General features: G+C 41.1%; 3 protein-coding genes across 9 annotated transcripts; 2 read left to right on the top strand and 1 right to left on the bottom strand.

The window, feature by feature from the left end:
* The first annotated feature begins 19,769 nt into the window (after positions 1-19,769).
* On the top strand, positions 19,770-22,901 carry RAG1 (recombination activating 1). The gene has a single exon (XM_069553901.1). The coding sequence runs from the start codon at positions 19,770-19,772 to the stop codon at positions 22,899-22,901; it is 3,132 nt and encodes a 1,043-aa protein (XP_069410002.1).
* Positions 22,902-33,110: 10,209 nt separating this feature from the next.
* On the bottom strand, positions 33,111-35,515 carry RAG2 (recombination activating 2). Its single transcript, XM_069553918.1, has one exon. It carries the CDS (start codon positions 35,513-35,515, stop codon positions 33,932-33,934), a length of 1,584 nt encoding a protein of 527 aa, XP_069410019.1. The 3' UTR covers positions 33,111-33,931.
* A 323-nt stretch (positions 35,516-35,838) lies between these two features.
* IFTAP (intraflagellar transport associated protein) lies at positions 35,839-115,046 on the top strand. 7 transcript variants are annotated; one of them, XM_069555156.1, is made up of 8 exons: positions 35,854-35,982; positions 42,314-42,371; positions 55,117-55,272; positions 89,054-89,208; positions 90,407-90,478; positions 91,847-91,913; positions 102,898-103,040; positions 114,800-115,046. In XM_069555156.1, exons 3-8 carry the CDS (start codon positions 55,140-55,142, stop codon positions 114,956-114,958), a joined length of 729 nt encoding a protein of 242 aa, XP_069411257.1. In that variant the 5' UTR covers positions 35,854-35,982; positions 42,314-42,371; positions 55,117-55,139; the 3' UTR covers positions 114,959-115,046. The 7 variants fall into 7 exon arrangements, with proteins under 7 accessions (XP_069411255.1, XP_069411257.1, XP_069411256.1 ...); XM_069555157.1 differs by lacking the exon at positions 35,854-35,982 and adding an exon at positions 41,641-41,718; XM_069555154.1 differs by lacking the exon at positions 42,314-42,371 and having other exon boundaries at positions 35,839-35,982.
* Positions 115,047-144,179: the final 29,133 nt, after the last annotated feature.

Raw genomic sequence — 144,179 nt, forward strand, 5'->3', positions numbered from 1 at the left:
TGTTGGCAATTTGATCTTAGAAGCTGGAATCAAGATTGCCGGGAGAAATATCAATAACCTCAGATATGCAGATGACACCACACTTATGTCAGAAAGTCTCTTGATGAAAGTGAAAGAGGAGAGTGAAAAAGTTGACTTAAAGCTCAACATTCAGAAAACTAAGATCATGGCCTCTGGTCCCATCACTTCATGGCAAATAGAAGGGGAAACAATGGAAACAGTGAGAGACTATATTTTTGGGCTCCAAAATCACTGCAGATGGTGACTGCAGCCATGAAATTAAAAGGTGCTTGCTCCTTGGAAGTAAAGCTGTGACCAACGTCGATTGGTGAAAATGACTCTTTGATCCACAGACTTCAGATGGATGGTGTGATGGCAGTCACAAAAACATTAAAGTTATGGTGCATCTCCATTGGAGATTTTGGGCGACCAGGTGCACTGTTAACGAGCAGTAATATTGTGAAAAGCAACTGTGTTGTCTACCTTGAGAATCTGTTGTTTAGCGTAGCCACTTTAACTATTCCCTTAGCATTAGATCTCAATAGTGGGCTTGAAATAGTAAACCGTGTTGTCAACAGACATGCTGTGATCAGTTTTTGTTCTTCCGTTTATAGAACAGAGGCAGAGTAGGTTTAGCGGAATTCTTAAAGGCTCTAGGATTTTTGGAATGGTAAATAAGCACTTGCTTCAAATTCAAGTCACCAGCGACATTAACCTCTAACAAAAGGGAGCTCTGGTGCTTGAAGCCAAGTACTGAAGCTTTGGAGTCAAGCACTGATTTTTCCTCTCTAGCTATGAAAGTTTTAGGTATCATCATCTTCCTCTATAAGGCTGTTGGTCTATCTTGAAAAGCTGTTGTTTAGTGTAGCCATCTTAATTGCTTACTTTAGCTGCGTCTTCTGGATAACTTGCTGCAGCTTCTGCATCAGCACTTACTGCTTCGTTTTGCACTTTTATGTTATGAAGATGACTTCATTCCTTAAACCTCGCCAATCAACCTGTGCTATTTCAAATTTTCCTTCCGCAGCTTTCTCACCTCTCAGCTTTCAGAGAATTGAGGAGAGTTAGGGTCTTGCTCTGGATTAGCTTTTGGCTTAAAAGGAAGTTGTGACTGCTTTGATCTTCCATCCAGACCAGCAACACTTTCTCCAAATCAGCAGTAAGGCTGTTTTGTTTTGTGTGTTCACTGGAGTATCACCTTTCATTTTGGCCAACTGTCTCATGTCAAAGGCCTAGTTTTTAGACCTGTCTCAGCTCTTGACTAAACTTAATCATTTCTAGTTTTTTAAACTGAGAGATGTGTGACCCTTCCTTTCACTTGAACACTTAGAAGCCATTGCAGGGTTATTAATTGGCCTAATTTTGATACTGTTGTATCTCAGGGAATAAGGAGACCCAAGAATAGGGAGAGGAGTAGGAGAAGAGATGGTCAGAGGAACACTCAGAACACACATTGCATTTTTCAGTTAAGTCCACTACCTCATTTGGGGATGGCTCATGGCAGCCCAAAAGCAATTACAGTAGTAACATCAAAGATCACTGATTGGGAGTGGCCTGGCAGTCCAGTGGTTAGGACTCTGTGCTTCTGATGCAGGAGAGGCGAGTTCAATACCCGTCAGGAAACAGATTACCACATGATACTCGGCCAAAAAAAAAAAAAAAAATCATCAATCATAACAAATACGAAAAATCATGAGAACTACCAGATCGTGTCAGGGACACAAAGTGAGTAAATGTTGCTGGCAAAATGGCACTGATTTGCTCAATGGAAGGTTACTACAAACCTTTGATCTATAAACAAACATAACATCTGTACAGTGCAATAAAGTGAAGCACAATAAAAATGAGGTTTCCTTACAATAAAAAACAATGCTTTCTCTTTGAACATAAAGCTCTTCAATGCAAATGCAAAGAGAAATTACTTGATTCAGCAAGTTCTTTCTTATTTGATAGGATACGAAGGCAAATAGGGATAGGACTATACTCTGCAGACTCCTTTTAGTCTCTTAGCACGAATTTAATGTGGTAAAACAAATACACTGTCATTGAACTGAGAATAAATTTTCTATGCCTCTGAAGCATTGGTCAGGCAAAAGAGGTTTTAGGGAGAGGCTTCTTGGGGCATTCTTTAACCTGTCGTTTCTGCCTGACTTCTGGCTAGTGCATTGCTGCTTGCCTGAAATGGATTTTCATTCATGTCTTTGGAATTTGCTTCTAGATACTTGGAACAGCTGCTTCTCTGTGCAGATTCTCTAGTTTCCTCTAAGCTCCAAAGCCTCTGTGCTTTGGGTGAGCCTGTTCAGCAGGGCAGCCTCCCTTCCCAGCTCCAAGTTGGAAGGTATACCTGAGGCCGTCAAGAAAGGGGTTTCAAGTCACTTCTCACTGAGCTTTCCCTCTTCTCACTTTTCCCCTTCTCTACTTCTTCCCTCTTCCGTTCTTGCCTGTTTTCCTTCCAGGCTATTTTCTCTGCAAAAATTGAGAAGTGGATTGCAGCCCTGTTATGGACCGAATTATATCCACACCCCCACCCAGATTTTTACGTTGAAGCCCTAACTGCCTGTGTGACTATATTTGGAGATAAGGCCTTTAAAGGGGTGATTAACGTTAAATTGTGGTCATCTCACATGCCAGCAAAGTCATGCTCAAAATCCTTCAAACTAGGCTTCAGCAGTATTTGAACCAACAGCTTTCAGGTCTACAAGCTGGATTTTGAAGAGACAGAAGAACCAGAGATCAAACTGCCAATATTCACTGATCATGGAGAAAGCAAGGGAGTTCCAGAAAAACATCTCCTTTTGCTTCATGGACTACACTAAAGCCTTCAGCTATGTGGATCACTACAAACTGTGGAACATTCTTTGGAGATGGGAGTACCAGACCACCTTACCTGTCTCTTGAGAAACCTGTATGCAGGTCAAGAAGCAACAGTTAGAACCAGACATGAAATTGACTGGTTCAATATTGGGAAAGAAGTACGTCAAGGCTTCTTCTACGTCAAGGCAAAATATTGTCAACTGCTTATTTAACTTATATGCAGAGTACATCATGTGAAATGCTGGGCTGGATGAAGCACAAGCTGGAATCAAGATTGCCTAGAGAGATATCAACAACCTCAGATATGTAGATGACACCACTCTAATGGTAGAAAGCTAAAGAACCTCTTGATGAGGGTGAAAGAAGAGTGGAAATTCAACATTGAATTCAATGTTGAATTTCAGCATTCAACATTGAAAATTTGAATTACCTCACTAATGAGGAAATTAAAAGCTTGAAATTCAACATTCAGAAAACTAAGATCATGGCCTCTGGTCCCATCACTTCATGGCAAATAGATGGGGAAAAAGTGGAAACAGTGACAGATTTTTTTTGGGGGGGGGCTCCAAATCATTGCAGACAGTGACTGCAGTCATGAAATTAAAAGATGCTCCTTGGAAGAAAAGCAATAAAGAACCTAGACAGCACATGAAAAAGCAGAGACATCACTTTGCCAACAAAGGTCCATATAGTCTAAGCTATGGTTTTTCCCCTCTAGCTCAGATGGTAAAGAATCTGCCTGCAATTCAGAAGACCTGGGTTTGATCCCTGGGTCGGAGAGATCCCCTGGAGAAGGAAATGGCTACCCACTCCAGTATTCTTGCTTGGAGAATCCCATGGTCAGAGGAGCCTGGTGGGCTACAGTTAATGGGATCACAAAGAGTTGGACATGACTGAGTAACTAACACCTCCCCACCCCACCCCCCACCCCACACACGTACAGATGTGAGAATTGGACCATAAAGAAGACTGTGCACCAAAGAATTGATGTTTTCAAACTGTGGTGCTAGAGAAAATTCTTGAGAGTCCCTTGGACTGCAAGGAGACCAAACAAGTCAATCCTAAATGAAATCAACCCTGAATATTCATTGGAAGGACTGATGCTGAAGCTGAAGGTCCAATGCTTTGGCCACCTTATGGAAAGAGTTGACTCATTGGAAAAGACCCTGATGCTGGGAAAGATTGACGTCAAAGGGAGAAGGGGGTGGCAGAGAATGAGATGGTTAGATAGCACCACTGCCTCAATGCACATGAATTGGAGAAAACTCTGGGAGATGGTGAAGGACAGAGGACCCTGGCGTGCTACAGTCCATGGGGTCACAAAGAGTCTGATATGACTTGGTGATTGAACAACTACACAGAGATCATGGGGTCATGTGGATGGGCCCTAATCCAATAGGATGGGAGTCCTTTTCAGAAATAGAAGAGACAGCAGGAATCTGTAAGCATAGGGGAAAGACCATGTGAGGATCTAGCAAGAAGGCAGCCTGTAAGCCATGCAGAGGGGCTCCAGGAGAAACTGATTCTGATGACACCTTGCTCTTGGGACTTCCAGCCTCCAGAACTTCCAGAAATCAATTTCTACTGGTTAAGTCCCTCAGTTTGTATTTTGTTATGTCAGCCCTAGCAAACGAATGCAACCCTCTTTACCTGTCATTCTCCTAATCTAAAGAGACTTCTCCTGGGGATCATGGCATAAGGCTAATTTTTATCACTTATATCTGGTCCTGTTGAAATTGTTCTCTCATCTTGGGTGTTTTTATGGGCATTTTCAAGGGGGCATTGGAGAAGGGTCTCCTTGGCCTTCCCTTAATCTCCTCTGACACTTCACATCTCTTATGTTCTCTAGCATGCAATTTACAAGTTATGCCCTGTCTGTTCCATTCATTAATAGCAACAGCTTTCATATCATCCGCCCAATTAATCTAGCTTGCAAGCAGCAGGTTATTAAATTCTGTAATCTCTGTCTAACACAATGCTTATGCTTAAAAGCGCTGGAGATTTGGTCGATTGGTTTAAAACCTGGAATTGGATCCAGGGCACAGGGATCCTGTTTCCTCAGTTTAGATGGTGAAGGCAGATTCCATGGGGACTGAGGGACCTAGGGCTTCTTCCAACAAATGTGAGTATTTTGGAGTCCCCAGTCTGGTTTCCACATGAAGTGATGTGCTGGTCTGTTGTTTTCCTCAGGGACCTCCAGGCAGATGTAGACAAACAGCAGGTGAGGAGGAAGAGCCGCGGCAGAGCAGGTTGAGAGCTGTAAACAAGCGACGCTATATTAAGAAAGCTCTCCATCTGCGGCACTGTCTCAACCCTGCCCCCTACTGGGCGGATTCCTGAACTGACTTTCCACAGTCAGCTGCTCCATGACAGGTGTGTCACGATGTGTAAGACACAAGTCGCAGCTTCTTAGAATTGGGAAGATTCTTAAATATCACATCCTTTGGTGTCCTGAAAAGTCTCATTGCGGAGCATGAAATGAGTTTAGGTAGCACATGAGATGACTTCAGGTGGAGACATTAGCTTTATGTGCAAGTTAACAGCAGAATTGCTTTTCCTGTTTTCTTTCAATCCGTCTAAATTTGGGAAGGAAAAAGTTATCTATTTGGTAGATCTTTATAGTCACTAACCTTCCTTTCTAACACAGAGATAATTTTTTTTCTACATTGTATTTCTGCTACAAACATTTGATAGCTTATAAAAATCCTTCTCTAAGTAAATTAATAAGTAAAGAAGGTGGCTTCCTTTAAAGACAAATATTAAATTATAGTGCAGGTGGTATTTGGATAAGGCAAAAGTCGTGAATGTGGTCAGAGTGAAATTATGGAGATACGGCTCTCCCATTCCCTCCCGTTTGCTTCTACAAATGAAGAGACCGAGGCCTCTTTTGTAATGTTTCACTGAGAGGCTGAGTTGGGAGAGATGAGGCAATTGAGTGGTGGCGTCTGTTATGACTGGGCCTTCCCAGGTGGCGCTAGTGGTAAAGAACCCACCTGCCAATGCAAGAGACTTAAGAGACACAGGTTCGATCCCCGGGTCAGGAAGATCCCCTGGATGCGGGCATGATAACCCAGTCCAGTATTCTTGTCTGGACAGAGGGGCCTAGGGGTCTACAGTCCACAGAGTCACAAAGAGTCGGACATGACTAAAGCAACTTAGCACACATGTGTGGATCTATTATGACTAGGATGCCCCAAAGGAAGAAGAGGCTGCCGCAGAAGTAACCTGAGTTTGGCCGTGGCATCTGCTTGGACCTTCATAACGGTAATGCCTGACACACAGGGAGGGTGAAAGGAATATCCAAGATGAGAGACTGATCCCTATTTTCTTAGTCTGCTGGGGCTGCCAGAACAATATACCACAGACTGGGTGGCTTAAGCAGCAGAAGCTAATTTTCTCAAGGGGCTGGAGGCTGGATGGTCGATACTAAGGAGCCCTCAGGTTGGTTTCTCCTGAGGCCCGTCTCTTTGTCTTGTAGACGCTGCCTTCTCCTGGCGCCCTTACGTGGTCTTTCCTTTGTGCTTGCATGTGCCTTGCTGCTGCTGCTGCTAAGTCGCTTCAGTCGTGTCCGACTCTGTGCGACCCCATAGATGGCAGCCCACCAGGCTCCCCCGTCCCTGGGATTCTCCAGGCAAGAACACTGGAGTGGGTTGCCATTTCCTTCTTCAATACATGAAAGTGGAAAGTGACAGTGAAGTTGCTCAGTCGCGACCCCATGGACTGCAGCCCACCAGGCTCCTCCGTCCATGGGATTTTCCAGGCAAGAGTACTGGAAAATCCCACGGACGGAGGAGCCTTGGTGTGTCCCAATTTCTTCTCATAAGGACATCAGTCAGATTAGATTAGGGATCACTCTACAAAAGATTTTAACATATAGTTTTGTGTATTTATTTTTGGCTTGCTGCGTCCTCGTCCATTGCGAGGGCTGTCTCCAGATGTGGCGAGCAGGGGCTGTTCTTCGCTGTGATGTGTGGGCGTCTCGGTCCAGTGGCCTCTCTTATGAAGCATGGGCTCTGGCTTCAGTAGTTGCAGTTCCCGGGCTCTAGAGCTCAGTAGCTGGGGCTCACGGGCTTAAGTTGCTCCTCCTCACGTGGGATCTTCCCGCACCAGGGATTGAACCTATGTCTCCTGCATTGGCAGGAGGATTCCTTACCACCGAGTCACCAGGGAAGCCCAGGGATAAGTCATCACTTAATAACTTAATCACTTCTTTCAAAACCCTGTCTTGAAGTCTAGTCACATTTTGAGGTACGAGGGGTGAACATTTCAGCATATTCACATTCACATTTCAATCTAAAGCCCACGTTTAGATTGACAGACACAAACCACAGGTTACTTCAGCATTATACTATATTGTTATTGATTGCCACCTGGAGGAATAGCTTTGTTAGAAAAAGGGATTTGTGAGTCCAGGTGGCCAAAAGGCCCAGGAACCCGGAGGAGGAGATGCCTGGAAACTTACAGCAATTTCTACGTAATGGTCTGTGGTCCATGAGAAACAGAGAAGCCACAAAGTCACGGAGGAAGTCTGAGCACTACTCTGATGTCATGCTACTGAGAACCTCTCTTTTTTTCTAGTATAACATCTGCAATATGTACATATTAGATGTATTCATGGGTTTTGTTGTGGCTGGTGATTTTGGGGAATTGTAGGGGGGGCATTCGAGAGACTGGAAAAGTTGAGGGGAACCTGAGGAGAATGAAGGTAAATTCTTCTTTGATGGAAGTAAAAGGCATGGCCAATCTCAATTCAATCTGAATTCAGCTGGTCTCCCCTTATGTATCACAAAGCAAAGTTATGTTTTAGTTTTATTATTTTAAAATGTATATTATTATTATTATTACTGGCTTCACTGTACACAGGTTGTGGGATCTTAGTTCCCTGACCAGGAATTAAACCATCCAAGGCAGTGGAAGCATGGAATCCTGCCCACTGGACCTCCAGGGAATTCCCCAGAGTTATTTTTTAAAATTGACATGTGGACAGGAAAGAAAAGAATCCAGACTTTCTAATAGAAACTTATATAATGAAATAAATAAATGAATAATAATAGTAGTATCTTCAGATATAGAAATACAGATACAAATTTTTTTTCTGTAATGATAGTGGTAAAGTGTGATTTTATATGCATTTGAAAACAGTACCCTTTTTTGAGTGGGAGAAATGTCCCAGAAAAAAATTTATAATAAGATGTACATTTAAATCACATACATTTTCAACTTTTTTGATAAACATATTATAGACAAGTCAACGACAGTTTTTTGTACAAATATAATTAGAAGCTGATTCTACCTATGTCTTTCCAAAACACTATTCATAAGTTGAAAAACAATATAATTCTAATTAAAATTTATTAAAAACTTAGCAACTGTTCTCATTAAATAAAAACTTAAGCTACATAGTAACTCTAGATAAACACACAGTTAAATTACAGTTAAATTCCCTTCATTTAAGAGTATTCCTTTCTCACTCTCCAAAAACAATTATAAAATTTTTGGAGCCCCCAAATCTAGAGCTTAAGACAAATGCCCAGTTTAGCTTTTTGTAAACATATCTGTGGCTGTCCTGCAATTATTCGTTTCAAGCCATTATGTTTATTCTAGGCTTAAGAAAGCTCATTCCTCAGACTTGAATTCTAACTCCTGGACACTTGGATCAAATTCATCCTACATTGATATTTGAACTCATTCTTAGACCCTGTACAGCTGAATGAGATGAGGCAGAAAGAAATGCCTTTCTATGTTTGGGGTTGGAAGGTGGAACAGGTGTCTCCAGTTTAGAAAGGATATCTAATAAAGTCTGAAACATTGGATGACACTTCTCAGTCCTCAAACTCCCTCATGAAGACACGATCCTTAGGTCTTCACTTTCTTGAGGAAGGGGGAGAAGGCACTCATTAAATATTTTCTGGGACCAGTTAGCAGTAGCAAAGTGGAGTTCCATGTCAGAGCTTTGACTTCGGCGGAAGACTAGAGCTAACTAGGTCTGAGGTCTCGGAGCAAGTTACTTTGACCATCTCAACTTCTGATGATGTTTCTTAGTCTATAGGAATTACAGGAGATTCCTACAGAGGCAGGGGATAGTGAAGGGGATGGGTAGGGAAGACAGAAGTCGGGACACGTGAAGAGAGAAGACAACCAAACTTTTTAACTGCTTCTGAACCAGTTCATGAACTTCTTGAGGCTTTTTCTGATGGCTTTTTCTGATTGCTCAATGATACAACCTTTTTTTTTGCCCACATGATGGCACTAGTTGTTTAGAAAACAGCTTAGCTAATGCCAGAAAGCCCGCCAAGGCACTTCTGAATTTGTGGGGAATGAGCTGCAGTTGACGTTTACAGCAATTAATAATGTATTAGAAAATTTACTAACAGGGATAATCCACATTGAGTTAATTAGAAAGCAATTTCAAGACTGGGGAAGTGGGGGAGAAATGAGCGGGTGGGGTGCCGCCTCTCCACCACCGGCGTTGTGACATTCTGCATTATCACTGAAGGCTCTAGTCTAGCAGTGGCCTGTTTCGGTTTCGCTTCATTGCCAACCGGAGCTCCTTTCCAGGCTAAGAAAAGCAAGAAGGCATCGGGGTGGGCGGGGGAGGGATGCTCCCTTTTCAATGTACTGGAAAGAATCTTGTCCTAGGGCTCCAGAGACCCGTTTGTAATGCTATTTTTGCTACTAATTCTCATTCCCTCTATGATATTGAATAGGACACTTTGCCCTTCGGGGACTGTTTCTCACTTTTAAGAGACATCCATTGGGTCAGATAACCTCTAAGTTCCCTTCCAGCTCTGGCATTCGATTCAGTGATGTTGGAAGACAAGTTTTGTGAGCTGGAGATACGCAGATACATGCTTATATACGTAATCCCAGTGTCGGTAAACAGCATCTGCTGGGTTATGATAAGAGCAGAGAAGGCAGTGTTCACACACTCAGACCACAGCTGCAGGAGTAGATTTTGATTGATATCAGCAACTGGAGCTCCTGGCAGTCTGGGAGGAAATTGAATTTGAAAAGGTCTTTTAAAAGGGCCTGCAGGGAGTCCAGGGGAATGAGTGGAGGCAATCTGCTAAGGAGGATTTGGGGCTTGGGTGGAGAGGCAGGTGAAGTGAGAGATAGTAGGGTGTCTGTGCACCATACGGAGCAGGGCCAGTGCTGGCCCCTTCGACATCTCTAGGATTAACCACAGCTAGTCTCTCAGCCAGAAGGGCTCTACTCAGTGCTGGGACCTGCCTGGCCTTGAACTGTCCAAACTCTAGTTTCATTCTAGTTGCCCTTTTCATTCTTTTCCTCCTGATAAACTTGGTCAAGATCTGTCTGGCATTTTTTTTTTCTTAATTTTTATTTTTACTTTATTTTACTTTACAATACTGTATTGGTTTTGCCATACATTGACATGAATCCACCACGGGTGTATATGCATTCCCAAACATGATCCCCTGTCCCACCTCCCTCCCCATAACATCTCTCTGGGTCATCCCCGTGCACCAGCCCCAAACATGCTGTATCCTGCATCGGACATAGACTAGCGATTTGATTCTTAGATGATAGTATACATGTTTCAATGCCATTCTCCCAAATCATCCCACACTCTCCCTCTCCCTCTCCCTCTGAGTCCAAAAGTCCGTTATACACATCTGTGTCTTTTTTGCTGTCTTGCATACAGGGTCGTCATTGGCATGTTTTATTTTTAATCTGCTTGGAACAACGTGGAAGTCTTGGCAGCTCTGACTTTGCTGTTTCATGATGGAAATCAAGGTTTGCTCCAGGTGGGGGTCTGTCTCATGGCAAAGACTTGAAACGGGAATAGTGGGTGGAATTTTAGTGGCCAGGGAAGGGGCATGCATTCATGGCTCAGCGTGTTTTCCTGGTGATCCAATGGAGGTGTCATCTCTCAGCAGAGAACAGGGGACAGCTACAAGATTTCAACATGGATATGAAAAAGAGGTCCCCAGGTGTTATGGGGAGGGACAGGAAAATATTGGAAATCCTGTCCCTGAAGAATCTGATGTATAAAAATCTAGATTTTCAAATATAAAAGATTAGAAGTGTTTCTTTATATGTACCCAATATTTCCCTTGTAGCTCAGTCGGTAAAGAATCTGCCTGCAGTGCAGGAGACCCGGGTTTGATCCCTGGGTTGGGAAGATCCCCTGGAGAAGGAAATGGCAACCCACTCCAGTATCCTTGCCTGGAAAATCTCTTGGACAGAGGAACCCGGTGGATTGCAGTCCATGGGGTCGCAAAGAGTCAGGCACGACTGAGCGACTAACACACATACACACACCCAATATCTTATTTTGCCTTATTTTAAATTTTTAATATTTTATTTGTATATCTTGATTTTTTCTATTTTAAAAGAGACATATGACTGATAAAAACTTAAACAACACAGAAATCCTTGGCAAATATGATAAAAGATAAAGCTCTTACATAATTTGGTTTGTCCCTGGTCCCTATGGCCTGATGCATATTCTTTAATGAGTCTCTTTGAACATCTAATTTTCCTAAGAACAATTGAAAAGGATTGTATTTATGAATATTTGAGGTTAGAGAAATTTTCCAGCTCTGGTTTGGGGTTGAAGAATGAATGACCCACCGACTCTGCTTACTTTGGACTTTCAGGGCCAAACCCAGGAAAAGTTCCAGGAGAGTGGAACAGATGGACCCTCTAGTGTTACATATATTCTAAGTGGGTCTGTGAAATTGAAGCCAACCCTTGGAAGCCGGGACTTGCTGCTCTGTTCCAGTTCTGTGAGACATGGCTGTTTCCTTGGTTCCTTCAAGGTGAGGTAAGGTGAGGTGGCCCTCCCTTCCTCTTTCTGTGAGTCCAGTCGAGATGCAGGCTTTTATAGCGTGGGAGCGTGGAGGGGAAGGGAAACTCCCTCCGCATCAGCGATGCTCTGACCCCTCTCTACATGACCCCATCGTACAAAGAGGACATCGAGACCATAAGTCACATCCTGGGGGACCTGCTTCCTGCTGATTTGAACATGGGCTTTGCTCTCTAGGAACTTCTCAGCTTCCACCTGCTTAGCCTCATGATGGCATTTGAAACTTGGGTATAAACACAGAAGCTCCTGGAAGACACAGGTCATCTCTCCCAATATTAATTGCAATGGCTCTTGCTCAGTCTTTATGAGCGGAAACTGTCCCCCAGGACTGTTGTGTGGTTGGACAGGCCTGGGTGAAAAACAATGGGGATATACAGGGAGGAGGGCTTCCCAGGTGGCTCAGTGGGATGAGCCAGTAAAGAACCTGCCTGACAAGCAGGAGACATGGGTTCGACCTCTGGGTCGGGAAGATCCCCCAGAGAAGGAAATGGCAACCCACTCCAGTATTCTTGCCTGGGAAATCTCATGGAAATCTCGTTGAGCCTGGCGGGCTACAATCCATGGGGTTGCAAAAGGGTCAGATAAACAACAACAACATACTAGGAATGTCTTTGAAGACATGTCCTTCCTTGGAAGGAAAGTTTTGCAGTTTTGACCAACCTAGACAGCATATTAAAAAGCAGGGACATTACTTTGCCAACAAAGGTCTGTCTAGTCAAGGCTATGGTTTTTCCGGTGGTCATGTATGATGTGAGAATTGGACTGTGAAGAAAGCTGAACGCCAAAGAATTGATGCTTTTGAACTGTGGTGTTGGAGAAGACTCTTGAGAGTCCCTTGGACTGCAAGGAGATCCAACCAGTCCACCCTAAAGGAGATTAGTCCTGGGTGTTCATTGGAAGAACTGATGCTGAAGGTGAAACTCCAGTACTTTGGCCACCTGATGCGAAGAGCTGACTCATTTGAAAAGACCCTGATGCTGGGAAAGATTGAAGGCAGGAGGAGAAGGGGACGACAGAGGATGAGATGGCTGGATGGCATCACTGGCTCAATGGACATGGGTTTGGGTGCACTCTGGGAGTTGGTGATGGACAGGGAGGCCTAGCGTGCTGTGGCTTATGGGGTCGCAAAGAGTTGGACAAGACTGAGCGACTGAACTGAACTGAACTGAGGAATGTCTAGAGAGGGCAGCAGAGCACAGAGAAATCCTCGCACCTGATGCTAACAGTTTTTGCTGAAGATGAGAACAAGGCCGCCCCTCACATATTAGCTGAGCACAGGGGTACTTGGTCTAAGAAATATAAAGGGGATTTGAAACAGAGACCTTGCAGGCAAACTGAAGTTCGTTTCTGAGTCATCCTCATACTCTTGCTGCCGATGGCGCTCAGTATTCTCCTTTTACAGAATAGTGAAGTGGTTGAGAACATGCACTTTGAATCCCACTTCACTATTTAGTGGTGTGTGTCCACGGGTAAGCTTCTCCATTGCTTTAAACGTCTGTGGCTTCTCTTTAGAAAAACTAATGCCAAATGCACAGCGTTGTGGTGACAAATAAGTGATAGTAAGTAAAGCAAAGCACTTGGAAGCCTGGCCTATTGCTCTGGATAATATGGGGTTAATATAATCAATATTGGGATGTAGATGAGGAGATAGCATCTCATAAATCTGTTACTTGGATTTAAGTAATATATCCAAGACCCAAAGCAATTGAAGGCACAGATCCTGGTCTGTTCCTTCAAAACTCCAGTGATGTAAATGTAGTGCTGTTTCGAGGAGCACAGACTTCCCTTACTGAGGTCATTTCAAAATTATAATAAAAGTGATCACAGAGTTAGCATTTCATAAGTACCTATTAAGGGCAGTTCTCTGGGCTTCCCAGGTGCCTGCAGTGCAGGAGACGTGAGTTCGATCTCTGGGTTGGGAGGATCCCCTGGAGAAGGAAATGGCAAGCCACTCCAGTATTCTTGCCTGGGAAATCCAATGGACAGAGGAGCCTGGTGGGCTACAGTCCATGGGGTTGCAAAGAGTTGGACACAACTTAGAGACTAAACAACAAGGGCAGATGCTGTTGCAAGTATTTTCCTATGATAACTCTCACTGTATAAGCTCACTGACTATTTGAGGTATATGTATTTTCATCTTACAGATGAAGAAACTGAGGCACAGGTATAGAACCTTGGCAGAAGTCCAAAATTATGTTGACAAGATCACTTCCAGCCAGTCTTGGGGAGTGACCTGGCAGCGCTGGCAGTGCTCCAGCACACACCAGCATGTGGTTCTACACTCAGGTCCCCCAGCTAAGCTTCCTGAAGAACCAGGTGCCAGCTGGAGCTAGGGGGCTCAAGGGCTGTGATTGGCTGCCGTCACTTGTGGTTAGCCCTGTGTGGTGGGGGGAGGCTGGGAAAGGCAGTGGAGACTGATAAATAATGCAGCGGCCTGCCTGAAAGACAGGAGAGCACCCTCTGCCTTCTCTTTGGTATCAAGTGATAACAACTGAATTGCAGTCTTCCCAACACTTTGCCCAGGCAGCCTGCTGAGCAAGGTAACACTCATGCCTTTCATGCCTTGAGTCACAGTATTTATTATATTTTTATGTTGCTAACTAGAAATACCTGGGCTTTTTCCCTTGTGGGGAACGAGAGGAGGGATCGAGGGAAGCTGACGTATGTTTGGTTTTTCTCTCTAATGTGCTTAAAATAGGAAAGGAACAAGGACCAAGTTGAGGAAGACACTGTAGGTTCATAGAGAAGATGCAAAATATCCGAATTACTGTAAATGAGGGCTGTAGGCAGAGGAAGGGCTTAGGGAGTGTGTTATTTATTTATCTGGCTGCAGTGTGTGGCTTATGGGGATCTTGGTTCCCTGACCCAGGGATCAAACATGTGCCCCAGGCAGTGGAAGCTCAGAGTCCTATCCAGTGGACTGCCAGGAATTTCCCAAGTAGTGCCTATTGACAGGATTTGCAAAATGAATCAGCAGAAGGAAAGGAGTGAGTCTCTTGGAAAAAGTACTGCGCTGATCCAGGCAAGAAAAATAATCAGGAGCAAACAAATTTCAGGGTTGGAGGAAATATGTACTTGCCCAGGTATTTGCCAAGAACTGCCAGGAATTTCCTGAGCCGCATCAGATTAAGTAGGGGACCAGTATTTCCCAAAGCATGACCTGCGGGTCCCTGGTAGCAGTGCCACTGAAATGCTTGTTAAAAAAATACTATCTCCATCTGTCCCAGATGGAGAATCAGACTCTCTGGGACTTGATGATCTGCATCATTGTTTTAAAGCACACGAGCTCCCTAGTGATGCTGGCACGTAGCAATTTTGAGAACTGCCACTGTAGAGACCCTACACAGAGGCTACATTCGTGAGCAGGATTCCTGAACAGGGGCTGTGATGGTGCACTTCTCTTTCTGAAGTAGTTCAAGCAAGAATTTGCCTGGAGGAAGAGCAAGAACCTTCAGGTCATTTTGTAGATGCCTTGAGACATAAGAAGGCTTTTGATGCTGTCAGTTTTTTTGATGTTGGTGTTTGGCAAAAAGTAGACAATAGTTATTTGTGGAGTGAATGAATAAATGAACGAATGAGTGCAACGGGTGTGACGACAAGGGGTCACGCTTGGGCACACAGTAGTCACTCAAGCATTGTGTGGGGACCAAAGACGTTAAGAGGAGGGATTGTGGACCAAGTACTAGCATGTATGTGTGTGCAGAGTAGGGGGCTGGGCTGGGAGTGGGGGCAGTGCTGCAGCTCTGCCTTCCAAAATAACTGATGATGCACTCATATGAATGATAGTTTCTGCCCCAGCCAAGTCACCTTAGACTGGCTGCCAAAGTGAATCCACGCCCTGTAGGGAGAAGGACCTCTCCAGCTGTGATGAAAGGTGATAGCAATGCTGAGAGGGCAGAGCACGATGGGAACAGGGCTGAGCCAGCAACAACCACCCTGCCTCATAGAGTCTGACGCTGGTCCACCACTGAGACCCTTTGTTAGAAGAGAGGAGATCAAGAGTTTGCAAGATTCCTGGGTGTCCAAAAAAAAAAAAAAAATGGCCATGAGATAACTCTTTCATGGTTCTAACTTCATGCTGTCTGCAAGTCCATATTTCAGTCCCCATGCAACTTGTTTGGGATTCCCAGGTGGCTCAGTGCTAAAGAATCCGCCTGTCAACTCAGGAGATATGGGTTTGATCCTTGGGTCAGGAAGATCCCCTGGAGAAGGACATGGCAACCCACTCCAGTATTCTTGCCTGAGAAATCCCATGGACAGAGGAGCCTGGCAGGCCACAGTCCACGGGGTCGCAAAGAGTCAGACACGACTGAGCGGCTGAGAACGCAAGCACATGTTTGCCAGAAAAGAAAAGCTAAGAATGGTGGTCAGACTCGACACTTGGCCAAACTTTTCTGGGAGGAAGTTTAGGAAGAAGTAGGGGAAAATGAGGAAGGAGAAGAGGGTGTCAGAGGCCGAGGTGGCTGGATGGCATCACCAATGCAATGAACATGAACTTGGGCAAACTCCAGGAGATGGTGAGGAACAGGGAGGCCTGGCGTGCTGCAGTCCATGGGGTCACAAAGAGTCAGACACGACTGGGCAACTGAACAGCAACAACAATGGAAAAATGACTATGGGTACATAGAAATCTAGCCTCAAAAATGTTTTTTTTTTCCCTAAAGTGAATATATCACAAAAATTTTAAAAATAATACATATTTGTTGTGAAAAATTCTAATGATATAAAAATGAATTAAATAGAAAATTAGAGATCTTACCAGTATCAATTCTATTTTCTCAAGAGTTGACATTGTGAAGGTTTCAGTGCATACCCTTCCAGACTGTCTATATTTTCAGATATATACAAACATGAACAAATATGCAAGCATGAGGTCTTACTATACTTGCTATTGTTGTTCTTGTATCTGCTTTGTCATGTGGGCATCATTTTATATCTTGATGTATATAGAAATTGCATATATGTATCAATGCATATAGAAAATTTTATATGTTTTCCATTGTGTACCTGGTCCATAGTTTAATAATGCTTGGTGATTATTTATGCTGTTTTCTATTTTGCAAAGTAAGTAAATAATTTTTAAAACACATTAAAAATTTTTTTCTTTCTCTCTCTCCATATAAAATATCACTATGGGAATAACCTGCGGGAATGTTTTTATAGAAGTTTCTAAAATCAGATTTATTTCACCAAAGATAATATATATTTAAACTTTCAAAAGACATTGCTGCATTTTCCACTAGAAATATTATACCAATTTACATTCCTCCCAAGAATATATGAAGATACCCTCAATCCCCATACCTTCACTAATGCTGATGAGCATCAATCTCGTGTTTTTAATCTTTGCTAATCAAATAGATAAATGATATCTGATTAGAACTAGTTATTAAAAGTTCTATCTTCTAAAAATAATAGATGCTTATTTCAGAGGCAGTTAAAATCCTCCCTAAGGATAAAGAATATAAAACATCTATAGCTTTCACCTGTGTGCATGCTAAGTTGCTTTAGCTGTGTCCAACTCTTTGTGACCGTATGGACTGTAGCCCTCCAGGCTCCTCTGTCCATGGGACTCTCCAGGCAAGAATACTGGAGTGGGTTACCAAACCCACCTCTAGGGGATCTTCCCAACCTAAGGATCAAAACTGTATCTCGTCTGTCTCCAGCATTGGTAGGCGGGCGGGTTCTTTACCACTAGCGCCACCTGGGGAAGCCTCACAGGTGTCACACATCACCACTATTAGCTTCTTGGTGTATGTTTACCTAAAAAACAGAAGAATAACACATTTTCCCTACTCCATTCTTGCTCCTAGTTTGGATAAACTTGTAGCAGCTAAATAGGAAAATAATCTAATAAGTAAATTTGATTTGGATGTCAGTGGCTAACAATAGCTTGGTGATGGTACTCTTTCTGGGAGTACTTTCACAAATGTATTTCAGCTGATTTTGATAGACTATTTTAGGGTAGTGGGAGTCAAGAGGAGGTGTGGGTAGAGAGGGGAGACAGTTCTAGGGCTCCTTCTAATATGCCTTGACTTACTGATTGTGAAAGTTCAATATTTAACTTGAATAACTCTAGAGATGGTCATGCATTTTTAAAAAGAAGAATTCAAAGTATTATCTTGGAATTCCAGAGAACTAGTGTGCTAGAAAAGACAGGGAAGGGGAAGGCTAAAGAAATGAAAAAGACACTTGGGAATGAGTTCAAACCAAGGCAACAGAGGGGGCATGGGAAGGCCCCTGACCCTAACCCAGGACAGAATTTAGGAACATAATTGAACCGTATGCAACTTTGAGGTGTTGGTTGGGCTGCAGCTGAAATACTTCTGAGGTTAAGGAGACCTTTGAAATGGTTTGGAACTGTTTGGTTCTCACATAGTCCTGCATACAGAACAAGGTAACAGGATTTCCTTTTCAACCAAGACTTGGGAGTTGGCTATTAGTTTTTACAAAAAACATGAACCTCTGAAGCAAAATGCATGCAAGACGGAGCAGACTTCAGCGGTTTAAAGGACAGCCTGCCAGGAAACTGTTGGCAGCCGTCAGGACGGCCCTCGTGGCTTCCCCCTGCCCACCCACCCCCCACCTCCAATCCCACCTCTGGGCAAAATGTGCTCCTCTGAGGGTTAGTCTCCATGACCACATGACTAGAAAAACATCATCAATTTGGTTAGTTAGTTGGTTAATTGAGGGGAAAATGTTATTTAATATAATCGCCAAGTCAAGAGCATTAAACCAGGGACTTCCCTGGCAGTCCAAGTAATTAAGACTTCGCCTCCCAGTTGTGGGCTGGATCCCTGATCAGGGAGCTAGGTTCCTGCATGCCTCACAGCAGCCCCCACCAAAAAAAAAAAGGCCAAAATATAAAACAGAAGCAATATTGTAGCAAACTAAACCAAGACTTTAAGAAAAAGAGCATTAATCCAGTCAAATGTGGGATATATAGATGACAGTTTGAACACACAGTCGCTGTTTTTTCCAGTTATGTGTACTAACGAATTTTGAGAATATTGGGCTAACAGGGTCTAGAGATACTCAAATGGCCTTTTAAGACTTTTTCTCTACAGCGCCATGATGTCTACACCACAACCCAGATTGCTAGGGTTTCCTGAAATGTACAATTGCTAATGTTTTTCAAAGAAGAAAAATATTACTCCCACCTCTTCTTATTACAAACTATAGAGCTAACTAATGATCAGTGCCTGGTAATGACTTTCAGGATGGCCTGTGGAATTTTATCTGAAAATACTCAAATTTTTCATCTTAAAAGTTCTTCAGAATCTTCGTATATGCACACTGGTTTGTTTCAGGTTTGGAGAGTTCTGTGGGGTTTGTTTCTAATGGAGACACAGCCTTTTAATTGACAGCAGTGTCCACTAATTAAAATTATAAGCATAATTACTATCCATGATACTTATTATTAGCATGCATTCTTAAAGCTCAAAATTCACTTCATCCTTTCAAGTACTGAGTAATTAGTTTCTTTGGATTTGTAGCTTTATCACCCTTTTATGTCCCATTTGGAAGAAATAAACAATCAACCTCCTGGGAGACAGCTTTAAAAAGCTGGAAATATATTGTCCAGCTAGTGCAAAGAGGCTGATACAATACAGAGAATATGACTTGTCTTTGGTTTTAGTAGCCAGTTTTTTCTTGCATTTATTCGGCAAACCACTATTGAGCATGTAATGTGTACTAGGAACCTTGGGGATACAGAGGTAAATCGTTTGGAGATTTTTGTCCTCAAAGACCTTAAGGTTTTAATGAAAGGGAAATAATATTGTACATATGGTATGTACATCAACTGTACCTCAATAAAAATAATAAACTAAAACATAAGGTTGTACACATATATGTAAAATAAACTATGGTGGTGCATGTACTTACATACCTGGTTTAAATGACCATCTACACTGTAAGAACAGGGAATGACCCTATTCTCTGATATATGATCAGCACCTAACATAGTATATTAAAATAGGAGATTTAATAATTAACTTTCTGGATGATTTAATAAGTGAATAATTGAATGTACTAATCTGTATTCTTTCCAAGATGCATCAGTGGGATGTTGACATTTTTTCCTCATCTGACTTGTTTTTATTGTTTCCAGGTATCAGCCAGCATGGCTGTCTCTCTGCCACCCACCCTGGGACTCAGTTCTGCCCCAGATGAAATCCAGCATCCACATATTAAATTTTCAGAATGGAAATTTAAGCTGTTCAGGGTGAGATCCTTTGAAAAGGCCCCTGAAAATGCTCAAGCAGAAAAGCAAGATTCCTCTGAGGGGAAGCCCCCTCTAGAGCAATCTCCAGCAGCCCTGGACAAGGCTGGTGGTCCGAAGCCAGCCCTGACTCAACCGCCATTAAAGCCTCACCCAAAATTTCTGAAAAAATCCCATGATGATGGAAAAGCAAGAGACAAAGCAATCCACCAAGCCAACCTGCGACATCTCTGCCGCATCTGTGGGAATTCTCTCAAAGCTGATCGGCACCACAGGAGATATCCAGTCCACGGGCCCGTGGATGGCAAAACCCAAGTCCTCTTACGAAAGAAGGAAAAGAGGGCCACGTCCTGGCCAGACCTCATTGCCAAGGTCTTCCGGATCGACGTGAAGGCAGATGTGGACTCGATCCACCCCACTGAGTTCTGCCATGACTGCTGGACCTTCATGCACAGGAAGTTCAGCAGTGCCCCGTGTGAGGTTTACTCCTCGAGAAACACAGCGATGGAATGGCACCCCCACACACCATCCTGCGACATCTGTGATGCTGCCCGTCAAGGACTCAAGAGGAAGAGTCAGCCGCCAAACTCGCAGCTCAGCAAAAGACTCAGAACTGTGATCGACCGAGCGAGACAAGCCCGACGATGCAAGAGAAGAACTCAGGACAGGATCAGCAGCAAGGAACTGATGAAGAAGATTGCCAACTGCAGTAAGATACACCTCAGTACCAAGCTCCTGGCAGTGGACTTCCCAGCGCACTTTGTGAAATCTATCTCCTGCCAGATTTGCGAACACATTCTGGCGGACCCTGTGGAGACCAACTGTAAGCACGTCTTTTGCAGGATCTGCATTCTCAGATGCCTCAAAATCATGGGTAGCTATTGTCCTTCTTGCCGGTATCCCTGTTTCCCCACCGACCTGGAGAGTCCGGTGAAGTCTTTTCTGAGCATCTTGAATTCCCTGATGGTGAAATGTCCAGCAGAGGAGTGCGATGAGGAGGTCACCTTGGAAAAATACAATCACCATGTCTCAAGCCACAAGGAATCGAAAGAGACTTTTGTGCACATCAATAAAGGGGGCCGGCCCCGCCAGCATCTCCTGTCCCTGACCCGCCGGGCGCAGAAGCACCGTCTGAGGGAGCTCAAGATGCAGGTCAAGGCTTTCGCCGACAAGGAGGAAGGTGGAGATGTGAAGTCCGTGTGCCTGACCTTGTTCCTGCTGGCGCTGAGAGCAAGAAATGAGCACAGACAAGCAGATGAGCTGGAGGCCATCATGAAGGGACGTGGCTCTGGCCTGCAGCCGGCTGTCTGCTTAGCCATCCGTGTCAACACCTTCCTCAGCTGCAGCCAGTACCACAAGATGTACAGGACTGTGAAGGCCATCACTGGGAGGCAGATTTTCCAGCCTCTGCACTCCCTTCGGAGTGCTGAGAAAGTCCTTCTGCCAGGCTACCACCCCTTCGAGTGGCAGCCACCTCTGAAGAACGTGTCTTCCAGCACTGACGTGGGCATTATTGATGGACTGTCCGGATTGGCCTCCTCTGTGGACGATTACCCGGTGGACACCATCGCCAAGCGCTTCCGCTATGATGCAGCTTTGGTGTCCGCTCTGATGGACATGGAAGAAGACATCCTGGAGGGCATGAGAGCCCAAGAGCTTGACGACTACCTGAATGGCCCCTTCACCGTGGTGGTGAAGGAGTCTTGTGATGGGATGGGAGACGTGAGCGAGAAGCACGGCAGTGGACCGGCAGTTCCGGAAAAGGCAGTTCGGTTTTCCTTTACGGTCATGAAAATCAGCATTGCTCACGGGTCACAGAACGTGAAAGTGTTCGAGGAAGCCAAGCCTAACTCCGAGCTGTGCTGCAAGCCGCTGTGCCTCATGCTAGCCGATGAGTCTGACCACGAGACCCTGACGGCCATCCTGAGCCCTCTGATTGCCGAGAGGGAAGCCATGAAGAGCAGCGAATTAATGCTGGAGATGGGAGGCATCCTCCGGACTTTCAAGTTCATCTTTAGGGGCACCGGCTACGACGAGAAACTGGTCCGGGAAGTGGAAGGTCTCGAGGCTTCCGGCTCAGTGTACATTTGCACCCTTTGTGATGCCACCCGCCTGGAGGCCTCTCAAAATCTGGTCTTCCACTCCATAACCAGAAGCCATGCTGAGAATCTGGAGCGCTATGAGGTCTGGCGTTCTAACCCCTACCATGAGACGGTGGAGGAACTGCGGGACCGCGTGAAGGGGGTCTCGGCCAAACCCTTCATTGAGACGGTCCCTTCCATAGATGCGCTCCACTGCGACATCGGCAATGCAGCTGAGTTCTACAAGATCTTCCAGCTGGAGATTGGAGAGGTGTATAAGAACCCCAACGCCTCCAAAGAGGAAAGGAAAAGATGGCAGGCTACCCTGGACAAGCACCTCCGGAAGAAGATGAACCTAAAGCCCATCATGAGGATGAACGGCAACTTTGCCCGGAAGCTCATGACCAAAGAGACGGTGGAGGCAGTTTGTGAATTAATTCCCTCCCAGGAGAGGCACGAAGCCCTGAAGGAACTGATGGACCTTTATTTGAAGATGAAACCCGTCTGGCGATCCTCATGCCCTGCTAAAGAGTGCCCGGAATCCCTCTGCCAGTATAGCTTCAATTCACAGCGCTTTGCTGAGCTCCTCTCCACCAAGTTCAAGTATAGATATGAGGGCAAAATCACCAATTATTTTCACAAAACCTTGGCTCACGTCCCTGAAATTATTGAGAGGGATGGCTCCATTGGGGCATGGGCAAGCGAGGGAAATGAATCTGGCAACAAACTGTTCAGGCGTTTCCGGAAAATGAATGCCAGGCAGTCCAAGTACTATGAAATGGAAGACGTTTTGAAACATCACTGGTTGTATACCTCCAAATACCTGCAGAAGTTCATGAATGCTCACAATGCCCTGAAAGACTCCGGGTTTACCCTAAACTCGCAGGGAGGCTTAGGGGACTCGTTAGACCTAGAGGAATCCCCAGAATCCCAAGATTCAATGGAATTTTAAGCAGGGCAGCCGCTTATGAGTTGGTTTTGCATTTGCAAGCATTTTCCTCTCGATGGCATGAGGCCTTTTCCTGGTACCCTGCACTCCAGTGTGTGGGGCTTCACCACCCAGGCAGTGGTAGGTTGGAGAGGCCGCAGATGCTGAACCCATGTCAGGAATGGGTAACTGGTGAGCTGATTGCTTGAGCTGTTTAGGGAGTTCAGAGATGCAACAGGGGACATCAGTTTTTTGAAAGCTCCACAGCTGAGAGGAGGAGTAACTGCAGAGGAGCGGAGATGAACAAAGATAGGTATGTGTGTGACTGAGTGACGTGAAAATCAAAGTCAGGGTTGCCAAAGAACCCAGGAGAGAAATTTGACTTGTGGTCTCCATCCCTTCACCAAGTTACTCTAGTTTATATTGAGCTGTGTTTTTTATTTCATTTTTGTAGAATTCTTTGTTTTATAAATTTCACATATTTTGGCTTATTCTACAAGATTCAGAGCATCTTTTCAGATATCTGTAGCAATAACATCTTCCTTGTGTATGGTACAGTGACCTTGACAAAGTGCTCTTGGTGCATCCTGTCATTTGGTACACTTATGCAGAAATACCCTACATCCAGAATATTTTTGGAAAATCAGTCCTTTTCTGAATTTAAATGATGTTTCTTTTGTAATGGTTGGAGTTTAGGAGATCATCTGTACCATGGATTTTTCAATAACAAAGTTAGAAGAATAAAACTGTTAGCTGCAGTTAGTTATTAATCTTGTGGTAGTACATGTTTAGTTTGCTATCAGTAGCCAAGTATGATCTTTATTTTTACTTTTAACTAGATTCTTCAAATGATTGTCCATACAATCTCAAAGCCACAGGGGCCTTTTTTGTTTTGCTTTTACTAAAAAAAAATTATTTCTAATTGGAGGATAATTGCTTTGTAATGTTGTGTTAGCTTCTGCCATATATCAACATGAATCAGCCATAGGTATACACACGTCCCTCTTCTCTTGAACCTCCCTCTCACCTTCCACTCCACAGTGGTCTTTTAAATCTGGGTTTGTTTACTGTATAAAAACAGATTTAATGTCTTGCTGAAAATTTCTGCCAGGTTTTCTCCATATGAAACCTGGATCAATTTTGCTCAATCTAGTTTTCATGGAGTCTTTCCCTCTACATTATGGTTTTTTTTTTCCTATTATGATCAGTTTAATTTCAGTGTATTAAGGTTTTTGTAGCAGGAAATTGTTGTACTTTTCTCACCTGCTAAGTTTAGAGGGAGGACTTCCCAGATGGTGTCAATGGTAAAAAATCTGCCTGCCAAAGCAGAAGATGAAAGAGAGGTGGGTTTGATCCCTGGGTTGGGAAGATCCCCTGAAGTAGGAAATGGCAACCCACTCTAGTATTCTTGCCTGGAAAATTCCATGGACAGTGGAGCCTGGTGGGCTATAGTTTATGGGGTTGCAAAGAGTCAGACATGACTGAGCCACTGAGCATGCATGCACAAGTTTAGGTGGAGCACGCTCATGGTACAGTGGAAGAGTTAACATTTGCAGAGGGTTTTTCTTTTTTTTTTTTTTTTTGCCACTTTTAGAATATCTCCATATTCATCCACATTCATTTTACCTCATTTTTCCTCACAACAACTCTGTGGGTAGACATTGCTATGGTTCTCATTTGTGGAGGGTTAAATGACTTGCCCAAATTTATGGGGATAGTACATACCTGATCTGGAATTTGAACTCAAATCTTTTGTCTTCAGATTCCACGTTGTTTCTGCCACAAAAAATGAACCATTAATTTTTTTTTTTAAATAAAGCAGTAACGTAATTTGTTTAGAATCTACAACTCATCACTATAGTTCATAATCTTGAGATTGCGTTCTTGGGAGCAGGGATGGGTGGGTTTTAAGTCCTTGGTGTACTTAGGGCCTTTTGCTAGGAGGAAGAATTGTCAAAGTTCTCAAGAGCCCCCCACCCCCACCACCAAACCTCTGGGGGCTCCAGTTTCTGGAAACTCTAGTCTGCATCCTTAGGAATTTGGGAATTGCCAATTGCTGGCAATTTAGAGCAGGCATGGGAGTTTATATGCTAGTGAGTCATAATGATATGTTAGTGTTAATTAGTTTTTTTTCTTCCTTTGATTTTATTGGCCTTAATTGCCACTCTTCACACACAGTATATCAAAGAGCTTTGTAATTTAGTTGTCAAATGTGCATCAGTAATATTATCCTAAATGGTATGCACTTGATGCTTTTATAGGGATTGAACCTGGTATTTTCCATTTAAACAATACAGCAGTTTTTTCTTGCCTTTTTTGTATAGAATATATAAATTACAAAGATACTTGTAATTTAGTTGTCAAAAAGATATGCATATTTTAATTTTATTTTTTCTAGAAAACATTTACTTTTTGCATTAGGTAAACTAATGGACTGAAGCCACCCCTTTCCTTCATCCCCTTTAATCCTTACAGCATGTCTCTGCCCTAATAAACAGCTAAATTCCTGTAATCTTCTTACTCCCTGAGGTATGCTTGCTCTGGTTTGTAGATTTTTTTTTTCCCACTTCCTCTCTGTTACTCGATTGGTGGCAATGTAAACACTTTCTAATGTTAAATTCAACTTTTCTAGCATTGTAGGAACTCCTTTGAATGCATGTGACTAACAGCATGATTTATAGCACAGCCCTCCCAATAATCCCTTAATCAGATCACATTTTAATAAACCCCAGGAACATATGGCTGCAGGAATTTCAATATGTAGAAATGCGGCCTATGGTTGTTTTTGTCCTCCTCACTGTTGAGATTGTAATATCCTAGACCCTGGTTTTATATTCAAGGCTTATTTTTGACAGTGTCCGTTGTAAATGCAGTCACATTCTCTAGGGAAATTCACCACACTGAACGGAGCCTTTTTTTTTTTTCTGAAGTATAGACTGAGACTTGAGAAGTGAAAAGCATCTTTTTCCCATGAAACCTGATTCTACAAGTTCTCCTGCCAACCCGCTGAGGTGCACTGCAGGGACCAGTGATAATGGCTGATGAAAATTGATGAATAGTCAGTATGAGGTCAAAAAGCTCCCTGGGATTAATAAATATGTACTGAGAAGCAGGAACAGGAGGAAAAGATGTCTTTTCCTTCCAAGTGAATTAAAATTTAGTTTTGCCTCAATTTGTTTTCACAAAATATAGATGAAGGTAAGATTTTTTTTTTGGTTGAGCTTGTGGATCTCACATTAGATCAAACAGAATTCAAATTACACACAGCTAGGAGGCAGAGTTTGTAAGCACCAGTGGTGGTTGCGAGAATGAATCATCATTTTGATGCAAATGATTTTTGATTGCGGATATGTCTGTGTCTTCAGTTATTGTATGAGAAGTGGTCTATTCTTTCGATGTTGAGAGATTTTTAAGTAACAGTAGATATTTTGTCACTGTTTGATTTTTTCCATTTAACTACAGTGACCTACATAAATATACCTCATTCATTTTTGGTGAGATTTTTCCTTTTGTGAAATTGCACTTCACTTTATTTTCATACACATAATTGTAAAGTTTGTTTAATGGCTTCTAAGACCTTTCTTCTTCCTCTTTTTTTGTATTTGTTTTAGGAAAAGTTTAGGCACCAGGATGCAGTGGTTTTATTTGATGATTTGTTGTGAAGGAATTTCCATGTCAAATGTTTTTAATTAAAATATGTTTCAGCACTTAATTTTTATATTTTAATATTTCTATTCCTTATTAATATTATGGTTATAGTTAACAGTTGTATGTTTAAGTATTTGAAATAAAAGTTAAAAATTTGGAAACAGTGGGTATTGTGTTTTATATTCAAATAATAATATTGAGTACAACATTAAAAAAATGAAATGACATTTTTCCTTGAGGGAAATACAACATGAATTTGGTGCTTTTATAATAAAAAAGCAACAGAATAATGAATATAGTTTATACTAAAATAAGAAAGACAATTTGGTTCCAGATACTTAAGGTAAATGTAGGATTTGAAATGAAAATGTAAATTCTTTTGACAATCATAAAAATATGATCCTTTGCCCCATAAAATTCATGCATTCATACACTCAACATTTTGATAAGAGTGGTTGACTTGCCAGGGCCACACAGATAATGGCAGAAGTGAGCTAGCCCCCAGGTTCTCTTGACCAGTCCTTTCCCTAGTAACAACAACAGTGGCGACCACAACAACAGCAATAATAGCTACCACTGACCAAACCGTGTGGCAAACACTTTGCCTATAGTTTTCTCATTGGATTCTTTTGGAGTCAGTACTACCATGTTCTTCACATTACATGCGAGGTCACTGAAGCTTATCTCAGCCCGAAATTGACAGGACTGCGCCTTCACAATTTTCCCTCAGTTCTGTCCATCTTACCTTCACACTAGTCTGTCGTTTCCACATCATCCGTGAAATTTCAAGCAACTTAGTGCCGCCTTTGCTGGAGACTTCCCAGCTCACTCCTACTCAGAACAGAGATCTGGCCTAGCTGCTTCCATGCAAACAAACCAAGGTTTTAAATATTGAAATATGTTTGTACTTGCAGGTAAACAGCATGTACCCCAAAGACCCTGGTACCCTCCGTACTCCTGCAGCCCCAATCCATCCCCCAGGAACTCAGATCCACAAGTAACGAGTTGGCTGCTGGCACAGCAGGGGGCCTTAAGGACTGTCCCAGTGCGGCCATCTCTGATTGACTTTTTAAAAATCCTACTATCTTTACTTTGTACTATTCTCCTCCGCCTTTATTGAGGTATTATTGACACATAAAATTGTCAATATTTAAAGTGATGATTTGATATAAGCGTACATTGTAAAATATCTACCGCTATCAAGTTAATTAGCTGACCCAGTGCCTCACATAGTTACCTTTTGTATATGTGTAGTTCAGTTCAGTTCAATTCAGTCGCTCAGTCGTGTCCGACTCTTTGCCACCCCAAAGACTGCAGCACGCCAGGCCTCCCTGTCCATCACCAGCTCCCAGAGTTTACTCAAACCCATGTCCATTGAGTCAGTGATGCCACCCAACTGTCTCATCCTCTGTTGTCCCCTTCTCCTCCCGCCTTCAATCCTTCCCAGCATCAGGGTCTTTTCAAATGAGTCAGTTCATCGCATCAGGTGGCCAAAGTATTGGAGGTTCAGTTTCAATATCAGTCCTTCCAATGAACAGTCAGGACTGATTTCCCTGAGGATGGACTGGTTGGATCTCCTTGCAGTCCAAGGGATTCTCAAGAGTCTTCTCCAACACCACAGTTCAAAAGCATCATTCTTTGGTACTCAGCTTTCTTTATAGTCCAACTCTCACATCCATACATGACTACTGGAAAAACCATGGCCTTGATTAGACGGACCTTTGTTAGCAAAGTAATGTCTCTGCTTTTCAATATGCTTTCTAGATTGGTCATAACTTTTCTTCTAAGGAGCAAGTGTCTTTTAATTTCATGGCTGAAGTCACCATCTGCAGTGATTTTGGAGCCCCCCAAAATAAAGTCTCTCACTGTTTCCACTGTTTCCCCATCTGTTTCCCATGAAGTGATGGGACAAGATGCCATGATCTTATTTTCTGAATGCTGAGTTTTAAGCCAACTTTTTCACTCTCCTCTTTCACTTTCATCAAGAGGCTCTTTAGTTCTTCTTCACTTTCTGCCATAAGTGTGGTGTCATCTGCATATCCGAGGTTATTGATATTTCTCCCGGCAATCTTGATTCCAGCTTGTGCTTCATCCAGTCCAGCATTTCTGATGATGTACTCTGCATATAAGTTAGAACACTTAAGATTGAGTCTTTTAACAATTTTCAAGGGTATGAGACAGTACCATGTCAGTCATATAGTCACTCAGCTGTACGAGAGATCCTCAGAACCTATTCATCTTACAACTGAAAGTTGGTACCCTTTGACCAAGGGTATTTGATATTACCCCTGCATTTGAAAATGAAGCAGCTTCTTATCCTTTAAGGCTTAGCTAAGTTCTAGATATTTCTTGATACCCTTTGTAACTATTTCAGCCTGTTTTAAAAGCTATTTATAGGATAACTTTTAGGAGCAGGCAATGTATACTTGGCGCTGGAGACAGAGGGGTGAATTCAGACAGTTTCTGCTCACAAAGAACTGGTTGGAGGTAGACACTGAATCAACAGTAATTATAATAAATGCATGATTCCACACTCTAGTGGGTGTTATGAACGAGAAGTACTAGGTGCAATTCAAGTACAGTAAGACAAGAGAATTTAAACTGGGGAATCATAGAAATATCTAGGAAGAAGGAACCTTTAAGAGGAGACTGGTAGGATGAGTGGGGTGAGGGCAGGTGAGGAATGATAGAACAGGCCCAACATAACCTGTGGGAAGACCGATGGGAGACCTGCCCACTTTTTGACCTTTTATGATTGGCCTCAGAACAGTCATGGCATTTGAGGGTGTATCATTTAGCTTGCTAATGTATTACAATGAGTGTATAACGAGGATCACGGTCTACTGGAAGTGGAATCTTCTGCCATCTTGGAGCTGCTGGTCGGTTCTAATCAGTTTTTGTCATGTCCCATGACCATACCATTCTTTTAAAGGTTGTTCCCTGCCCCCTTCCCTTTTGCTTCAACTGGAGATGTTTCAGAACTGAAGGAAGGTCTGTGTAGCAGAAATAGACTGAGGGAGGGACTGATAAGTCAAGAGAATCAGGCAGAGGCCTCATCATGCAGGACCCTGTGGTTGGGTAAAGACTTTGGATCCTACCCCAAATGCAAATGGAAACCATTGAAGAGTTTGAGGCATGCAACCCATGCCAAGCCAGGGAAGGGACAAGAGTGAAATGCTTTGGGAAAGGGTTAAATGTGAAGTGACTTGTCTAAGACTGAGAAGGACTATGTACATAATTTTAAATGTTGGAGTAGCCACTTCAAACATCTTAGTGACACACTGCCTGCTAATTCTTTTGTCTTTTCCCTCAAGTGACTGTGGCTCTGTTTCCAGTTTAACAGAACCATATTAGTGTCCTTTATTATTACTTCAAGGTACTCGGGACTATTTAATCTGCATGTTTAAATATATACTATGTCAGAGATTCCAGATGTTGAAGCTGGTTTTAGAAAAGGCAGAGGAACCAGAGATCAAATTGCCAACATTTGTTGGATCATAGAGAAAGCAGGAGAGTTCCAGAAAAACATCTATTTCTGCTTTATTGACTATGCCAAAGCCTTTGACTGCGGATTACAATAAACTGGAAAATTCTGAAAGAGATGGGAATACTGGACCACCTGACTTGCCTCTTGAGAAACCTGTATGCAGGTCAGGAAGCAACAGTTAGAACTGGACATGGAACATCAGACTGGTTCAAAATAGGAAAAGGAGTGTGTCAAGGCTGTATATTGTCACCCTGCTTATTTAACTTATATGCAGAGTACATCATGAGAAACGCTGGGCTGAATGAAGCACAAGCTGGAATCAAGATTGCTGGGAAAAATATCAATAACCTCAGATATGCAGATGACACCACACTTATGGCAGAAAGTGAAGAAGAACTAAAGAGCCTCTTGATGAAAGTGAGAATGGAGAGTGAAAAAGTTAGCTTAAAGCTGCGGCTGCTGTTGCTGCTGCTAAGTCACTTCAGTCGTGTCCGACTCTGTGCGACCCCATAGACGGCAGCCCACCAGGCTCCCCCGTCCCTGGGATTCTCCAGGCAAGAACACTGGAGTGGGTTGCCATTTCTTTCTCCAATGCATGAAAGTGAAAAGTGAAAGTGAAGTCGCTCAGTCGTGTCCGACTCTTAGCGACCCCATGGACTGCAGCCCACCAGGCTCCTCCATCCATGGGATTTTCCAGGCAAGAGTGCTGGAGTGGGGTGCCATTGCCTTCTCCAAAGTAACTAGGGGGCTCACCACAAATGTTATCAGTTCAGCATTTGAGGAGATTGTGCATAAAGTGTGAAAGCATAAGCTCATTAGGTGAGATGTCCCCACACAGAGTAGTAACACAGAGGTAAGCAGGAAGGAACAGCTCACATGATATGAATGAAGTTTTATGTGATTTTCTTGTACTGATGAAAAGCTGGGGGTCCCTACCCTGGCCACCCCTCCATGCCCATGCCATTCCACACTCCTCTTGTTTACTATGTTCATCAGACTGATGCTGTTTCAGTTCCATAAACATAACAAGCTTCCTACCCTTTAGACTGACTACTCCTTTTCCACTATGCTTTCCACTTTCTTGACAGATTGAACTTGTTTGTGTATTTTGCTCTTGTTTATATATAAACATATATGTGTGTCTATCTATATAGATACATAGATCCATGTGTAGGTATCTGCATGGGGGTCTTAGATGCAGTACGTGGGATCTTTGTTGAGTCATGCAAGATCTTTAGTGGTGTTTGGGCTCCAAGGGCTTAGTTGCCCCATGGCATGTGGGATCTTAGTTCCTTGACCAGGGAATTAAATCCACATCCCCTGCATTCCAAGGTGAGTTCTTAAGCAATGGACCATCTTTGTGCTTGGAGAGGAGTAGACTCCCTCAAAATAGTCACCCTGGAAAGCCATGTACTTATTTATTGACATTATTCTGTGTAAACTGTTTGAGACTTACCTTTAAAATCTATTTGTGAGGCATATCAGAAAACCCACTTTGTTAGCTCAGACTTCACTTTTGGCCTAAAGTGACAATAATGCTGAAAATGACACCCTACTTGGCTTTGGATAACATTTGTCTGTTTCCAAAAACCAAATTCATCTCTAACTGTTGAGTATCTTCAAAAGAATGAAACATAGACTCTAAAAGTGATTGAAAAGTGAGTCTTAGAACTGTGTTAGGCAAAAGCATTATATCCTTGGGATAAGTGAGTACTCTTCTAATGTGGTTCCTTTGAAAGTTTGCATATGCTTACTAGAAAAGAAACTTCATTGTCTTCAAATCACATCTGGTAGACTCATTAGTGAGATGACTTAAAAAGACCTATTTTTACTCAAACTTACAGTAAGTAAAACCAAAGTACTTGCCCTTGACTTACACACCGACACACACACACACGCACGAAAAGCAGCTTTAATGGAATCTCTCAGATTATCGAATGTAATCTGCTTTCACTTTGAAACAAATACGTGTAATTACTTTTTAGCCACTTGGTCACTGTAGACAAATAAAGATAAGAGATGATTGTGGGAAAAACTACAACGTGAGGGAAAAACATGTTGAACACTGTGGAGGCTATTTCAGCTCCCACTCATGTCACTTTCTACTGGCAGATAAAAGAGAAATAAAAGTAGAATGATCTTGAAAAAATTAAGTGTAGGATTTTGCCGATAACTGGGTAACTACAAATGTTAATAATAGGAATAAAGCAATGTAAACAAAAGACATTTTCATATTTTATCAGCTTTATTAAGTAATAGAAACAACAGAAAATCAAAACAATGGTACAGCAAATTATGCAAAAAGAATATTCATCAAGCAACATTACTGAAGCAAGTGAACATGATTTAATTTTTTCAGATTTATTTCAGTATCTGAGGCATGAACTGTTCGCAGAACTTTTCAGCAGGATTTCATCTCCTGTATGGTTCATATTTCCCCTATATTTGGCAATAATACCTTACACATTGTGGACTCAGTGGAAACAAATGAATGAGAGGCTATGGTCTAAGCTCCTGGGCTGAAATGAAATACATTTCCAGAAAAATACTCCAGGGGGGAAGACATTTGTATCTAAGGCCATCTAGTTATCAATTGATGTGAAGCCTCAAAATTAACAGTTCTTTTAATTTCAGTTCTAGCAAGTATCTAGTTGAACCTGAGCAAGCTCACTGATTTCTACAACTTTCACTGGCGGCAAACGCCATACACCAACTAGACTCATAAACACACATATATTTCTTTTTCCCTTTTAAAAATTATCTACCTGTTACCTTTGTCAATCTCTAACCTTTTATTATTTGGGTAAGTAATCAATATTACTTGTGGGAATAATCTCTCATGAGATCTATTTAGAGATTCTTATTGTACTCTGACTCTTCTCCCTCTTTCAGAGAGCTATCAGTGGACTGAATTTTCATTAAATCTCTCGAAGAACTGTTTCAACCGACTAGCTTACTTTATCATCTGTTAACCATATGACTGGGGAGGAGTGGAGGGGTGGGTGGGTGGGAGTGGGGGAGGAGTCTATGAAGAAAGTACATGTGGATAGCTTGATACAATGTAACAGACAATGTAGATTCATTTTGTTTTTCTTCATGTCAATGGAGATTATCTATTTTTTTTCCTATCTAGCTTCCCTGGTGGCTCAGACAGTAAAGAACTGCCTGCAACACAGGAGACCTGAGTTCGCTTCCTGGGTTGGGAAGATCCCCCTGGAGGAGGGCATGGCAACCCACTGAAGTATTCTTGCCTGGAGAATTCCCATGGACAGACGAGTCTGGTGGGCTACAGTCCAGGGGGTCCAAAGATTTGGGCACAACTGAGTGACTAAACACAACAGTCTATTTATCTATCTACCTATCTATTTCCTTATAATTTTTTCTGTATATGGGCATAGTCAAGTGGCCATCTTTGAGGTGTACAAAGAACATTCATGTGGGATACAGGTGATCTCAGTTTTAATTTCTGGTCAACCACCAAATTGTAATAGTCCACAAAATAATTCGTTTAACTCCTTTGGGTGTTAGTTTCTTTACTGGTTAAATTTGTATTAACTGCTTGGTGGATTATTTGTTACCAAAAGTCCTATAAAGGATGTAAGCATACCTTGATTATTATTACTACTTCTGTGTTTAAGATTCCTTGAATAAAAATTCAGATCATAAATTCCATTGAATATAACTTTCAGTAAAGTATTTTCAAAATACATGTTATAGGTCCTGCATAGGTCTAAACACAATGACTCTATTCAGTATGGCATTATAACCACTTTCCCCTAGTACTTTACTCATATAACTAAATGAAAACATTAGATGTCTTCAATAAACAAAAATACGAAGATAAGTTTTATCATTGTTACGATTCTTTAAAATAAGTTTAAAATTTTGATGCACTTGAATCTGAAAGGCTTTCATGGAACTAATCAAACAACCTTCTAAGAAAGGATTTCTTGGCAGGAGTAATAATTTTCCCAGAACCCTTTTTGTGGAGGGATCTCAGTGGAGGCTTTTTTAATGATTGAACTCTTTTGGGAGTCTGCAGTGCTCTTGCTATCTTCACATGCTCGTTGCAGTAATATTTATTGCTTCCTTCTGATAGCTGGATGAGTGTGCGTTCTGCCAGATCCATGCACTGGGCATGGACCCAATGTCCATCTCCATGAGAGCAATAGATCATGGCAGGCTTGTTGAGCTCAGTTGAATAAAATGGTACCCAAGTATTGATATCCACATCACAAGTAGGGCAGCATGTAATCCAGTAGCCTGTCTCAGACTCATCTTCCTCATCATCTTCATTGTAGGTGTCAAATTCATCATCACCATCGAAACTGTTTGCTTCTGCACTGAAGCAAAATTCTTCTGAGTCTTCGAAGGGAGTGGAGTCCCCTGGGTCTTCTGTTGATGTCTGACTACTGGTGAAAGTTTTCTGATCTTCGTTCACATCGTCTTCAGCACATTTCAGTGTATAGAAGTAAAATGCTTCTGAAACAGTCTGTTTATTGTCTCCTGGTATGCCGAGGAAAACAGTTCCATTTCCCATGTTGCTTCCAAACCATATCTTGCTGTGCTTAATATCTGGGGTCCAATCTGGGGTTTCCATCTCATGAATGTCTATTTTGTTATCCTTGAAAGAGATGACGTTGCAGACCATTCTTTTTTGATTTTCAAGCTGATAGCCACCAACAATAACAAATTCATCATTCCTTATTTGAGTCAGGATTGCACTGGAGACAGAGATTCCTCCTGGCAAGACTGTGCACTCCACAGCTGGGCTACCCAGGGGGAGATCAACCCTTATTCTATACAGATTGGCAGGGCGGATGTTATTGGCAAGTGAATGGCCTCCTAAAATATAAACGGTATCATTTCTGGCAATGGAGACATGAAAAGATAGTCCATCTTGAAGTTCTGGAAGAATGTATAACGTAGAGCACCCAAATTCAAAATCCACCAAGAAGACATGGGGCAGGCAGTCAGCTACACTGTTCCATTTCTCTGTGGTTCTTTGAGCAGAAGGTATGTATGACCGTCCTCCAAAGAGAACACCCATACTTTTCCCTCGACTATACACCACGTCAATGGAATGACCATATCTGCCTTCAGGAACGTCTCCTACCAAGTCCTTCTCTGTGCAGCGAAAGGTAACTTTTTTGTTGTTCTTGGAAACAACAGACATCACATAAATCTTATCTGAAAGCTCATTATTTGGTGTTTTTCCTCCATGGATGATATACTGATGCTTTTCAGACTCCAAGTTGCCGCTGAATGTGCAAGTGGCCGGGTATCGAAGAGGAGGAAGGTAGCAGGAATCCTTAGAGAAAACTGCAGGCTTCAGTTTGAGATGATTATGCTTTACCTCAAAATGGAAAACTCCAGTGGGGCAAGACCTCTTGGGCCAGCCTTTTTGGCCAAAGAAGAAAACTTGCCCATCAAAATTCATTAATGAGAAGCCTGGTTGAATTAAGGCCATGCTATTACCGACTGTTACCATCTGTAGTGACATATTCTCTGATGGTGGATAGATCTTTTATCTGAAAGAATTACAAAAAAACACAAACTTTCTTTACTTATTACATCTATTCATATAAAATCATTATGTGTAGATTCCCTCACATGCAAAAAGCATGTTAAAAATAAAGAGTTGTCCCGTAAGTTTGCAGTGGAATAGCAAAAATTCAGGCGGCTAGACAAGCAAACGGACACAGAACCTTTTGGCTTAAAACAATCGTAGCAGCTGGGAGCTGTTTTGGACATGGACTACCGTCCCTTAGATTTCTGGGAATTGTAGTCATTTTCCCTTAAAGATTCACCACTTGTCAGCAGAAAGAACTACATTTCCCAGGAATCCATTCTCTGTGGGACGTGTGGCTCCAATCGTTGCTTCTCCAGGAGACGAGTCTCGCTGAGTAAAGACGCCAAAAATGCGAAGTGACTAGCTGGGAGCCAAGACAGAAAACTAGGGAATGGGAGGTGAGAATGGCTGATGCACACCTAACATCCAGGTTATGGGAAAGTTGCGTACCAGGAGGGGCGTCAGGCTACCCGCGCCCGGGTGTTGCTGTAGCCTCTCCGGGGGACAGCTGACCGGGTAGGAAGCACAGCTGCTTCTGCCCAGAGTGGGGTTGCCTGGGAACCGCCGCCTGAAGAGACTCCTGGCCGAGTGTCCTCACGATCTCTTGCCGGGACGCTTTGGAGCCTGGGCTCAAAATTGCACACTTGGGCATCCTTAGGTTGCTGGGGCGGGAGTTTGAAGGGGGCATCGAGAATACCAAGCTGTGAGTGTTTTGCAGAACCAAAAGATTAATCTCTGAATACCCAGCGTGCTGGGGAGAATTTACCTGATAGTGATTTTTTACCATTCCTGTATGTAGTCATGGAAATATGGTAATTAGACTTTACCGAATACCTCGCCAAAGGCTGTTTGCTTTCTCAGCTGCTCTTGCTTCGGTTTTAGATTTCTTTTAGGGAAGCAGAGAAGTTTTCCAACACCTCTTCTCTCCACTGTCTCTTCCCCTCCCTCCCTTCCTCCCTCTTTGGATAAGAAAATGAGAGTTAGTGGCCATTATTTCAGATCCCTTTCCTGTTCCAGAACCTCGAAGTACTTCTTTAGTAATTCTGTTGTAAGCAAGCGTTAAAAAAGAGGTACCAGCATTATACAGAAGGTAATATTTGTATGATTTTTAAAAAGATATTTATCAGATGAAGTAAGCTTGATTAATTAAAAAAAATTATTACCTACCTTGAAGGGATATCAGGAGCCTTTATGTGAAATACACTCCCTGTTTGCAGACTAAATTCCTAAATTAAAGGAAACAAGAAAAGCACAGATTACTTGACTTCTAAGAATAAACTGTTAAGGTTTCAAAAACTGGCTAAGAGGATGGACTCTGAAAGTTGACTCCCTGTATTCAAATCCTGGCTCTGTCACTTCCTATGTTACCTTGGGCAAGTAATTTAACCTGTGTCTAGTTTCCTCATCTGTAAAATGATAATTTTACCTACCTAACTGGTTGATGTAAGTTGTGATTAGTAAGTTAATAACACGCAAAGCACTTAGAACAGGGCTTTGTACACTGTAAGTCCTAGTTGTGATGATTATATTTGAACTTATGAAAAGTAAGGTTGTTAATGCACAGTTAGCTGATAAGAATGGTTTTAAGGTCTGGGAATCAGGTTAGTGGGCATAGATTGATAATTTTTTAGACTGGTGAGAATTGAATAAACATATGCAATAGTCAGTCCTAAAGAAAATCAGTTCTGAGTATTCATTGGAAGGAATGATGCTGAAGCTGAAGTTCCAGTGCTTTGGGCACCTGATGCGAAGAACTAAGTCACTGAAAAAAACCCTGATACTAGAAAGATTGTATGCAGGAGGAGAAGGGGACGACAGAGGATGAGATGGCTGGATGGCATCACCAACTTGATGGACATGAGTCTGAGTAATCTCCGGGAGTTGATTGATGGACAGGGAAGCCTGGCGTGCTACAGTCCATGGGGTCACAGAGTCGAACACCACTGAGTGACTGAACTGAACTGATGCAACAGAAGGGGGCTCCCAGGTGGCTCAGTGGTAAAGAATCTGCCTGCAATTCAGGAAATGTGGGTTTGATCCCTGGGTAGGGAAGATCCCCTGGAGGAGGAAATGGCAACCCACTCCAGTATTCTTGCTTGGGCAATCCCATAGAGGAGCCTGGTGGGCCTGTAGTCCACGGGGGCACCAAGAGTTGGACACGACGGTGCATGCATAGGACAGTAGGACAGAGGTGTTGGTGGTGAGCTCAGTTTAAGTAACAGGGAATATTTTATTCTTCTTGTTACCCTTCCACTAACTCCTGATTAAATATGCAGACTCTTAAGTTAGATTGTCTGAGTCCAAATTTGGGCTGAAACACATATTTGCTGTTTAACTCTCTTGGCCAAGTTTATTTTCTCTGTTTTCTTATCTGTGAAGTAGGGATAGTATTAGTATCTATTCGTTGAGTTATTTTTGAGAGTAAATGAGATGACACACGTAAATCACACAGCACATATGTGATTATATATGCTGGTGCATAATAAGTATTGAATAAGCATTAGCCTGCCAGTGCAGGAGACGCAGGTTTGATACCTGGGTCAGGAAGATCCCCTGGAGAAGGAAATGACAACCCACTCCGGCATTCTTGCCTGGAAAATTCCATGTACTGGTCCAGGAGCCTGGAGGGGCTACAGTCTGCTGCTGCTGCTAAGTTGCGTCAGTCATGTCCGACTCTGTGCTACCCCATAGATGGCAGTCCACCAGGCTCCCCTGTCCCTGGGATTCTCCAGGCAAGAACAGTGGACTGGGTTGCCATTTCCTTCTCCAATGCATGAAAGTGAAAAGTGAAAGTGAAATCTCTCAGTCGTGTCTGACTCTTTGCTACCCCGTGGACTGTAGCCTACCAGGCTCCTCCACCCATGGGATTTCCCAGGCAAGAGTACTGGAGTGGGGTGCCATTGCCTTCTCCAGGGCTATAGTCTATGGGGTTGCAAAGAGTTGGACAGGACTTAGTGACCGAGCATAGCATACCATACAGCAAACATTATTTGATGATATAATTTGTTTTATTCTGCCTGCAAAGTTTCCTTGGGCCATTTGGAATCTATGGTCAGTCTAATGCAGTTTTGGTGGGGCCTTGAAGATCAGATTTAATTAATTGCTAATTGTTTTCTTCTAGTTATTTTTAGCTTGGGAGATTCAAAGTGTGATATTTTAATAATCATGTGGGTTATTAAAGCAAATGAGGAACTTGAATGAGAAGGATTATGCCTAAGGTTATGAAGCAAGCCTCTTTCTTCCTCAGACATGGTGGTTTGCAGGTTCAGCAACTTGCCTTGCTTATGAAATAACCTGGGCAAGTGTTTTATTTACTTGTGGCCTATCCAGGTATATGTGAGAGAAGGCATCTGTGCAACTAGGAAAATGCTCTCCATTGGAACTAAAGGGAAATATTGTTGGCACTCAGTTCAGTAAAGGAAAACCAGCAGTGATCACACTCAGCATGACGTGCAGATGATTTTCAGAGTTGCTCACTCTGGGGTTGAGGGAGCACCCGCGCCAGCGCCTACTTATTGTAAACACCAGGGAAGACTGGCCATCACCCAGTAATGACTGGGCTAGAAGGCCCGCTATGCAGAGGTAATGAATCCCAGATCCCAAGGGGTGACCATACACCAAGAGTGCTTGCTTTTAAACAGAAAGTTTCACTGTAGCCTATTGGCTTCATTTTGAAGTTCATGGGGATTTTGAATTTTTTTTTTTTTTTTTTTTTGTTTTTTTTTTTAGGTTTTCCATTGTATTTATTTATTTATTTATTTATTTATTTTTTTTAATTTTTAGTTTTTTATTTTTTAAATTTTAAAATCTTTAATTCTTACATGCATTCCCAAACATGAACCCCCCTCCCACCTCCCTCCCCAGAACATCTTTCTGGGTCATCCCCAGGCACCAGCCCCAAGCATGTTGCATCCTGCGTCAGACATAGACTGGCGATTCAATTCACATGATAGTATACATGTTAGAATGTCATTCTCCCAAATCATCCCACCCTCTCCCTCTCCCTCTGAGTCCAAAAGTCCATTATACACATCTGTGTCTCTTTCCCTGTCTTGCATACAGGGTCATCATTGCCATCTTCCTAAATTCCATATATATGTGTTAGTATACTGTATTGGTGTTTTTCTTTCTGGCTTACTTCACTCTGTATAATTGGCTCCAGTTTCATCCATCTCATCAGAACTGATTCAAATGAATTCTTTTTAACGGCTGAGTAATACTCCATTGTGTATATGTACCACAGCTTTCTTATCCATTCATCTGCTGATGGACATCTAGGTTGTTTCCATGTCCTGGCTATTATAAACAGTGCTGCGATGAACATTGGGGTACATGTGTCTCTTTCAATTCTGGTTTCCTCGGTGTGTATGCCCAGAAGTGGGATTGCTGGGTCATAAGGTAGTTCTATTTGCAATTTTTTAAGGAATCTCCACACTGTTCTCCATAGTGGCTGTACTAGTTTGCATTCCCACCAACAGTGTAGGAGGGTTCCCTTTTCTCCACACCCTCTCCAGCATTTATTGCTTGCAGATTTTTGGATCGCAGCCATTCTGACTGGTGTGAAGTGGTACCTCATTGTGGTTTTGATTTGCATTTCTCTAATAATGAGTGATGTTGAGCATCTTTTCATGTGTTTGTTAGCCATCCGTATGTCTTCTTTGGAGAAATGTCTATTTAGTTCTTTGGCCCATTTTTTGATTGGGTCGTTTATTTTTCTGGAGTTGAGCTGCAGAAGTTGCTTGTATATTTTTGAGATTAGTTGTTTGTCAGTTGCTTCATTTGCTATTATTTTCTCCCATTCAGATGGCTGTCTTTTCACCTTGCTTATATTTTCCTTTGTTGTGCAGAAGCTTTTAATTTTAATTAGATCCCATTTGTTTATTTTTGCTTTTATTTCCAGAATTCTGGGAGGTGGATCATAGAGGATCCTGCTGTGATTTATGTCTGAGAGTGTTTTGCCTATGTTCTCCTCTAGGAGTTTTATAGTTTCTGATCTTACATTTAGATCTTTAATCGGGATTTTGAATTTTAAATTAATTTTTATTGGAGTATAATTGCTTTGCAACATTGTTTGAGTTTCTACTATACAACAAAATGAATCAGCCACACATATACACATATCCCCTCCCTTTTGGACTTCCTTCTCGTTCAGGTCACCACAGTGCCTCACGTAGAGTTCTCTGTGCTATACAATGTGTTCTCATTGAAAAAACAAAAAGATTACTAAAAAAAATTGATTATAAATAAAGTTCATAGGGATTTTGACTCCTCAAAAGGAAAACATGGTTATTGCAGATTAAACAAACATTTCTTAGGCAAGACATGACCAATACTACCTCTTTGTGTAGCCTTTTTGGGTGCCCAAAGATTCCTGACCTGTTTTCCCTTTGATGTCCTGCTCTTGGCTCACCCCATAATTACAGGGCCCTAAAAATAGTGGTAAAGTTGATTACTGTTAAGATGAATTACCTCTTCTTGAAACACAAAGTGTTTGTGTGTTTAATTTTTAGATTACAAATTTTAAACCATGGCCGGATGACTTATGTATTTAAAGAATGCACAAGAACATTGAAAGTGTTTTCACTTTATTTTGCCATGTAGTTTAGATTTTGCAACTTTGCTTTACTAACTTAAATTTGTGTCTTCACAGGAGTAGACTATGGTATATTTTCCACGGTTTCAATGTGACTCTATTTGTCCCATCTCGGTTTTTAAATGAGTTTTTAAAAGGTGATACTATAACTAAAATAATCTACTGAAGTGCTTCTCTTTAAATAGGCCAGATGAAAACAGGCAGGGTTTGAAAAAGAAGACACTGTTCTTCAATTGAAGGAACTTTCAAAGTCAATACATTAAAGATTCTTTTTAAGAGACAGAAATACGGGACCAATAAATTTATACAGGTTTCTCAACCCCATGCTAACATCCCTCAGCAGGGAGCGTTTCACTTATTCACTATGAAGCTAGGGCATAGTTGAGAATCAAAAGAGGACTAATGGTGTGAGGTCTGGGTTTGTAGTTTCCTGTGTTTGAACTGACTTTTTTTTCCCTTCCAAAGAAAGCTACTGTACTCGGAAGCATTAAATCTTACTGATCAGCGTGGCCCACGTTTTCTGATTGCTCCCAAATAGCAGGTAACCTCATGTAACTACAGTCTTTTCAGTGTGTGAATTAACCCTATCTTGCACAGTTAATCAGGCTTGAGGCACACATTGTTTGATTTTTTTTTGCTGACAGTGGAGCCAGGATTGGGTCTTCCTTCTGACCCTTGTATCAGAGAAGCATTTATGCACTAAGTTTAATATGTCAACTTGGATGCCACAGGAGTAAAATCCTTGTTGCAGCCTGAGACCAGAAAGCCCCTTTCTCTCCAAATTCTACATCATCCCTTCCCTATCTAGACACCCAGTCCAACTGGAACTAACATACTGCTGAAGGGGGCATCTTTCCCTAAAAGTTGACAAGCGTAAGCTCCCAGGTTTTAGCTCCAGTAGAAATGAAGTTATTGGACCTACCTGAAGGCCAGGGGTCTGCTCAGCCCTCTCTCAATCTTTGCCGCTAAACCCGGTATTAAATGTCAGCACTTGGGGAAGATTCACTGACTGCTGACTCTGACCGTGGCCTGCAGAAGGATGATGGTAAACAGAGCACGTATGTGTGCCTACAGATGTCCCAGTGAACGCAGATCTAACGGGAGTAACTGACTGTGACTTTTTTTTTTTTCTTTAGATGGTTGAGGGAGATATCCACCAGGGTGTACCCTCAAGATTTAACTGTTTCCTTACTGGTGAGCAATGAAAACCTAATCTACTATTCATCTGTAAAGACAGAAAAAAAAGCCCTGGTAGAAACCTGATTTATCAAAAACATTTTAGAAAAATGAATATAAGTAATATGATTTAAATAAATACTGGGGCTTCCCAGGTGGCTCCGTGGTAAAGAACCCACCTGCCAAGCCAAACAGGAGTCATGGGTTTGATCCCCTAGTTGGAAAGATTCCCTGGAGAAGGAAATGGCAACCCACTCCAGTATTCTGGCTTGGGAAATCCCATGGACAAAAGAGCCTGGCGGGCTGCAGTCCAGGGATTTACAGAGTCAGACACGACTTGGTGACTAAATAGCAACAACAGCAACAAATAAATGCTATCGTAATTCAAATGGGAAATTATCTTTCCTAAAACAGAAACTACTAGTACCAATGTCAGTGATTTTGAGTGGTCTTCTCAAAATCAAAAGGAGTTCTGTTTATGGGAGGCCTACCGCCCACTTTATATTGGGCAGCTGCTGTGTAGGATTATACAATGGGGTAATTAAGAAAATGGGCTTCAGAGTCAAGTGGCCCTGGTTTTCTCTGCCAACTTTGCTGTTTTCCAGGTGGAGTCATCTTAATCCTTAAGTCTGTGTTTCCTCATCTCTGAAGTGGGGATAGAAATATCTACCTCAAAAGACTGTTGCAAAAAGAGTAAATAAATGTTCTGTCAAGGAAAATATTCCACAGCAGTCTTAAAAACTGTAATAGTAGCCTCCCCCGTCCCTATTGCAAAGTTTCACAGTCAAAGGAAGAGTAAACCAAGGGGTTCAGAGCAGATGTAAAAGCTGGCTTAATTTTTAAGATAAACTTTATTTTTTAGAGCAGTTTTAGGTTTGTAGCAAAATTGTGTGAAAAGTAGAGTTTCCCATATACCTGGTGCCCCTACTCATTCATAGCCTCTTGTTATCAGTACCTCCCATCAGAGATACATTTGTTAAAATAGATGAACCTGCATTGACACATTGTGCTGTGCTTAGTCGCTCAGTTGTGACCGACTGTTTGCAACCCCATGGACTGCAGCCCGCCAGGTTCCTTTTTCCGTGGGGATTCTCCAGGCAAGAATACTGGAGTAGGTTGCCGTGCCCTCCTCCAGGGGATCTTCCCAACTCAGGGATCGAACCCAGATCTCCTGCATTGCAGGTGGATTCTTTACCCACTGAGCCACCAAGGAAGCCCACACTGACACATTATTATCACTCAAAGTTCAGAGTTTAAATTAACATTCACTCTTGGTGGTGTACATTCAGGGGTTTGGACAAATGTATAATGGCATGTATCTATTATTACAGGATCATGCAGAATAATTTCACTGCCCTAAAAGTTCTCTGTTCTCCACCTACTCACTGCTCCCTTTCCTCAACCCCTGAAACCACTAATCTTTTTTTTATTGTTTCCATACTTTTGCAGATTTCACGATGTCATATAGTTTTCAGATTGGCTTCTTTCACTTAGTAGCATGCATTTAAGTTTCCTCCATGTCTTTCTATGACTTGATAGCTCATTTGTTTTTAGCTCTGAATAGTAGTATTTCATTGCCTGGATATCCACAGTTCATCTGTCTTCCTACGAAACGACACCTTGGTTGCTTTCAGATTTTGGCAGTTATAAATAAAGCTGCTATAAACATCCATGTCCAGGTTTTTGTGTGGATGTAAGTTTTCAAGTCCTTTGGGTAAATACGAAGGAGCCCTGTTAGTGAATCATATGGTAAGAGTATGTTTAGTTTTGTAAGAAACCTCCAAACTGTCTTTATGATTTTGTATACCCACTAGCAATGAATGAGAGTTCATGTTGCTTACATCCTCACCAGCAGTTGATGTGGTCAACATTCTGGATCTTGGCAATGCTGATAGGTGTGTAGCATCTCACTGTTTTAATTTTGTCACTTCCCTAATGACTTGATGCGAACATCTCTTCATTTGCTTGTAATCTGTACGTCTTCTTCAGTGAGGTGTCTACTAAGGTGTTTGGCCTATTTTTTAATCAGGTTATTTGTCTTTTCGTTGTTGCATCTTAAGAGTTCTTTGTATATTTTGGATAACAGTTCTTTATCAGATTTTTTTTTTGCAAGTATTTTCTCCCATCATATGGCTTTTCTTTTCGTTCTCTTGTCTGTGTTTTTTGGCGCGCGTAAGTCTTTAATTTTGGTGAAGTTCAGCTTATCAATTATATTTTTCATGGATCATGCCTTTAGTGTTGTATCTAAAAACTCCATTGCCATATCCAAGGTCATCTAGGTTTTCTTCTGATATAAAACTTGTAGGAGTTCCATAATTTTGTGGTTTACTCTTTGTTCAGTGATCCATTTTATTAATAAGCCTAGATTCCTATTTTTGCTTGTGGGTGTCCAGTTGTTCCAGAATCCTTTGTTGAAAAGACTATTTTTCCTCTGTTGTGTTGCCCTTGCTCCTCTGTCAGAGATCAGTTAGCTCTACTTAGGTGGATCTATCCTGGGTTCTCTGTTCGGTTCCATTGATCTCTTTGTATATTCTTTCACCAATACCACACTGCCTTGATTACTGTAGCTGACTTAATTTTAAAACAATCCATTAAAAACAGTTACCTCAAGAAAAATATATACCATTTATTAAGCCCATTTCCTAACCATAAATTTTTTTGTGTTCTAATTTTTATCCAGGTGTACATACATTAATAATTATGATAAGAATGTATTTAAATTGTGTTTTATCTTTTCAATGTGATGTTATTTCATATATACTATGAAATGTATATTTCCACCTTTATAATTTTTAATACTTGCCTAAAATTCCATTGGGTAAATATAATGTAATCTATCAGGCCGTTCAGTGTTGTTGGTCATTTAATCAGGTTCTGTGTGGCTTAGATGATAGAATGTAGTGATTAGAGGTAGATAGATTTGGATTTGAGTCTGAGTTCTGCCACTTACTAGCTGAATGGCCTTTTTGAGCTTCAGTCCTTATCTCTAAAACAACGGTGATACCTGCCTTATTGGGAGGATGGATGGATATGAAGTGTCTGTTATAGAGAGTATACTCAATAAATCTGTGTAATGATGATGGTGCCATAAATTTATTTGTAAAAGTAAAGATGTTCATTTTTTGGAAAATTTTAGGATGCGTTTTCAGGGTTGACTTTTTAAAAACCGAGCAAGTAGCTCAGTTGTTTGGCTGATTTTCATCCTTTGAAATGTTGATCCATTCTTTAAAAAAAGTCATCATCTCTTCTGGTTACTCCTACAGTGATTGTTTAAATCTCTTTCTGCAAAAGAGCATTGGGTTATTCCCCTAACCTATTCATGGTGTCGTATAATGATTATGGCACTTGAAATTCCAGCATCAGTGGCAGCTCTCATCTAATTGACATAGTGGATATCTCCACAATAAATACAAAATAATCAATGCAACGCAGAAACCAGGGGTGGGTTTAGGTAAGCGCTTTAGCCTTTGCATTCTACTAACACCAGGAAACAGGTAGTTGGTTGCTGAGTGGGTTCATTGTCCCCAGCCTATCAAAATGCTAGCACAGAAGCTAAATGTGAAGTCATGAACAATATTTATACAGCATCCACTGTGTACCTCCACTGTGGAGGATTAGGGAAAAAAAAATATTACAGACACAGGTCTTGCCTTAAGGAGCTTGCATGATAGTAGGAAGTAGTCACCCTTTCTTAAAAGTTCACCAAGAAATCACAATTATTGGGGCAGAGTCAAATTCATACTGCGATATGTGTATTTCTTCTACCTTAACTCCAAAGACAGTGGTCAATTAAAGAATACAAGTCAGTGTCATTACAGAGTAAAATAATCTTCATTCCACAGAGGAGATAAGAGACTTAGTAATGGGATATACTGTCATAGTAATTGAATAAAAAGGAAACACAGTTGGAGAAAAATAGAACGTCAGAGATGGAAGACAACTTCAAATCCTGTCCCTTTATACCTACATTCACACTACTTAAGGCTAGAAGAGTTAAATAACTTGAAAGGGTAACAGCTGCAAGAGTGTGTGTACATGGTGAACTGAGGCGGGCAGAGGAGGAGCACAGTTTTGTGAACTCGTGACAGTGTTTCTCAAGCAATGTAGTGACCTGTCAAGCATTTCCATCCCCTTTTATAAATGAAGAAACAACTTAAATGACATTATTGCCCAACGGGTTAGCAAGTGTTTGAAATAAGGTCGATGACAGCTTTTCATAGCATTCAAACAGGCATAGACAAGTTTTACTTTTGTAAATAAGTGGCTGAATTTTTTTCAGCAAATAATATAAATAGTATGGGAAAGGGAGATGTCTGACTTGTTGAATGAATCCCACGATAGAAGCCACAACCGAAACTAGCAAAGAGGAGAAAAGAGGAAGGAAAAGGAAACATAGACGGAAGCAATCTACAGTTAGTGTGATGGATTGTCAAGAGAAGAACATGACAAGTGAGTTGTCATTTTTTATTTAAAGTGATGAATTAAATGCAGCCACATGACCGGAACATTCTCTGATTTTTAAGGAGGATTCCTAATTGTGGAATAAAATGGACCAACATTTCAGAGGTGATTTACAGTGTTGTTTCAGAAAGAAAATGCACTTAAAATTTTTATTCTTAGAGAAGGAGGGAATTTGTGTTTCTTAACTTCTACCTGAGCGCCGAAGAATTGATGCTTTTGAACTGTGGTGTCGGAGAAGACTCTTGAGAGTCCCTTGGACTGCAAGGAGATCCAACCAGTCCATTCTGAAGGAGATCAACCCTGGGATTTCTTTGGAAGGAATGATGCTAAAGCTGAAGCTCCAGTACTTTGGCCACCTCATGTGAGGAGTTGACTCACTGGAAAAGACTCTGATGCTGGGAGGGATTGGGGGCAGGAGGAGAAGGGGACGACAGAGGATGAGATGGCTGGATGGCATCACGGACTCGATGGACGTGAGTCTGAGTGAACTCTGGGAGATGGTGATGGACAGGGAGGCCTGGCCTGCTGTGATTCATGGGGTCGCAAAGAGTCGGGTATGACTGAGCGACTGAACTGAACTACTTTTGTGTATAGAAACCATGCTGGCAAAAAGAAATTGGTTTTTACGTAGGTGTATGTGTGTGTTATGTTGTGTACATCGAAGCAAAATTGCAAATAAAGTGCTGAGGGAAATTGGAAATTAGGGCATCATTGTGTTATTCCTTAAGGCCCATTTGTTATTCTACGGTCATAGGAATTTAGAATCAAAAATAGCTGAGAAATACAGCTTTAAAATCTTATTTCTTTTTAAGAGAATGTCAAATGAGAAGGTCGATATTATTTGCACCATCTGGCATTTTGAAACACTTTTTGAAATGAATTCCTAAAAGCAGAGTCTGGTGGGTCTACACCGGCTCCTAACTAGCTGTGCAGGTGTTGCTTTAAAGCAGGCTTTCTGGTTTTGTGGAAGTACTGTGTGCTGAGCACGTGGCCCACAGGCTGGGAAGCCAGACAAAGAGATGAGTTTAATTGAGAGTGGATGCTTTTGTGCCACAGTTGTCATGCACAATAATGGGACATTGTATCCATGGGAAGGCGGGATTACAGTTGAGCTAATAACTCTTTTATGATTGAAACCTTATTGCGTGATTATAGAGCTCTAAAGTTGATTGAGAAACTCTACTGCCTGTTTGGATCCACAGGTTTATCAGGGGCCTTGAAAAAATGTTCACTGAAATACTCACAATTATTGTCCATAACTCATTGAGGTAGATGATCACATTTCTGAGGCCAGGAGATCAGTTTTGAGTAACATTGAAATATGTGTATTGTACATTTTTCTTGATAAAATGTGCTAGTCCGGAGGTCATGCATTGGAGAAGGAAATGGCAACCCACTCCAGTGTTCTTGCCTAGAGAATCCCAGGGATGGCAGAGCCTGGTGGGTTGCCGTCTATGGGGTCACACAGAGTCGAACACGACTGAAGCGACTTGGCAGCAGCAGCAGTGATCAATGAATATGTTTGTAGCTTTGTTAGGAGGTGAAGGTAGGTGATTGACTCAAATTTTTCAAAAAAGCAAATTAAGAAACAAAAATGATAGTGGAAAAGTAATTTTTTTGCTTTCAAAAACGCTGGATTTTCTAAAATTTGTCTTATGGGTACATCTTTCAGCTTCCATGTCCACAGGTAATTTGCTTTTTTTTTAAAAAAAAAAAAATAAGGAGTAAGCAAGGAGAGGGAAGTTCTGAATGCTTAACTCTTTGCATTTTTGTTTAATGGAATTAATAACTGTGTAATTGAAAACAGTCTAATAGTTGACCTGCCTCAGTGAGTCAATGTAGACATTTCTGGATTGGCTTGAGCAGCTTGGAGGAAGAGTATATTTTGGGGAAATAAAATTGATTTTATACAATCTGTTGATGAGCAAGTCTTAATAAATTATAGCTTCAAGAAACCCCATTATGGTAACTTGGATGGATGATCAGGAAAGGGAAGCAAATTTTTCAAGAGGAAACTTTCTGCTTAAACATGTAATTTTATAGGTTAGTATTATTCCCACTCTCTAGAGCTTATTGCAGGAGGAAAACCATCAACACGCCTGAGTTCCAACATTCTTGGTAAACTTTTACTGGGTGTTTTCTCTTTCTCTTTTCCTTAAGATGAGATTTTTGTCAAGGAAAAAGTATAACAAAGATGTGCCAACTTCTGAGACCTCTGCACAGATGACAATATGCAGCTTTTCTCCTCTAAAGCTTTGTTGTTGTTTAGTCACTAAGCCGTGTCTGACTCTTTTGTGACCCCATGGACGTAGCCTGCCAGGCTCCTCTGTCCATGAAATTTTCCAGGCAAGGATACTGGAGTGGGTTGCCATTTCCTTCTCCAGGGGATCTTCCCAGCCCATGGGTCGAACCTGCGTCTCCTGTGTTGGCACCGAACGACCTGGGAATCTGTTCTTCTAAAGCTTTATAGTTAGCAGTTATCTCCAAGCCTCTCCTGCCTCCTACCAAAGGCTTCCTTTAATATTCGCTGCAAAGGGTTGTATCCAGGGGAATCTATATGGAAATCTAGAGGCTTATACTGTCAGCTTTTTTGGTGGTAATACAGAATTCCATGCTTTTTAAAGTGTTAGAAAAGGCTCATTGGTATGTTTTTATCACCCAGATAAAAAACTGTAAAGGATTTTAGATCCTCTTCTATTTCATAAGAAGTTTTGTATTTATGTCTTCCTCTTTTCCTTTGTTTTCCTGTTTGTATTGGTAAATGTCTAAAACAAATGATATATGTGTGTGTGTGTGTGTGTGTGTGTGTGTGTGTGCATTTTGCCTCAAGATGTTTTCTATGTTATTGGGATAAAGAACGTAGTTGTAGTCAGACACATGAATACACCCAACCTGAGTGAGATTGCTGCTTATTTCTTAATTTCCTGATGACTTCATCTATGCATTAAAAATCATAACCAGGAACATCTCATTACTGTTGATGAGAACCACATAATGCTGCTCACCAGTAGAGTCATTAGTTGGCAAAAAACCTCACTTAAGTTTCTTTTTCAGATTCATTCATTTGTATTCTGTGATTGAACTAGGTGACCTTTAGGTTTCTCTCAACTCTGAGAATCTGTGCCAATTTCTGTCACTGAATTTCATTCTCCTTAATATGATCTAAACAACATGAAAATATTATAGGATGCAAAATAGTTGTTGTTCAGTCAAGGCAGAGGCTGTCAGTTTATACTGGGTCTCTTCTGTCATGTAAATAAATCTGTACCCTTACTGTGTAATTTGGTCATTTGAGATTTGTTCATTTTCCAAAGTATAAAAAGAGACCTAGCCTGTGCAGCACCAAGGTTGACATTTTCCTTCCTCAGGCTTTGTGAGTTCTTTGTAAAATATCCCATTTTACCTTTCATACTTCAGGAGCAGCTTTGAACAGAACTATGAGAATTTGAGACAGTGGGCTTTGATAGTCCCTGCAAAACTCTTTAAAAATGTGTTATCTATTGCTTTCAAGTATCAGCAGTAAGCCTCACAGTTAACAACAACAACAAACACGATTTTGCAGGCATATACCTTTCTCTACTGTTAGAAAGCAGATTATATGTTTTGAAAGGTTACTAGCTCAGGGTGACTTGTTTCTTAAGGCTTCTTGCTCTTGTCTCTGACAAATGTGTTTTAAGTAAGTCACATGAGGCAGGGATCTGAAGATAAGTATCAAAAAAACGCTGCATCAGTGGTGATAGTTCCACATACCTTATTTTATAATAATGTCTGTAAAGGAGTGGGACCCTTTACAGGGACCTTCCCAGGACAGATCACCCCTCAATCCCCACTCTGTCCTCTGCTTGCCTCTTGTTTATAAAAAGGCTTTAGTCTCCTAAACCTTCCCTGAGCTCCAAAGAGCAGATTCAAACAGGTACTCTCTAGAGAAGTGAGGGAATGTGCAAGCAAAGGAAAAAACAGCCCAACATAATTTTTTTCTATTGTTAGCTTAAACCAGTGTCTTGATTTATGATCCCGAACTGTTGAGATAATGTCCTGTGGGTTCAACCGACTGGCTCCAAGTGGACCTGAAATTGATGACACAGAGAGAGTCAATTAAAAACTGAAACTCCTAAACCATCATGAAGGCTTTAAGTATATAACAGAATGTCCCAACCATTGCTTTTGCTTTCTCCTAGAAAGAAAGAAAGACCTTTGCCCCTGTTCCATAGAAATGGAATGAAGGATTGACAGTGGGGGCTTATAGCCAGGGCATGAGCTGATCCATCTTGAACAGCACAGATTTTCAAGTTCATGGGCATTTTCCTTTCCTGCTGGCCCTGGCATGGCTCAGAGCTGCCTAGATTATGACAAGCTGACGAGGAGAGAATGAGAACTAATCTCGCTTGCTTAAGAATTTCAGAAACCAACCTCGAGGACATGGGGATGGAATGACCCTGAGTAGAAAATTAATGAACACCTAATGAGGATGGCATTAACTAGACCAGTTTGGACATGATTATCGGAGCTGACTGCCGTTCTGCATGTCAACCCCTGCTTGTACATCCCTGAAACTCCCCGTGAAAACCTTGGTCTCCTAGCCAGCAACTTGGAGATGACCTTAGGACATTAGCCCACCATCTCCCCAGGTCACTGGCCTCCTGAATAAGGCAGCTTTTCCTTTTTTTTTACCAATACTTGTCTCTCAAGTATTGTTCTTTCTGGCAGTGAGCAAACTTGGGTTCAGTACCAGCCTGGATGTGTTGTGTGTTCTTTCAGAGAGCAGATGACACTACCTGGCTTGAGTGGTCATTAGTTTTGTTATTTGATAGGAAGAAAGCGGGTCTCCAGGAAGATGGTGTGGTTCTTTTGCTAGCTCCCAGGGACTCAGTAAGAAGAGAATCCTGTTCCTAAGAAAGCTTGTGGTCTTTTGTGGAGTTCAGTAGTCCAAGCAGAGCAATACATCCTCCCAGTGGTTCCTTTTGGAGGCTGTGATTATGAAAGTGTATGTTGTTACACATTTACTTATCATCACAATATGTTCTGGGTCTTTTTTATGTGGAGCTTTAAGCTTTAAGACAAAAAAACCAAATCAAAGAATCCTGTTATCCAGACAAGTATATCTCTGTCTCTTCCTTTTTCTCTTTTTTTTTAAAGTTTTTTATTTTTAAAATTTTAAAATCTTTAATTCTTACATGCATTCCCAAACATTCCTTTTTCTCTTTTAGAAAAATACTTCATAGTAAAAACACAAACTGATGTGAATGGTAACTGAAAAAGCAATGCTTCCTTCTAGAAAACCACTAGGATTTGCATAAACCACTTGATTGTCTGGTAAATGATTATCTGCTCTGTCAGTCTCTGAGGACTTTTAACATGAGGTTATTTGTATTTTCATAGATAAGGAAAGTTCTAAATTTGAAGGTGGGTTAAACTCTTTAAATCATGACAGCTTGTAAAGCTGGATTTTGCAAGCCTTTTTAAGAAGTCCGTACAGTTACTGTATTGTGATAACCACAGGAACAAAATTAAAGACATTGAAAGATGCTGAATTTGTGCTGTGCACAGCCCGTTAATTGTCTGCCTTTAGTAAAACTGAGATGTGTTAAGGCTAAATACTCAAAATATACCAATTTGAGAATTGCAAAGCATGTCTAAAGGAATTCCTATTATAACTCTCAAAGCATCCATGGGAAGGCATTTACAGCAATATAAAATACAACCTGTCTGCTTCTGCTTGATATTTGTCTGCAGAAGTAGATTACCTGAGATGGCTTGAGGAAGAGGTTGCTATAATACAGTGCTGGAATTTTGCTGGGGTCCACTTCTGGAAAAGCAGATTGACATTAACATTTTGGTAATTAAGTATTTGTCCTACTGATAGTTAAATAATAACCACCTTTGAATTTATCATTATTTATTAGCTAGCAGTTACAAGCATAATTTATTAAACTATGGGTTGCTGAAGCCTGGCAGTATTATAGGTAAATTTGCATAAACTGTAACTGGTGCTTTTTCTTATACCTAATTTTCAGGTACAAATTGTTTCTTTCATTTTGGGTTGGTGTATAGCTAGACTTTTTATTTTCACTTGGACTGCTACAATGTCATGTTTTATCTAGGGTTGTAATGCATCATGAATTCTCTTGATTGATCTTTGGGTAATATTAGTACCTTCAAAGTCAAAGGGGTCACAGTCAACACAGGTCTTCATGTAAACAAAGGACAGAATACTAAGACTTATCCGTTGTTGTCATCCTCATGGCTGACATTTCTTGAGGCCCCCTGTATATTCATCTAATCCTTACAGCAGTCTTGAGAGGTACCTGTAGCTTCATACTTCCTATTTAAAACTCTTGGAGTCAGTTATCTTTCAGAGTTCAAAAGTGTTTTGGAGTTTAGAAAGGTAATCAGGGCAAATGCCACATATTATTAATACACAAAATCTGCAGTGGGTTCTGGAAAAGCACCTCAAAAGCAAGCCCATTAGTTTTTTTTCAGGGAAACGTAAATAGTAATACTATTTATACAGAATAAATAAAAGCCACAAACACTTTCATGTTAATGCAGGTTGGGTCTTGCCACTGAGTGAGTTTGGGTATCATCTTGTGAATATATTTTTGATTTGTTTTTCCTTAACTTTATGGTAAGTATCAAATAATAAAGTTAATAACAGACACCAGATGTTCACTTTTATTCCGGAAAAATAGAAGAACCACGGAATTTATGTAGTATCGGAGAACCCCTTCCGTGAATCACACTGGCTATGTAGGCTGTCATTATTCTTCTGCTTTTTGTAGATTGTCGTTTTTCTCAAAGCTGTGTAAGAATCATATTTCACACAGAATGAACGGAATTCAACAAGGTGAAATATCACAACTAAAAACAAAGTTCAGACTCCTCAAGGATTGAGGTATTGTCTCAGCTGACAAGCGTTTAGTTAGCGAAGTAGTCAGTGATCTGACAATGTGAAGGGGCCACGATCTTTGCATGAAGTAGGAGTGAGCCATTTAGAATATGAGAGTTAATCAAATCTCATTGTCTCCAGACTGTTCCTGGAATCTTGTCTTCATTTCTGGATGACATATTTTAAAGGGATGCAGACAGTGTGAAATCTTTTCCAGGTAGATTGATCAGAAGGGTGAAAGGATTCAAAGCCATGTCACATAAGGTACAGATACAGTGACCGGGTAGGCTTAGCAGAGTTTTTGGCCAACTTCTAACAATATTTGACTATAGTACCTGCTCAAATGAATAATTTTAGCTTGAGATGGATGGACCGCCAACTCTGTGCCCTGTCCTGAGCTATGAAAAGATATGGACCCTTTCTCTCACGGGCTCCAGGTCTCATAGAAGACACAGACATGTATACAACTATTTACAATACACGGGGATAAGTGGGACAGTGGACACAGCAGAGAGAAGCAACACAGAAGTTATGATGTGCTCTTGTGCTGATGGGAGATGGAAAGCTAAAGCCTTCAGAGACAAACTGAATTCTGAACTGAATTTTGAAAAATAAATTTATGTAAGTGGATTAAATAAGATTGAGAAAGGACAGGATAGGCTTGCCCAAATATTTGAAAGGATATCATGTATGAAAAGAATTGAAATGGTTCAGTCCCCTCCAGGGGCCCAGGACCAGTTTGGGTATGGAACACAAAGACACATTTAGGCTGTTTTAGAAGGAAGCTTTAATAGAGCTGTCCAAAGGCTTCTTTGGAACATAAAGGGTTTCCAATATCTGGATGTGTTAAAGCACAGACAAGTCAACTGTTTGGCAGCAATAGTACCAGAGTATGGAGGGTGTGTGTGTGTATGTCATGCAATAGATAGAGAAACATAGTGAAGTATTTAGGGGCATGGGTTCTAGGGTCACACTTCTAGAACTGACATTTCTGCTTACTGGCTCTGTAGTCTGAGCTAAAATTGTTATGAAGTTAAAGAACAGTACCTGGTATCTAATAGGTGCTCAATAAGTAACAAATATTAGCAACTGTTGCTGTTGTCTTTGGATGAGTGGTTGGTTTAGCTCACCTTGAAAGATTTTTAGTTTCTAGTTATGTAACTGTGTGATGATTTTCCTGTGAATTAAGAAGATGGTAACCAGGAAACAAGCAAAAATAAAATTGGGATAGTTAACAATCCTGCAGTTGAGAGATGAATATAACTCTGGTCTCTTAAACCAGGGTATATCACTCTAATAACTATCTTGATTTGTCCTTTTGGGGTCTTGGAATTCTTCCACCTACCCATCTAGAATATTTTCAAGAGGCTGGTACTGCACAACTCACCGTAGCTCATGTTTTTCTTGGTCTCGTAGATAAAGTGGCCTTATGAATAGGAATGCCTGCCCAGACACCAGAATTGGAGATGATGGATGAAGATCGGCTAATTGAAGAAGTCTTGGATAAGTTTGTTAATTGTCATGAGCAAACATATGAAGAATTTCTGACAACATTCACTCATCTTTCAAAAGGTAAAATGGAAAAGTAAACTTTCTATAACAGTAGTGAAGTGAAAGTTGCTCAGTTGTGTCCAATTCTTTGCAATTCCATGGACTGTAGCTCCTCAGGCTCCTCTGTCCCTGGGGATTCTCCAGGCAAGGATACTGGTTCTCTTCCACGGGATCTTCCTAACCCAGGGATTGAACCCAGGTCTCCCATATTGCAGGTGGATTCTTTACCAACTGAGCCAGCAGGGAAGCCCAGTAGAGGTAACGAATTTTATTATGATTTTATGTCTTTGCTGTCTTTTCAGAAAGACTATTGAATGAGCATTGATTCATTCCATTGTTTTGATCAGGTAATTCTCATCAAGGCATTTGCAACTGATGCATATAAATGCTAACTTTTTTATCCAGCAAAGAGTTGTATTATGGAGTCTGAGCCATTGAATTTGAGAACCAAAAAGGACCAGAGAAATCATTTAGTATAATCCCTTTGTTTTCTTTTTTTTTTTCTTTTTTCTTTCTTTTTTTTAAATTTAAAAATCTTTAATTCTTACATGCGTTCCCAAACATGACCCCCCCCCCCACCTCCCTCCCCACAACATCTCTCCCCATGACCCTCCCCATGCACCAGCCCCAAGCATGCTGCACCCTACGTCAGACATGGACTGGCGATTCAATTCTTACATGATAGTATACATGTTAGAATTCCCATTCTCCCAAATCATCCCACCCTCTCCCTCTCCCTCTGAGTCCAAAAGTCCGTTATACACAGCTGTGTCTTTTTTCCTGTCTTGCATACAGGGTCGTCATTGCCATCTTCCTAAATTCCATATATATGTGTTAGTATACTGTATTGGTGTTTTTCTTTCTGGCTTACTTCACTCTGTATAATTGGCTCCAGTTTCATCCATCTCATCAGAACCGATTCAAATGAATTCTTTTTAACGGCTGAGTAATACTCCATTGTGTATATGTACCACAGCTTTCTTATCCATTCATCTGCTGATGGACATCTAGGTTGTTTCCATGTCCTGGCTATTATAAACAGTGCTGCGATGAACATTGGGGTACATGTGTCTCTTTCAATTCTGGTTTCCTCGGTGTGTATGCCCAGCAGGGGGATTGCTGGGTCATAAGGTAGTTCTATTTGCAATTTTTTAAGGAATCTCCACACTGTTCTCCATAGTGGCTGTACTAGTTTGCATTCCCACCAACAGTGTAGGAGGGTTCCCTTTTCTCCACACCCTCTCCAGCATTTATTGCTTGCAGATTTTTGGATCGCAGCCATTCTGACTGGTGTGAAGTGGTACCTCATTGTGGTTTTGATTTGCATTTCTCTAATAATGAGTGATGTTGAGCATCTTTTCATGTGTCTGTTAGCCATCCGTATGTCTTCTTTGGAGAAATGTCTATTTAGCTCTTTGGCCCATTTTTTGATTGGGTCGTTTATTTTTCTGGAATTGAGCTGCATAAGTTGCTTGTATATTTTTGAGATTAGTTGTTTGTCAGTTGCTTCATTTGCTATTATTTTCTCCCATTCAGAAGGCTGTCTTTTCACCTTGCTTATATTTTCCTTTGTTGTGCAGAAGCTTTTAATTTTAATTAGATCCCATGTGTTTATTTTTGCTTTTATTTCCAGCATTCTGGGAGGTGGATCAGAGAGGATCCTGCTGTGATTTATTTCTGAGAGTGTTTTGCCTATATTCTCCTCTAGGAGTTTTATAGTTTCTGATCTTACATTTAGATCTTTAATCCATTTTGAGTTTATTTTTGTGTACGGTGTTAGAAAGTGATCTAGTTTCACTCTTTTACAAGTGGTTGACCAGTTTTCCCAGCACCACTTGTTAAAGAGATTGTCTTTACTCCATTGTATATTCTTGCCTCCTTTGTCAAAGATAAGGTGTCCATATGTGTGTGGATTTATCTCTGGGCTTTCTATTTTGTTCCATTGATCTATATGTCTGTCTTTGTGCCAGTACCATACTGTCTTGATGACTGTGGCTTTGTAGTAGAGCCTGAAGTCAGGCAAGTTGATTCCTCCAGTTCCATTCTTCTTTCTCAAGATTGCTTTGGCTATTCGAGGTTTTTTGTATTTCCATACAAATCTTGAAATTATTTGTTCTAGTTCTGTGAAAAATGTGGCTGGTAGCTTGACAGGGATTGCATTGAATTTGTAAATTGCTTTGGATAGTATACTCATTTTCACTATATTGATTCTTCCGATCCATGAACATGGTATATTTCTCCATCTATTAGTGTCCTCTTTGATTTCTTTCATCAGTGTTTTATAGTTTTCTATATATAGGTCTTTAGTTTCTTTAGGTAGATATATTCCTAAGTATTTTATTCTTTTCGTTGCAATGGTGAATGGAATTGTTTCCTTAATTTCTTTTTCTACTTTCTCATTATTCGTGTATAGGAATGCAAGGGATTTCTGTGTGTTGATTTTATATCCTGCAACTTTACTATATTCATTGATTAGCTCTAGTAATTTTCTGGTGGAGTCTTTAGGGTTTTCCATGTAGAGGATCATGTCATCTGCAAACAATGAGAGTTTTACTTCTTCTTTTCCAATTTGGATTCCTTTTATTTCTTTTTCTGTTCTGATTGCTGTGGCCAAAACTTCCAGAACTATGTTGAATAGTAGCGGTGAAAGTGGACACCCTTGTCTTGTTCCTGACTTTAGGGGAAATGCTTTCAATTTTTCACCATTGAGGATAATGTTTGCTGTGGGTTTGTCATATATAGCTTTTATTATGTTGAGGTATGTTCCTTCTATTCCTGCTTTCTGGAGAGTTTTTATCATAAATGGATGTTGAATTTTGTCAAAGGCCTTCTCTGCATCTATTGAGATAATCATATGGTTTTTATTTTTCAATTTGTTAATATGGTGAATTACATTGATTGATTTACGGATATTGAAGAATCCTTGCATCCCTGGGATAAAGCCCACTTGGTCATGGTGTATGATCTTTTTAATGTGTTGTTGGATTCTGATTGCTAGAATTTTGTTGAGGATTTTTGCATCTATGTTCATCAGTGATATTGGCCTGTAGTTTTCTTTTTTTGTGACATCTTTGTCAGGTTTTGGTATTAGGGTGATGGTGGCTTCATAGAATGAGTTTGGAAGTTTACCTTCCTCTGCAATTTTCTGGAAGAGTTTGAGGAGGATAGGTGTTAGCTCTTCTCAAAATTTTTGGTAGAATTCAGCTGTGAAGCCGTCTGGACCTGGGCTTTTGTTTGCTGGAAGATTTCTGATTACCGTTTCAATTTCCGTGCTTGTGATGGGTCTGTTAAGATTTTCTATTTCTTCCTGGTTCAGTTTTGGAAAATTGTACTTTTCTAAGAATTTGTCCATTTCTTCCACGTTGTCCATTTTATTGGCATACAACTGCTGATAGTAGTCTCTTATGATCCTTTGTATTTCTGTGTTGTCTGTTGTGATCTCTCCATTTTCATTTCTAATTTTATTGATTTGATTTTTCTCTCTTTGCTTCTTGATGAGTCTGGCTAATGGTTTGTCAATTTTATTTATCCTTTCAAAGAACCAGCTTTTGGCTTTGTTGATTTTTGCTATGGTCTCTTTTGTTTCTTTTGCATTTATTTCTGCCCTAATTTTTAAGATTTCTTTCCTTCTACTCACTCTGGGGTTCTCCAACTCTTCCTTTTCTAGTTGCTTTAGTTGCAGAGTTAGGTTATTTGACTTTTTTCTTGTTTCTTGAGGTATGCCTGTATTGCTATGAACTTTCCTCTTAGCACTGCTTTTATAGTGTCCCACAGGTTTTGGGTTGTTGTGTTTTCATTTTCATTAGTTTCTATGCATATTTTGATTTCTTTTTTTATTTCTTCTGTGATTTGTTGGTTATTCAGAAGTGTGTTGTTTAACCTCCATATGTTGCAATTTTTAATAGTTTTTCTCCTGTAATTGAGATCTGATCTTAATGCATTATGGTCAGAAAAGATGCTTGGAATGATTTCGATTTTTTTGAATTTATCAAGTTTAGATTTATGGCCCAGGATGTGATCTATCCTGGAGAAGGTTCCATGAGCACTTGAAAAAAAGGTGAAATTCATTGTTTTGGGGTGAAATGTCCTGTAGATATCAATTAGGTCTAACTGATCTAATGTATCGTTTAAAGTTTGCGTTTCTTTGTTAATTTTCTGTTTAGTTGATCTGTCCATAGGTGTGAGTGGGGTATTAAAGTCTCCCACTATTATTGTGTTATTGTTGATTTCCCCTTTCATACTTGTTAGCATTTGTCTTACATATTGCGGTGCTCCTATATTGGGTGCGTATATATTTATAATTGTTATATCTTCTGCTTGGATTGTTCCTTTGATCATTATGTAGTGGCCTTCTTTGTCTCTTTTCACAGCCTTTGTTTTAAAGTCTATTTTATCGGATATGAGTATTGCCACTCCTGCTTTCTTTTGGTCTCTATTTGCGTGGTATATCTTTTTCCAGCCCTTCACTTTCAGTCTGTATGTGTCCCTTGTTTTGAGGTGGGTCTCTTGTAAGCAGCATATAGAGGGGTCTTGTTTTTGTATCCATTCGGCCAGTCTTTGTCTTTTGGTTGGGGCGTTCAACCCATTTACGTTTAAGGTAATTATTGATAAGTATGATCCCGTTACCATTTACTTTATTGTTTTGGGTTCGGGTTTATACACCCTTTTCGTGTTTCCTGTCTAGAGAATATCCTTTAGAATTTGTTGGAGAGCTGGTTTGGTGGTGCTGAATTCTCTCAGCTTTTGCTTGTCTGTAAAGCTTTTGATTTCTCCTTCGTATTTGAATGAGATCCTTGCTGGGTACAGTAATCTGGGCTGTAGGTTATTGTCTTTCATCACTTTAAGTATGTCTGGCCATTCCCTCCTGGCCTGAAGAGTTTCTATTGAAAGATCAGCTGTTATCCTTATGGGAATCCCCTTGTGTGTTATTTGTTGTTTTTCCCTTGCTGCTTTTAATATTTGTTCTTTGTGTTTGATCTTTGTTAATTTGATTAATATGTGTCTTGGGGTGTTTCGCCTTGGGTTTATCCTATTTGGAACTCTCTGTGTTTCTTGGACTTGGGTGATTATTTCCTTCCCCATTTTAGGGAAGTTTTCAACTATTATCTCCTCAAGGATTTTCTCATGATCTTTCTTTCTGTCTTCTTCTTCTGGGACTCCTATAATTCGAATGTTGGAGCATTTCATATTGTCCTGGAGGTCTCTGAGATTGTCCTCATTTCTTTTAATTCGTTTTTCTTGTTTCCTCTCTGATTCATTTATTTCTACCATTCTATCTTCTATTTCACTAATCCTATCTTCTGCCTCCGTTATTCTACTAATTGTTGCCTCCAGAGTGTTTCTGATCTCATTTATTGCGTTATTCATTATATTTTGACTCTTTTTTATTTCTTCTAGGTCCTTGTTAAACCTTTCTTGCATCTTCTCAATCTTTGTCTCTAGCCTATTTATCTGTGATTCCATTTTGATTTCAAGATTTTGGATCATTTTCACTATCAATATTCGGAATTCCTTCTCCGGTAGATTCCCTACTTCTTCCTCTTTTGTTTGGTTTGGTGGGCAACTCTCCTGTTCCTTTACCTGCTGAGTATTCCTCTGTCTCTTCATCTTGGTTATAGTGCTGCGTTTGGGGTGGCCTTGTTATATTCTGGTAATTTGTGGGGTTCTCTTTATTATGGAGCTTCCTCACTTTGGGTGGGGTTCTATCAGTGGCTTGTCAAGGTTTCCTGGTTAGGGAGGCTTGTGTTGGAGTTTTGGTGGGTGGAGCTGGGTTTCTTCTCTCTGCAGTGCAGTGGAGTAACCCGTAATGGGTTACGAGACATCAGAGGTTTTGGGATAATTTTGAGCTGCCTGTATATTGAAGCTCAGGGGAGTGTTCCTGTGTTGCTGGAGAATTTGCGTGGTATGTCTTGTTTTGGAACTTGTTGGCCCTTGGGTGGAGCTTGGTTTCAGTGTAGGTATGAAGGCATTAGATGGGCTCCTATTGCTTAATGTTCCCTGAGTTCAAGAGTTCTCTAATGTTTTCAGGCTTTGGATTTAAGCCTCCTGCTTCTGGTTTTCAGTTTTATTTTTACAGTAGCCTCTAGACTTCTCCATCTATACAGCACCGATGATAAAACATCTAGGTTAAAGATGAAAAGTTTCTCCACATTGAGGGACACTCAGAGAGGTTCACTGGGTTATAAGGAGAAGAGAAGATGGAGGAGGTAGTTAGAGGTAACTGGAATGAGATGCGGTGAGATCAAAAGAGAAGAGAGCAAGCTAGCCAGTAGTCACTTCCTTATGTGCGCTCTATAGTCTGGACCGCTCAGAGGTATTTACAGAGTTATACGGGGAAGAGGAGAGGGAGGAAGTAGACAGAGGTGACCAGGAGGATCAGAGAGAGAAATGAGTAGGAGAGAGACAAATCCTGCCAGTAACCTGTTCCTTAGGTGTTCCCCACCGTCTGGAACACACAGAGATTCACAGAGTTGGATAGAGGAGAGATGGGGGAGAAAAGAGACATAGGCCACCTGGTGGAGAAAAAGGAGAGTCCAGAGGAGGAGAGAGTGGTCAAGCCAGTAATCTCGCTCTCAGGTAAACTGGGGTAGTGAAGTTTGGGTTTTTAAATGTACAAAATTGGCAATAAACACCTAAGAGCAAAGATTAAAAATCTAGAGTAGAGGTTGGATTTTCAAAGATACAATATTAAAGAGAAGCAGAAGGAAAAAGGAAGAAAGAAAAAAAAAAAGAAAGAAAAAGAATTATTAAAAAACAAACAAACAGACAGACAAACAATCAAAAAAAAAACAAACCATCAACAACCATCCAAAGACTATATATGGTGTTTGCCTTAAAAAAAAAAGTCTTTAAAAAAAAAATAGTAATAATAGGTTATAGAAATAAAAATTAGAGGAGAAATAGAATACTTAACAATTAAAAAAAAGTTAGAAAAAAAAGCAAAAAAAAAAAAAGGAATGATTTTAAAAATATTAAAAATATATATCTGTCCCTTTCTGGTGTTATGGGCCGTGTGGGATCACTTCCAAGGTGGTTCCCTCTGATTAACTTCTTCTGTTTGCTGGTTTTTTAGGCTCACTAGTTCAGTCGCGCTGTGGGGAGGGGGGATGCTGCAAACAAATAGCACTGTCGTGTGCACACAGTATCTCTGCCCCGCTTGACCTGTCCTTTCTCGCGGCGCACAAACCGCTCCGGTTCTAGGATGCTCAGCTGGGAACCGTCTGGGGCCGGCCCTAGGCTGCGTGCACTTCCCCGGTCCAAGCCGCTCAGGTTCGGCGCTCAGGCAGCCCTCAGAGGCACAGATTCGGCTGGAACTGCGCTTTGTGCCCTTCCCAGGTCCGAGTAGCTCAGGAGTTTGGCGAGCGCGATCGCCGCGGCTTGTCACCTTTTCTGCCGCTGCTGCTCAGCTTTCTGGGTGGACCACTGGCGCACCCCGTGAGGCAGATTGTGACTGTCCAGCACCCCCAGAAGTCTTAGCAAAGGAGCCTGCTTGCAGTTAGGTACGTAAAGTCTCTCCGGGTCTGCAATTGCCCCTTTCCAGTCCTTACGGCTCTGGCTGCCTGTCCCCGGCGGGGGATGGTCTGCAGCCGGCTTTTTCCGTTCCGTCCTTTGTTCTGTGCTCTGTCCTGGCGGTGTCTTATGTTCGAGCTTTTCGCGTGGTAGCTATCCCACAGTCTGATTTGCTAGCCCAAGTTAGTTCGTTCTGGTTGCGCGTGGGGCGTTCCTGCCCGATTCTTACAAAGCTCTGCAGCCCGCGCCTCCAGCGTGTCCCTGCCCTGCCCCCACTTCCCAATGGCGGATGCAGGCGTCTGTGCTGCTTTTCCGCTGGGGGAGTTACTGTTGGGCTTGTAATCTGTTGGTTTTAATTATTTATCTATTTTTCCTTCCTGTTATGTTGCCCTCTGTGTTTCCAAGGCTCGCCACAGACTCGGCAGGGAGAGTGTTTCCTGGTGTTTGGAAACCTCTCTTCTTAAAATTCCCTTCCCGGGACGGGCTTCCCCTCCCGGGACGGAGCTCCCTCCCCACCTCCTTTGTCTCCTTTTTCGTCTTTTATATTTTATCCTACCTGTTTTTGAAGACAATGGTCTGCTTTTCTGGTTGCCTGATGTCCTCTGCCAGCCTACAGAAGTTGTTTTGTGAAGTTTGCTCAGCGTTGAAATGTTCTTTTGAGGAATTTGTAAGGGAGAAAGTGATCTTCCCGTCCTATTCCTCCGCCATCTTTCCTTACTGTTTCAATCCCTTTGTTTTAGTTTTGAAAAAATACAAGTGCAAAGAGTCCAGGCTTTTAAGAGCATGCTGAAAACATTGAAGAAATCTAGCACCATATAGGATATGGAGTCATACCTCGCACGTTTGGATTCTGGCATTGCCACTTTCTGGCTTGAGGGGAAGTCACTTGGTAAAGGGGGGGTATTCATAGTACCATAAAGGTTGATGTAGGCTAATTGAGATAGTCCATGTAAACCTCTTAGCATAATGGCTAGCTTGTAAATGCTTGATGAAGGCTAGGTATTGTTATTGTTGTTATTGTGCTGCTAATGATGCTGTGGTTTCTGTAGAATGGAAGCCACTCTTTAGACCAGAAGTGATAACTGAAGCCCTAGAGGCTAAACACGTGTTCTGTGTTTTGTAATGTGTTTGGTTACCTCATGCAGTATTGTTATTGTTTTATTGAGCCAACATTTAAAAGTTGGAAATGTTACACAAAAATCTTGATTTTCTATCTTTTCTTTTTTCTGATTAAGTGAGAAGATGGTTACCTCTTATTTCCCTGATGACAGTATCAGCAGCTAGAGTTCAGGAGCCCATGCCCTGTGACCTCACTAGTGTGACACACTCTCTGGCTGTCACACACCCTAAAACCGTGTGCATATCCTGCCTGCTTCTTTCACGTCACTGGCTCCTGTAGGCATTGAGTTCTGTTTCGACTGCCATTGGCTTGCTCTCAACCTTGGTCCTTTTTGGGTCATGATTCCACATTTGGGAGACTATTGACTTACCTGTATGTTGGACTCAACTCCAGGGCCCTAATGGGGCCTGGGAGTATAGACTTTTTAAAAGTTCCTGTGGTGATTTTAATGTGTACCCAGGATTGAAAACAGGGAGTTCCATAATTTCTTAGGTTATGACAATCTCAGGATCCTCAGCTCCATGATTTGAAGCCATAATTCATGTGTCCTTAATAAATGTAAAAGAAGTGAAGTTATAATTAAGAAAAGGAAAAGAGATTCTAACCTGTTTCTTTTATTGTACAAGGTAGTAGGAATATCTATCTGTTTTGTTTACCCTTAAGGGCGATACGGTTAGGGCTCCAAAATCACTGCAGATGGTGATTGAAGCTATGAAATTAAAAGATGCTTACTCCTTGGAAGGAAAGTTATGACTGACCTAGATAGCACATTAAAAAGCAGAGATATTACTTTGCCAACAAAGGTCTGTCTAGTCAAGGCTATGGTTTTTCCAGTGGTCATATGTGGATGTGAGTGTTGGACTGTGAAGAAAGCTTAGCGCCGAAGAATTGATGCTTTTGAACTGTGGTGTTGGAGAAGACTCTTGCGAGTCCCTTGGACTGCAAGGAGATCCAACCAGTCCATTCTAAAGGAGAGCAGCCCTGGGTGTTCTTTGGAAGGACTGATGCTAAAGCTGAAACTCCAATACTTTGGCCACCTCATGCGAAGAGTTGACTCATTGGAAAAGACTCTGATGCTGGGAGGGATTGCGGGCAGGAGGAGAAGGGGAAAACAGAGGATGAGATGGCTGGATGGCATCACTGACTCAATGCACATGAGTTTGGGTGAACTGGAGTTGGTGATGGACAGGGAGGCCTAGCGTGCTGTGATCGATGGGGTCGCAAAGAGTCGGACATGACTGTACAACTAAACTGAACTGAACTAAACTGAAAGGGAAATAGAGAATTTAGGAAATACTTTGTTAAATTGGGGCTGAGAATGATCTATTTTGGTATCATATGTGGATCAAATTAATCTTGATAATGGCCAAATCACCATTTGTCTTATGCACATGGCTTTAGGAAGATGCTTGCCTTCTTTGAGCCTAATGATTTGGTTCCGTGTTTTCCAGACCCACACATGTGTGGTTGTGTGAATGGCTGGGGTAGGCTGTGGAAAGAAGGGTAAAACTGGCAGAATTCATGCATTTTGGTATGCCAGTGGCCTTTTGATAACCCAGATTACTTTGGAACTTACTTGTAAGGCTGACTTTATTTTTGTACTCTGAAAGTGTAAGAACTTCTTGCAAGGACTTGGATATTTTAAGGAGGTTACACTGCTTTTGTTTTTCCGGGTAAGGAGTCTGTTCTGTTTGCAGATTTCTGTGTGCTCATTCCATGCCCAGGAATCTGTTGCAGATGCGGTGACTTCATTTTGAGTTCAGTTTAGGCCCCAAATTGAGCTGAAATAAATGATGATGCAAGTTACAGAAACTGCATCTCCAAGCACACTAGTTTTTTCCCTTTCAAAATATCCTTCGGCGCCAGTTCACATTACAAACTAATGATCTGAAAACATTCCTCCTAGAGCGCAAGAGTTGTGAGTGCAAAAATATGTCTTAAATCACTAAGTGTCCTTTCTTACCCTGAAACTTTTAAATGCCTCTGAAAAACCACACAGGACTTAAGGTCAGGCCTAAGAGTTGAATGATAGCCAATAGACTTGACCACAGTCAATGTAGTTAGTTCTGTTTGAAGGAAGATATGAAAGTTTTTTCTTCAGAGTTTCTCCTCCTTTCTAGCCCTTCATCTGTCCCAGTGTATTTGGTTGTCTTGCTAAAGGAAGTGAAATCTTGTCTGTGTTAAAGTAGTTATCACCATGTAAAGTTACGTACATTTCTTTAGTTAGTTTCTCGAGTATGCTTTCACTGGTTGACTCTTCTATTTATTTTTATAATAGTTATATGCCAGAATGCTTATGAGATTCATTTTCTTTCCAAGAGTGTTAAAAGGGTCATTAATCCTATTAAAAATATTTCCCTGGAAAAAATTAAACTATAGCCTTTTTGAGGAAATTCACATTACTGCTTCAGGTGCTTGGAAAACAGTTGGAAACTGTTAATATTGTAGAATAATTCTCACTCCAGTACATTTATATTGACTATGTTTTGCAGTTTGTTTTTTCTTTAAGCAGCTCTGGTTTTTATTATCATGGTGCATATTTGATGATAAATACTGTGTTTTACCAAAATGTTTAAAGAGATATATTGCTTATTAATTTTAAGCAGACATTTATAATTTAATTCTTCAGTTTAAGAAAGTTAAGACCGAGTTTAAGATTTGTATAAGAAAACTGGTGTGCACATTTTGAGTTTGCTCATTATCAGTGAAGACATTATTATATTCTTTACATTATTGTGGGTAAAGATAAGAGGCTGACTTTCAATCTTTGCTATTTCAGTTTCTTTGTGAATATAATTAATTGATACCAGACTGTGTGTCTAAAGGAAAAAAATGCTTCTTCCTCCTTATTATGTTTCTATCATTGTTTAGGTTACAAAAACACAGATATAAATAATTATATTTGATTTTCTGTTAATGCATTCATTCATTTATTCATTCAACAATCCTCTGAGTGTCTTATTGTCTGAATTTCTTGTTTTAGATGCTAAGGATTCAAAAACATTTAAGATATAGTTTGTGTTCTCAAGCACTCATCGTCTCCCACACATATACACACACACACTCACACCATTATTGTCTTTTTGTGTGTGTGCTTCAGAGTAAATGATTAATTTCCATTAAGGTTGCCAGTTTTACCAATTTCAGCTTAAAATGCTTTGGAAATGGAAATGAATCTACTGTAATTTTATGATTAACTCTTAAATAAGACTTTGCTTTTCATTCTCCCATTTCATTCTTTAAATACCTAGGATCCAGATTCCCAAGTGATTTTGTCAGTTTCTCTATTATCATATAATAACATCTTTCTACTCACTGCCATATTTATGTACTTAAACCAGTTGAGATCAAAGATTTTGTTTCTGATTTTGATGTGTTCTTGTTTTCTTTATGCCATTCTCATTTCCCTTCCAACACTTCATGCTTTTAGCCTTTTATTGTTATTTCAACATATATTTGACAAAAAAAAAAACAACAACCTTGTCAACTCAACCTGCCTTTTCCCCTTCATGCTTGTTAATATTTGAATGAAACTCCCCCTTAAGTAGAATATTATATGTCTGAATGTTCTGGACAAATGGCCACACCTGTGACTTTATAATCAGGTTGTGATCTAGTCTTTCGATTGTCTCAAAATTTTAGTCTCAAAATCTCTAAATATGTTTCAGTTTTTCTTAGGTTCTAATACTCTTAATAATCATGAGAGGGTTTGACCTTCCCTTATTGATAAGCAGCTAACATTTATTAAGTACTAGGTATTATGCTTGGCACTTTACCTGGATCATCTCAAACTTTGTAATAACCTAGTAAATTTCTTTTTTTCCATTGTAATTTAAAAAATTTTTATTATTCTCTATTTACAGATGAGAAAACCAAGGCTTAAGTTTAAGTTAATTGCTGTTATGGACTAAACTATGTCCCTTCAAAATTTATCTGTTGCAGCCCTAACTGGTAAGGTGACTGGGTTCGGAGACAGGGCCTTTTAAGAAGTAATGAAGACTACACGAGGTCGTGAGGTGGGGTCCTAGTTCAGTATGACTGGTGTCCTCCTGAAAAGAGAGCTGCAGCAGGGATGCATGCACACAGAGGAAAGACCACAGGAGGCCACTGCAAGAGGGCAGCCTTTTGCAAGCTAAGGTGAGGGGACCTTACCTTAGGAGAAAAGGTAACCGGCACACACCTTGATCTTGGACTTCTAGAATCCAGAAGTGTGGGAAAATAAATTTGTGTTGTTTCACACCACCTAGTCTGTGGTGTTTTGTAAAGGCAGCCCTAACAGAATTACCTAAGGTCCTGTAACTATTTAGTGATGGCATTGGAATATGGGCCTAGTCATCGTAGCTCTAAAGCCATACCCTGAGCCATTTCACTTTTCTGCCTTCCACATAGCAAGTGGGCAATTCTCGAGATCTGGGGAGTCCCTGGCATGTGGGTAATGTGAGTCATGGGAATGGATGTGCTTTCTCAAAATATAATTACTCTGTCTGCTCCAGAGTGTAAGCTCCATGAGGTCTAGTTGCTTGAGGGTTTTGTTCTTTATTATTATTTTTGTGTCTAAAGCAGTGACTGGTAATGTAGAATAAATTGATGCTTAATAAATATTTGTCGAATAAATGAAACAAAAAGAACATATGAGAATGCAGGATGGCAGAAAGATGGACAGGAGGTCCTCAGACCAGACCCTAAAGGACACCCACATGTAATGGCTAGGCACAGAAAGAAGAGCCTGCAAAAGATGCCCTGATGTCATGATGCCCTGAATCTGGAGTTGATATACTAGCTAATTGAGAGCCATAGTGGAATTTGAGTGCGTGCGCACACACACACACACACACACACACAAAGTGATTTTGAAAACACAGGCAAAGAGGGAGAGAAGCAACTAGAGTCAGGGAGACTAGCTTAGCCAGGAGGCTGAGCAGAAACACATATATGGTGGTACAGACTCCATTAGGGCCGTGGAGGAGGAAATAGAAAGGAAATAGGGCCAGTGAGACTCTGCAAGTGAGGAAGTGCAGCCCTTGGTAACAGGTGACTGACAGGATTAGGGAGAAGCAGCAGCCAAAGATGAATCACAAGCGTCCTGCCTGGAGATTCCAAGGCCCACCGAGGCCAACTTGTTCACAGTTCTCATTTCAGGAGCCTTTTCTTTTTTTTTCCCTTACTGAGTGTATATTCTGTCAAAGAGCTTAGAATCTTGGGCTGGGATTTGGTTTACACTTCTGGACTGATAAACTTCGAGTTGTCACTTCAGCCAAAGGGATATGTATCACCACTCACACTTGACAACTTCTAAAAAAAGGTAATTAAAAATGAAACTGGTGGCAGCACGTAAAACAACACGTTTCCAAAGATGACATATCCTTTTGGTCCCCAAAGCTATCTTGAATTTGATTGTTAGCGATGCATCTTTAGACTTCCACAGGGAGACGAAGCGTCTTTTCCCCATCTGAAGTATGAATTTAAAATCTGCCATTGACAAATACCTCAGAGAAAAATAGAGAAAGCAGCTGGCCCTCTTACCAATTTCAGAGCAGGAAAGGAATTTCAGTAAAGCATAAAAATAGCTTTCTCTCATAAAAGAAAGCACGACAACAAAACATAATCCTTGCTGCATAGCCTTTTGCAGTTGTTTTCTGTCGAGTATTAGAGACCAGCGGGCTTAGCGTTGTTTTGACACCCTCACCACGGCAGATTGCCCGCCAGCGGAAGTTGGAAATGAACTGACCAGCTTTATGCTTCCAGGTGGCACTTAAGCCACTTTTTCTGTGCTGTTGTTATCAGTCATTTAATTCCCTACTGAATATTGAGTGGTGTTTTTAGTTCACAGGCCATTTGCAGTGTCCTTCTGTTTCCTTTTTCACACAAGCCACACTAAAAAAAAAAAAAGGCAACTTGGGACGCACATTTACAAATGTGAATTTAACAGTAAAGTGCATTGTTGAAAATAACACAGCAAGTAGTAATAAACTTGATTTAAATTAGGATGTAGACCACTGGGATGTTAACTTCAAGAGAAAATTGTAGAAGGCATCAAATGAGGATTTGCTAATAAAAGCAAGTAGGCAATTAAAAAAAATCCACCAATTAATCTGGCATCCAAACGGAGAGAATAAGGATTAATTGATTGATTTTTGTTTTGAGGCGGGGTTATTGGTCTGTCTAGTCAAGGCTATGGTTTTTCCAGTGGTCATGTATGGATGTGAGAGTTGAACTATATAAGAAAGCTGAGCGCCAAAGAATTGATGCTTTTGAACTGTGGTGTTGGAGAAGACTCTTGAGAGTCACTTGGACTGCAAGGAGATCCAACCAGTCCATCCCAAAGATCAGTCCTGGGTGTTTATTGGAAGGACTGATGTTGAAGCTGAAACTGCAATACTTTGGCTACCTGATGCGAAGAGCTGACTCATTTGAAAAGACCCTGATGCTGGGAAAGATTGAGGGCAGGAGGAGAAGGGGATGACAGAGGATGAGATGGTTGCATGGCATCACCGACTCAATGGACATGGGTTTGTGTGGACTATGGGAGTTGGTGATGGACAGGGAGGCCTGGCGTGCTGCGGTTCATGGGGTCACAAAGAGTCAGACATGACTGAGTGACTGAACTGAACTGATTGCTGAAAAGACTAAAAGGAGAAGAAAAAAACTCATGATTTTATATCTGTCATACATTTAGTGACTGCCTGTATGTGACATATTTATCACAGCATAGCATCAAATATCAGATAAACACCGAAGGAGAAAAAGAGTATTGGATGAAGTGAGCTACTTTATAGCAGAGTCCAGTGGAAGAAATAGCATCAGCTGCTGAACCTATTTCTCTTTGGGGGTACATCGGCAAATGGTAATTAAGCAGTTTTCATTTGTTTCTCGTTTTCTTTTGTCATCACTAAATCACTACACTTAGGGAGAAATTGACAAATTCTGAAACACAGAAAACTGCTGGTTCAGTTGCAGAAGGGAGTCCAACCCCCACCAAACTATGATGGATTTTGAGCTGATCAAGCCATTTTGCTTTAGATATATTAGCATAAATCTTCAGCTGCAGTTGTTACAATTCATATTCATTCTGCACAGGAATATTTGGTCCATAGATAGTCATTTGTTTTCTGTGTCTGCTGCAGTTTAGGTGTAATTGGATAAGGAAAGAAAATGTATGTAAGTATTTACAACATTTTGAATTACAATCATTAAATTATTTTTGGCAGTGTTTTTGACATGTATTTTCTTATAGTAAATATCTTTTCTAGTGTGTTTTCTCAGTAAAACACACAAAAGATATGATGTGAAGTTTTAAATCTGGTTTATGTCCTAATAAATGAGTCATTTTCTTTCTCTTTTTATAACTTCTCCACACACACACACATATATATATTATTTAGCATATTTTATATGTATGCATAAATTAGAGGGGTGTACTGCTACGGCTACTGCTAAGTCACTTCAGTCGTGTCCGACTCTGTGTGACCCCATAGATGGCAGCCCACCTGGCTCCGCCGTCCCTGGGATTCTCCAGGCAAGAACACTGGAGTGGGTTGCCATTTCCTTCTCCAATGCATGAAACTGAAACGTGAAAGTCAAGTCGCTCAGTTGTGTCCAACTCTTAGTGACCCCACGGACTGCAGCCTACCAGGCTCTTCTGTCCATGGGATTTTCCAGGCAAGAGTACTGGAGTGGGGTGCCATTGCCTTCTCCAAGAAGGGTGTACTTTCTTGGGTAAATTGAATTTTGAACTTTTTCAAAACACAAGCAAAGAATTACTGGTAGCCAAAGAACTTTTTTTTTTTTTTGGTTGCACTGGGTCTTTGCTGCTGCACATGGGTTTTCTCTAGCTGTGGAATTGGGGTGCGAGGTCTTCTCATTAGGGGGGCTTCTCTTGTCGCGTATCATTGGCTCTAGATGTACGTGCTCGGAAGTTGTGGCACGTGGGCTTAGTTGCTTTGCAGCATGTGGAATATTCCCAGACCAGGGATCGAACCCATCTCCCCTGCATTGGCAGGTGGATTCTTAACCACTGGACCACCAGGGAAATCCCCAAAGAAACTTTCAAGATGTTTTCTATCATCCTTTAAGTAGCCAATTTAAACAGTATGAAGTGCATGTGCATTTGTTTGGAGTGCTGAGGAAGACTTGGCACCCTCCTCCGGTATTCTTGCCTGGGAAATCCCATGGACGGAGAAGCCTGGCAGGCTACAGTCCAGAGGGTTGCAAAGAGTCGGACACGCTGAAGCGACTTAGCACACATGCACGCATTTTTAAGAAATCATTGTTGTCAATGTATTGCTATACTTGATGGAAAAAACTTAATTACTAGACTTGAAACTGAGGTGGTCGCAAGACTGTGTCCTTTCATTCAGTGAGTGGGTACATATTCACATCCGGATGGTTTTAGCAAAATGTTCTTTCAGGCATGGAACAATAATATTTTCTTTGAAATGGTCCACTAAACCCAAAGGGATACAAACAGGAAACTGTATTTTAACCAAACTTTTCTTATATGAAAATCAAACCGCAGTCGGTCTAGTATGACATTTTTTGTCTTTTTCTCCTTCCTATTTGGATGTGTCCCAGATGGGATAGCTTGAGGTGACGCTAGTTAGCTCACTCTTTTTGCAGCCCATTGCTCTCTTAGCACACTGAGGAACCGCTGGACCATTTTCGCGTGCTTTCTGGATGTAGCTTCTTTTGTTCTAGTTTTTGTGGTGTGCAAATCACTGATTAGAAAAAAAGGGTTGTGAACCAAGTACCATTTTTTCCCCACCTTCTCTAAATCTTGCTTTGTGTGACTTGTAGCCACTCATCTAATTTCTGAGTACTGATTCTAGTTCCTAATTGTGGTATCAATCCAGTTTTTCTTGCTAATGTTGAGGCCAGTTTTGTATTGACTGTGTTCCTGCTGTAATTCAGGCATTGAGTTGGAATCTGGGAATACAAGATAAATGAGACAGAAATATGTCATTCTTACTAATTTCTGTGTCCTGGGTGTTCCAAGTGCTCTAGATGTATGAAAAAGCAATAGCAATCTGTATATTTGTAGACATTATAGTTATAGATTGGGGAGCCAATACTCACTACTCTTTACATAGTGCTGATTAAACAGTATCCAGAATATTGCCTTTGGTTTTGGAGTCTCAATTTTCAGTTGAATAAACACTTAATATGAGTTAAGAAAAGAGCAGTAAGAATGTTTAGAAACAGTGGATTTTCAGACTTTTCTTTTGTTTTTTTGCTTTAAGTTTTTTTTTGTTTTTTTTTTTACATTCAAGGATGTCTTGGAGTACTCTGAAAAAAATCGAGAGTGTGAAAGACATGTATAATTTATCTCTGTGTTTGCATTGCTCTCACACACCAATGTATGAGTCCTATGTTATTACAAATTTGTACAGGAGAGGTTATTCTACCTCATAAAGTTTGAAAACTTGTAGGAAGCCTTTATTTATGAAGGAGACAGAAAAAAAATTACTCCAGCTTTCTCCAACCTGTGTGAGTGAAAGAGATTGTCTTAGTAGATGCATCTCTGTGTAGGCAGGCAGAAGGGCATGATCTCAGAGTGAAGGGACGTTTCTTAGGTTGGCAGGATTTAGTTTTATGGGGAACTTAGTATACTGCCCTTGTGTTTCTTATTTTGTCGTAGGTAGGATGAGTGTAATGGAAAGGATGCTATTCTAGTATAGGATTCAGAAGACCGGATGCTGGCATTCATTAATCCTCTGAGGTTACTCTCTCTGAATCTGTAAATCAGGGTAACCCTGTCTGCTTGGTGTCTCATATGGTTGTGGAGATAATCAGATGAAATGCGCATGAAGATACTTGGTAAATTTTAAAGATTTACTCTCAAGTATTATGAGTATGCAGACTGTAATTTAAAAGAGGAACATCAAGGTTAAATGTTAAAGAAATCTTGACTTTACAATATAAAAAATGTAAAATACTACCTATGGTATTTTATATTTTTATAAGATGTCATGTATTTCAGTATTGTTTCCCACACTTCTTCACTGAGGTAGCTAAAGCCAACTGTGCACAGTATGTATTGCGTAGTGTCAACAGTGTGTATTACATAGTGTAACACTGTACGGTGCAGGGAATAATCCTACACTGGCCTCTGGTGGATGGACTAAATAATATGTCTACATAGATCCTTCAGGCAAAGGTGTGTTTATGTGCTTTGATAAAGACAGGCATCAGAAACCTCTAATTATAAGTTTTTTAGATACTGCTCCATGGAATCTTTACTTGGGACTCTCACCTGAAGTATATGTAAAGATCACCTGGGAGAGGGTTATTAAAATGCAGGTTCCTGGGGACCAATCTCCCAACTCTGATCTATCAGTTCTAATGTGCAGGCCGGGAGCCTTGACTTTCAGACCAGCTTTGATAAACACTCTAAATGAGATTAAGGAAGGGTGTGGGAAGATGGACGAATTCCTCAGAATTCTTGGCTTTTATATATATAGTATTTCTCTAGGAATAGTTTCACAGCTTTCATGAAATTGTCTACACTTTATCCAAAGGGCAAGGACAATTATTGTACTTTAAATATAACTTTTAATTTAATGCCACCATTTTATATTATTTAAAAGATACTTTGACAGTGAAAAAGCATGGCAGGTTACAGGAATGATTAAAAAATTTTTTTAAATTGTTTTAAACTGAAATATAGTAGATTTATAATGTGTTAATTTCTGCTGTGTAGCAGAATGACTCAGTTAGACACATATACATGTTCTTTTCCATTATGGTTTATCTCAGGATGTTGGAATAAAGTTCCCTGTGCTATACAGGAAGACCTTGCTGTTTATAGAAGACCATTCTATATATAATCCTTTGCATCTACTAACCCCAAACTCCCAGTCCATCCCTCACCCGTCCCCCTCTCCTCGGCAATCATGTCTGCTCTCTGTGTTTGTGAGTCTGTTTCTGTTTTATAGATGGGTTCATCTGTGCCATATTTCAGATTCTACATACAAATGGTATCATATGGTATTTGCCTTTCTCTTTCTGACTTGCTTCAGTTTGTATGATAATGTCTAGTTGCAAAAAGATATGGGACAATTCACGAATTTTGTATGACATCTTTGCTCCAGGGCCATGCGGATCTTCTCTTATTCAATAGCTGACCTTCTATTACTTCAGTTTTAGTACACGTGCTACCAAAGCGAGCACTATAGGAATGGTCTTGCTTTGATCCTGCCCACCTGATACAGAGGCGAAGATACGATCGCTTACAGAATTTTAGGGTGGTTTTTGGTTCAGCGTAAATTCTGTCCCAACTCTGAAGGATTATAGTGCTTATATCTGTAGGCCAAAGTTACCCAATCACGGAGAAATCTCCTCTCTACTTCTGTTGCTACCAGAAGCGTGTTTGAGTATTTTATCATTAGCGAGTGCATAGGCAGGAGACTTGGGAGGCCACTCGGGCTATGAAGGCATCTTGTTATGTGTATTTCTAGGAAATGCCCCACCAATAGTTCTGTACTTTTGGTAACTTTTCTGCTCTGTATTTCATACATGAAGCTTCTTGGTAAGTTTTAAAAATTTAGTCAAGCATAACATTTTATGATTGGGGTAACTATGATTTATAAGAGGGCCCATCCATAAAGAACAGACCCAGTGGACACAGTGTGGGAAGGAGAGGGTGGGATGAGTTGAGAGAGCAGCACTGAAATGTAGACACCACATGTGTTAAATGGACAGTCAGTGGCAATTGCTGTATGGTGCAGGGAGCGCAAATCTAGCACTCTGTGGCAACCTAGAGGGTGCGGTGGGTGGGAGGTTTAAGACGGAGGGGACATGTGTATACCTATGGCTGATTCATGTTGATGTATGGCAGAAGCCAACACAGTATTGTAAAGTAATTATTCTCCAATTAAGAATAAATAAATTTAAAAAAAATTAAAGAGGGACCACAAAGTTAAATGCTAAAGGAAACTTTTGTCCAAAATGTTAAAGCATGTAAATGTAAAACACCATATATGTATGTTTTTCTTGAGTATTTTTAGGAAAGTCTTCTTAAGAAGGAAGGAGATGCATGTAGGTATTCTCCCTGAATTGAGGGTTTGAAAACAAAATGCTTTTCACCTCTACAAATGAATGTATATTTATCTATTTTTATTCATAGTAGGAAATTAGAAAATATAGAGAGGCACCAAAACATGTGCACACACACAACAAAACAGAAAACGTACTCTTGCTCTGGCAGTAAAATGTTTAGCCACTCTGTGGTCATTCAGAATGAAAGTTATGTTTCTCCTTCTCCCTTGCAATTGGGTATAGCCATTTGACTAAGTATGTGCCTGAAAGAAGTAAGGGGAACTGATGTGTGTAACTTTGAAGTCACATCCTCAGGAAACATACCCTGGACTCTTTTTGTTTCATTTCCCCTGGCTCGAACTAGGCAATCATTGGAGCAATTCCATAGACCCAGAGGTGGAAGCCCTATGCTGAGGATGGCAGGGCACCCCACCAGCCTGGATCCCTGCATCGTCTCATGGAGCAGAGCCTGCCCACCTGCCCCATGAGGAATAAAATGAGAGAGAAATTAAATTCCTGTTTCAGCTGTTTGTTTTGGTGCTTCCTCCATTTAGTAGCTTAAACTGAACCTTGGCGAGTAACAGAGGGAAGCAGACATCCATGCTTTCTTCTTCTCTTTTCTTCATCCTCTTTCTTGAAGCAAGGGTGCTTCGTCCTGGATCGTGTGGAGAAAGGTGGTTCCTTAAAAATGCCAGAGCAGAAAGATAGAAGGAGCCTGGGTTCTAGGATGACTTTGTGGAGCAGAACAAGCATATTAGCCCTGAATTATCTCTACTTGTACTATTACATGAACGAGAAATAAACTTCTGTCTAGTTTAACCAGTTGTTACTTTGGGTATCTGTTTAACGTAGGCAAACATAATATCCAATTAATAAAACCATAATCCTGTGTCTTAAGAGATAAACCATGGGCATATTATATATCCTTCTTGAATTTTTCTTTTAGTTAATTTGTATATATGAAAGGCAGTGCCAAAGAATGCTCAAACTACTGCACAATTGCACTCATCTCACACACTAGTAAAGTAATGCTCAAAATTCTCCAAGCCAGGCTTCAGTAGTATGTGAACCGTGAACGTTCAGATGTTCAAGCTGGTTTTACAAAAGGCAGAGGAACCAGAGATCAAATTGCCAACATCTGCTTTATCATTGAAAAAGCAAGAGAGTTCCAGAAAAAACATCTACTTCGGCTTTACTGACCATGCCAAAGCCTTTGATTGTGTGGATCACAACAAATTGTGGAAAATTCTTCAAGAGATGGTAATACCAGACCACCTGACTTGCCTCTTGAGAAATCTGTATGCAGGTCAAGAAGCAACAGTTAGAACTGGACATGGAACAACAGACTGGTTCCAAATAGGAAAAGGAGTACGTCAAGGCTGTATATTGTCACCCTGCTTATTTAACTTCTGTGCACAGTACATCATGAGAAACGCTGGGCTGGAGGAAGCACAAGCTGGAATCAAGATTGCCGGGAGAAATATCAATAACTTCAGATATGCAGATGACACCACCCTTATGGCAGAAAGTGAAGAACTAAAGAGCCTGTTGATGAAAGTGAAAGAGGAGAGCGAAAAAGTTGGCGTAAAGCTCAACATTCAGAAAACGAAGATCATGGCATCTGGTCCCATCACTTCATAGGAAATAGATGGGGAAACAGTGGCAGACTTTATTTTTTTGAGCTCCAAAATCGTTGCAGATGGTGCTGTAGCCATAAAATTAAAAGAGGCTTACTCCTTGGAAGGAAAGTTATGACCAACCTAGACAGGATATTAAAGATCAGAGACATTACTTTGCCAACAAAGATCCGTCTAGTCAAGGCTATGGTTTTTCCAGTAGTCATGTATGAATGTGAGAGTTGGACTATAAAGAAAGCTGAGCAGTGAGGAATTGATGCTTTTGAACTGTGGTGTTGGAGAAGACTCTTGAGAGTCCCTTGGACTGCAAGGAGATCCAACCAGTACATCCTAAAGGAGATCAGTCCTGAGTGCTCATCAGATGGACTGATGTTGAAGCTGAAGCTGGAATACTTTGGCCACCTGATGCGAAGAGCTGACTCGTTGGAAAAGACCCTGATGCTGGGAAAGATTGGGAACTGGAGGAGAAGGGGACAACAGAGTATGAGATGGTTGGATGGCATCACCGACTCAATGGACATGCTGGTGCTGCTGCTAAGGCACTTCAGTTGTGTCTGACTCTGTGCGACCCCATAGATGGCAGCCTACCAGGCTCTTCCATCCATGGGATTTTCTAGGCAAGAGTACTGGAGTGGGGTGCTATCGCCTTCTCCAATGAGTTTGGGTAAACTCCGGGAGTTGGTGATGGACAGGGAGGCCTGGCATGCTGCGGTCCATGGGGTTGCAGAGTCAGGCATGGCTGAGCGACTAAATTGAACTGAACACAGTTATTGGATTTCCCAGGTGGTGCAGTGGTAGAGAATCTGTATGCCAGCGCAGGAGCTGCAGGAGATATGGGTTGGATCCCTGGGTTGGGAAGATCCCCTGGAGGAGGACATGACAACCTCTCCAGTATTCTTGCCTGAAGAATCCTATGGACAGAGGAGCCTGGTGGGCCACAGTCCATAGGGTCGCAAAGAGTCAGACACGACTAAAGTGACTGAGCAGACACAGGAAGGTCAAATCTGAATGAAGATTGGAAGGAAGTGAGGAAGTTAAACCTGCAGAGACTTGAGGGAAAAGCACCCGAGGCCAGTGAAACAACAGTGCAGAGGCCTAGAGAGAGCGGTACCCGGCCTGGCTGAAGAACAGTGCGGAGGCCAGAGTGGCCCGATTGGGGGAGAAGCGAGGAGAAGCTGACATCAAAGGCTATGGAGGTGGGGGTGGACGAGGCATAGTAGCTTGGTAGGTCCTTGAATGACTTTGGTCATATTGTATTATTATTTTTTTAGTAGCTACATTTTTGCACCCTTCTTATTTATGGTCTTTGAATAAATTTTTTATGCATGGAAATGCTGGTTCAAAGATATGCAAAAATGTAAGGCCTTGATTAAGTAAAAAAATTTCAAGGGAATAGATCAGACATTTTTGGCTTTGTAGTGAAATCTTTGCCCACATAATTATTTTTTTGGATAAATTCTTAGACATAGAAATGCTGCTGAAAGATATGCAAACTGTTATGCCTTTGAGTGAGTAAAAGTTTTAAGGAGATAAATTCTGTTTCTCTTAGGCAGAGGTCATGACCTTTAACTTTCTCAATTCCTGGTTTGCCAGCCTAGCATGGCACAGAGCACACAGAGGTCTCACTGGGTAAAGTGTACTGCGTCAGTCCACCTTCCAGTCTTAATCGTTACATGTCCTTAGGAAGGGGGAAAGGATATTTACCTTTCAGGAACTGTGAGTAAGTTTCTGACAGAGAGGTCCCTAATTCTGCTTAGGCTTACAGTTTAGTAGGAGGAGATCACCATGGAAAATTAAAGAAAGGCAATTGCAGATGATTTCAGTATGTTTGGAGAAGAGAACAGGGTCATGTTTCTAAGACTGTGACCATATGAGATGGTAAGATGATGAGAGAGTTATGTAGCTTCAATTAATATACGCATTTCTTCCCTTGTTGGGGTGTGAAGGGAAGCTGGAACTCCGTGGTTGGCTTTTGTTTTGATTTCAATATGTCTTGGCACCACAAAGGAATTGGATTAGTGATGGTGGTCTTTGGATCAAACTCAGTATTTGAATCAAGGGGGTGCCAAATGTGGAAACGATCCAACTGTCCATTAACTGGTGAATGGCAAAAAAAATGTCTATGAAGATAATGGAATAGTTCTTGACTATAAAAAGAAATTAAATACTAATATATACTACAATGTGGATGACCCTCAAAGATTTCATATTAAGTGAGGAACCCAACTACAAAAGAGAATAGGTACCATTTATATGGAATATCTAGGAAAGGCAACTCTGTAGCTTTAAAAAGTAGATTAGTGGTTGCTGGTGTTTGGCAGTAGGAATGGAGAGTGACTGCAGATGAGTATCTGAGACTTTTGGGGATGATGGAGATGATCTAAAATGTAATTGTGGTGATGGTTGGACAACCCCATATATTTATTAAAAATTATTGAACTGTACACTTAAGTGACTGCTTGCTCCTTGGAAGGAAAGCATGACAAACCTAGACAGCATATTAAAAAGACCAGACATCTCTTTGCAGCAAAAGTCTGTATAGTCAAAGCTGTGGTTTTTCCGGTAGTCATGTATGGCTGTGAGAGCTGGATCATAAAGAAGGCTGAGTGATGAAGAATTGATGCTTTCAAACTGTGGTGTTGGAGAAGACTCTTGAGAGTCCCTTGGACTGCAAGGAGATCAAACCAGTCAATCCTAAAGGAAATCAACCCTGAATTTCCTTTGGAAGGACTGCCGCGGAAGCTGAAGCTCCATTACTTTGGCCACCTGATGCAAACAGCTGACCTATTGGAAAAGACCCTGATGCTGGAAAGATTGAAGGCAAAAGGAGAAAGAGGGTAGCAGAGGATGAAATGGTTAGGTAGCATCACTGACTCAATGAACATGAGTTTGTGCAAACTCCAGGAGATAGTGGAGGACAGGGAAGACTGGTGTGCTCCAGTCCATGGGATCACAGAGTCAGGCACGACTTAGTGACTGAATAACAACAAGGCTATGGTTTTCCCGGTGGTCATGTATGGATGTGAGAGTTGGACTGTGAAGAAAGCTGAGCGCTGAAGAATTGATGCTTTTGAACTGTGGTGTTGGAGAAGACTCTTGAGTCCCTTGGACTGCAAGGAGATCCAACCAATCCATCCTAAGGGAAATCAGTACTGAATATTCATTGGGAGGAATGATGCTAAAGCTGAAACTCCAGTACTTTGGCCACCTCATGCGAAGAGTTGACTCACTGGAAAAGACTCTGATGCTGGGAGGGATTGGGGGCAGGAGGAGAAGGGGATGACAGAGGATGAGATGGCTGGATGGCATCACCGACTCGATGGACATGAGTTTGAGTGAACTCTGGGAGTTGGTGATGGACAGGGAGGCCTGGCGTGCTGTGATTCCTGGGGTCGCAAATAGTTGTACACGACTGAGTGACTGAACTGAACTGAACAACAACAACACACTTAAGTGAATTCTGCAAATATACTTCAATGAAGCTATGGAGAGGTAGTGTTACTGTTCATAGACACCTAGATTCTTACCTGAGTTCTTCACTGGATGAGCATATAGCCTTGTGACTCTGGATCTGGCTGAAAAACTCGGAGGGTCCTGCTTGTCATAATTATTTCCTACCAGGAAAATAAACCATATGTGCATAGACTTGACCTGGAGGAGGGCATGGCCACCCTCTCCAGTACTCCTGTCTGGAGAATCCCATGGACAGAGGAGCCTGACAGGCTGCAGTCTATAGGTTCACACAGAGTCAGACATGACTGAAGCGACTCAGCAGCAGCAGCAGCATAGACTTGAAAATTTTAGGTAGATAAAGACTGTGATACAAAAAAGAAACAAACTTCCCAGATGGCACAGTATCCTACCTTGTGTAGACAGTGTCACTAACGGGTCAGCCTGTTAGGGATTCTGGGAGCTCAGGGAAGCTGTGCTCACATATGCTGCATCTGTACCCATGCTGGCCAGCTCCCTTCTGCAGCCTCGAATGAAGCTGTTGCAAGGGGAACTTGTCTTATGGGATGATACATGCAGCCTCTCTGCAGCACAGTGTGATCCATTTGACAGATTGCAAGCATGCTGCAATACCTACCACCACCACCACCACCACCACAGAGATTGTTTTTTTGTTTTTGTTTTTGTTCACAATAAACTCTGGAAAATTCTGAAAGAGATGGGAATACCAGACCACCTAACCTGCCTCTTGAGAAATCTGTATGCAGGTCAGGAAGCAACAGAACTGGACATGGAACAACAGACTGGTTCCAAATAGGAAAAGGAGTACGTCAAGGCTGTATATTGTCACCCTGCTTATTTAACTTCTATGCAGAGTACATCATGAGAAACGCTGGGCGGGAAGAAACACAAGCTGGAATCAAGATTGCCAGGAGAAATATCAATAACCTCAGATATGCAGATGACACCACCCTTATGGCAGAAAGTGAAGAGGAGCTAAAAAGCCTGTTGATGAAAGAGGTTTTTCCTGTGGTCATGTATGGATGCGAGAGTTGGACTGTGAAGAAGGCTGAGCACCGAAGAATTGATGCTTTTGAACTGTGGTGCTGGAGAAAACTCTTGAGAGTCCCTTGGACTGCAAGGAGATCCAACCAGTCCATTGTGAAGGAGATCAACCCTGGGATTTCTTTGGAAGGAATGATGCTAAAGCTGAAACTCCAGTACTTTGGCCACCTCATGTGAAGAGTTGACTCATTGGAAAAGACTCTGATGCTGGGAGGGATTGGGGGCAGGAGGAGAAGGGGACGACTGAGGATGAGATGGCTGGATGGCATCATGGACTTGATGGACGTGAGTCTGAGTGAACCCCGGGAGATGGTGATGAACAGGGAGGCCTGGTGTGCTGCGATTCATGGGGTCGCAAAGAGTCGGACATGCCTGAACAACTGAACTGAACTGAACTGAGGGCATGCCAAATGAAATTAAGAGAATAGTATAGATTGCCATGGAAAGATCAGGTGAACCATCTGAGACATCTCGCGGGAGAAACATAACCACTTGGAGACAGAGTCTTCATTTCTGTTCTAGAAACACAAGAAGAACCCACTTTGTGAACTCTTTTCTCCTTTCTAAACTGTTACTGAGGCTCCCTTTACTTCTCACTTGGATTGTTGGGGTAACGTCGTACTTTTTACCTCCAGTACCTAAAGCACTCTCTTGCATTCCATCCAGTTCATTTCCTTGGACCTTGGTCTATATGACTCCCTAGGGCCTTGGTATAGTGCAGAGTTTTTGTCAGGCCCTGTAAGTAGCAGGCCTTCCTGCATCGCCCAGTATGTACTCCTGTCTTCCTGGAGGTGTGGTGGTTCTTCCATGTGCAGTTCTTCTTCTGTGGGATAGCTCTGCACAGGGTTCACCTGCTGAAATCGTGGCCAGTTTTCAGAGTCTAGCTCAGACTCCGCCTTCCTATATGAAGTCCTTTGTGATTCTCCTAAACCAACCATGACTTCACCCTTCTCCTTACAACCTCTCCTTTTGTTGTTTAGTTGCTAAGTCGTGTCTGACTCTTCTTGTGACCTCATGACTGTAGCCCTCCAGGCTCCTCTGTCCATGGGATTTCCCAGGCAAGAATACTGAAGTGGGTTGCCATTTCCTGCCAGAGGATCTTCCCCACCCAGGCATCCATCCTGCGTCTCCTGCATTGGCAGGTGGGTTCTTTACCCCTGAGCCACCAGGGAAGTCCATCCTCTGCCTTAGTTGTGTTCTAGCTGAGTGGTTTGCAAACCTGGCTTGGCGTCTTAGTCTGTAGACTCGGTCAGGGCAGGGACTGGGTCTTCCCCGTCTTGATCGCATTGCACATATTCGATGTTCAGAATACAACCTCTGGGTTGAATGAACTGCATAATTCAGCTACCACTCAGCTTTTCTCCCTGAAAATAAACTTACAGCAACTTTACATTCGCTTCACTTTTTTTTTTTTTTCCTCCCTGAAAGCACCTAACACTGGACATTGCAAAAATGTCAACTTTCAATTCTGGTTTCCTCAGTGTGTATGCCCAGCAGTAGGACTGCTGGGTCATAAGGCAGTTCTATTTCCAGTTTTTTAAGGAATCTCCACACTGCTGGGCATACACACCGAGGAAACCAGAATTGAACGAGACACGTGTACCCCAATGTTCATCGCAGCACTGTTTATAATAGCCAGGAGATGGAAGCAACCTAGATGTCCATCAGCAGATGAATGGATAAGAAAGCTGTGGTACATATACACAGTGGAGTATTACTCAGCCATTAAAAAGAATACATTTGAGTCAGTTCTGATGAGGTGGATGAAACTGGAGCCGATTATACAGAGTGAAGTATGTCAGAAAGAAAAACACAAATACAGTATACTAACACATATATATGGAATTTAGAAAGATGGTAATGATAACCCTGTATGCGAGACAGCAAAAGAGACACAGATGTATAGAACAGTCTTTTGGACTCTGTGGGTGACGGAGAGGGTGGGATGATTTGGGAGAATGGCATTGAAACATGTATAATATCATATAAGAAACGAATCACCAGTCTAAGTTTGATGCAGGATACATGATGCTTGGGGCTGGTGCACTGGGATGACCCAGAGAGATGGTATGGGGAGGTAGGTGGGAGGGGGGATTCAGGATTGGGAACACGTGTACACCCGTGGTGGATTCATGTTGATGTATGACAAAACCAATACAGTATTGTAAAGTAAAATAAAGTAAAATTTTTAAAAAAATCAACTGCTATTGTGTCCCTCATCTTGGACTTTTGACACACTTTTTTCTTTTTCTTTTTTCACTGAGCTAGGGTTGTACATTTGTGTCCTGGCAGCTTGAGAGCTCTGACTGTGAATAATGAGTCAGTTACCATCCAGCCTCAGGGAAAGCACAGTGATCTCTGGCTGGCCAGGCTGAGGCAAGTCCCTCTTCCCTGCGCCCTTTCCAGTGAAGAACATGAAACAGTTGAAATTCAGAGTGCTGCAAAGGGAATTTAGGCAAAACCGTTGTCTGCTGAATTTAGCTTCTTTGGATTTATTCTGGTTTTTGATTGATTGGCTTTTAAACTGCTTATTTAATCCTAATGACTCTCGCTCCAGGGGCGGCCAGATACCAAGGAACACGTGATTAAGAAGCAGTGGCGTGAAGTAGTTTGGCTGGGCAAATGAAGAGCCGATGTTGTCCAGAGAAACATTGCTCTAGGCTAGGAATGTGATGTGAAAATCACCCCCCTGATTTTCAAAGGACCCAACCTTGTTATAAGCATGAATGCTTATCCTGTACACTCTTGTCAGAAGGCTTTTTGCAGCTACCCAGTGTTGCACAGAATTTTGCACCACCCCCCCATGAATTTTTCTTTCCTTATAGCAACATATTCAATATCACTTCATGACTGGGAACATGCTCTTGATTTATATCACTGTTGACCATGGTGCAGAAAAACAGACTCTTAGGGGTTGCCAGGAGGATTAGATCATGAATTCTGATGTTGGTTGGGTTGATTTCTGAAAACTTTCCCAGAAGCCTAAACTTTCTTCTCAGCTCATGGACACTAGTCCAGCCTTTGAATGGGGGAATTTGAATTTTTAAAAATTTCTTTTGAAACTGAGTTCTCTGAAATAGATTGCTTTCATCTGGAATATACAGTCAATTTATGATAGGTGTTTAATTTATCAAGGTATCAGTAGTTTCAACCCTTTTCCAGGAGAGTAAACTTTTTCTTTGGCCTGAAAATAGACACAATAGGTATAGTTGGTAGCCTTGCAAGGAAAATCTGTTGGAAGCTTGTCTGTTTGGTATCAAAAGAAAATTGAAATTCCACTGCTTCAGAATAATGAAACTTTTAGGAAAAAAAAATACAACCTTTGTTTCATGTATATTGAAGTTTTGACTCAGAAATACCCAAAAGAAATGCTCTTTAAGGTCTCAAAAACCGACTTGTTCTCTGAAATATTGCTGTTATATTTCTTAAGTGTATTATGTCTGACACTTATTTCAAAGCAAGAAACATTAGGGATCAGATGAAAGGGTGGAAAAAGACTCTGATAAAAAACAGAAACAGCAGAATATGAGACACACGCTTGGATGGGATATGTGGATCGCCACCAGAATCACTCTGGGAGGCAACATCTGGCACTCGAATCAGGCTTTAGGCCACTTTGGTTCCTGGGCTGTGCCATCATCTGCAATTTTGTTATTATCATATTGAAAAGGAACTTTTCCCCTATCTTATTCTGCACCTCATGCAAAGAGTTGACTCATTGGAAAAGACTCTGATGCTGGGAGGGATTGGGGGCAAGAGGAGAAGGGGATGACAGAGGATGAAATGGCTGGATGGCATCACTGACTCGATGGACGTGAGTCTGAGTGAACTCCGGGAGTTGGTGATGGACAGGGAGGCCTGGCGTGCTGCGATTCGTGGGGTCGTAAAGAGTTGGACACGACTGAGCGACTGAACTGAACTGAACTGATTCTGCCCAGAGATTAATTTTTCTTTGCTTTTGTTTTTTAAAATGATGAAAGCCTTTGTAAGACGCACTTTGGGGTCTTTGGAGTAAAGCAGTATGTACTCTTGTGAAACTGCTTTCAAGGTTTAGGAAGGAGTCTTCAAGTGTAGGTTGAGTCAGACAGAGAATGAGTACTTTTTCTGCATCTTTCGGTATTTTAAAAATGAAAATTCTATGTGTACAATAAGAAGAAGTTTTAAAAGAGTGAATGAGAAGTTTTGTTCGATCTGACACCTGAACAGTCGTTCCACATCAGCATCAGAAGCCAGGACTTCATTATATTTTGCTCTTTATTTCAAAGGAGTTTCATCTGGTTATCTGTCAGATAACCTGGTGTTTTATTGGAAATGGCAGAGGAGTACACTGAGTGATTACGAGAACAAATACAACTTGTCCTTAGAGAGCATCTGTTCTTCCCAGACGTGACTGTGCTTTTCAAATATGTAAGTCAATAGATTATTACAGTAACGTTGTGCTGGGTACACAGTATTTTCTCTGGAAATACTAGACTTAGGTTGTTCTAGACTTAAAGGATGGGCTTCCCAGGTGCCAAGTGTAAAGAATCTGCCTGCCAGTGCAGGAGATGGAAGAGATGCCGGTTCCATCCCTGGGCGGGGGAAGATCCTCTGGAGAAGGAAATGGCAACCCACTCCAGTATTCCTTCCTGGAAAATTCCATGGACAGAGGAAGCTGGTGTGCTTATAGTCGATGGGGTCTCAAAGAGTTGGACATGATTGAAGTGACTTAGCATGCACACGTGCACCTTACCTCTGTTCCCCAATAGTACTTCTGTGTTAAATGTCCTGCAGACAGCCCTACAAGTCTTAATTCTACCAAAATGAGGTATTCAGAAACAGACAAAGGATTCTGGCCACCTTGCACCAGGCTGAGGTCATTAGAACACAAATCCCACTGATTTCAGTGGGCCTCCTCTTGCCCACACCTCCCGTCCAATCAGTTCAGGACACAGAGCACTGAGCTGCGTCCTGTCACATAGCAGTGTCCCACTAGCCATCTATTTCACACATGGCAGTGAATCTGTGCCAGTGCTACGCTCCCAGTTAAGTTGCATAGCACAGTAAGTGGTTAGGAAGGGTGGGTTCAAATCCCCACTTGGCTACTTACCAGCTGTGTCACTTTGAACAGGGTACTTAGGCTCTCTGTAGGCCTTGATTTCTTCATCTGAAAAATGGGGATACTAACAGTACCTACCTCTACAGCAGTTGCAAGGTTTAAATGAGATTTATGAGATGCATATAAAAGACTGTCTGACACTCAAGTAAGTGTTAACCCTTATTTATTTTAATATTACTGCTAATATTAAAACTAATTTAATGGCTTAAGCCCTGGCCGCAGGGTAGTTGGCTCACTAGCCCTTTCACCTGTTGCTCTGACTCTCGCCCACATGTTAGCCTACGTTTGTAGCTGCCCCGGGTACGTTTCCCTCAGTCTCCTCTGGAGCCTCAAATGCAACTTGGGACAAAGGTTAATTTGTCCTCTCTCATCTGAATTTATCCCCCACATTTCTGTTAATGGCACCATGTTATCATAATTTTCTCTTAATTTAGGATGAAATCTTAGACTCTTTCCTTATCCTAAGGACAAAATCATGAATATGCAAAGATTTAGTACAAAGGTATTTACTGTTACAGTTTAAATAATTGAGAATATGAATTGGTTAAATAAACTATGTTAAATATATACAATGGAATTCTCTACAGTCATTAAAATTACACAGAAGAATATGCAATAATATGGAAAAGATATTCTCAAGTTGACTTATAATATGGTATGTATCGTACAGTTCCATTTTTGTTTTAGAAGTTTATGGATGCATAGATAAAAGATGAGAAAAATAGTCACTGAAAAAATTGTTTTGTAGCATTTCTGTCTTGTAGGATTATGTGTGATATTCTAATTTTAATTTTTTTCTCTTACAAATTTTCTAAAATCATCTGTATGTTGCTTCCATATTTTTACTTTTATTTTTAAAATTTATTTATTTTAATTGGAGGCTAATTACTTTACAATATTGTATTGGTTTTACCATACGTTGACATGAATCAGCCATGGGTGTACATGTGTTCTCCATCCTGAACCCCCCTCCTCCTCCCTCCCCATCCCATCCCTCAGGGTCATCCCAGTGTTCCAGCTCTGAGCATCCTGTATGATGCATCGAACCTGGACTGCGATCTGTTTCTCATATGATAATATACATGTTTCAGTGCTATTCTCTCAGATCATCCCACCCTCGCCCTCTCCCACAGAGTCCAAAAGACTGTTCTATACATCGGTGTCTCTTTTGCTGTCTTGCATATAGGGTCATCGTTACCATCTTTCTAAATTCCATATATATGTGTTAGTATACTGTATTGGTGTTTTTCTTTCTGAGAAAAAAACCCCTCAAATTTAGAAAAAAAAAAAAAAGAGAGATGGGTAATGTCTACTGCTGCCAAGTCACTTCAGTCGTGTCCGACTCTGTGCGCGACCCCAGAGACGGCAGCCCACCAGGCTCCTCCGTCCCTGGGATTCTCCAGACAAGAACACTGGAGTGAGTTGCCATTTCCTTCTCCAATGCATGAAAGTGAAAAGTGAAAGTGAAGTCGCTCAGTCACGTTAGACTTCTAGCGATCCCATGGACTGCAGCCTACTAGGCTCCTCCGTCCATGGGTTTTTCCAGGCAAGAGTACTGGAGTGGGTTGCCATTGCCTTCTCCGGGTAATGTCTAAGAGTCTTGCAAATACTGTATTTTATTGACCTTTTAACGCAGGCTGAGAACAATGCTGGATACATAGTAAGCTCTTATAAATGTTTGTTGAATAGTGAATAAAATAGTGTTGTCTTTTATGCATTTTTAGAAATAACTTTATAGGTTAAGAGTACTTAATGCTTCAAGCATTCAGTTTGTAGATGTCCTTGAAAAGTTTTCTGTTGCTGTTTGGAAGAAAAATTCCCAATAAACACAAAATAAACTAGACTGGATGTGGTGGGTGTTTTTTAATATTAAGTAATTTATCATTTCAGAGAATATGACCAAAAGAGAAGCCTTTGGAGCTAATTCTTCAGAAAACAATTTTACTTCAGTAAAATTTACCCAGAGAAATGAACCAAATGATCACCGTCTTAGCAATAAAGCCATCTTTCTTCGTACTTCATCACAGTGTTCGGAAGAGGAGCAGGTACTACCATAGCACATTTATGGAAGCAGAGAAAAAAATTCACCATGAATTTAAAACAAGAGACTGTAAGAATATAAAAAACACTGGACAGTTGTTGGATCAGTAACTCACACTCCTGATTTTAGAAGGAGAGCCCCGATTACTTAGCTGACAATCGTCATTACATTTCATGGTTTCAACAGCCAACTTATGATAATATCAGGATCTGCCATCTACAGATTTTTCTTGTAATTACTTCTATATTTTAGCTTATCTTCTGTTTGGGATAAAAGAGTTCCTTTTTATAATTCTCTGTGTAAATGGAGTTTCTTTTACTGTCGTGGTTTTAGTCCTTCAGACTTAAAGTAGAATGTGTTCTTGGTTTTTCCAAGAGTTGGTCAGTAAATAAATGTTAGATGCTGTCTTCCTAATCTTCAAGATTTCATAGACTATGCTCACATTCTTTCTAGCTATGTTTTTTTTAACAATCAAGGAATCCTAGTGGAAACTGTTCTATTTTTTTTAAGCCATTTGAGTTTCTACTTTATATCTCACATGTCTTCCCTGTGATATGGTGGATAGAATTGTATATGAGATTGTGGTTTTATGCAAGGCAAAAACATCTTCATGTTAGAAGTGTGTTTATATACAGTGAAGGCCTATAATTCTTTACTTCTAAAAATTATTCCAGAGAGACAGTTAAGGGACAAAACTTTTTTTTTTTCCTAGAAGATTTTCTGTCTATTGGCAATCAGTGGTAGTAGGAATTACATTTTCTGTTGAATCTTTAACCAGTATGTGCAAGGCAAAGAATTGTTTCACAATATTTTTTCCGCATAACTTGAAAGTGTTGTATTAGTGTTCTCTGCTTTGTCCTGCAGAGGTTCGTTGGATGGCATGGGAGCTGGGGAAATGAGAGGGGGAGTGTTCCTGTTTCACGCACGAGAAAACCGAGATGAAGTATGTTACTCTAAGGTGCACTGTAGATGGGCCTAGAGGTCAGAAGTAGAAGTCAGACCTCCTGAAACCTATTTCCTGACCACCACTATGACCTAGCAAATCTGCTGTCACTAAGGTGTGACGGTCTATCAAGCATAGCTAATGAACAGAAACCGGAAGGGGAGATCTGTGCCTGAAGGGCTGGAGACCAGCTCCTTTATTTTCTGTTATTTCAAGTTCCCATCAATATGTCTTCAGTGGTTTTTGTCTTGTTTTTCAGATAATGATAGATGATGGCCAAAAAGCTGGCAGTTCCTTTCAAGGGGATCTGAATCGAGCAGGGGAGGTGAAGGTGAGGCATGACTCAATTTTGTTCCATGGCCAAAACCCTAAAAAAGCACAAAAACCTCACAGGACTCATTTGCTATCTCCCATACAGATTTGGAAAATTCAGCAGATTTTGTCCATGTGATTTTTTTTTTTAATGGTGTTTGATTAAAAAAAAAAAAGATGTTTGATTATCTTCAACTGTCTTGGTTGGCTAGGTTCTGGATCTTTTTTCCTCAAAGCTTTAGAAATAGAAGTGGTGCTTCAATAGAGAAACATGACTCTCATTCCCCTGAACTTACACCATTAAGAGAAATGACAATATAACAGATTCTCAAGTTTTAGCGTTAAACCATCATTTGGAAGATAAGTTTTTGCTGTCACTTGGATGTCAGAAAATAACTGCAGTTATGTACTTAGAAGCAATGGAAGCTTCCATTTTTAATTCCTGTGTAAAAGCCATGGTCTGATAAGTAGAGTGGGGAAGAAAGACCTAGGCTGTATTTTGAATTCCAATGATGAAATCTAAATTTATGATTTTATGGTATTTTGTCATGCACATGTTTTAGATCATAAGCATAAAAGGCATTTCGACATCCTGCCTTTGCTAGGTCTGCCAGTGATGAAATCATTGTTTTAATTTACAGTCTTTGATGTTCACCTGAGATGAATCAGTTCATGTATGAAGTGTTAACATTTTGTTAATCTAAAATGTGTCATTGTCAGCTTGCTGTGGAAAGCAGTATTCCGCGTGGAATAGTTTTTCATTGAAATGCTGCTATTGTGTCTGTAAAGGTCATTTGCTCTGCTTTTTACCTTTGAAGTAATCTTCAGTTTTATTTGCTCGAAAGAGAACACTTGATTTTTTGCCCTGCTCTCCTTTCGTGTGGTTACCTGGGGCAGGATGATTTTGTTTCGAATGAACCTTCTCTCCTGCTTGCTTTAGTTTCTTCTCTCTTTGGGATTTAAAGCACACTGTTATGAGAATAGTCAGACCCACCACCATCGCTGGCCAGAGAAACAAGAGCAATAAAACAAAAACAAAAGACAGAGACACTGCTTTGGACTGTCTTGATGGTGGTATATATTCTGGGATAGAATCAGGAACAAAAACTTTTCAAAAACTCCCCAGACTGTATTTTTTCTTTCAGTCTAGAGATTTTATTATGGTGCCTACAAAATCCAGGCCAGCTTCTAAATTTACTGCTTCTTTCAGATGTCTCTGGGAAAGCACAGTGAACACAAAGGACTCTAGCTGGGACTCAAAAGTTAATGAGAAAATTGGATTCAGTTGCTCACTTGAGTGTTGTAGAAATGGATTCATTGATTCTTAACTGCATTTTTTTTTCCTCTAGGTCTGATTTGCATAAAAATGATATTAATCCTTTTCTAGGTAGACAATTTCCTTGATATAGAAGATTTAGACCTGGATGAAGAGATTAATCCTCAACTGAGCAAGGGTATGTTTTTTGTTTCCTTCCTACACTGCTTGACCTCTTTCTAGAAACTACATGTAAGACTTTAGACAGCTTTTCTTTTTTTTTCTTTCCCCTGGGTGGGTGGGCGTGGGGTGCAATTCTTACCCCTCCTTTCCCTGAGATACAGAAAACTGGAGTCCTGCAGTCTCTTTTTTTATTAATAAAGATTTCAGCTGAAAGGTCAAACAAAGCTTGTTGAAGGTTGTAAAGTCTTTGGTCTTAAAAGAAATAAAGATTTTCTTCCTCCCATCTCCCATTTACCATATGATTGATTTTTGGATAATTGTCTCAAGTAGAACCACTTAAGTCAAACTCTTATTTCTTAGAATTTCTGCATCATGCTATATAAATTGAGATTAGTTTTGAATGCTCCGTAAAATACCAGTTGATCATAAACATTATGAGAGTTGGTCATAAAATAAACACAAAAGAAAATAAAATCCAGATTTTTGCTTTTATAAATATTTATTGATATGTAAGCCAAACACTTAAATCTAAAGCTGTGTTGTGAATGTTTTTTTCTGGGCTGTTCTACATAGGCTGGGCTGAGAGAGCCTGCTGTCTGCTGACATGTACATCGTCCATGACGTTTATGAGGCCTTTTTCCTCTCCTGGTTAACATTTCTGTGTAAGCATAGGTATCCTTTGTTACTCCAAGGAGCTTTGAAATATGTTCAAAATCTGAGTTGTTTTGAAAACTCTCATTCCTAATTTAATATGCAAGAATATCTCAACATTAATGTTGAATGTTTCCATGGGGCAGTTTCCACAGGGGAGTTGGTTGTTGGTGTTTGCTGTTTACAGTCATTAGGTGGTCATAAACAGCCATTGTGGTCATTATTGTTGGGGAGGAGGGCTTCTTTCTGATCACACAGGAGTTAAAGTGCAGGCTGTAGCTGCTTTGTGGACTGCTGTCTGTAAATTGTCTATAGAAACCTTTGCTTGGGCTTCTCTGGTTCCCCCTGAATTTGAGAGGCTTTGGTAATTGGAAGCAATTAACATTTTTATTCTGCTTCCAAACATAACCGTACTCCACTGAAGGGACTGTTTCTCAAGCAGTCTATTAACCAGCAAACTGCAGATTTTTTTCCCCTTGCTTACTTGGTTTAAGGGAGATGAGGGTTCTAAGGGAATCAACAGACTCCTGGGAGAGGTTCTTTTAACTTCCGTGCCTTAGGCAGCTCTGAATTTCTTTATAAGAGCAATTTAGGGGTTCTGATTGGATTGGAAGATATTGCTAAGGATTGATGAGGGAGGCAAATTTGTAGAGCAGGAGCACTGTTTCTGGGTTTTGGGTAGTTTGGGAGAAAGGAGCAGATTCCTTGGTCTTGTCCCCAAAAAAGAGTTTAATTCAGAAGGTCTTTTGTGACACCTAGTGATCTGGTTATTAACCACTTCCCCTGGGGATTCTGATATAGTTCTTCTGTGGGTAGTACTTGGAGTTGGCACTTGGAATTGGCATGTATACATTTGCAACATAAAGTTAGCTTCACAGGCGGGCACAACAGTGTACAGGTGGAACGTTTCTGTGATGGTTACTTTGCTTGCCAGTAATTAGAAAGTCTGTATACCGACATGATCCTGCATAGCCAGTGAATTTGATTTTGGTTGTATCAGTATTTTAAATTAGTCTTTACTTTGCCCACTACTTTCACATTATTTCCTTTAAACATTTTTTAAGTTATTTTTTATTACTATTAGGTCTGTTTCTTTTGTTTAAAAGATTGCATAAAAACGTCTCACTAGTATGATTTTTCCAGAAATTTGAGAACAGGTAGTTTTTCATTTCTGTATAAAAGCTTCTTGAGGCTGAACCAAGTCTCAGTGGACTTGGATGAGCTAGGCAAGACCTTCTGAGGTGTAAAATAATGTGAAAAGTCAAGGCTAAAAAGCAACCAAGGCTTCAGTGATCTATTCCAATTACTGAAAAGACCACCAAGCTTCACCGTTTTTATAATGTACAATCTGGGTCATCTGAAAGAAAACACACACACACACACACACACAAGTTATTTGCCAAGGTGGGTTTTATCTTTGGGTCTAATTTGTATTACACTTCTAATTTGTATTACACTTCAGGAATATGAGCAGAAGGTAAATATATCAGATGGGAAATGTGACATTTTAAATAAGCAAGTTGCTTGTATAATTTTGGCAGCTGAGAGGCTTACTGATTAGATTCTGTCATTATTGTTTAAACAACAGATTTGCCTGGGGCAACAAGGAAGTGAGTTGCCTATTGTTTTTCTACCGTTGACTTTATTTGTTCACCTTCTTGATTTTCATAAATATTCTCCAAGATTCAGGCCTTTGATGCTGCCCTGGGATTTAGCTTGTTGTTTCAGCAGCCCAGGTGGACACAGTTTTTCCAAGAAGCCATCCCAGTGCCGTGCTATTGACCAGTTGTCCGAGGAAACCTTGGCCACGAAGTGTGGTGCCCTGTGTTTATTTGACATTAAATTAACTTTTTTTTCCCTCCTTTGAGACAAGATAATTACCCTGGTTACTTACTGCCATGCATATCCAGAAAGACTATTATTTGGAATAGGTATTAATTATTATAGGGGCCTCCCTGGTGGCTCAGTGGTAAAAGAATCTGCCTGCCAGTGCTGGAAACTCCGGTTTGGTTTGAGTTGAGAAGATTCCCTGGAGAAGGAAATGGCAACCCACTCCAGTATTCTTGCCTGGGAAATCCCATAGGCAGAGGAGCCTGACAGGCTATATAGTCCCTGGGATCACAGAAGACTCAACAATTGGTTTGCCCTTTAGAGTAGAAAGAATCTTCTGATTGTCTTTATTTCCACCCCTCAGTTGGCCCAGCCTGTTCTCTGTATGAGTGCAGAAGGTCAGAGACCGTTTTGAGGTCTGGTATTCAGAACTATACTGTATTATACAAGTTTCTTGACCAGTGTATGTACTTATGTTGTGATTAATTTCACTGAATGAAAATGGGCAACTGATTCCTGCTTGAAGATTGGCAGCCTTATTTGATTTTCATTTTCAAGCTTTCCAGTGCTTACAATTTTAATGAAGATATCAGTTTCTCTCCCTCTCCCTCTTTTTTTTTTTCTTTAAAATTTTCCTTATCTGCAACTTAGAGCAGCTTTATGTAGCCTATGAATGACCTGGCCTTTATTCAATAAATATTTAACAACTGTGACTGGATCTGGGAATAAAATAAAGAATAAAACATATCTGGTTCCTGTCCTTATGGAAATTCATAGTTTATTGGAAGAACTGGACATTAACCAGATAGTCACAAATATATAATTACGAATTGCTCTAGATCTTATGAGAGCACATTGTAGAGGAATTTAATTTTTCTGTGGATCAGATAAAGAGCAGAGAGCTTGAGATCTAAAGGATGAGTAATTAACTAGGTGAGGGGTGGGCAGGAGAGTATAGCAACAGGATGAGAACAGCTTATGTAAAGGTCCTGAGCTAGGAGAGGATGGCATATTTCTGCCAATTCATAGTTTAGGCATTTCATTTACTCTACACTTGAGACTGTTAAAAATCATCATTTCATTGCTTAGAAGATCACTAAAAACGTTGAGAAGGAAAAAAATCCTAGCTTCAAAATGTTCCTCTATCTCTATTCCTCCAATTATTTTTTATGTGCAGACTTATCCATCTATTAAACTCCAGTTTGAAAGCCTTGTCAGCCACAAAGATAAATGCTTCCACTCCATTCCTGAGAACAGAATTGGCATGATAATTACGCCCTTTCAACAGTTCCTATGTTTATTTCTCCGGTAGGAAAAAAGAAAGGTTTTATCTAATTGGAGAGATCAGGGGAAAACACTGGATGTGTATGGATGAGGCCTTTGCTTCTTCCTCTGGGGTTGTGCTGTTTGGAAGGTGTATGTCCTCTCTTCTGTGCTCACCCCACCTTTCTTATTGTAGACACTTTACATGGGACCCAGGCCTGCCTTACCGGGTGGTTTTCAACCTGAGATACATTAGAATCACTTGAGGAGCTTTAAAAAAAAAAAAGACAATACCTGCATCCTGCCTTTGAAGATCCTTTTCCAGTAGCCTGGTGTGTGTCCTGGGCACTGGCAGGTTTTAAAGCTCCCCAGGTGACTCTAATATGCTATTGAAGCTGAGAACCAGCTCTAGACAGTTCCGGAGGTATCACTCTTGAGCCCCTACTCCAAGAGCTACAGGGATGTGAAGAGGTTCTCCTTTTACCTGGCTGGATTCGTGTCATCTGTGTGGACTTCCTCTCAGGTGGGATAGTCTGAGGTCTAGATTTGGGAGGAAAGCTCAATAAGCAAGAGATCCAATTGTGACTGCAAGACAAGCTCCATTTTCAAAATCAGCTTCATTATTTATAAAGCTCATATTTTGATCCCCATTATTTTGACTCCTGAATGTATTTTCCTCTATTGCTATATTTAAAGGTAGAGGGATATGATTTATTATCACTGTCAAATGCCAGCTCCAGCCATAAGTCAGTCTTCCCAGATCTTCCCCAGCTTGTTCCCAGCTTCTTGGATGGCAGTAGTAGTCTTCTGCCTCCTTTTATATTTCCACTTTTACTTTGCAATTTTTTTCTTGGAGTGGGTGTTGGTTAATGTGTCTCTTGAAAGTGGCGTATGATTAATTCATGTGCATCTATACACACATACACACACACACCCAACTTTGTCTTTTAGAGTGTCTGATCCATTTATGTTCAATATAGTTGCTGATATATTTGACTTTAAATCTCTTATCTTACTATTTTGTTTTCCACTTGTTCTGTCAGTTATATATTCTTTTCTTCACTCATTTTTTGCCTATTTTGGATCAATCACATATTATTGTTTCATGGCCTCCTATTTTTTCTGGGTAGAGAATTCTACCCAGAATATATATAATTATTTTCTTCAGCATTTTAAAGGTGTTATTCTGTTTTGTTATGGTGTTAATTGTTCCTCTATTGAAAACTGTAGAAAAACCAAATGTCAATCTGATTGTTGTACATTTGAAGGTAATATCAATATGTTTGTTACCTCATTTGCTTACTTCTATGATTTTCTCTTTGTTTTTCAGTAATTTCATTATGCCTTGGCATTGTTTACTTTGCATTTATTCTGCTTGGGGTTTGTGGATTCGTATAAATGTTGGGAAAGTCTCAGCTATTATGTCTTCAAATAATACCTGTGCCCAGACCTTTTCATCATGTCCCACATCTCCCCATGCTCTTTCCTGCATTTCCGTCATTTTCTATTTCCTTTCTTTCTTCAGCTAGAATATTTTCTACTGTGTTTCAATTCAGTAATCTTGTCTTGTATCAAATATGATGTTAAAGCCATCAGTATTTCTGTTACAGTTGTCAAGAGATCTGGAGTATCTATTTTTAAAAATTTCAGTTCCCCGCCCAAATTCTCCATCTTGTAATATATGTATTGGAATGTATTAATTGGTTATTTTAAAGTTCTTGTCTCATAATTCCAATAACTGAGATGTTCCGTGGGTCCATGTGTATCATTAATTTACCCTTTTGATCCAGTGTCTTTGTATACCTGGTAATTTTTGTTTGAGTGCTGAATACTGTATATAAAATATTACAGAGGCTCTGGATGATGTTACCTTTATCTGTGTTTAGAGAAACTTTAACATTCTCTGCTAGCATTTAGAGTAGTTACAGATCACCTTAACCCAATATGGGATTGAGCTGATTTGGTGACTGAGATTCAGGTTTTATGAAAGAAAGTAAAAGTGTTAGTCGCTAATTCATATCTGACTCTGCGACCCCATAGACTGTAGCCCTTCAGGCTCCTCTGTTCATGGCATTCTCTGGGCAAGAACACTGGAGTGCCATTTCCTACTCTAGAGGATCTTCCCAACCCAGGGACTGAACCTGGATCTCCTACGTTGCAGGCATATTCTTTACCATCTGAGCCACCACCTCAGGCTTTGTGAGGGCTGCTCTACTTCTAGTTTTCGCTTGCTTCTAGGGTGTAGCCCTTCAGGGTAAATTACAGCCCTTTCTTTTTGGAAGTCCTGATCTCTGTTTTTTGTCTTCAGAGCACTGTGAATCTGTTGGTAGTTCTGCTAAGCTTCTCAGCCTCTTAGCCTATTTCTTCTTCTTGGTCTTTTAGCCTCTGCTTACAAATCACTAGATGCCATATGTTGAAAAACAGCTTAGAATCTTAGACTCACATTCAGTACTTTCCTTCTCTCCAGGATCTTAGCCCCTCAAGTTTTGGGCTTCCCTGGTAGCATTCCAGTGCCTTTAGTTAATTTTTATCATTTTCCCAGCTGTTCTAGTGTTCTTGCTGGAAGGTTCAGACTATATGATAAGGGTCAGAAATCAAATGTGGTCTGGGAGCTCCTTTGGAAACCCCAAGGTCTGAAGGTCAAATATGTTGACGTTTGCACTAATGTTGCAAAAGCAATGATGGGTAAAGATACTAGTACCTTAGTGTGACTCAAGGTAGAATCACCAGGCTATATTAGTCGTCACTGTTACCTTCACTGTCATGAATTTGTAGTTAAAACAAATGCCAGTTTCCATTGAAAATGTCTTTGATGAAATGGTGTTTGTGTGGTGTGTGCTCAATCACGTCCAATTCTTTGTGACCCCGTGGACTGTAGCCCCCCAGGCTCCTCTGTCCATGAAATTCTCCAGGCAAGAGTACTGGAGTGGGTTGCCACTTCCTTCTCCAGAGGATCGTCCTGACCCAGGGATCTAACCCAAGTCTTCCACATTGCAGGCAGATTCTTTACCGTCTGCGCCACCAGGGAAGTAGTAAAAATTATTAATTTTATTGCATCTTGATCCCTTTTTAATGTTTTGTATGTATACAGCACTTCTGCTGCATACTGACGTACAACAGTTGTATTTCACGTGTACATGAAATACACGAGCATTTTTTCATGGAAAAAATGAAACACACTTTTTCATGAAAACACTTGTGCCGTTGAGTGGTGTGCTGAATTAATTTTTTTTTTCTTTCATGGATCAACATTTTTACTTGAAAGAATGACTGACAAAGTGTAGTTCTCAAAAGTGAATGAAGTGAAGCTGTCTTTTCAAGACAAACCACTGATAGTGTTCATTGCCAGTGATAAAGCTGGCAATGGATCAAGTGAAAATTGGATTTTTGGAGAACTTATATCCAGTACTGTGAGCTTGACAGCTTCTCAATATTTAAAGGCTTTTTTGATAAAATGGTAATGTTAACTAATGTGACTTTTATATTACATAATGAAATATGTCAACATTTGAAAGATCTGCATAACAGAGTGAACCACCGTTTTCCAAATAACCGATTTATGGTGTTACAAAATCATGCACAGGAGAACAATTCATTTATGATAAAGGCCAGACCAATGAGTTTTAAACATAAGAGCATGAAAACTTCTCTGAAAGGGTTTCATGTTGCACATTGAAAATATTTTTAAAACCAATATCATTTGTCAAGATCCAGTGTGTATCAAAGAATATCCCCAACTGTATAAAAGGAGTATTAAAGTACTCCTCCCCTTTCCAACATATATATCGTGTGAGACTAGAATTTCTTCATTTTCATCATGTGAAACAGCATATTCCAAAAATTGAATGCAGAAGCAAAGATAGAATCCGGCTTTCTTCTACTTAAGATAAAAACTTAAAAGATTCAGAAAATGTAAAACAATGCTTCTCTTCTATTATCTTTGCTTTTGGAAAATATCTTTTTAAAAAAGTATTTATTTTAATAATGATTGTATTTTAATAATTTGAAATCAAATATTTGAAAATTCAGTTTCTAATATGGTGAATATTGTTAGATATAACTCCCACAAAAAAAAGCTCTTTGCATCTTCAAAAATTTTTAACAGGAAACTCTGACATAAACTATCATAGCTGGAATCCGTATGCATAAGAGACCTCAGTCCATTTCTTATGTGTATCCTTTTTCGTCTTGAGGAGTGCCCAAAATTTCAGGAAATTTTGGCCATTTCTACATGGCAACAAAGGATTGAATTGGTTGATCTTATACATATGATAGGCAGATTAAGTATTATTGTTGTCTAGATTATCAGGTGTCAGATTACCTTTTTTTTTTTTTTGATTGCTTACTTTTAAATGTATTACCTTTGACTTGCTGGTCATTGGTTAAATATAGAGAGGCACATGGCAGAAACGGATAATTTATAAACTTTGGACATTCTTATTATGTAGTTGAGAAAGAGATTGAAATGCTTTCAACCAGGCTTGCCATCCAACATGAAGATTCCTTTTTGAGAGTTGCCTTAACTCGACAAAGCCCATCAGTCAAGATGGTGGTATTTATCAATAGTTAAAAAAACTAATTGTTTTAGAAACAGTAAGCCTAGATTGAGTAAGGGGAAATAGTAAAGGACAAGGAAGCCTGGTGTGCTGCAGTCCATAGGTTGCAAAGAGTGGACACGGCTTAGTGACTAAACAACAGCAAAAGTGTCTTAAAGATCAGATTTCAGTCTAAAAAGCTTTAGCGATCTTCAGAAATTCCATTCCTCGTCATCAATGAATACAATTATTTTCCCTCTCAGAGAATGAATATATAAATGGTTATTTTATATATAACCCATCAGTGACTATAAAATGGATAAAGGACAAGGTAGCTTTCTTTATAACCTACTTATTATCAGACTGTTCGTGTCCATAATGGTTTCACCATTTTATAAATCTGTCCTATTTAGAGGTAAAGCAGTTCAGTTTTTGTGTTGACTAGTCTCTGATTTTATGTGTAAAAATCATATCCCTGGGAAAAAACTTAGCTTTTGAGGATAAGGACTTTACATATTTTGTATCATTCACAATGTTCTATGGATAGGTAGACTTATACGTGCTGTTCAATTTAAAAGTTGAGATACAGGAAATCCATTTCCTTTCTGCAAGTATGCGTTGAATTTACTACACATAAGGTGCTGGGTATGTTAGACTCCAGCTATGCAAGTTTGTGTGTTTTCCTTTTATCCTGGAGAAACGAATGACAGGAATGTGGAATGTGGTGAATACTGAGTCGTCTTGTTTTGAAAGAACTGTTCCCATGGCAGTGGGCTTTTTAGGAAGGAAACCATTATTGCTGAAAACCCTACCTTCTTTGCAAATCTATGAGGGACGTGAAGAATTTCAGCCAAGGAATGGCAGAGTTGTTCTTCTTGATGCACAGTGTTGTCAGTCGGATCTTAAATAGCTCTGAAAGCAGAATTGATTTTGATTTCACATTTGAAGTGATGTTTGCTCTGGCAGCCATTGGGTCTGGTAGATATTGGTTTTCATATTAAGAGGCTTGACCCTTACTCTCCTTGCCTCTGTTGTTGGCTGGCCCCTAACCAGTGAAGGAGTTTAGCTTTGGACTCATCAAGGGAAAGCCAGTCTTTCCACCAACCTTATTGAGTATTTAAAAGTGTTACTTCTCTGGTTATAAAACGTGTGAACACACTGACTGTTGACTAATCATGTTAACATGCTTATCATAGTGATGTTTCTTGGCCCTGAGTTTGGAGATACAAATCTGGTAGATTTAAATAACATAAGAGATGAAACTGCTTTCTTAGAAATCAGTTTCTGATGTGACGTCTTGGGCTCAGAACAGGGCTCTGCAGCCAGACTGCAGCTGTGGCGCCTTGAATGCAGTGATTCTAGGTGTTAGAACTCCTTGCCTGTAAAAACAGGCAATAATAGAGTTGTTGAGAGGATTAGCTGAGTTAATGCATGTAAAAGGCTGGCTAGTATTATCGTTTTCATTTCCCCTAATTAATCAGGTCACATTCTACAATTTCAGTAACTAATCATAGTCATGCGTGCATGCTCAGCCTCTAACTTGTGTCTGACTCTGTGCAACCCTATGGACTGTAGCCTGCCAGGCTCCTCTGTCCATGGGATTTTCCAGGCAGGAGTACTGGAGTGGGTTGCTGTTTCCTCCTCCAGGGGATCTTCCTCACTCAGGGATCAAAAAAGACATGATTACAAAATTCTTAAGCTTCCAGGTGGTATCTGCAGTGGAGAGAGATGTATTTCAAATCTGTTTCCGTTTTTGAATAGCAGTACCTGCTCGGTTATCTCCTCATATATGCTGCCATTGGCAACAGCCAAGGCATGCCTGTTGTTAATTAATCACTTCCACTGAGAACTTAATTAGTGTCTTAATTAGGATCATCATTGAGTAGCAGGCCGCAGCATCCTGCGCCAGCTGCAAGTTACTGGCTGGCTCCAGCAGCCCTTCTGGTCCTGCAGAAAGAGGCCAAGGAGCAATCCTTTTGGGCTTCTGTTTGTTTTTCTGTCTTCAGAGAGGGCTGTGGAAGATCATTGTTTGTCCATGATGCATCCATGATTCTGCCACATGTGCAAAAATAAATAAATAAATAAAGGGAACACATCTACTTCTAATGGATTGAAAGAAAACCAGGATTGGCTTTTGAATTCTTGCTGTTGTGCTAAACAAGCTGGAAACACAAAACACATTGTTGTTTGCAAGTGTTGGAAATGAGGCCATGCATTCTGAGTATGACGGATTATTTCATTTTTCTGCTGCAAGTGGAAGTTCCTTCCTTCTGGCATCATTGTTTTTTAATATGTTGTTTTGAAATATTGCCATATTGTTACAGGATGAAATCAACACTCCATTTTCTTTCTCTTTACCCCCTTAGGAAAATGTGGCAAAATGAGACAAAAGTAGCATCTTCTGGACTTGGTTTCCTATAGAAGTAGAAGTTGGGTTGAAAGGCATGATCAAGCTGTGCCCCAGACAACATTTCTCCCAGACCTTTTGGATGGATTGTTAACATAGCAACAATCAGAGAAAAACTAATGCACCAGCAGCTTTTATTTTCTAGAAGGGAGACACCCTTGAGCCAAGTTCCCCAGTGAGAACAGGTGTTGTGAAACGGGCCTACTTTACTTGAGCATATTTGCTCATTCTTTTGACTGTCATAGGCTTTTTGATGATTTAGGTCAATTGTGGACTTGGTGAAGGGATCGAGTGATGTATTTTGTGTTCAACAGACGTGCTGCTGCTTCCAGGACAAGTGGAACAGGAAGTGAGCTTGAGTGTTCCCTCTTACGTTCCTTCTGTGGCCGTCCAGCCTGTCACCCCTGGAACGAAGCCCAGGCCCACCGTGAAAGCAGCAGATAAACGAAGGGAAGAGGTACTTTTCAGGGAATTCAGGCCTCTTGAAGTTGCCTCGATGCTATAACTGGTCCTTTCAGAGAAATGCCACCGTACCCGTGTGCGCCTGTAGTTTTCTCAGGTTTGGGAAAATGTGGAATTCAGGTTGCTTAATTGGGTCCCTCTCTCTGTCATCTCTCTCTAATGTGTATAATCCCTTTGAACACACAGAGAGCAATTATGCTTTTACTCAGAAACTATTTTTATGTCATCATGTTTGCCGTGCTGCAGGATGGTGCTACCTGGGGACTAATCCACAGATAGGTTGGACAGATTTCTTACCTCTTTTTGTCTGTACCAGCCTCTTTTCTTTTTGTTATTGCTTCCAAGTCTCTATAAACATTTTGCATTAGTTAAGGTAAGGCCAGGCTGCTATAGTAGGGAACCCTATAGGGGTTCAATAGGGAACAGTAATTCAATGGCTGAAAGGAGAGAGAAGTTTATTTCTCTCCTGTAACAGTCTACAGAGAGCCTTTAAAGTGAGCAAGTGGTGGTTCTGTTTTCAGTCATTGGGGCCCACCGGGTTCCTTCTCTCTGGATCCCACTGCACCTCAGGACATTGTCTGCGTGTGCATGTTCCAAGTCAGGTCACTGTCCTACCTGGAGAGGCAGGGAATGAGAGGATGGGGACAGCGTGTTTCCCCAAGGCTGAGGACTTAGGCTCTTCATTTCTGCTCACTCTTGTTGGCAACCACTTAGTCCCGTGTTCCTATCTGATCACCAGGGAGAAATGTCATCTAGCCATGTGCTTCTCCAGCATGGGAGAATGGAATCTGCCACATGTTAATTCTCCCTAATACACAACATGGAGAGTCATATCTTCATTTACTTAATAGACACGCACCAACCGAGGCCACTGATGGTGCTGGGTAGTGACCTTTATCACCCTTTTTACGCTAGCATAAAAGGGGATCCGGTACAAGAAGTTGTTAAGGGCTCTTTATTATTGATTCCAAATAAAAATACTAGACTGTTTCCTGATTATTTAATCGTTCAGGTACTAGTCTTGTCACCTGAAGATATTCTGTTATGGAAGCAGTCATTCAATCAGAAGTAATCCACACATTTCAATTTTTGCCCTTTGCTAATAGAACTTGTTCACTGACACCAGAAAAGTCTATCTAGGAGGCTTGCAGACTTATATTGAACCCCCAAATAGGTTACTTGGAGAAGGAAATGGCAACCCACTCCAGTATTCTTGCCTGGAGAATCCCATGGACAAAGGAGCCTGGTGGGCTATCGTTCATGGGGTCGAGACAGCCACTTTTCAGTGTCTTTTTGAATTATGGAGTTTCCTCTGAGTATTAAGAAGCTAAAATTGCAAGGTGATCGCTATGCAAGAATCAGCTTCTTTTAAAGACTTGTTCATGTTCTTGACTTCAGTTGTGACCGTACAAATTATTGGGCCAGCCAGTATTCAGTGGCACTCATGCCATTATAGAAATTGTTACAAAATGGCTTTAGCTGATGGGTTTAAAAAAATGAATGATTTCTATGATCTCTCATATAGCCAGCAAAATGCTAGTTAAAAGCCTGTATATGATTGTATCTTTAAAACGAGTATAAGTTTCTTCTCAGAAAATGTGAAAATTTTTAAATGTTCAAATCAAAATGATAGGAACAATTTTTGTGCTGGCAACTAATGAGACATACAGTTCGGTTCAGTTATAGTTCAGTCGCTCAGTCGTGTCTGACTCTTTGCAACCCCATGAACCGCAGCACGCCAGGCCTCCCTGTTCATCATCATCTCCCGGAGTTCACTCAGACTCACGTCCATCGAGTCCGTGATGCCATCCAGCCATCTCATCCTCGGTCGTCCCCTTCTCCTCCTGCCTCCAATCCCTCCCCAGCATCAGTCTTTCCCAATGAGTCAACTCTTCTCATGAGGTGGCCAAAGTACTGATGAGACACAGATGAATAATTTTTGGCATTTCTTCAAATATTCAGAGTAATGTTGTGGGTGGGCTTTTAATTTCTAGACACTATTTGTTAGAGAAACATTTCAGGACTGTCTAGAATCACAGTACCGCACCACCTCTGCCTTGGTTTAATAGTATTAATCTTATTCTAAAGTACGCAGTGCAAGAAAAAGAACATAATCACCAAATTCCAGCACATGGGTCCTGTGAGGACCTACCAAGGGGCCATTTTGGGCTAGAGATGGTGGTTCCTTTCTGTGATGTCAGTCTCAAAAGTTGAAAATGTATCCTGGATGTCCTGACTTCCTTTTAATTGCCTAATAAGAATCTATAACTTCTTGAACTGAACCCATTTAATTTTTTTCGCTAATTTTATCACTGCTTTTATTCATGTGCATTTCCCCCTTAACAGTCAAACCTTTTTCAAGAACCTTCCACTTTCCCTTTGTGAATAATTTCTTGCTGTGGTCATTCTATTTTGATGAATTTTGGAAGTTCTGAACTTTATAGAATTTTGGAAGTTCTATAAAGTTCTGAAGCTTTATAGAACAAAAAGAATTCACATTAAGAAGATAAAAAATTACCAGTTCCTTTCCTACTTTCCAAAGTACAGAAGAGGTCATTGAAGAAACTTTTGTAATATTTTAATGGGAGATGACCTGTTTTTCCAATTCAAAATAGGACTCTCAAGTTTTTCACCTGTAAAGACAGTTTAGTTACCATATTACTGTGCAAGACAGCCTATAGCTAAATGCTGCTATTATTGATTTGAGCATTAGTTTTATTTTCTTTAATTTGCCTGTGTGGTTCTGTGAATGAAAATGATTCTTCCTGTAACAGTGTCCCTCTTAGAATAAGTCACAGAAACAATTTTAAGAAAACCAGCAGTTTTCTGATAGTGTACAAACTCTATTCCCTGGAAGGCTACAAAAAATTTCAATTAAATTTGAAATTAGACACCTGAAATCCATATATTTCTCTCAACTCCTTAGGCAAAAATAACAAGTTAATAACTTAATTCACAGTTGTTTTCTATTTAGTAGCAGGGGATTTGGTGTCCCATTGCACAAATTCTGTGCTTTGAAATAAATCAGAAGTTCAGTTTGCAATTTAAAAGCCTCGGAGCCTTGGAGCTTAGAACCCGAAAATGAACGCAACTTGAAAGAAGAGAATTCCCAAAGTGTGCCACAGTAGCCAACAGCTGAAATGCATAAATAGAACAGCAGCTTTACTGTGGCTGGAAAGCTGTCATTTTGAAGATCATAGCAAAGTCTTCTAAACTGCAGGGTACATCAGGGTTCACTTTGTTTTTTTTTTTTTTTTTTTTTTTAGTTTTTGAATGCTGAATTTTTTTTTTTTTTAGTTTTTTATTTTTTAAATTTTAAAATCTTTAATTCTTACATGCATTCCCAAACATGAACCCCCCTCCCACCTCCCTCCCCATAACATCTTTCTGGGTCATCCCCATGCACCAGCCCCAAGCATGCTGCATCCTGCGTCAGACATAGACTGGCGATTCAATTCACATGATAGTATACATGTTAGAATGTCATTCTCCCAAATCATCCCACCCTCTCCCTCTCCCTCTGAGTCCAAAAGTCCGTTATACACATCTGTGTCTCTTTCCCTGTCTTGCATACAGGGTCATCATTGCCATCTTCCTAAATTCCATATATATGTGTTAGTATACTGTATTGGTGTTTTTCTTTCTGGCTTACTTCACTCTGTATAATCGGCTCCAGTTTCATCCATCTCATCAGAACTGATTCAAATGAATTCTTTTTAACCGCTGAGTAATACTCCATTGTGTATATGTACCACAGCTTTCTTATCCATTCATCTGCTGATGGACATCTAGGTTGTTTCCATGTCCTGGCTATTATAAACAGTGCTGCGATGAACATTGGGGTACATGTGTCTCTTTCAATTCTGGTTTCCTCCGTGTGTATGCCCAGCAGTGGGATTGCTGGGTCATAAGGGAGTTCTATTTGCAATTTTTTAAGGAATCTCCACACTGTTCTCCATAGTGGCTGTACTAGTTTGCATTCCCACCAACAGTGTAGGAGGGTTCCCTTTTCTCCACACCCTCTCCAGCATTTATTGCTTGCAGATTTTTGGATCGCAGCCATTCTGACTGGTGTGAAGTGGTACCTCATTGTGGTTTTGATTTGCATTTCTCTAATAATGAGTGATGTTGAGCATCTTTTCATGTGTTTGTTAGCCATCCGTATGTCTTCTTTGGAGAAATGTCTATTTAGCTCTTTGGCCCATTTTTTGATAGGGTCGTTTATTTTTCTGGAGTTGAGCTGCAGAAGTTGCTTGTATATTTTTGAGATTAGTTGTTTGTCAGTTGCTTCATTTGCTATTATTTTCTCCCATTCAGAAGGCTGTCTTTTCACCTTGCTTATATTTTCCTTTGTTGTGCAGAAGCTTTTAATTTTAATTAGATCCCATTTGTTTATTTTTGCTTTTATTTCCAGTATTCTGGGAGGTGGATCATAGAGGATCCTGCTGTGATTTATGTCTGAGAGTGTTTTGCCTATGTTCTCCTCTAGGAGTTTTATAGTTTCTGATCTTACATTTAGATCCTTAATCCATTTTGAGTTTATTTTCATGTGCGGTGTTAGAAAGTGATCTAGTTTCATTCTTTTACAAGTGGTTGACCAGTTTTCCCAGCACCACTTGTTAAAGAGATTGTCTTCAGGGTTCACTTTGAATTACATGTATGCCCCTTGTCTTAGAAGACTACATTCACTCATGTGTGTCTCTATAAGGAGATTCCTTAATTGAAATGCAAAAAAGTCAGAACTAGTGTTGAGTTCAGTGCTATGCCTATAGAAGACATAGTAAATACTGAATGAGCAAATAATCAAAAAAAATTTTACTAGCTACTGGGAGTGACTTTCTGGTATAATAAGATGGTGAGTGTCATTCTCTTTTTTCTTTTCTATTCGTTCATTCCCGTCAACATGTAAACACATCTAAGTCTCTCCCATGCCGGGGTCCAGCCCCGGTGGATCCAGGGTGATTCGAAGGTGGGGACGGAGTCGGCGTCTTTGGAAAAATACATATTTAATCACAGATATAGAGAGATTAGAAATGGATAGTGTAGTAGGAAGATTAGTGGAGAAAAAGAGGCTGAATAACTTGGATTACGTGGAATAGCATCCATGCTCCAGATGGGAATTCAGCCAGGAAAGCAGAGAGCAAGAAAGAAGCGACGTGGGGGAATCAGTCTTTCCGGAAACTGATCCGATTTCTTTATTTTTGGGTTTGCTTATATACCTTTTGTTACACATAGGGATGAATACAGAGTCACGCGGGGGTCAGCAGTCCTGACCTTTATCAAAATCAGGTGCTTCACATAAATGTATAAAAAAGGTACATCATCTTCTGGCCATGAGTGAGACCTGCTGACATTTTATGATCCTTTCTTTCTGATAACCAAAAAACTAATTTCTTCCAAGGGTGTTTTTTCTTAAACCAGGCACCACCCTCCAAATAAAGTTACATTCCTATAGGGTGGGGGTGTAGTGAGTTACAATCAAGAAAGGTATTTAACCCAAGGTTAACATGATTAGTCTTAAAGGTTAATACTTATTTCTCCTATATGCTTAAAGGTTAATACTTATTTCTCCTATATGTTAGTTATATTCATTATAAGCGTAGGGAACATGGAGATTTAGCAGGAAACATCAGCCCAACAAATGAAAATCCTTTCACCAATGCTCCCCTTAGGATCTATTTAGTCTTAAGATATGATAAAGTTACATTTTTACATAGCAAGGACACAGTGATTTATAACAAAGTACAGTGATCTATTACAAAAGAGAAAATCCATTAACTCAAAAAGTCTAGTATTGCTAACATCAAACTACTATATTTCCTTTGCTATATTCCAAATACATTGATTAATATGTTCCCAGGAGCCTAAGGATATGGAGGCCTGGCGGCAATCATTGACTCAACAAGAAGAAAAAGCCCTATGCTAATTAAGACTCTCAAAATACTCCAAAACTCTCTGTGCTGTTGATGGTTGAGAGGTAGTAAACAATCATGTGCATAGCGGCAGGAGTATGGATAATCCTGTCACACAAGCTAGTCTGTCAGCAGAGAGGTTTGACCTGAGACATCCTTGTCCCACCCAGGGGAGGGAATTAGCAGCAGTTATTGACACAACAAATGAAAAACCCTTCACCAATATAATTCCTAACCAACCCACTATACTAATAATTTCTAACTCCCCAAAAGAATTTGCCTTTAGTAAGTCTAAAACATCTCATGCCTCTCAGATTAGGAGGCTGTGAACAATCACATGTGGCCGGACGAACCTATATAGGTGGGCTAGATAACCTTCAGAGGAGTCCGTAAGCTGAAACACTCTGTCACGCCCAAGAATTTTTATTGCCTTGGAGCTGCACGTTTACTCCTTCTCCGAGAGAAACGGTTATGGGGGAGAGCCCCCCGTAAAGTCAGAGGTGTAGGTGAGAGCATAAAACAGACTCTGGTCTTGGGGTTAGATGCTCGGGAACAGGGGGTTTCCTGAGGCTTGATCACGCCTTTGCGTATGCCAAGCCTCCTTCCTCATGACCTTTGCCATGGGCAGAGTTCCTCGCGCTGGCTCCCGGCACTCCCATTCTTAACAAAATGAAAGAAAACTAAGGAAAAATATCCTCCCCTTTACCTTGGACCCCTCTAGCTATTGTCCTTTTTCCTCACTTTCCATGTAGACTTCACAAACCATTAGATCTAGCTCCCCTCATCGTCTCTGCTTCCTTTCCCCTCGTTCCTCATTCAGTTCATTGCAAAACGTCCTTGTGCTGATCGTCTACCTGGACAGAGTCAGAATAAAGGTACCAAGCACTTTATTAGTGTCAAATGCCAGTGGACACTTTTCTGTCTTTAATGGGCCTCTCCACTGCAGGTGTCACCACTGATCTTGCCTGACACTCACACTCCTGGCGCTCCCGTGTGTATTTCTCCGGGTGTTCTTGCCCTGCTGCCTCTGGGGGTTTCCTGCCATGCTCCTCTTAGGAGCTGGTGTTCCTCAGGGTTCCATGCTAAACCACAGCTCTTCCCACTTGCACACATGGATCCGTTTTCGTCGCTAGGTGACTCCCCTTTGTGCTTCTGTCTCCAAATCTGTGTCTCTGTAGCTTCAGACCTTTTGCTGAGCTCCAGGTTTGTGTGTTCACCGCCTGTTGACAATTCTATCTGGATTCCATAAGGTACATTCGAATCAGCATGTTAAATCCTGAGCTTATCTTTACCTGCTTCCATTCCTGCACTCTTGTCCTTCGTCCCTTCCCATATGCAGATTAGCCAGTTTTTCTAAAATTTTCAAACGTCTGCTCTGAGTGCCCTGTGCTCCTTGTCACTTGTCTGGACTGCTTCAGCCCACTCCTGACTCCAAGCCTACCCTTTATTCCATCTGCAAAGTGACTCAATTGGATGTACGCTCAAGGAGGGCAGGGCATCCTGTTCTCTGCACCACACCGGTGCCCCCAGCACTTATCTCAGTTAGCATTTGAATGAAGGAAGGAATTTATTTGAAGTGCATAGATGACCAAGTATCTACTTGCTTTCAAAAAAAAATCCTTCAGCGACTTTTCATCATCCCCGGGAAAAGCAGCATACAAGACCCATCGTGACCTGGCACCATCCTCGTCTCTTGCTGCTCTCTACCTGACATTTTCAGCACTGACCTGCTTGTAGATCTATATACATGAAATTCTGTGTCTTTCTTACTTGGCCTCCTCTGCTCATGAGACCTGCTTTTGTCCCAAGCTCATTTTCCCTCACCTTGTTAAATAATATTACCTTTGAAGATTCTGCTTAGATAGCACCTCTTCCAGGAAGCCTCCCCTGATTCCTTCCCAATGCCTTCTAACCTAGGCTGGGTTAGGCTTTCCTTCCTTTTACTATTCCCTCCTAACTATACCATGTATACTTACTACATTTTACTATAATTGTTCATATATGTATCTAAATCATTTCTCTGAGGTTTCACACAAGTTTGCAGCTTTGTATCCTCAGCACCCAGCACAGCACCTAGATTTTAATAAACATTCGTGGAAAGAATGGAATATATCTGAATGATTGCAGGAGACTATTCCTCTGATATTTTGATCCAGAGATGTACTGGCCACCTTGCAGTACAGAGTGACAGTGATACACCCACACAGCTTTAAAATGTCTTGAGTATCATATTTTGGCATTGCAGATAAGAAATTATTATCACCCTTGATTTCTTTCTTTTATTATATACATCAGCATTTCACTGATTGCCTGAAGGAATTAATGTAACAATAAAAGCTGCTGTTAATAACTGAGTTTCTAAGTGAAGGCATTTATATTTTTAAGTATATTTTTAATTTTTAAAGTGTATTATAAATGAATAATTCTTGCATTGGCATTGTATATCTATTGGCTAGCTAAAAACTTATTCCTTGGCATCATTTAAGTTAATACCAAATAACTGATGAAGGAAATTGTGCTCTATAATAGAGAAAAATTTAAGTGTATGAAAAAGAACTTACGGAAAATAAAAACTTTCCACTTAAAGATTAATTTCTATATCTCCAGTTCCATAATGTTGGATATTGTGGCCAAAAGGTATCTTGGGACCCTTGGGAAGGGAGAGTGGTAAGAGGGTGATGGGTTGGGCCGTACCTGGGAGAAAGGACTAACTTGACTGTGGGAGTCAGCCCTTGTCAAGAGAGTTTAGAAATTCAACACAGCAGCCTTGCTCTGTCTGCGTTGCTGGTACAAGGTGGGTCATGACTAGGGTGTTGAGTAGGATTTTCTGGAGAGTGGTCATGCTCAGTTGGAAGTAAGCTAATTTTAGCACTTTGCCCTCCATGCTTGTGTAGCCCTTTTTGCATCCATCTGTTGAGGAGCATGGAGCATGGTCAGGAAATCACTCCCTTACTTCTCTCTTCTCCTTGAAGTTAACAAAACCTTGTGGATACAGATCTTCGTTTTCTTTATCTTTATGTGTTCTCAGTATCCAGTTCACATTAAACGCTCAATAGCTGTTTATGGAGTGAATACGTAGAGGGGAGGGAGGTGGGCAAGTGAGGGCTGTACATGTGGTGTGAGTGAGTTCGAGAAGGATGCTCTTGCTCAGATTTTAGCTCAGCAAAGAGATTTGTTGTATTTGAACCCACTTTCCAGTCTCAGAGGGAGGTAGGTGAAGGCAGAGTGACTGCATCTATTGAGAGTGGCTAGTGAAGTCTGATGGAAAAGGCAATGGCACCCCACTCCAATACTCTTGCCTGGAAAATCCTATGGACAGAGGAGCCTGGTAGGCTGCAGTCCATGGGGTCACTAGGAGTCGGATACAACTGAGCGACTTCACTTTCACTTTTCACTTCCATGCATTGGAGAAGGAAATGGCAACCCACTCCAGTGCTCTTGCCTGGAGAATCCCAGGGACAGGGGAGCCTGGTGGGCTGCCGTCTCTGGGGTCGCACAGAGTCGGACACGACTGAAGTGACTTAGCAGCAGCAGTGAAGTCTGGGCAGGTCTTAGAGGCCTCAGGACAGGGTTCAAAGTCCTAGTACAGTGGGCAGCTGGAATCTTGGTGGACGTGTGGATGGCAGGCCTTTAACCAGGCTACAGGGCAGCAAGAATCCCATTGGACAGAAGACACTGGCAGAGAGGGGACTCCTCCTCGTCGTCTGCCAGGACCAGGCTCGCAGGCCTCAGTGCTCACTGCCGGATAGAGCTGGAGATGGTAAGGATGCTTCTGTTCAGGAAATGAGCGTTTTGTGTCATTGTGTACACGTTTCTTCACTTGAGCTGGTCTTAGCCCTATTACCCCACTGGTGATGCGAAATTTAATTTTCAGAGACTGACCGGAAGGGACAGATCAGCTGCTCAGCAGACTGATTTGATTCCCGTGTACACTTGCTCCTTTAAGGACAGTGACAGTATCATGTGGATCCTTGAGTGCATTTTTATGGTAGACTGGGAGAATTTTTTAGCTTATTTAGAAAAGATCTTTTCTCCCAAAGAGACGTGATTTGGCTTAGGGAAACTTCAAGGTTGATCTTTGCTGGTGTTTTTTGTTGAGAAGGTGGAAGCTTTATCTACAGATCACCTAGGATTCAAATCTTGCTTCTCTACCTTACTAATTGTACAGCCTTGATAAGTTACTTAACTTCTTAGAGCTTTGTAAAATGGGTTGTTTGAAGATTACTGCTAATTCCCGCAAAGTTCCTAGTAACTGGGGCTGGCGTGTGGTGGGAACTCACTCAGTGACAGGTCTCATCATTACTTTCGTCAGGAAAGCACAGACACTTTCTAATAAAGAGGAAATGAACAAGTCTCTGAAATTTGTTCTCTTGCTGGTTTTACTAAGAAAGGATGATAGATGGCTGGGTGTTTGCTATTAGCACTGCATACCCAACTACAAAATGCAGCTTGCTAAACAGATAGGTGATACCTACTTTTCATGTTTTTTTTTTTCTTCGCATCTTTGAAAACAGCACACAGCTTCTGAGTGAGATGCTCCATTTTCAAGAACATTGCAAAAGCCACTCGATGAGATCATTTTCCATGCAAGAATATTTAAAGCTGATTATAGCTTCAGGGCATTTTTTTTACTCTTGCATAAGCCATAGTTTTCAATTATTTCAGCATCATCATACATAATATAGAGCTACAAAGAAGTACTGGGTGATCTCATAGTATCACACGCCATTTGATTTTGGAGAGGCTTTCCAAGGGGTAATACAATGAGATTTAAAGCATTCTCTTTTGTTTATTGGAAAATACACTTTTTAAGCTACCTTCCTTTAGGAAGTCTTTAAAATTCACAGATTATGAATAAGCAGGTACAAAATTATTATTTCTCTTTGCAGCTTCTCTGAGTTGCAAGTAAATTCTGTAATATTTTAAAATTCTTGGTGGGAAGAAAGGATCCTAGACTTTTTAATTTAAGGGGGACACTATGTGTTTTAATTCTTGCTATTATTGGCCCAAGTACTATCTGAAGAAGTATGTTAAGCATAGGGTATTTTTATCTTCAAAAGTGAATGTTTTTTTGATACAAGTCTTTTTTTAGTAAATACTAAAAATAAAAATGTCTTTAAGATTGAACAAAATCTTAGGGTTTATTTTCTCACATTTGAATATAACTTTTAAAAAGCAGGGACATCATTTTGCCAACAAAGGTCTATATAGAGTCAAAGCTATGGTTTTTCCAGTAGTTTATGTATGGGTGTGAGAGTTGGACCAGAACATTGAAGAACATTGAAGAACTGAGGCTTTTAAATTGTGGTGTTGGAGAAAACTCTTGAGATTCCCTTGGACTGCATGGATATCAAACCAGTCCGTCCTAAGGGAAGTCAACCCTGAATATTCATTGGAAGGACTGATGCTGAAACCGAAGCTCAGATACTTTGGCCACCTGATGTGAAGAGCCAGCTCATTGGAAAAGACCCTGAGTCAGATAGGACTTAGCCTCTGAACAACAGCAAACTTAGTTTTTCCATATGCCTGTAGCCCTTATGCGACAAATGGTAAAAATGTATTGAATGTGTGCGAGAGAGATTTTCTGATTCTTGCCGTGGGTGGAATTAGCTAATGATATTCATTCCAACGCAGGATGGTACAAATGGGGCATATTAAAAGGCCTAAATTAGGTCAAATTGAATAATTGAATTTATTCCTTTACTTAAAAACAGCTTAATCAGCTGAGAGTGCTGAAGTCTAAAAAAAGTTTAATTAAATATTAATAGGGTGTTTATGTTTTCAGCTTTTTCTTCATTTACAATGATTATATATGATTTTCCTCCTTCGTTACCTTTTGTAGATCATTGGAGACGAAGTTCAGCCCTTCTTGCTTGATGAAGAATTCGATTATGATGCGGTGGTGCTAACCCCCAAGTTCACTCCTGCAGAGATGAATGCCATCGAAGAGCTATCCAAGCAGAAAATAAAGAGCGCAGACTTGGAGGAGCCCCATGACTGATCCACCCAGACCTCTTTACATTTATTTTTATTTTGTTCTTATTCAAGCAACATGAAATTAAAAGATAAACCTGTTGTAACCCCCTTCATGTAAATGTATGTGTGTGCATTGATTTATAGGGTTATTTCTCAGTGGACTTCCCCGGTGGCACAGTGGTAAAGAATTTGCCTTCAGTGCAAGTAGATGCAGCAGATGTGGGTTCAGTCCCTGTGTCGGGAAGATGCCCTGGGCAAGGGAATGGCAACTCACTCCAGTATTCTGGCCTGGGAAATCCTGTGGACAGAGGAGTCTGGGGAGGCTACAGTCCATGGGGTTACAAAGAATCGGACACAAGGGAGCATGCCCACACCACCAGTCTTTTCAGTAGGGCGATGGGTCTGAAAAGTGAAGTGAAAATAGCTCAGTTGTGTCCAGCTTTTTGTGACCCATGGGCTATACAGTCCATGGAATTCTCCAGGCCAGAATACTGGAGTGGGTAGCAGCCGTTCCCTTCTTCAGGGAATCTTCCCAACTCAGGGATTGAACCCAGGTCTCCCACATTGCAGGCAGATTCTTTACCATCTGAGCCACCAGGGAAGCCCAAGAATACTGGAGTGTGTAACCTATCCCTTCTCCAGCGGATCATCCTGATCCAGGAATGGAACTGGGGTTTTCTGCACTGCAGGTGGATTCTCTACCAGGTGAGCTACCAGGGAAGCCCAGGCGATGAGTCTAACAAAACCAACCTGCTCTCTATGGTTTATGTGGTTTAGTTGCTCAGTCGTGTCCAACTCTTGCGATCCCACGGACTGTAACACGCCAGACTCTTCTGTCCATGGAATTTTCCAGGCAAGAATTCTGGAGTAGGTTGCCATTTCCTTCTCCAGGGGATCTTCCTGATCCAGGGATGAAACCCGGCCCCCTGCATTGCAGACAGATTCTTTACCAGTTGAGCCACCAGGATGGCCTCTATCCTTACAGAATTCTCTTCTATCACTTGGCTGCATCCATGACTGATAGGGGGAGAGGGAGGTGGCAAATGGGAACAGGAAGCAGCACCTACAGAAGGGTCTATCTGGTGAGAGCACTGCAAGTAGGTAATTGTGACATAGACTGGAAATTTCACCCTACCTACTTGGGGAGGAAGGGCAGTTGAGCATGCAAAGCCCAGAGAAGAACTGGTCAAGTGGTAGGTTCCAGGTGCCAGGGATCCAGAGACAGTTATATGAATGTGAGTGCTGAGAGGCTGGGCTTCGAGGATTGATTGGGAAAGACTTTACTGAAAAGGATAGCATCTGAAAATTGATTAGATGTCATATGTTAAATTCTTGTACTTTGTTACTGCTATTCAACCGTGGATGAGGATAGTTACAAAGTACAAGGAATGATCTCTAGCTCCAGAAGTTTGAAATATAATTTGAGAAGGCAAGACATAGAGAAGGCAACCAGCGAATGTAAAAACTATTACGAAGTGCTAATTGCGTACAGTACCCATGAATGCTTTAAAGGGCGGAGAGAAAGGGGTGAGGGCACAGAGGGGGAATAGTATATACGAAGTGATTTTTGTTATTGAAGGAATCAGTAACAAATCAAATGCACTTAGCCTTTTTTCCTTTGTGTGTTTTTTATTCCTATTTTTTTTCCATTATGGGTTATTATAGGGTATTGAATATAGTTCCCCGTGCTGTACAGTGGGACCTTGTTTATCCATTCCATGTATAACAGTTTGCACCTGCTAATCCCAAACTCCTTATCCATTCCTCCTTCTCTCCCCACCCCCATGCCTAGCAACCACAAGCCTATTCTCCAGACAAACTTTCTGAGTCTTTCTATTTCATAGATAAGTGCTGTCAGTCTTTCTATTTCACAGATAAGTTTATTTGTATCATATTTTAGATTCCACATATGAATGTTATTATATGATATTTCTCTTTCTCTTTCTGAGTTGCTTCAGTTAGTATGATAATCTCTAGGTCTGTCCATGTTGCTATAATGGCATTATTTCATTCTCTGTTTGACCGAGTAGCATTCCATTGTATATATGTACCACAGCTTCTTTATCCATTCATCTTTTGATAGACATTTACACTTTTCCCATATTTTGGCTGTTGTAAATAGTGCTGCAGTGAACATTGGGGTGCATATATCTTTTTGAATTATAGTTTGTCTGGATATATGCACAGGAATTGAATTGTTGGATCATATGGCAACTTTAGTTTTTTGAGGAACCTTCATACTATTCTCCATAGTGGCTGCACCTATTTCAAATGTACTTAGTCATAATTATTTTTAATACATGCCCGTGCTTATATGTGTGTGTCTATTCATTAAACTGCCATTCATATTCCCTACAAAAGAATTTTGTTGATTTATTGTTGCTATAGTCAGGTGATTTCCATGTATGTTTTTCTTTGTCTAGTCAACAGACTTTCACAAAACACCATATATGTGCCAAGCCTATGCTTGAGGAGGATATAGGTAAATTAGATATAGTCTGATTTAGTGGGAAAGACAAATGTATATGCAAATAATTACCATACAGCTACACGATCCAACCTCATAGCCACTAGCCACTAGTGTGACTGAGGAACTGATTTTTGGATGTTAATTTTAACTTAAAATATAAAGTTGATATTTGATGCAGTTATTATAAAACTCTCAAGTTCATTTGGAACAACTTGGGTATGTGAATCTACTTTTTTCAGTTGTAACTTTTATGACAACTAAATACAGATCAACTATTTTTGATAACAACTTAGTGTTTAAAATATGCTGTAAAGGGAAAACATACATTGGATTTCAAAGAACTAATATGAAAAATTATAGAATATCTTGTTTTTTGTATTGATTACATATTGACATAATATTTTGGATATATCTGGTTAAGTAAAATATATTGTTAAAAATTACCAATTTCTTTTTGCCTTTTTAATGAGGCTATTGGGGCATTTAAAATTATGCCTGTGGCTTGTGTATTTTTATTTGATGGCATTGCAGTAGAGTATAATCAGTACTGTAAGAGTGGTGTGTACTAAGAGCTACTGGGTGAAGCAAATTGGAGTTCTTGAATCTCTCCCTGGAGAGGTGGGGAATATTCACAGAGGAGGAAAGCTTTGAGGTTGGTCAGAAAGAATCAGTAGGACCTTTTGATTTGCGGCTATTAGAGTAGTTGACGTGGGAGATAAGAGCTGGAACCAAGGCAGTGGGGGTGGGCATGACATGGAGGGCGTGGTCTGATTAGAGATTTGCAGGCAGAACTTTCAAGGATTGTTGGTTGGTGCATTGTGGGCATAAGGGAGCAGTTGTGAGGTTAAGACAATATATTTTTTGATGATTAAATTTGCTTTTAATTAGAGGATAATTGCTTTACAATATTGGGTTATTGTGAGGTTAAGACAGTATTTTAGTATGCAGTCTGTACACATGCTAACTTGAGGAGACAACCACAGTGTGTTATAGTTGTTCACAAGATCAGAGACTCTGCATTTTGGTTTTTTAAATAAAAGGCTTCATTGTTTTTAAAAATTCTTTTTAATTAATTTATTTTGATTGGAGGATAATTACAATACTGTGATGGTTTTTGCCATATATCGACATGAATCGGCCATTTTATAAAATTAAATAGTTTTATAATAGAAGAAACAAAAGCAGCTATTCAAAAAGAATTACATGTTGGCAGAGTATTCCATTAACTGGGGGGGGGGGGGTGGGGGCGGGGGTAGATGGCAGATGCATGTTACTGCGGAGCATTCTATCTGTAGAGTTGGTATATCATTAGCTTCATTCCCTTTGGAAATTTTTGATTCCTGCGTTATTTGGGGCAGTTGTGCATTACAGCAAAAGTGACACTGGAAATAGGTCTGTAAAGCCTTTGAGTGAATTAGTTTTGTGTCAACTGTACCATTACTCTTGCCCTAACTGGTAAAAACTCCACCATGATTTTCAGCTTTATGGATCCCTCGAATTGATGTGAATGGTTCATTTTGTATTGACTGGAAAACCCTAACCAAGTGCCTTTAGAAGAAGCCTACAAGTATATGTATGGATAATACTTACTTGGATTAGGTAGTGGGATTTAGGATACGATTAAGAAAGAGTAGAAGATCAGGAGAAGCTCCTGCATGTAGGGGAGAACATGAAAATTTTGAGTATCTCGAAATAAAGTGGCAGTTGCTACACAAACTAGCTGGAATGGAGAAAAGTTCACTCCAAGTCTGCAGTACCAGCCCTAGCTTGTTCTGTGTGGTGGCTCAATTGCCAGTCTTATTACTGCAGGATCCATCTTATATGGAATCACATAAGAAGGAGAAAAAAAATATTTAGACCTGGGATTGAACTTTCTTGGTTCCTTCATCAAAAAATTTCTTTTCCCATGAATGAGATAGAGCTACATCCTCTTAAAAGAAATTTTCCTTCAGTTCAGTTGCTCAGTTGTATGCGACTCTTTGCGACCTCATGGACTGCAGCACGCGAGGCCTCTGTGTCCATCACCACCTCCTAGAGTTTACTCAAACTCATGTCCATTGAGTCAGTGATGCCATCCAAACGTCTCATCCTTTGTCATCCCCTTCGACTCCCACCTTCAGTCTTTCCCAGCATTAGGGTCTTTTCAAATGAGTCAGTTCTTCACATCAAGTGGCCAAAGTATTGGAGTTTTATCTTCAGCATCAGTCCTTCGAGTGAATATTCAGGACTGATTTCCTTTAGGATGGACTGGTTGGATCTCCTTGCAGTCCAAGGGACTCTCAAGAGTCTTCTCCAACACCACAGTTCAAAAGCATCAATTCTTCACTGCTCAGCTTTCTTTATAGTCCAACTCTCACATCCATACATGACTACTGGAAAAACCATAACTTTGCCTAGACAGACCTTTGTTGGCGAAGTAATATCTCTGCTTTTTAATATGCTGTCTAGGTTGGTCATAACTTTCCTTCCAAGGAGCAAGTGTCTTTTAATGTCATGGCTGCAGTCACCATCTGCAGTAATTTTGGAGCCCCCCAAAATACAATCTGTCACTGTTTCTACATCTGTTTGCCATGAAGTGATGGGACTACCTGTCTTGATCTTAGTTTTCTGAATGTTGAGTTTTAAGCCAACTTTTCCACTCTCCTCTTTCAATTTTCATCAAGACTTTTTAGTAATTGTATGTGATAGTAATTGTATGACTGAATTAAAATATGAAAAAGGCAAAAAAATTTCATTTCATTGGCTTGTTTCTCGGAGGTCAAAGGTGTATGAATACAATAGCATGGGAAATGACGTGAAAGAGACAATCTTGGAATTTCCTAGAAAATATGTCTCCATAAGCAAGAGAGTTCCAGAGAAACATCTACTTCTGCTTTATTGACTACACCAAAGCCTTTGACTGTGTGGATCACAACAAACTGTGGGAAATCCTTAAAGAGATGGGAATAATAGACCACCTGACCTGCCTCCTGAGAAATCTGTATGCAGGTCAAGAAGCAACAGTTAGAATCAGACATGGAACAACAGACTGGTTCCAAATCGGGAAAGGAGTACGTCAAGGCTATATATTGTCACCTTGCTTATATAACTTATATGCAGAGTACATCATGAGAAAAGCTGGGCTGGAAGAAGCACAAGCTGGAATCAAGATTACCGGGAGAAATATCAATAACCTCCGATATGCAGATGACACCACCCTTATGGCAGAAAGTGAAGAACTAAAGAGCCTCTTGATGAAAGTGAAAGAAGCGAGTGAAAAAGTTGGCTTAAAGCTCAACATTCAGAAAACTAAGATCATGGCATCTGGTCCCATCACTTCAAGGCAAATAGATGGGGAAACAGTGGAAACAGTGGCAGATTTTATTTTGGGGGGCTCCAAAATCACTGCAGACGGTGATGGTAGCCATGAAATTAAAAGACGCTTACTCCTTGGAAGGAAAGTTATGACCAACCTAGACAGCATATTAAAAAGCAGAGACATTGCTTTGCCAACAAAGGTCCATCTAGTGAAGGCTATGGTTTTTCCAGTAGTCGTGTATGGATGTGAGAGTTGGACTATAAAGAAAGCTGAGCAGTGAAGAATTGATGCTTTTGAACTGTGGTATTGGAGAAGACTCTTGAGAGTCCCTTGGACCGCAAGGAGATCCAACCAGTCCATCCTAAAGGAGATCAGTCCTGGGTGTTCATTGGAAGGACTGATGTTGAAGCTGAAACTCCAATACTTTGGCCACCTGATGGGAAGAACTGACTCATTTGAAAAGACCCTGATGCTCAGAAAGATTGAGGGCAGCAAAAGAAATGGATGACAGAAGATGAGATGGTTGGATGGCATCACTGACTCAATGGACATGAGTTTGAGTAAAGGGGAGTTGGTTATGGATAGGGAGGCCTGGTGTGCTGCAGTCCATGGGGTTGCAGAGTCAGACACGACTGAGCGACTGAACTGAACTGATAAGCAGAAGAGAAATCCATTCGCCTCACCCTGGCCTACCCAGCCCGTATATCCATTGGCCCCTCCAGTCTCATTTTGTACCTCCTCATCATTGGAGAAGGAAATGGCAACCCACTTCAGTGTTCTTGCCTGGAGAATCCCAGGGATGGGGAGCCTGGTGGGCTGCCGTCTCTGGGGTCACACAGAGTCGGACACGACCGACGCGACTTAGCAGCAGCAGCAGCATTGTTTTTTTTTTTCTATTATGTTCTAACCAGTTTGCATTCTTTTTGTTTTTCAAACACTCTGCCTTGTTTCCACCTTTGTGCTTTTCTCTTGCTCTTCTTTCTCCATGGTTTCCCCTGCTCTTGGTGTGACTCCTCTTTCTGTTTATTCAGGTCTCAGGTGAAGTGTGTCTCCCAGAGTCTCTTTCTGACCAGCCTATCTCATCCTGTTCTCACAGCCCTTGCCCTGTCACTGTGCATCCCTTTACCCTACATTGTGTGTGTCTTACCAGACTCTCCCATTACATCATAAACTGCAAGAGGGTACAGCGCTCCTCTGTCTTTTTGCTGCCATGTCCCCAGCAGCTGAAAAATGCCTGCAATACAGTAGTTTTTCAATAAATAGTGACTGAATGAATCAAACCTCTAAAGTTCGGAGAAGAACTGAGAAGTCCGTTTCATCCATTCAGTTTGGTTAAACATTTATTGAGCACTTTTATATTCAAGGTGTAATATATATATATATATATGTATTATATAAATATATTACTTCTTAGACATGATGATTATCCAATGGCCAGTGCAAATATGGGCTAGAACTGTTCCATTTAACCTGTTCCTTCTTTGCCTTGCCTAACCCCATGGAGAATTGTGGCTCACATGGGAACTTGACCTACTTCTCAGTTGTTCTTTTAAAACCTTGTTAGGATTTCTTTCATTGAAAACCCTACTTGGGAGCCATTCATGAGATATAATACCAGTATTCCCAACATTCTGCATTAAAAAGTGTGGACTGCTGACTGGAAAAGAAAAGACTGAAAGGGAAAAAACCTGGAAGGGAAAAGAAAACAGAACTTACAGAGTGAGTTAGGAAGAAGAAAATTTCATTTTGGTAGCTGACTGTAAAACAGAATCTTTTATCCATCCATTTAAAAATGTTAATGCTCACCAGAGTCATCACATTTTAGAGGAGGTCTTAAAGCCTAATTCCCTTGTTTTCATTACATTTTTATTTTAGTGTCATGTAAGTCACAAGAGATTTGTAAACGAGGGACATAATCTGATTTATATTTGAGGGGAGACGGGTGGAGAGGGGCTAGGGCTGTACTATGTTGGGGAAAGGCTCTGTTGGAGGGGTGTGCCAGGCTGTATGGTAAAGGGCTTTCCTACTGTTCTCTCACTCTGGAAGTTACTGTGATTTCATTATCCCCTGTTTTCTGAAAATTTATGGTGATCTTTGCTGACACAGATCTGTTTTCATTTTTGGTACTGGGCACTCAGTAGCCTTTTAGTTTGGAAAGCTACATCCTTGGTTCTGGGAAACTGTCTTGAATTATTTTTTGATGACCTTCTTTCCATTTGTTCTTTGTTTTCCTAGAATGTTTGCTTTTTGGATATTGAACTTCTTAGATGCTACGCTAATATTTTTGTACTCTCTTCTGTTTTCTTTCTTTTTGCTCTATTTTCTGCGACTTTCCTCAACTTTATTTTCCATGTTTTTTTATTGCAAGATGCATGTACTTTTCTTTTTTGCATTTTAAAATCCACTAAATAGTAAAGCCATTTCCATGAAAAGGAAAATAAGGGCAGATGCCACGAAACCACATCTAGACAGATCAGGACAGTATGCCAGAGCTGCATCAGGACTGGACCATTACAACTGTGTGAATGAAGGTAGCATCTTATCCTTGATAAGGCTGAGCATCGTGCCCTTCGAGGGGAAGCGCTTGTGTTTATGACACTGAATGCGCAGAGGAGATGGAGATGTCAGGAGGGTGTTGGGTATTCCTAGCATGTTTTAGAAAGCCTCAGAGGTGACCAAGTGGAGGCTAACTAAGTTCTAGGATCCCTGACACTGAGAGAGGGAAGTGATGCATTAGGTGCTGCGTCTCTGGCTGGGTCTCTGGAATGTGTGAGTCTTTTCTGTGTTAGGCATTCCATCCTCTGAAGCACGTCTCTTTCCTATTCCTGATTTTCCTATTTCTGTTCATGGCACCACATTGGTTGCCTGAGTATCATTTTGGCCTCTATACTACCATTTGGTTCCAATCTCTCCTTTGCATCTCTCTGGCCTTTATTCAAGACTTCATTGTTACTGATCTCCTTCTGGAATCCTTCCTACTTCCCAATTAGTCTCTAAATGTCTCTGTTCTTTCCATTGTAGCTTGTTTTGCACATTGCTTTCATATTCATCTTTGTGTTGCAATCTTTTTCAAAACCACTACTAGCTGCTCCTTGTCTACTGATATTAAAAACTTTTCAGTTTAACTTACAAGGCCCTATTCCCTAGCACTGCCACGACACAGACGAAACTCAGGGCACATGGCTCCCAAATGTCCCCTCCACCTTCTTGATTTTCTTCTTATTGTTCTTTCTTTCTGGATGGTCACCCTTCATTTCTGCCCAGTGAATTTCTACTCATCCTTTAAGATGCACCCCAGGGGTCACTTCCTCTGTGAAATTTTCTGATTCTTCCCTGAAACCTCCATAGCATTTTGTAACACTGTTGCTACTTGTCACATTCTGCCTTGTGAACACTCTTTCCCTGCCCCTTTACTCCAGTTTAAGGGCAAACACTAAATCTCATTCATTCATGCATATTTAGGAAGCAGGTTTCTTACATATTATGGTTCTCATCACTCACTACAGTTCAGTTCAGTTCAGTTCAGTTCAGTTGCTCATTCGTGTCCGACTCTTTGCAACCCCATGAACCACAGCATGCCAGGCCTCCCTGTCCATCACCAACTGCCGGAGTTCACTCAAACTCATGTCCATCGAGTCAGTGATGCCATCCAGCAATCTCATCCTTGGTCGTCCCCTTCTCCTCCTGCCCCCAATCCCTCCCAGCATCAGAGTCTTTTCCAATGAGTCTGTTCTTCACGTGAGGTGGCCAAAGTACTGGAGTTTCAGCTTTAGCATCATTCCTTCCAAAGAATACCCAGAGCTGATCTCCTTTAGGATGGACTGGTTGGATCTCCTTGCAGTCCAAGGGACTCTCAAGAGTCTTCTCCAACACCACAGTTCAAACGCATCAATTCTTTGGTGCTCAGCTTTCTTCACAGTCCAACTCTCACATCCATACATGACCACTGGAAAAACCATAGCCTTGACTAGACGGACCTTAGTCGGCAAAGTAATGTCTCTGCTTTTGAATATACTATCTAGGTTGGTCATAACTTTCCCTCCAAGGAGTAAGCGTCTTTTAATTTCATGGCTGAAGTCACCATCTTTAATTACAAAATCCAGGATGACTGCTACAAAAGTGGGTCACATCAGGATTTTTTCATTCAACTAATGTTTCTTACAGTCTGCTTCCTTTGTTACATTTTGATATAGAAACAGATAATGGCATGATTTGTGACACTGAATTTATGATAAAAAAGAACCCAAAATGTCTGCACAAGCTGCACCAGAATGTTGATTTATTGAGCGAATAATTAGAGAAAGTAATTCCATCCAGTACAAAAGTGGGAGGAAAGACCCAACAATATGATTTTAATGTAAGTAAATTTTGTAAGAAGGAATATAGGAAGTCATTTTAGTATCAAAATAATGGCAAGTCAGTAATAAAGGTTATGGTACATGATATGTAATTATAATACTTTTCAGGTCTATAAAAATGCTTTGTCTTTTTAAAGAGTTTTTCTGTTGTTCATTACACTTCAGATGGTAGTAGATTATCTCCATTGTATATGCTTAGAATATTGACATCCCTGTTAAGATTAGAAAAGTAAATCTAGTAACTTTTCAAATTGTGTTAATATTGGCTAAATTCTCAGAAGAAATTAGCATGAATGTTAGTTTAGATTGAACAGTATTTTCAAAGGATGGCTTATATGCAAGTGGCAGTAATGGTGCTTGAAGTAATTAGGGTATTTAACAACCAGGCAGAAAAAACCCACTAATTATTCTTATCTTCTTTTTTTCCCTCCATAAAGATGGGAAAATCTGGAAAGTATTTGTATCATAAACATTGGGGCATTTAGAAAAAGCATGGTATATCTTTGCAAAGATGATTTCCTGAGTTGTTGTCTTGAACTTATAGAGGATTTAGCTTGGAAAGCAGAGATCTGCTTAGGAGACTTTTGTTTTTGGAGAATAGTTTATGATTTTCTCTAAGTGCTTTGATTATAGTATTATCCTGTTGTTGACATATTGACCGTAATGACTTTTGATGACTCAATGTTTTTATATCCATATATATATTCTTGGGGCTTCCTTGGTGGCTCAGTGGTAAAGAACCCATCTGCCAATGCAGGAGACGTAGGTTTGATCCCTGGGTTGGAAAGATCCCTTGGAAAAGGAAATGGCAACCCACTCCAGTATTCTTGCCTGGGAAACCCTGTGGACCAAGGAGTCGTGTGGGCTACAGTCCATGGTTGGCAAGAGTCGGACACAACTTAGCCACTAAACAACAGTATATGCACAATATATATTCCGTGTGCAAATAAATTTATATTACTTTGCATTGACTTTGCCAATGGCACCCCACTCCAGCACTCTTGCCTGGAAAATCCCATGGACGGAGGAGCCTGGTGGGCTGCGGTCCATGGGGTCGCTAAGAGTCAGACACAACTGAGTGACTTCACTTTCACTTTTTACTTTCATGCATTGGAGAAGGAAATGGCAACCCACTCCAGTGTTCTTGCCTGGAGAATCCCAGGAATGGGGGCGCCTGGTGAGCTGCCATCTATGGGGTCACACAGAGTCAGACACAGTTGAAGCAACTTAGCAGCAGCAGCAGCAGCATTGAATCCAACTTATTTTCAAATGTGAAAGAAATTCACAGATTCGTTGGTCTGTGTTGCCTTTTTGTTTTGCTAAAATTGAGTTTGCTAACCTTTCTCTGTGGAAAAAGTCCTGCAGTGTTTGTCTTTCTTCAGCTCTATTCCTTTTCATTGTTCTGTCCTGGAGGCTTTGCCTATAGCGCGGTTTCTGCTTCCCCTCAATGCGCCAAGTGCAAGTGTAACAGAAAGAGGTGCGTGCTGGTGGTCGTTTGGTGTTGAACAGCTGAACACCTGGCTGCTTGTGTGCAGGTGCACAGTACTCTGGAGAGGGGGCTTTCATCCCAGACAAACAAGAGTATGTGCAGGCTGCAGGTGAGGGCTTGCGTGTTGGACTTGAGAGGCTTCTCTTTTCAAAACAGTAAGGAAACAAACAAACAAAAAGCGGTAAGGAAAAGTGAGTCCCTTACATGTCAGGAACTGTGTAAAGGGCTGGTCAGAGTATTTCTGGAAAATTCCTTCACTTACGTAAAGGCTTCTGTACTTGTTGGCTTAAGTGAGTGTATTCTGTCCTGTCATTAGTGTCCTGGATTTGTCAGGATCCCAGATGGTGCCCACAATGATCACTCCACATTGTGGTGAAATTAATCTCTAATATGCTATATATCAAATAAATAAACCATCCAATGCCGTCCACCATCGTTTAGAATGAGAAATGAAATATATTTTGCTACAAGTGTGCTTCCATTTTCAGTTCCCCCTAATTTGACAGTCATGACATTTTAAGCAATTAATTAATCAAAATAGAAAGCATTAAAAAAACACTAAGTGTCAATTGAGTGTTACCACATGTTCACCTTCAGTTTAGAGGAGATGTGGGAGAAGGAAAAAAGAGTGGCTAATCACTCACTAACATCACAGAGAGGCCAGTTTTGACACAGGAAAGAGAAATCAGTGCAATATCCAGGGAACCCACTGGTGAACTAGTACTACATTAGCTAGACTCATTGTTTCAAATAAACTGACCTTCCATAGCTAAAGTGTTAGTTGCTCAGGCATGTCTGACTTTTGGCAACCCCTCTCTCCATGGAATTCTCCCTAACCCTAACCCTCCAGGCAAGAATACCAGAGTGGGTAGCCATTCCCCTCTCCAGGGAGTCTTCCCAACCCAGGGACTGATCCCAGGTCTCCTGCATTGCAGGCAGATTCTTTACCATGTGAGCAATCAGGGAAGCCCTTAGATAAGGGGAGAGGTAAATAGACCTTACTTTCTAGAAGTTGAGCTTGGTGTTCCTTTGGGAAGAGATGGCTCATCCTGATGACATGGCATCCATGATACATACCTGTATCTGTATGTATTTCCCTGCCCATCCCCTCCCCCATCACACACTACCCTACAGATGGCACATATTCATCTTGCGGTGCTGGAGGGTTGACATCAGAAGCAAAGAAACCCTTGAAACCCATCCCTCTCAGCCCACAAGAGCAGCTTCTCTCCACCACAGCGATGAAAGCCAGAGATAAGAGGGGCATTCCCACCACTGTACTCTCTTGTGGGCAGCTGACAGTTAACACAGGTGGGCGTCAGTGGTTGCCCATCTTTTGAAGGTCGTCTGTTGAAGTGGAAGCCCACCTCCCTGGGATCAGTGCCCTGCTTTGGCCCAGGAGCTGCTCTGAGAGCAACCAGGTGTTGAGGACCTGCCTGGATTTTCAGAAAATTAGAGGTGGTTGTCAAGAAACCCTCTATCGTTCAAAGGCAAGTTGGTGAGCTTTTGGGATGAGTGCCCGTTTGAGGGGCCACCTTGATTCTTGTTTTTGCAGAGGTCAGATTAGATTGCTTGGCAACTGGCTCATCCACCTCCTCCCATCAGCTGGGTGGGAGAGAGGCTGGGTTGGTGCAACCCCAGGGTGCTCACAGCTAAAGTGCAGAAGAGAGGCAAGTGTTAAATGAGTCAGCCGTTCACTGAGCAAACATCATTTCGTTTAAATTACACTGTGCTATTTTGTCTTGACCCACAACCCAATGCAACTCACCGTAATACATTATCACATACAAGATAGTTGGCTCATTAATAATACCCCAGGAAGGAGACAGGGGTAAACAATGAAAACTCCCACACATTAGTACCATAATGTACTACAATATTTTTCTTTCTTTTCATCAGAATCTTCCATGTAATTAAATCCCAAGTAAGTCAGCAAACAAATCCCTCAGCTTCTTTTATTGTACTTTTTTTTTTCCTGAAGTGAATTAGTTATTTTTCATACTAAGTAGCAACTAAGCACAAGGTCCTAGATGGAGATGAACATTTTCCTACAGACAGTAAATACTCATTGAGTGCTTGTGATAAGCAAGACAGCAGCACTCTGGAGTTGGAGCAGTAAAGACACATAGCTGGTAAAGGCCGTGATGAATGCCAACCTGGATGAAGGAATAGAGAGCATTTGGATGGAAAGTGAAAGCCTCATTAAGGAAGATACAGGTAAGCTGAGACTGTAATGGCAAGATGGGGCCAGGCTTGCAATGACCTGGAGAAAGTGTGTTCCTGGTTGAATCAATAGCTAGGTTAAGACCCTAAAGTGAACCAAAGTTGTTGACCAGAGAAACGTAAGGAATGACCATGTGTCTGGAGTGTAACGAGGGAAAGCCAAGATTCTTGGGGGTGAGTGAGGCAGCTAGTGGGATTCACTGTCTGTCTGACGGAGGTCATGATGGGGGCTGGATTCTAATCTCGGTGCTATGAGAAGTCATGGAATTTTGATATCTTTGATGTGCTTTGTATTTTAAGAGATTCACTCTGCTTGCTGGGGTTGAGATGGGATCAGGAGAAGAAGCAGGGTGACTGGCTATGTGGCTGGTACTGCAGTCATCCAGCTGAGGGTGATGGTGGCTTGGGTGATAGTGGTGGAGATGGAGAAACGTGGATGGATTTAGGACCCATTCTGGAGATGGGGTTGATGGGGCTTAGTGAGGGTTACACAGAGGGAGGTTGAGTGGATGAGAGAGTTGAGGCTGAGTCCTAAATTTTTGCCTCACAGTTTTCTCTTCCAACCTCTGAGGGGTCAAGCTGGGATAAAACAAAACAGGTTGACCAGGAGGTTGAGATCTGTCTGGAACTTCCAAACACAACACTATGACATTTATTATAAGAGGTTTTATTCTTTATGAAACGTCATCTCTTCTGACTTGTGATACTTCTCCAGCCACATGCTAGTTGCCCTCTTTTCAAGTTAAAACCTATGGATTACTTAATTCCACTATCACTTTGCAACAGTCCGTCCTCATTCTAACTCAGCATATGAGAGCGATTTTAAGCCAGTCATCTAAATATCAGTGTTGCCCATGTCACCTGGTATAGACCTAGAAATTGCCTAATAAATGTCTGGAATTGAATTGAAAAAGGATTTAGGGCAAAGCCTCTCTTGTCTGGTCTGCAGTCCCGCATGGTTCTGTGAACTGTTACAGGTCCATGGTAAGATACGTCTGTAACTGAAGAGGAAACATTTTGGAACTTTTATGGCAAAGCGAAATTGCTGTGACATCCAAGCAGCCTGTCATTTTCCCATTAATTTACTTTTATTCTATTTTATAATGAATGTAGCCATCTAAGATAGATTGGAAATTATCAGACAAAAAGAACTGATTTTTCACCCCAACTGTTTAAGAAGCCCTGGTTGACGACACTAGACAATATCATTGCCTTTCCCAGCGAGAAAAGTGTGGTGGCAGCGGTCAGTAGGTCAGGCGTTAGGAGGCAGCAGAGCCAGTTTCTGCTCTTTGTTACTTTGGCTTCTTCCAGTCACAAGTGGGTTCTGGGTGGTCCAGGACACACCTGATACGTGTCACCCCGGAAAAGCCGAACCAGGGATTGAGTGAAGGAATACCAGGAGTGTGCATTGTGGGGAAGCATGAAGCTGAGCATGCATAGATGATTAAAAATCGTGTGTGGACAAGACCAATTTCATCTGTTTCTTCTCTATCAGCCGCTCCCAAGGGGAGATTTGAAATTGGTTTTGGAATTCAGAAAGCCGTCAAATGTGGAGTCGAGAGGTACTTTCTGATACTGTTTAGTTCCATTCCTTTGTTTTCCAGATGAGGTAACTCATATCCTAAGGATATGTTTTGAGAGGAAACAGTCTCATAAGGTCCAGGAGCCAAGGGTAAAGGTCACTGACTGATCTTTTCCACCCCAAACCAGGCTGAGTGTGTGGGTGGTTTTGCACAAGGCTCATTTTTCAGTGTTGTGATTTGGATCAACTTTCTTCACAAATCCACATCTCTGTGGAGCCTAGGAATCTATTTTCAGCCTCTTGTTTTGACATAAACCAAAGTTCTCTTTAGTTGTGAATTTGGATTGGAAACATACAATCACGTGCTCTAGCAGCTTTCCTCAGTTTGCACATCTGTCGTTGGAAATATTTGCCAAGAAAACTTCACGAGGTGTCTCTTAGGAGGAAACCAAGGAAACCAAGCAACCCGCATGGTTTGTCTGCCTCCCCTCTGTATCCATTTCTCATAGGATTTTATGAGCCTTTAATTGTTATACTGAGAGTCATCAGGGCTTGGTGGATAAAAGGGTGAGTTTTGGGGTCAGGAAGAACAGGTTTGCGTTTAGCATACAGTAGTTGGATGATCATGTGAATAACGTCTACTATATTGGTTTAATGCACGCATCGTCCAATGGGGGTGATATTACTTACTTAACAGTGTTGTGAGGTTAAAAAGGTGGTGGTGGTGGTTTAGTTGCTAAGTTGTGTCTGACTCTTCGTGACCCCGTGAGCTGTAGCCTGCCAGGCTTCTCTGTCCATGGAATTTTCCAGGCAAGAATACTGGAGTGGGTTGTCATTTCCTTCTCCAGGGAATCTTCCTAACCCAGGGATTGAATCCATGTGTCCTGAACCACAAGCAAATTCTATACTGCTGAGCCACCAGGGAAGCCTGAGGTTAAAAAGAAATGAAGTATATAAGCCCTTAGCATAGTATGTGCATGCTCAGTTGCCAAACTCTTTGTGACCCCATGGACTGTAGCCTGCCAGGCTCCCCGGTCATGGGATTTCTCAGGCAAGAATACTAGGATGGGTTGTCATGCTCTCCTCCAGCGGATCTTCCTGACTCAGGGATCAAACCCACGAATCCTGCATCTCCTGCATTGCAGGTGGATTCTTTACCGCTGAGCGACCAGGGAAGCACTTAGCATGGTGCCTGGCCCCAAATCACCACTCTGTGGTGGGCTGTTGTTGTAGGCAGATGTCATACCTGGTGCAGGGAGGGAGTGATGCATGCAGAGGATCAAGTGAGGAGGTGGGCTGTTCAGTCACGTCCAGTGTGAAGACCACCTGTCGTTCCAACGTGACAGCAGAGGCCAGCTGTCCAGAGCTTACTAGATACTGCGTGGGAAAGGAGAACCCCAGACAGGAGCTGCTGGTCCATGAATGGCTTCATTTGCTGGGTGGGCTTCTTCCCAAGCAGGGAATTAGAAGTGGTGATGTAATGCTGCCAGGGAGATCTGAGGGATCCTGAGCTCCACCTTGGGGGGTCTCCAACATAGGGGCTCATCTATGGGAAAGGTGGGTGAGTCTGTGAAAGTCAGTCACTGCTGAGGACACTGAGTTGAACAGAAATGTTAAAGGCAAGCAAACGAGGATGATAGAGGTGTGGGTGAGAGATCGAGGCAGAGGCTAAGCCAGTTACTAGCAAAAAAGCAGTCAAGTCTCCAAGGAGAAGAGATGTCTGTGTTCAGGATTTGAATCTAACCCCCATGTCAGGGAAGACGATGTTTCATTAAGTGGATCTGAGTGAGCTCACCAGCGTTCACCAGCAGGCGTAGTTTGGGGCAAATTTCTCAGCTTCTGTGTCTCATTTCCTTAAGGTATAAATTGAGTTCATTCCTACCTTGTCAGCTTGTTGTGAGAATCAGAGAAAATGCATGTCAAGTGTCTAGCATAGTGCCTGGTATGGCAAGATGGTTAAAATGATACCTGCTGTTCTTATTTATTAGTGCCTATTCTGGTTCCTGGGCTTCCCCGGAGGCTTAGACAGTAAAGAATCCACTTGCAATGCAGAAGACCCAGGTTCAATCCCTGGGTCAGGAAGATCCCCTTGGAGAAGGAAATGGCAACCCACTCTAGTATTCTTGCCTGGAAAATTCCAAGGACAGAGGAGCCTGATGGTCTATAGTCTATGGGGTTGCAGAGTCGGGCACACGTGAGTGACTCACACACACACACACACACACACACACACACACACACGCACACACACATTCTGGCTCCTGAGGATACAAAATGGAGGTTGAGTGGTCTGGAAAGATGTATGCATGACAGTCCTTTTAAAAGTCCAGGAAAGAAAATGGTTTACTTACACCAACATTTGCAAAACTGAGTTCTTTAGACTATGAAGGCCTTGAGAAGCTCTATAATAAAAAGCTTCTATAGTCATATGTCGAAAATATCTCCCTTTGGAATTTCAAATTGCACCTGAGAACATTAAAGGCTCTGGTAAGTCCTGCAGTAAAGAAGTCATTTTGCTTAAAGTCGTGCAGAGCATTTTTCAGACCTCACTGTCTCTTTTCTTTTCTTCCTCCTTCTTTCTTTCCTTTTTCCTCTCTACATCCTTACATTCTGTTTCTTTCCTTCCTTCCTCCTTCTCTTATTCTTTCCTCGTTTCCTCCTTCTTCCCTTCTTCTTCCTCTTCTCCCTTCCCTTCCTCTCTCTTTCCCATCCATCCCTCCTCTGCTCTCCTCTGCCCTTCCTGTGTTTCAGAACACCTCTAAGTTGTGAGAGGTTTTGACTGAGGAACAGTAAGACCTACTTGGAATGTCTGAATTCTTGAATAATTATAAAAATTATTCTTTATAATTATAAATTATTATTTAATTTTAATGAAATTTAATAAAGTAATCTAATAAAATCCTTGCAGTTTTCTCATATATTTAAATATTAAAAAATTGCCTAGAAAGTAATGTCCAGTCTTACTCTTTGTCAATAGGTCTGAAAAATAGCTTTCTCTTTTGTGGATTAGCACAAACCTGATTTGTGATGCAGGAAATATGGGTTCAATCCCTGGGTCAGAAAGATCCCCTGGAGGAGGAAAGGGCAACCTAATCCACTATTCTTGCCTGGAAAATCCCATGGACAGAGGAGCCTGGTGGGCTACAGTCCATGGGGTCACGAAGAGTCGGACACGACTGAGCAACTTCACTTTCACTTTTCGCTTTCATGCATTGGAGAAGGAAATGGCAACCCACTCCAGTGTTCTTGCCTGGAGAATCCCAGGGATGGGGGAGCCTGGTGGGCTGCTGTCTCTGGGGTTGCACAGAGTTGGACACAACTGAAGCGACTTAGCAGCAGCAGGAGGCTAACTACTTTACAATATTGTAGTGGTTTTGCCACACTGACATGAATCAGCCGCGGGTGTACATGTGTGCCCATCCTGACCCTCCCCATCCCACCCCTCAGGGTCATCCCAGTGCACTGGCCCTGAGCGCCCTGTCTCATGCATCGAACCTGGACTGGCGATCTGTTTCACATATGGTAACATACATGTTTCAATGCTATTCTCTCAAATCATCCCACCCTCGCCTTCTCCCACAGAGTGCAGAAGTCTGTTCTTTACATCTGAAGATACATACTTTCACAAGATCCCCAGGTGATTCGTAAGCACATAAAAGTTTGGGAAGCACCGATCCATCAGGGTTTCTCAATATTAACTGTGTTGATATTTTGGACGTGATAAATCTTCATCCTGGGGGCTGGCTTCTGCATTGTAGGATGTTTAGCAGCATGTCTGGCCTCTCCCCACTGGATACCAGTAGCATTTCCTTACCAATTGTTATAAGCAAAAACCTCTGCATGAGTTGATGAGCATACTCCAGGATGGGAGGCAGTAAAGAACTCACCCCAGTTGAGAACAGCTGGTCTAAATCCAACAGATTGTCTCATATTTCGGTTCCAGGGACTTTTGTTTAATTTTGTTTGCCTTTTCTGGTAAGTGCCTCATGGGCTTTTTTTTTTTGGCCACACCACTTGTCTTGTGGGGGATCCTGCTTCCCCAGCCTGGGATCGAACTGAGGCCCCAGCAATGAAAGTGTTGAGTCCTATTTGACCACTAGGGAATTCCCTTGGGTTTTGGTTTTTTAATTTTTTCTTAATGAGATATTACTGACATATAACAGTATATTAGTTTCAGGTATATAACATAGTAATTCAATATTTGTATGTATTGTAAAATAATCACCACAAGTTAATATCCATCACCATACACTGCCAGGATTTTTTTTCTTATAATGTGAACTTTTAAGATCTACTGTCTTAGCAACTGTGAAATATACAATAAAATATTAGTTTTATACATGATTAGTAATATAGTTACTATGCTATACACTATACATGTCATGACTTGTTTATTTTATAAGTGGAAATTTGTACCTTTTGACCCATTTAGAGATATTTTAAATAAGATAACTAAGTGCTAATCTCACTTAAAATAATAAAGTTGCCCATCCATAGTTCCCAAAGCTGTCTCATATGAGAATCACCTAGGGGAAGGTTTGCAGAGTCTGACTCATTAGGACTGGGGAGAAGTTTAGGAGCCAACTTTTTAAATAAAAATAATATTTTAGACTTATGTAACACTTGATGTGTGCCAGGCACAGTTATAGGAGCTCTATGTGCATTAACTTGTTTAATCTTTATAAAACCCTATAAGGACTTTCCTGATGGTCCAGTGGTTAAGTCTCTGAATTTCCACTGCCACACAGAAGGTGTGGGTTCGGTCCCTGGTCAGGGAACTGAGGTCCCACTGGCCCCTCGGCACAGCCGAAAAATAAAGAGCAACTAAAAGCGAACACTGTAAGGTGGGTCCAGATATTGTCTCTATTTTACAAATGAGAAAAATCAAGCCACAGGGTAATTTCAAAGATCACAGAGTCGGCATTAGAAACTGCTCGGCAGTGGAGGCGGGGAGGGTGTCTGCCTAGAGGGCTGTGCTTGGGAAAAGTGTCCCAACTGCTGGTGTTCTGAGGATGGCAGGATGGGGACTGGGCAGCCCAACACTTGCTCTGGATAGTTTTCCATTTCAGCACTTGGAAAGATTGGGCCACTGACATCTTCAGAGCTGTTGCCTTATGCCAAGATTTTGGAATCCTTCACTTTTTCTGGGAATAGTACTATAGTTGTCCATTTAGGGTATTTTGACATATTTCCCTCAGTTGACTTCTCTTGCCCTTCTATTTTTTATTGCCTTTTCCTTAGGCTTCCCAGGTGGCACGGTCGTAAAGAATCCACCTGCCAATGCAGGAGAAGCAAGAGATGTGGGTTCAACCCCTGGATCAGGAAGATCCCCTGGATCAGGAAGATCCCCTGGATCAGGAAGATCCCCTGGATCAGGAAGATCCCCTGGATCAGGAAGATCCCCTGGATCAGGAAGATCCCCTGGATCAGGAAGATCCCCTGGAGGAGGGCACTACAACACACCCCAGTATTCCTACCTGGAGAATCCCATGGACAGAGGAGCCTGGCAGGTTACAGTCCATGGGATCGCAAAAGAGTCAAACCTAACTGCATGACTCAGCACACCTCTTCACAGCCCATGCAAAGTGCTCGCTTTTATCCAACAATTGCTTGTATCTTGAGTGAAGGAAATGGAGATAGCATTTATGTCCTAGTGATACTTTATAAAGGATAAAACTGTTTTTCTTAAAAATCTAGAGTTTAAAGGCTTAACATTATGTTACTGACACATTTAGTCTACTACATATAATTTTTATTTCTTTTTACCTCACCTGGTGCAGAATGAGGATATTAAAGCTACAATTAATTACTATGGTGAGCACTGAATTGTGGGTCACATGAAAACAAGATGACATTATAAAAGACCTTAATGTAGAGTTCTTCACTTAGATCTTCACTTAGACTTCCCTCTAGCTCAAAGGGTAAAGAATCTGCCTGTGAGGCAGGAGATCAGAGTTCGATCCCGGGGTTGAGAAGTACCTCTGGAGAAGAGAATGGCAATCCGCTCTAGTATTCTTGCCTGGAGAATTCCATGGACAGAGAAGCCTGGTGGGCTACAGTCCATGGGGTCGCAAAGAGTCAGACACGACTGAGAGACTAAAACAGAGTCTCACTTAGATCGAGACATCCAGGGACACAAGTTTCTAGAAGTATTTCCTGGAAATAAAGCTGTTTAAAATATTAAAGCTACTTTAAATTAGCATTTACTATATTTCAGCACTGTTTTAAGTTCTTTAAGTATATGAACTCATTTTAGTCTCTCCAACAGCCCTATGGATAGGTACAGTTATTACTAGCAGCATATAGGTGAGATCATTCAGACACAGAGAGGTTGTGCAACTTGCCCAAAGTTGCACAGCTGACATGGCAGAGCCGGAATTCTAACCTAGGTGCTCTGGCTCCAGGCTTTGGTCTGTGCTCCACCTTTACTGGTTTTTGGCTGATATTATATCAGCTCACTGCAGTAATGTGGTAGCCCTGTGTTGATCAGAACTTACATTATCATTTTCTGTGCCCTTCATTAATTTTTAAAAAATGGGTAACAAAGGATTATTAATAAATGCTATTAGCTTATTATTGGTTATTAGCATAATGAAATCCCATGGACAGAAGAGCCCAGTGGGCTACATACAGTCCATGGGGTCACGAAGAGTCTAAACGACTCTTCCACTAAACAACAACAGCAGAAACAATGATGTTTCAATACATGGAAATTTGGGGAAGAGTGTGACAAGGGTCCTTAATTGTGAAATCCTGGACAAACACTGGCGATGACTGCTCATGGGACTATAACGTTGCCCTCCCGCAATGTTTCTGTGTCAGAGGGGGCATTCATTGGAAGGGCTCAGGAGTAAATTTAAGGGGCTGTGCAAATGTGAATGTAGGGAATCAGGGACTGGGGAAACCTTTAGAATCCCTATTTGCAATTGAGGTAGCTGTGTCTATTTGTCTCAATAAAGCTCTTATTTGGCTTTCAGTAGAGGGGATCAGTCTTCTTTTTGGAAGTAAATATTACAGGTGAACAGTTTTTTTGTTTGCCTGAATTTTTGCTTGCTTGTTTGTTTTTTCCCCAAAGAATTGAAGACAATCAAACATGGCCAGCAGTTTTTTCTCCATAAACCTGATCTGGCCTGTTAAAATACATAGCTCTAAGCTTTACTGAAAAAACTTATTTTCATCACTCTTTTTGCCCTCTTCTGACTATTCAAAGAATTCTGGTCAAGAGTTCCCAGAACTCTGAATGTAGCTACTGCGGGCCTATAACAAATTCACTAAGTGCCCCACTACCCCCATAGCCTGGGAGCTGGTTTTTTTTTTTTTTTTTTTTTTTTTGTGGAAAGTGTAATCTCTTTTGAAGAGTTTATTCCAAAATTATTCTGAGTTGAGATATTTCAGGAAACCTAGTCTTTTAGAATCCTTATTTGAAACATTAAAAAAAGATATGAAAATCAATTAACTTCACACATGAAAAAATTCTTCATATGGTTTATCTTCCTTTACATACTTTCTTGATTATGTTTGAAAGTAAATTGCTGTGATTATACCTTGGATGGAAGGGAATGTCTTTTAATTAATTTGAAGCATGCTGTTGTGATGCTGATTTGAACCATAGAATAAGAAATTGGGTTGAAAGCTATAAGTCTCTCTGATAGGAGTGAGCAGGAGTTGGAATTTTATTTTATTTTTGGCTAAGTGGTGGACTTGGAGTTCTGCTTTCTTAAAGGGACAAACTGAAAAACCCGTCCCTTATGTGGAAGTCAGGCTGAATTTTATTGGCCTTTTGTTGCATGAGAATTTGTGAGGGCATTTTACAAACTTCTCCTGTTTTCTTTCTTATTTTTTTAAAAAAGTAAAAACTCTGATGCTGGGAAAGATCAAAGGCAGGAGGAGAAGGGGATGACAGGGGATGAGATGGTTGGATGGCATCACCGACTCAATGGACATGAGTTGGAGCAAGTTCCGGGAGACCGTGAAGGACAGGGAAGCCTGGCGTGCTGCAGTCCATGGGATCGCAGAGTCAGACACGACTGAGCGACTGAACAACAACAAATTACCAGGGTCATCAGCAGAGGCACTGGCTACAGAGATACGGATTTTGAATGACAGAGCTAAATAGAGTGATTATGTAACAATTTCTAATGATTATGCTTTATTAAGGAGAAGGCAATGGCGCCCCACTCCAGTACTCTTGCCTGGCTGGAAAATCCCATGGACGGAGGAACCTGGTGGGCTGCGGTCCATGGGGTCACTAAGAGTCGGACACGACTGAGCGACTTCACTTTCACTTTTAATTTTCATGCATTGGAGAAGGAAATGGCAACCCACTCCAGTGTTCTTGCCTGGAGAATCCCAGGGACGGGGGAGCCTGGTGGGCTGCCGTCTATGGGGTCGCACAGAGTTGGACACGACTGAAGTGACTTAGCAGCAGCATGCTTTATTAAGGGCATTATCTTATTTAATTTTAACTCATTTTCAGCTGAGGAAACTTTGAAGCGAGGTTAAATAACTTGATCAAGGACACACTGTTAGTTTATGGTTCAGCAGATCTGTTTGATTTCAAATTTATGCTCTTAATTGTTTAAGTCTTGGTATCTTAGGAAACTGGGAGCTTCTCATATGACTAGTGTTCAAGGCTAAATTGCTAAAATTAAACTTAATTTAAATGGTGCAAATAGCAAAATAAACCTTGTAACGTATATATGATGACTAAGCTATAGGTCTACCTGTGAGTTTTAATGTTGGAATTTATAGAGTTGGCCAAAAAGTTTGTTTGGGTTTCCATAACATCTTATGGAAAACCTGAATGCATTTTTTAGGCAAACCCAATAGAAACCAGATAGCCTTTTATCTGTTTGCTCTTACAGTGACAGTGTTCGAATTTTGGGTTAATTAAAGGTTTGTTGCAATAGAAACTATTATTGATCTTTGTTATGAGACCATTGTTCATTGCTGTGGAATTCTTTAAATGTCAGAAAAGTATAGGAGGTATTTGTATCCAGGATTTAAAATACATGTGTAATTTAAAAAGAAACTGAATATGCCCAGTAACAAAATCTCTGAATATTTTGCTGATAGAAATGGAATAGATAATGTGGATAAGGTAGGGAGGTGACCTTACACCAATGTCAAAGACACCTATATTTAAAAAAAACATTTTGTATCCTTACCTTGAAAATCACTGGAAAAATCCTGAAATGTTTTTGTTTTTTCCTCAGTAGAAGAGCCAGAGTTAAAAGAAGACTTACTCCATCCAAGGAAGCTTTTACAGATGAGCAGATGGTTTGGAGTTATAGGTATGTGATCAAAACAGATGTTTACTAAACTTGGGGCCATATTAAGAAGATATTTAAACATCTCCCAAAACCTGTAACTGATTAATACATGTTACATAATCCTCATTTTTCAGATGGAGAAACCAAATTTTATAATAGTTGATCAATCATGTTAAAGATTATCCAGAATATTCCAGAATTATCCCTCCTTTCTGATATTTAATTCCTAGCTTTTTGCAAAACAACTAAATAGCATTCAATTCAGTTCAGTCGCTCAGTCGTGTTCGACTCTCTGTGACCCCATGGACAGCAGCACACCAGGCTTCCCTGTCCCTCACCAATTCCTGGAGCTTGCTCAAACTCATGTTCATAGAGTCGGTGATGCCATCCAACCATTTCATCCTCTGTTGTCACCTTCTCCTCTTGCCCTCAATCTTTCCCAGCATCAGAGTATTTTCCAATGAGTCAATTCTTCACATCAGGTGGCCAAAGTATTGGAGTTTCAGCTTCAGCATCAGTCCTTCCAATAAATGTTCAGCATTGATTTCCTTTAGGATAGACTGGTTGGATCTCCTTGCTATCCAAGGGACTCTCAAGAGTCTTCTCCAACACCAGAGTTCAAAAGCATCAATTCTTCGGCGCTCAGGTTTCTTTATGGTTCAAATCTCACATCCATACATGACTACTGGAAAAACCATAGCTTTGACTAGACATACCTTTGTAGGCAAAGTAATGTCTCTGCTTTTTAATATGCTGTCTAGGTTGGTCATAGCTTTTCTTCCAAGGAGCAAGTGTCTTTTCATTTCTTGGCTGAAGTCGCCATTTGCCGTGATTTTGGAGCCCAAGAAAATAAAAGTCTCTCACTGTTTCCATTTTTTTCTCTACCTATTTGCCATAGGAATAACATTCAGGTGGGTTTAATTCTTATATTAACTCTATGGTGTAATATCAAGATATTACATTATTTAAAAAATCACAAATATACAAATTATTCAATACAGAAAGAGTTGAGTGTTAAAAAAATGAATCAGAAAGAAAAAAACCTCCTGCCAACTCAGAAAACCTCTCCACAAGGATAAAAGAGAAACAGTTTTATTACTGAACCAGCATTAAACAAGGACATGATGAGTATCACAGGCAACCCATTAAGAGATTACAAATATAGAAAGAAATCTCACCCTTTCCTATAGTTTGTATAGCCAAGCAGATACACCCATTCCATACACATTCTCAAGATAAAGGACAACTAGTCCTTAAGAGAACTTAACAGCACTATTTGCACATGTAGTTGCTCTTCCTAAATTCACCACCATGCAATGGGGATAATGATCTGGGTTTGCTAGTTGCCTTTACCCAAAGAAAAAGTAAATTTCTCATATCTCCCGACAAGAGGTAAGTTTGCAATATGAATTCAGGAAGGGAGGCTCCTGTCCCCCCATGAAACTGAGAGATAGGGTCCTATCTTTCTGTTTTTTTTTTTTTTTTGGGGGGGTCCTATCTTTCTTGATGATTACTTTTCAAAGAGATGGCTCCCTGCTCCTGGAGGAAACATCCTTGGATTGTAAAATTGGCAAGAGGATTATTTACCTTCTAAAGAGATTTACATACATTTTGAGGAGGCAGAGAAAGAGCTTACAATGATGAGTTTTTAAAGGTAAAGCTCAAAGAAGAAAGGGAGTTGGAGGATGGCGTCTTTCCATTTTCTTTGCCTCATGGAGAATTGTTTTTTTCCCTTATTTCTAATTTGTACTTACTCTTATACCGCCAGTATCAGCATCACCTAAGATTCTGACTTCTAAATGTTACACTTTTTCATGCTGGAAAAACCATAGCTTTGACTAGACATACCTTTGTTGGCAAAGTAATGTCTCTGCTTTTTAATATGCTGTCTAGGTTGGTCATAGCTTTTCTTCCAAGGAACAAGTGTCTTTTAATTTCTTGGCTGGAGTTGCCAATGTTGGTGCTTCTCTTAAAAGTATTAAGACACACACACACACACACACACACACACACACACGATCTGGAATAATTACTGGCAATATTTAGTTCTGTTCTTTTAAGTCTTTTCTCTATGAAAGTTGACTTTTTAAAACAATCAACATCTACCATTCTTTTAAGAGGTCTTACTGAACATAGAGCAGATGGGTGGAAATTACTTGATGTGAGATTTCTCTTTCAGTGGACTCTGATATATTAGAAACGTGCACAGGAATGAGAGGTTTCGCATAGCATTTAGTTAGTGGCTGTTTGGTCAAGTTTTATGTGACTTGTGCAGTACTCAAAATAATTATGAGCATAAATCGCCTGTGTACAGTTGAGACCTGGTAGGTGTCCTCATCCACTCCCCTCTTCCCCTGGGGAATTGTGGGTTCCTGACGACAGGGGGCGCTGCAGACACCAGTGTACAGTGCAGGCGTTGCTTGCCTGCTCGCTGCTTCAGGGCTTCTCTTGCAAGAGGCAGAGAGATTAAAAATTTAAGAGCCTCACCATAGCAGAGGAGGAAGGGAAACGCCAGGGGTCGGGAGAGGGCCTTCCGAACTGGCAGCAGTTTAGCGCCCTCGCCACCCGTTTGTGCAAGTCAGGTCTTCCTTTTGATTATTCAAGAGTCTCTCTTACTGTTAGACTGAAAGTTCCCTGAGGTTGTGACCAGGTATTGTGTCGCTTCTGTACTTCCTGTAGTGCTTTCTCAGTAACTGAAGATGAAGCAAGTACTCAGGAAGGATCTGGAGAATTTAACTGAAGAGCTAGGGTGATATTTTGAACAGGGTGATATTTTGAAATATTTTCTTTTTTGACACTTCCCTACATGTAATCTTCTCCCTAGTTTACTTGAGGCAATCCTCCTAACTCTTAGAATGGTTCCTAGAGGGAGGCAAAGAGAAAGAAGGAGTTAATATTCCAGGTTTGGTGTTCAAAATAGTGTTTTTGATTCTGCAGTGAGATAAGACATTTTCCCCCCGAGGGAAAAAGACATCTAGGACTCCTTTTCTAGGGGTCCCTCTTCCCTGGTGGCTCAGATGGTAAAGAATCTGCCTGCAAGGCTGGAGACCTGCATTTGATCCCTGGGTTGGGAAGATCCCCTGGAGGAGGGCAACCCACTCCAGTATTCTTGCTTGGAGAATTCCGTGGACAGAGGAGCTTGGTGGGCTATACAGTCCATGGGGTGGCAGGAAGTTGGACACGGCTGAGCGACTAAGCACACACTCACTCCCAGCACATTGAGAGGAGGCCTTAGTAGATTAAAGGATAAAGATTTTCCAAGTGTAGAGGCTCCTCCTTCTGCCTAGGACGGGTAGAGCACAAGGCTTGATGTACAGAAGGAGGCCAGTTTGTAGAGGAAATGGAAACTCCATGGTCTATCCTTCTGGCATGGGGATTGGGGAGAAGAGGAGGGAGAGAAATGAGGTGAAGAGGGGGAGTGAGATCTTTCTTCTGGGCCTGAGCTGGGGCGATGGGAAGTGTGTGTGTGTGTGTGTGTGTGTGTGTGTATGTGAGACTGTGTGTGTGTGTGTGACTGTGTGTGAGTATGTGACTGTGTGTGCGACTGTGTGACTATCTGTGTGTGAGTATGTGACTCTGTGTGTGTGTGTGACTGTGTGTGTGTGTGACTATCTGTGTGTATGTGACTGTGTGTGTGACTGTGTGTGTGTGTGACTGTGTGTGTGTGACTATCTGTGTGTGAGTATGTGACTGTGTGTGTGACTGTGTGTGACTATCTGTGTGTGAGTATGTGACTGTGTGTGTGTGACTGTGTGTGTGTGACTGTGTGTGTGACTGTGTATGACTGTGTGTGACTGTGTGTGAGTACGTGACTGTGTGTGTGTGTGACTGTGTATGACTGTGTGTGATTGTGTGTGAGTATGTGACTGTGTGTGTGACTGTGTGTGTGACTGTGTGTGTGTGACTGTGTGTGTGTGACTATCTGTGTGTGAGTATGTGACTGTGTGTGTGACTGTGTGTGACTATCTGTGTGTGAGTATGTGACTGTGTGTGTGTGACTGTGTGTGTGTGACTGTGTGTGTGACTGTGTATGACTGTGTGTGACTGTGTGTGAGTACGTGACTCTGTGTGTGTGTGACTGTGGGCAGTGACTGTGTGTGTGACTGTGTATGACTGTGTGTGATTGTGAGTATGTGACTGTGTGTGTGACTGTGTGTGTGACTGTGTGTGTGTGACTGTATGTGTGACTGTGTATGGCTGTGTGTGACTATCTGTGTATGAGTATGTGACTGTGTGTGTGTGTGACTGTGTGTGTGACTGTGTGTGACTGTGTATGCCTGTGACTGTGTGTGAGTATGTGACTGTGTGTGTGTGTGTGACTGTGTGTATGTGACTGTGTGTGTGACTGTGTGTGATTATCTGTGTGTGACTATGTGACTGTGTGTGTGTGACTGTGTGTGTGTGTGTGTGTGACTGTGTGTGCGTGTATGTGACTGTGTGTGTGACTGTAACTGTGTGTGACTATCTGTGTGTGACTACATGACTCTGTGTGTGTGTATGACTCTGTGTGTATGTGTGTGACTGTGTGTGTGTGTGTGACTGTGTGTGTGTGTGTGACTGTGTGTGCGTGTATGTGACTGTGTGTGTGACTGTAACTGTGTGTGACTATCTGTG

Source organism: Ovis canadensis, chromosome 15, assembly GCF_042477335.2.
Source record: "Ovis canadensis isolate MfBH-ARS-UI-01 breed Bighorn chromosome 15, ARS-UI_OviCan_v2, whole genome shotgun sequence".
NCBI lineage: Eukaryota > Metazoa > Chordata > Mammalia > Artiodactyla > Bovidae > Ovis > Ovis canadensis.

Bases quoted from the DNA above. Each gene is read 5' to 3' on its own strand.
- IFTAP (XM_069555154.1), top strand. From the start codon at position 55,140: ATGCCTGCCCAGACACCAGAATTGGAGATGATGGATGAAGATCGGCTA. The intron at 89,209-90,406 runs GTACTACCATAG...CTTGTTTTTCAG, and splicing joins AGTGTTCGGAAGAGGAGCAG to ATAATGATAGATGATGGCCA. The intron at 91,914-102,897 runs GTATGTTTTTTG...TGTGTTCAACAG, and splicing joins TAATCCTCAACTGAGCAAGG to ACGTGCTGCTGCTTCCAGGA.
- RAG2 (XM_069553918.1), bottom strand. From the start codon at position 35,515: ATGTCACTACAGATGGTAACAGTCGGTAATAGCATGGCCTTAATTCAA.
- RAG1 (XM_069553901.1), top strand. From the start codon at position 19,770: ATGGCTGTCTCTCTGCCACCCACCCTGGGACTCAGTTCTGCCCCAGAT.